We start from the raw sequence: 140,606 nt of genomic DNA, 5'->3' as shown, positions 1-140,606 counted from the left end.
TCTATCCCCATACCTCTGCTTCTTTCTCTGGAATGTCTGAAATAAGACTATCCCAGGCTTCTAGAACTGACTGCCCCCTCAGGCTCCTCTGTCTTCATAGATCTATGCATTTGTATGTTGCCGAACAAAAATTTGGCGGGGGGGGGGGGGGGGGCACACTGTTGTCATCTTATTACTTAAAAATTCTAGGAGCCTCACCATCCCTTGGGCAGCCCTCCTGCCCATCCTACCCCTCTGCCACTTGCTTGCCAGCCACTTCCAGTTTATCATCATGGCAGCCCCTCCACTTTCCAAGTCTGCTTCTGGTAAGAAAGTAATGAGTGAAATGAGTGGCAGGCAAGCAGAGATCCATAGGACCCTAACTCCCAATGCCAACTTCCAGGAAGAACTGTTTCTGTCCCCATAAGCCCATTTGTCCCAGGAGCCCAGAGATAGGAGGTCCCAACATAGGGAGAAACTGAGTCTTGGGCAACCCCACAGTGAGTCCCTATAGCTGACCTCAGTGGGGTCTGGGAGACTTCTCTGTCTAGGCCATGCTACTCCTCCCCACCTGGTGGGTCCTTCTCAGGGAAGATGGAAGTGAGAAATCCTGAAGTGGGGGTTGTTAGAAACAGAGACCCATAGATTTTCAAGAGGTAGAGCCTGAGAGATGAAACTTGGCCTAGCCTGGGGCCCTCCCAACCTGTCTTGCCAGTGTCCCAGCCTCCTGGACCTCTGGGAAGTCTCCAAAGGCCGGCTGACTGTCATTTATGGATAGAACTTATAGGGTAGGAGCAGAAGCAGACCTGTGGCCTGAACAGAGCCTAGAGAGTTGGGTCACTCCAGGCCTAGGTCAGGGCCCTCCGCTGCGCACCGGGCTGCTCCTGGGGCCGGAGCCCAGGCAGGAAGGGGTTAACCTGAGGGTTTGTTTTCCTTTGGTTTCTGCGAGCAGCCGAGGCTGTGTTGGGCCACGAGCGCCATCTATCGGCCTCTGGTGATCCTAGCTCTGACTCCCAGCTCACCGGCTCCCAGGCAGATCTTTTAGCCCTTCCCCTGCCTCCATGCTCCCAGGGTAGAGAGGGGAGTTGTCTAGCTGCAGTAGATATTGGGCATTGGAAAAGGTGAGGGCCATGTTTCCCTCTCCCCAAGTACCAGACGTGACCCTTGATAGCTCCTGCCACCTCTGCGCTAGGGAACCCCAAAGGGCTTCTGGTGTTTGCCTTTCAGGGTAGCCATATCCCCCAGCTCCACCACACTGGGCACTTTCCCTCTCTCAGCCCAGTAAACATTAAAAGAGCATGGGAGAGGAGAGGTGGCGTGGCGGAGGCCTTTAGAGTGTGGTCTTGGGACTCAGACCGCCTGGATTTGAATCCCAGCTTTGCCACTTACTAGCAGCGACCTTGGGCACGTTACTTAACTTCTCTGTGCCTCAGTTAGCTCAATTGTAAAATGGGATAATCACTGTAAACCATCTCTTCTTTTGTGATAATTAAATGACTTAGTTACACAGGTGCTCAGTACAGTGCCTAGCACAGAATAGTGCTCCATAAAGGTTAGTTATTGTTATTATGAGCATGAGTCAGGGTCTCAGGCAGACGTTAGTCTGAGAACCCAAGATCCAGACCACAGAGCCATATCAGACACACAAACACAGAGGACAAGACTGGGCAACACATCCCTGGAGATTTCCACAAAGATAGTGACCCTTATGTGCAGGTCTAGGGGCCAGAAGTTTAGGATTGCAAGGGAAGTTTCAGGTCTCCAAGATCAGCAGGAAATTGGATGAGAGGGTCAGAGAAAGGAAGAACTTGAGGTAAAGATGTAGGATGGAAAAGCACAAGAGGTATTAACAGGCTCTTAAAAGGACCCTGATTTAGGGAAGTGGAGAGAGGTCCCTGATGTGTGGGGCGAGCAAGGGCCACCGCATCCCATAACATGTCTTTCTTGGTACAGGCACAAAAGTCTCAAGGTTTGATCAGGCTTCCCAGTCCTCCAAAGAATTGAAGCCCAATCCCAGCTCTGTGAGGGCCTTAACCCTCAATGTTTTTCCCCAGCCCGGTGGGGAGGTGACTCACAGAGGGAGAAAGCTATCTGCAGGTCCCACACGTCCGGCTCCCACCTCCCTCCCAGAACTGGAGAACCAAGGAAGCTGTGGGTGCATCCATCGGTGTCTTAACAGGTTCAGCCATGTCCCTGTCCCTGTGTCTTCTGTATCTCTGCCTTCCTCTACCTCACTGGCAAATAGGTACAGAGGCTACTTCTCCAAGGGGCGAGCTGAGGGGCAGCGTGACAGCCTCTCAGATAAGACAGAAAGGCAGAGCCAGTGGGGTCTCTGGTCAGTCTCACCACCTCCCACCCCCCCATCTCAGCCCCAAGGCAGCACAGACCAGCTTTATGGATTGATGGCCACTTAACTGAAGGCGGGTGACCGCTTCCACGTCTCTCCAACTCAGGTGTTCTCCCTGTCCTGGGGCCTGGACGCCTGGGTCCCCAGGAGAGGGGCAGGACAGGCTGGATGGGCGGATTTGCATCGCTTACTTGGGAAGCAATTATCGGAGGAGCTGTCAGCGCAGCGCGGCTCTCTCTTCACTAATCGGATTTCACCAGAGCCCCGGGCTGGGGGGTGCTGAGTAATTTGGCTTGATGCAGTGGTGGGAGATGTCGGGGCCAGGAGGCCGGACAATCCGTCTGAGTGGTGTTCGAGTTGTCCAGAGCAATTATCCTGAGGAGACCACACAGACATCAGGCGGACAGCCAGCCAAGGGGACTCGACTGATCCCCAAGTCCTGCAGCAGGACTTGTGGCCGAGTGGGAGGAGCCTCTCCCACATGTGGAGCCAAATTAAACAACTGAGAAGAGGAGTCAAGAGGAATCTGGGAGAAGGGCCACATAACCCAGTGGGAAGGGGACCCTAGATACCAGCTTCCAGTCTACCCACCGTCCAGGCCCTGCCCTGCCCTGCACCCCCAGCGCACCAACAACAGAGCAGGGACCTGACCAAGGATGAGTCTTCCATCCTCGCTTCTCCCGCTGCAGTGCTCCCAGACCACGCTTTCCCTGCCCTTGTCTCTGGCTCTGTCACTTGCCTTCTCTTGTCCCCACAGCCCTTTTGAGCCTGTCCCCTCCTTCCACCCATGCTGCCCAGCTCCCTCTCTCCCCAAGTTTGCACTGGACGGCTGACCCCTCTCTCTGCCTCTGTCTTCCATTTCACACCTTTCAGAGTAGTGATAAGGATGATGACAACAATGAACCTTGACTGAGTTCTCCTCCTCCACCAGACACCACCCGAAGTACTTTCTGTGGGCTCTCCCATCTGCTCCTCAGAGTAGCACTGTGAGGGCCAGACTCCATGTCCCCATGTACCTATGGGGACACAGCCGCTGACAGAACTTCCTGAAGGAGGTAGCACATCTGGGCATTGCCTCCTGAGCTACCAGGGCAGCCCTGCCCCGTGTCTGGTGTACGAGGAATGTCTGTTGACTGAATCAATGATGGAATGAGTGATTTACCCTACTCACTACTCCTGGCTGGCCTCCAGGTGATATCTACATGCCTGGTCTGGCCTCCCCGCCCTCTCCTACCCTGATCCCCCATTGTCACCTCAGCCTGAGGAGTGTCCCCTCTCCACACACTCCATCCTACGACGCACTGGAAAGCTCCACTGACTCATCCTCTCCTGCCTTTGCTCGGTGGCCCATCTTGTCCCCTTTGGCCGGAACATGCTGCCACTGAATACACTCTCCTCACTCCCCGAGGCCCAAGTCGAATGTCATATCCCCTTGGAAGCATTCTCTGATCCTCCCATTGTTTGCACCTCCCTGAGGACCGTTGTCACCAACTGGTAAGTGGTTCACCTATTGCTAAAATGCCTTACGGCCCCTGCTAGATTGTTTTGAGAGGTAAGCATTCAGTCTCCTCTCTCCTGGGCTCAATTAATATCTGCTGAAAATATTAATATCTGCTCTTTTTTTATCTCATTCAGAGATGTTCCTACCGTGGGTTGAAAGGAGCACTCAACTCTCGAGGTAATTTGGAGTTGGGGGTTTGGCAGTTACCAGTGGCCCGACCTTAGGAAGACCATTAACCCCTCCGAACCTCGGGCTGATCATTTCATTCCTCACCTGGAAGAGACAATGACAAAGCCTACCTCGAAGGACATGCGACGCATCCTCCTCTTATCTGCTCCGAGCCTGTCTCCAAAGCTATGGAGATCTGTCTCTCTCCATCTTTCTGCATCATGACTGAGCCTCTGCCTCTCTGACCCCCACCAATTCAGGCACAGCCCAGGAGTCTAACCACTCAGCTCCCTCACAGTCACTAGGCCTTTCATTTTTCCTGATGTTACCTTTCCTGGGGGTGGGGGTGGCCCCCCCTTCCGCCAAGAGCCCAGAGGACCAGCCTCACCTTGGCTTCCTCACCCCCCCTTAACAAGTGAGACCTTGAGTTCTCCCTCTGAAAATATTAATAATAAAGAAACAAGGCACTGGGCATGCAACTGGATGCAAATTGGACCCAATTCTCAGTCCAAGAAGTAGAATGCCTGAGCTGTGGACCCAGAGAAATCCTGTGCTCATTTGCATGCTATTTGCATTATATTTACATGTGATCAATTTCGTGTTCAAACGCACAATCCTCCCTCCCCAGTTTTTCTCCCCCAGGGTACCCCTCAGCCTCTGACCCCCATCATTCCCCCCAGCCCCTACTCCACCTCCCCTAGCGCCTGCCACAACCCTCCTTGTCCCTTTCCTCCTTCCTGCCAAGGTCCCCAGTGCCCCCTCCCAGGTCCCTCCCGACCAGCAAGGACCCGCTTGCCCCATACCCAGAACAGATTCCTGGGGTCTTACCCCTTAGTTCAGGAGGGGCATCCCTGCCTGCCCCCTCCTGCCCTGAGCCGGGCGGGCGCAGCAGACAGCAAGCGCGTCTCTCAGCAAATCCCAGCCCCATTCAGCCTGGTGATTAATGGCGCTGCCCTCCCCATGAACCTGCCTTTAATACTGAGGAAGTTATGAAACCGCTATACATCAGCAGCTCCGGCCCGGCTGCCCCCACCCGCCTCCTCCTCGCCTCCACCCCCCACCCTCCAGCTCCCTCTTCAAAATCTCATTTGGGCTCCTGCCGCCCAGGCCCACCCCTCTGCTGGCCTTTGCTGGGGGGAGGGGGTGTCTGCCCCTGCTGCCATCCCTGGTGAGGACCCACATCTCATTTTCCCTTCCTCTCTCCCCCCTGCTCCGCCCTCTCTCCCTCCCCACCCCCCCACAGCTGCATCTCCGGACCCATTTAGAATTGCTGACATTTTATCTGCATTACATACATCACTCCGTCCCCAGCAGCCATCTCTCATGGATTGGGGAGGGCGGTGGTCCTGAGCTTGGGAAGATGGTGGGAAATAGGGTGGAGGCGGGGAAATAGGTAGTACTTTCCTCCACACCCCTTTCCCTTGGGGCCCTCTCCCCAGCCACCTGGGAGGTGATGCAGGTGGGAACCTCCGGTAGGTGGTGGGTAGGTGGTGGCAGAGATTGGTAGGAGACTCCTCATGCAAGCCCATCCTACCTTACAACATTAAAAGACGTTTTCTTAGACCACACGGACGGGACCAGGAAGGTCATGTTGCCCATCTCTCCCCCTTCCATGGGGCTCTTCCCTAGGAGATTATGAAGGTGATTGCTAAATCTTTTAGCCGACCTGTTCTAATGTTTCCCACACCTCCCTTTTGGGAAGTCCCTCTGAATATCTAACCACTGTGCCTCATGCTGCAGAAATCATTTTCTTCTTGCTTTGTCCTTAGAAGGTTGAAAAGCAGTATTGCCTCTCAAATGAATGAAACCCTTTGTTCCAATGCCTGAGCAATCATAAATATGGCCACACACCCACACTCCTGATTCCTATATATATGATAGGAGGCAGAAGATGGGGCCATCCCAGAAAGGAGGGAATTGAGACCCAAATTCTGCAGGAGGAAAAGTAAGAACCAGGAGGCCAGGACCCAGGGGTCCCATGATCCCAGTGAGCAGTTTTCTCTCCCTGGAGAGATGGACAAGGCAGAAGGCAATGACAGACAGAGAGGTCTGGACCAACACAGACAACAGAGGGGGGTGGGAAGGAGAAACCAGGAGAGAGACAGGCAAACAAAGAGACAAACAAACAAAGAGCTAGACAGACAAAGGGACCATCAACCAGGGACAGGCAGACAGGCAAGAGGAAGCTGACAGAGGCACTGGTGTCTCAGGCTGGACACATGAGAAGGGCTCTGTCTGTCTGTCTCAGTCAGGGTCTCTGCTGGAATGTGCCTCTCAGGATCTCTGGGGCTTTGTGTTCACTGGGTCCATGACTATCCATTTCCTGGGAATTTTTGTTCTCTTCAGGCCTCTCCTTGCCCTGTCCCCTACCCTTCAGTTGCCCCGTCGATGGACCCATCCCAGCAGCCCCTTCCGTCTCCAGCCATCTTTCTGACCTGCCCTTCACACACCCTCTCAGGGAGATCAGACACTTCCTGGGGTTTTGGGGAGGCTCCCACAGGAACTGGGCCAATCCTCCGGGGATCGACAGGAGGGGCAAAGGCTCCAGTTCCAGGGACAGCTCCTGGGCCTGCAGAACCGAAAGAGCAGTATAGGACTATGTCCCCGCATGTGGCCAGGCTTAGCCAATGCAGCAGGAGCCCCAGCAGGAAGGTGAAGGCAGGGAAGGTGAAAGGACCCTCTGCTCCCCCCACACCCTCCCATTAGCTCAGCCCCAGACAAAACAGACCTCAGGCAGGGGTGTAGCGGGGAGTGGCTGATTTGCATGCTGTCTGTATCTCATTTGCATGTCCTTGATTCCCAGTCATCCCACAGACTTTGCCCCTCCAAGTCCAGGCTCTCTCTAGCTCAGTCTGGCCCCTAGGAGGGTGGGGGGCAGAGAGAGGGTGGGTGGGAGTGCAGGTGGGGTTCCCACACTGGTGCCAGTGGTCTTTGTCATGCACCTCCTGCCAGCACAAGGGCCACGTCCCTGCCCCACCAAGGGCCACCTTCTCCCTCCTCCTCCCCTGCAGCCAGTATCTCAACCCCATGCACCAGCCATGCACTGTCCTCCAGACGTGACCATCACTGTCCTCCCTCTGACCTTGTCCCCACGTTGCCCCCAGCCTTCCCCACCCTTCTCTGTTTAGTTCAGCATTAGCCGTTCTTTAAGGGCAGGCACCAAGCCCTCCTCCTCCATGAAGACTTCCTTGGTCACACAGTTCAGAGTGGTCATAAAACTTCAGTTCTCAATACTGGAAGGCATCCTCAAGAATCCACACTCTTTTGTCTTACCTATCTTCAGGTAAATGATGCATCACTATCCCCATTTTATAGATGAGGCAACTGAGGCCCCGGGCCGTATAGCAGCAAGTAGGGAGAAAATGAGAGCCCAGACCACTCTTCTCAATGTCCCCTGTCCTACCCTGTCCTTGTCATTCATTTGGTCCTAAGCAAGACCCTGTTCTGCGCCCCTATTGCTGTCCAACAAGCTAACCCTGAGATATCGTTGCTTAACTTCTTCTGGATTTTTGTCTCCCTCTAGCTCCCTGGGATCCAGCCACATAAAATCTCTGGCAGTTTCCTGAATTCCCCTTGCCCTTTCTTAGCAACATGGTTTTGCCCATGGGGATCCTGCTAACAGACTACCTTTCTTCCCACCACCTCAAGAACTGGGAAAATTCCAGCTCATCCCTCAAAACCCAGTTCAACTGGGGCCTCCTCTGTGAAGCCTTCCCTTCTGTTCCTCTGAGGCTCCCCCACATACACCATATTTAAGCCCTGAAGGCAGTACTTGTCCCGCTGCTACTGACAGCCCAGCCTCTCTCCCTAACCCCAAGTCCTTCAAGGGCAGGAACCCGCATGTCCTGTTCAGCTCTTTCCAGAGCGTACATTGTCTAATTGGACCAGATTTCATTACCGCCTTCTTTCTCCAATGCAGATCCATGGAACAGAGGCATCAACCTATTGGGGAGGCCAAACAGAAAGACCAAGAAGCTGGGGCAATATGCAAGAGGAGAAGTCCCAGGGGATTATCCAAGGGTGCAGGATGAGCATTTCCTGGTTTTCTAATTAATCCCTTCCACCTAACTTAATGCTGAATGAATGAATGAACAAACAGAGAGAAGAAGGTAGAGGAACAGAGGAACTGAACTGAAGGGGAGTAGGGGAAGAAGGGAGAACAAACAAGGAATAAAAGAGGTGGGGTGAGGGGCAGAAGGGAGAAGAGTCAGAGAAGGTCAATGAGGAAAGAGGGAGGGTGGAGAAGGGGGGAGCCCAAACTTCTGATTCTCAAACGTGCCCACAGAGACCCTGGCCTTGGGCCTTAGTAACACTCCTGCCCTGATTTTCCTGTCTGGAAATGGGCACATCTCTCCTTCTCCAAGAACAAGTGAGCCTGGAGAGGGGGCAGAGGACGGAAGCCCCTGCCACGCTGTGTGTCCTGAGGCCCTTTAACACACACTACCTCACAAAACTCACCTGAGAGGTAGGAGTTATCCTCCCTCCAACAGATGTAGGCACCAAGACAGAGAGGTACTCCATTTGCCTCCTTGAGGTGGGGTTTGAGTCCAAAACCCTTCTCTTCCCACAGCGCCAGGGCATTCTCAGCATTGAGGACAGACAAGACAGAGAGGCAGACGACATTTCACATCACACTTGGAAAGTCGAGGTGCAGAGGAGAGGGGGGACCAAGTCGCCTCCACACTCCACGGAGGAGTGTGAGGTTGTGGTGTCACTTTCCACTCCAGGAAGAGTGCCCCTGTGACGACTCAGTCTTTGCCTAGTAGGTTGATGATGCTCAATCCAAGACTCTAAAGACTTCAGAGCCCCCAGAGTCTGAAGACACACTTAAGTGAATGCAGAAAATTGCTCTGTTATTTCATCCTTCCCTCTGCCAGAGATCACCAGCTAGGGGAAGGAATGACTCAGGGGTTTTCTTTTGTTTTTGTTTTTAAAGATTTTACTTATTTATTTGAGGGAGAGAGAGAGAGCACAAGCAGGGGGAGGGGCAGAGGGACAAGCAGACTCCATGCCCAGCAGGGAGCCCGACGTGGGGCTGGATCCCAAGACCCGGAGATCATGACCTGAGCCAAAGGCAGACGCTTAACCGACTGAGTCACCCAGGTGCCCCTAAATAAATCTTTTTTTTTTTAAGATTTTGTTTATTCATTTGACAGAGAGAGGCACAGCAAGAGAGGGAACACAAGCAGGGGGAGTGGGAGAGGGAGAAGCAGGCTTCCCGCAGAGCAGGGAGCCCCATGTGGGGCTCAATCCCAGGACCATGACCCGAGCCGAAGGCAGACGCTTAACCGAAAGCCATCCAGGTGCCCCTCAGGTATTTTCTTTTGAAAGATCACACACAAATCTCTTCCTCATCCCCACAACCCAAAGGCCCAGAAATATCCATGGTTCTCCATGGCTCGGAGATGCACCGGGGCATGTGAATGTACCCAGCCCGCCTCTCTCCTCTCTAACCCTGGCCAGGGGAGTGTGAGTAGGACCATGGATCGCAGAGAACTCTCCCAACCCCACAGAACCAGAGCTTCACCCCAAGTAAACAGGCAACTGCCCTGTGTACAGTGCCCTTCAGAAGCTCATGCCCCTCCTTTCGCTCAGAAAGTCCCTCTTAATGTCTAGCTTACATCTTTCCTGCCGCCATCTATCCAGTCCTTAGCTATGACGGCAGAGCAGAATCTGAGCTCTAATAGTCAGAGAATGGGGAAGAGAATAAATACTTCACTTTAAGCCTGGGGGGTAAGAAGAAGTGGTAACGCAAAAAAAAAAAAAAAAAAAAGAGGAAGAAGAGTGACTCACTGAGCCCCATCTCCCCGCCCCCCCCCCCCAGCAGTAGACGTGGAAGGTAGACAACTGGGAAGACTTCCTGACAGCGACAAGAGGTACTTCTAGACTAGGACTATGAAGGGCAAAGGCCACATCCCCCTTGGTGGCCTCCCAGCCCGGCAGAGACCCTTCCTCAGCGCTTGCAGACAAGCTCGGTGTTCCGGGGCTGCTGGGAAGCTTTGCGGCTCCGCCGGAAAACAGAAAAACCTGCTCCCGGAGCCCCCTTGTGGCCATGTGGAGGCAAGACAGGCAGCTGGGCCTCCTGCGGCCCCAGCCCTCAGAGCGGGGGCGGGGGGGGGGGGGAGCGGGGGCGGGGGGAGGAAGGGGGCGTGGAGGCACCCCCTGGCGCCCCGGCCGTCGGAGAGAGGCCCAATCTGTAGCCCTGAGCTCATCACACCCACCAGCTAACCCCAGGGACAGGGTGGGGACAGAGACCAGAAGGGCCTCTGCAGGTCCCCGGCAAGGGCTGGTGTAAAACCGCTCGGGGGGCCCAGGCATGCCCACACCCCCACGCACAGCCGCTCACGGCCATGGCGCCACAGATGGAACAGCGCACATACAGACCTCTCCACGGAGAGCATGGCTCCCTGCCGACCCTCTGTGATGAGGGATGGCTGGCGCGGATGGACAGGGAGAGCGCAGGGCCCAGAGCAGGAACAACGGGCAAGGCCAGGGTAGGAGGGCGCCCGGGCCTGTCCTTAAGTATCAGTGGGGCCCTGAGGAACCCATGGCCCCTGGGCCTTCCCCCAGTGTGCATGAAGAGGTCAGAGAATGGGTCCCCTGTAGGGACTTGGGATGTGTGAAGAGGAAGAACTGGGTAGAGGAAAAGGATCATAAACCTGAATAGAGACCAGGCCTCTCCCCTGCCCCCCAAATCCGCAGCCTCCTTCCAGGACTGCTCCCTTTGGCTTTTTGGAAGTTCTTGCAGGCATCTAACCTCAGTCCTTCCTGCTGGGATTGGAGAGGATTTCTCTCTGGGGATTATTCTGGCTTTTTGCCTCTGCTATAAACCAAACAAATAATTCTGAAACCTGAATGGGAGATGGATGAGAGGGAGGTAGCAGGAGGCAAGGGGGAATCAGGTAAGACAGGTGATCATCAGAAAGGTGATCTTTCATCCCCACCTATGAGGAAGGATTGGACTCCCCTTGGAGGAGGCACCTGGGGTGAATGACACAGAAGACTTCCCAGGAAAAGGTTGATGGTTGATGAGAACGTTCTGTGAAACTATTTTAGATGATCAGAAACTGGAAATGATAGCAAGAGAGAGAAGAGGAAGGGAAGACGGCGGGAGATGGAAAAGGGAAGTGTCTTATTCATAAAGAGAAGAAAAACCAACACAGAGAGAGAAGAAAGCCACAGGCCTGAAGTGGGGACCTAAAAAGCTCAGGATTGTTTCACGTAGCTGGGCTTCGGTTTCCTCCCCACGATGGGGGTCATAGTGCCTGTCTGGGATCGAAGGGTCTGGCACTGTCAAAAGTCAAGCATAGTGGCTTCCTCCCGATTGCAGGCAGGTGAGTGAATCAGAGCAGGAGGCAGGAGAGGCCGTGAGACGTCCTCCAGGCTTCCAGCTCCATGACCCATCACTGGCTGCCTGTCGGAACCACGGCAGGCTTAGGGGGGGACGGGGCTGGGTCCTGACCCCATAGCTCCTGGATCAGAGGGGCCTGGAATCTGAATTCTTTTTTTTTTTAATGTTTTATTTATTTATTCATGAGAGTCAGAGAGACAGAGAGAGAGAGAGGCAGAGGCAGAGGGAGAAGCAGGCTCCCCACCTAGCAGGGAGCCTGATGCGGGACTCGATCCCAGGACCCTGGGATCATGACCTGAGCCGAAGGCAGATGCTTAACCATCTGAGCCACCCAGGCGCCCGCGAATCTGAATTCTAACCAGCACCACCACCCTCCCCCCGCCCCCCCAGTGATTCTGAGTCAGCACCTGAGAACAGCTGACTTAGTCTAAACTCTCATTTGTCAGGGGGCAGAAATGAGGCTCAGAGAAGCAGAGGCAGCTGCCCAGGTCACCATCTGCACACTGGAGCCCTCACGTGCAGGCAGGAAGGGCCTCTCACCTCTCTGTACCTCCTCAGTCCCCAGCTCCAGGAAATCTCTTCTTGGCCTTGCCTCTCAGTCCTAATGTGGCTGAGGACTCCTTTCCACTCTGGGGCGCAGGGATAGCCTCCTCCTCCTTCTTCACCAGGATCTGAGTTGGACCGGAGTATGTGATACCATCCCAGCACCTAACACGGAAAGTGTTCGATAGGCATTTGTAAAATGATTGACTCTGTCAGTCAATCCCCCCTGGCCTCTGTCCAGGGGGCGGAAACTTCTGTAGAGTCCCTGGGGAAAGGCCAGGAGATGACCTACTTGCTCCTGTTCCCTCCAGTCTGAGTCCTGCTGGGAGGTGGGACCTGAGCGCCCTGGCTCCCAATCCTTCCTCAGCCTTGCTCAGGGACCTAGAGCAGCAGGACCCAGTTGTGCTAGGGGGCTTCCGTGGCGGGCGGCTGGGCCACTCGTCCTCCAGATAAACATGTGAAGTCAGCAAACCCCTCCAGAGACCAGGCAGTGTCAGTGGCATGAAAAGACCAAGGGTCGGGGCGCCTAGGTGGCTCAGTCGTTGGGCGTCTGCCTTCGGCTCAGGTCATGATCCCGGGGTCCTGGGATCGGGCCCCGTATCGGGCTCCCTGCTCCGCGGGGAGCCTGCTTCTCCCTCTCCCACTCCCCCTGCTTGTGCTCCCTCTCTCGCTGTGTCTCTGTCAAATAAATAAGTAAAATCTTTAAAAAAAAAAAAAAAAAAAAGACCAAGGGTTGTGGGTGCTTCACTGCACCTCCTGCCAAAGGCCAGGAGAGACATCGACCTGAGTATTGCTACCGAAGGCAGGGGTGAAGTTCTGAGGGCCCCCATCCAGCCCGGCTTCTGCAGAAGGTCTATGCCCAGCCTGGATGGGCCCACCGTCCGCTCTGACCCTCCCAGACAGGCAGGTCCCCCTCTGTCAGCCTCAGGACGCTTGTCCCCGCTGAGGGTCTGCTGGAGGGCACAGAGCATGGGAAGAGGAGACTGAGCCAGAGAAAGGGTGAGTGCAGCTGTCCATGCAAACTGGTCAATGACCATTCACACGTGTGACTCCGAGTACTGGCAGGCTGGGAACAGGTGGGATAGAGCAAGTAGATAGAAGGGACAGCAAGAAGCAGAGAGGGAGGAGAGAAGGAGAGAGAAACCAAGGCTGCTGGGATGGCGCCAATGGAAGGAGGGCAACATGCTTCCAGGTGCCTCAGTTTCCCTTTTGAGGCTATTGCACTTTTTTAAAGATTTATTTATTTAAAGATTATTATTTATTTGAGAGACAGTGCATGGTGGGGAGGGAGAGAGGGGGAGGGAGAGAATCTTAAGCAGACTCTGGGCTGAGCGTGGAGCCTGACGCGGCACCGCATCTCACCACCTTGAGACCATGACCCTGAGATCACAACCTGAGCTGAAACCAAGAGTTGGATGCTTAACCGACTACACCACCCAGGCGCCCCGAAGCTACTGCCCTTAATAAGAACTCATGCAGACCTTCATGGGAGCCCCCAGCCCTTCCAGTGCCCAGTGGTTGGGACTCCCTGTGGATTCCAAGAGCACCCAGGGCCCTTTCAGGAAGAGCACAGAGCACCTGACTGGGAATCAGGAATGTGAGTTCCAATTCCACGTCTGCCACAAATGTGCTTTGTGATTTGGGGAAAGGACCCACCCTCCCAGGGCCTTAGTGGTCCCAGCTATTAGAAAACAGGGCACACCAGGAGGTCTTTAAGATGCCCTCCACGCCCTCCACCTGGGACACAGAGCCGCCAATGCTTAGAGATGGCATAAGGTAATGGGGGGGGGGGAATGGAGAGACCCTGAACTCAGAATCCGGACTCACGGATCTTCTTTTACAGATGGGGACACCGAGGCCCAGAGAAAGCCCAGAATGCCAAGGCTGGGAGGAGCCATAGACCCTTAGTGACCCAAGTCCGGCCCATGCACCAGCAGCCCCGGCACCCCCCACGGGGCTTGCCCCAGACCTACTGAACCAGCATGTGCCCAGGTGATGGAAAGTTTGAGAGCACCGTGCCAGCAGATGGCTGAGTGTGTGGGTTTCACATGGAGCCAGACAGAGCTCAGACGGAGGCTGGGCTCCCCTGCTTACCCGCTGAACTTCTGTTCCCTGCACCATGGAGGCGACCAAACCCGTCTCACACGGTCCTCCCAAGGATGAAGGCCCGTGCCCCGTGAGAAGCGCTTGGACTGTGGTGAGCCCTCGGCAGCAGTGGGAGGAAGGGGACGAGGGCTCTCCCCACTGTAGGGTACCCCGTGCTTACTGCCTGCAGCTGCCTCGGGACAGCCCCGGTACCTGCTCACTGTGTGATCTTGGGCAAGGCCTTTGCCCTCTCTGTGCCTCTGTCCTCACGTATAAACCGAGAGGGGTCGAGAGTGCCTCCCTTGTAAGGTTGTTTAGTAATTAAGGATTAAGTAATTAAATGATCTGATGCATGTGGCAATAACCACTCTACAAATGTTTTAACTGTTATTATTATAAGAGCTCCGATCTCCGGAGACCTGGATTGTAGGGAAGACGGCCAATCTGCGTCTAGCCCGGCCATGAAGAAGAAGCTGAGGCAGAGCCTCCTGGAAGGGGAGCCAGGGAAGGAGAGGACAGGACCCCTTCCCAGAAGCAGCCACAGGCCCTGGGAACTGAGCAGGCACTTGTTCGGAAGCCCGAGTTTTTGAATGGAACCGCACACACACCTAGATCACGCCAACCCGCACAGACGCACCAGGAAGAGCAACAGAGCCGGAGTCCGAAGGCTCTGCCGCAGACTCGCGAGGCAAGCAGCTTGCCCTCTCTGGGCCTCAGCCTCCTCCTCTGAAGAAGGAGATCGGACCATTAGACAATCTCGGAGTCCCTTCTGGCTATAACATGCTGATTCAGTGGTTCTGGTTCATTCTAAACCATACGCCTGCCCCCATACATGTCACGGCATGGGCAATGGACAAGATACCCTCCTCCCCACCTCCACCCTCACACACAGACAGGCACAGGGGCAGGAGGGAAGCCCCCAGGAATCAACCTGGCCTTGCCACAGACACACAACCATTGGGTTCTCCTCAGGGCCCTCCTCCTTCCTTGGCCCCTTCCCTCGGCAGGGCCAGGTAGCTGGGGGACACCCCTTCCTGCGCATCACAGAGTCCAGGCATCTGCTGCCCCCTGCTGGCTAGAGAAGGGATGGCCGCCTGGCCTGCGGAGCCCGGCCTAGGGTCTGGACTGGTGGGGACATCCAGCATGCACCCGGTCCTTAGAGCCACTCCTCCCCTCAGCTGCTTCCCTTCCAAGATCCTGGTGAAGGTTGTGAGGAGAAAGTAGAAGAAAGCCCACTGGCACAGCCGGATCCCTGGGCAGGAAAGAAAACTGGAACAAACACACTGACCTTTATTATATCACCAGACAGGTAAGCACTTAATATGAGCCAGGCGTGTCCTAAGTGCTTTACAAATATTACGTCATCTATCCTCTAAGACAGGTACTAGCACTAGTCCCCATTTTACAGATGGAGGGAGTGAGGCAAAAAAAGTCTCAGAGTTACACAGACAATGGGCTCGGGGGGCAGGGCAGGGTGGGGGGTGCACCAACGTTCAAGAGGGACCAAGTAGAGGTAGAGACACATGGACACAGCTACAGAAACATGGGAGAGGAGGGGGCAGGGAAGGGGTAAGAAGACAGCAGAATGGCCAGGAGAGGGAGGAGAGGGAGGCGGGCTCCCCTTTGACCCCAGGGCCCCAAAGATGCTATCAGGCCAGACCCAGGCCGGAAAATCCTTCCTGGATCCCTCCACATTCCGGCCTCTGCTGGGCTGGTTTTACAGCCTCGCGGTGCGGCCGGACACTGTTTATGGCAGCCCCATTCTCCAGCTCTTGTCTCCAGGCCCCAAAGGCATCTGGCCAGGCTGAGGGAGGCTTGTGGGGGCAGGAGTCCCCCGCCCAGCCTCCCAACCCCTCCTTTGAACCCTGCTGGGTGCCGGAAGGAGGGGGTTGGGTGGGCGTCACAGGGCCCCTTCTAGGCTCCTTACTGCATGTCTGGGGGAGGAGGCAGACCCCTAGACAGGGGCCACCTCCCAAGGACCACTGAATCCCAGCCCAGCAGGTCCTTGCTTGTGACCTTGGGCACATGCCTTAATATGATTTAACCTTCCCAAGCCTCATTGTACCCTTCGGTAAAATGAAAACCATGCTTTTTTGGAGAATTTGACATAAAGTGTCAGCCCCAAATTGTCGCCAATATTATTGGCTACTATAGAGTTTGCAAACAAGGCAAAAACTAAAGATTCCCACCCCATTTAGTGGTCCTAGAAATTTTCTTCTAATTCTACCCCAAGTCAGTCCCTGGGCTGCAAGCTTCCTCCGTCCCACCTCTCAGCTCTCCGGGTGCCACCTCAGACCCCTCCGCCTCCACACCCTTCTGCCTGGGCTTGTGTGTGTTGCCCTCTGCTGGCAATGGGGAGAACTGCACACTCCTCTCCCCTCTGCTACTGAGAAACCCGAGGCTTTGGAGGGAGAGGAAGCTCAGGGAGGCGGGAGGGTCTCTCCAGCTTTCCAAGTATCTGGGACAAGACACCTCCTTTGCAGCAGTGTCCCAGCCTGACCAAGACTGGGGACAAGAGAGAACATGGAGAAGGAAGAATGTCTGTGATGCCCCCAAAGACGAAAGGGGGGCCTGCTAGGGGTAGGAGGAAGCTGCCCCCCCACACACACACACATACACACCGGGGATGGGAAGGGTTTAATTGAGTCTGCAGGCAAGATAAAGACTCTGACAGAGGTGGAGCTGGTTCCCTGGAGTGTCTTCCAGATAACGCTCAGAACCTGGCTGAGATGGACAACTCCTGGGGATAATCAGCAGGGAAGAGCAAGGAACCTGCTTCCTCCACTCTCATTCCTGCCCTCCCCGCTCCCCCAGTCCCCAACAGACAGCTGGAGGGGTAGAAGTTAGACAAGAGGAAGGACTGGTAACTATGTCTGAGTCTGGGCTGCACTCCTCTTCCTGACCCCGAGGTGCTGAGAAGCCCCAGATATCTCCTCCCCTGCTCACACCCATCCATGCCCACCACTGAGTGGCTTCATGCGAAGGCTCATCAGTCCTTTCCTCAAAGTCACCAGCAACAAGTCCTCGAGCAATGTCAAGGGCTGCAGGGCTGTGGTGCCCTCTTTCTGTGCCCCCAGACCCTCCGGTGGGTCTGCCCTCCCCCCTCCAATTCCTTTCCCACCCATGGGCCCCTCCCCAACACCACCACCCCCAGCCACCAAGAATTCCAAACAAGAGGCTGGTCCCAGGCCCTGTGTTTGTGTTTATCTCAGGACAGGCTCTGTCTTGTCAGAAGCTGCCCCTGCGTCTGACCCCCTGCCCTGCCCCCAGAGCTCTGCAGAGAGCATACACTGAACAGGGATGTGCCGCGGACAGGCCCTCCAGGGGCCAGGGCTGGAGGAGGACGGGGGTCCCTATTCTCACAGCAGTCTGCACCACAACCAAGGGGGCTGGCACGTAGGCCTCTTCTCCTGAAAGGCCTTCTCAGGAGCCAGGTCAGCCCTCTAGTTTGTTTCTCTTCCTCGGTAGGTATCCCTATATTCAGCCTCCCAGGCCAGGAGTCAGATCCACCACCACCCCCTCCACAGCCCCCTCTCAGCCCCAATGTCTCCTCAGGCAGCAGGGTCCAGGCCCTCCCTTTCCCTGTGCCTTCTCAGAGTGGGGTCTTAGGGAAGGGCCTGCAATGAGAGGCCCCAAGCGGAGGAATAAACACACAGCACATGGGAAAGAGGCTGGAGATACAAAAATGAAACTGACCCCAGGAAGGTCATAAACAAAGCAGGACCTTCAGTAAATAAAGAGTGAAATTCACCATAAACAGAAAGTGAAATGGGCTATAATAGAGGGATACCTAAAAACGGGATCACTGACCCCTTCCCAAGTGAGTGGTGAAGGGAAGGGGACCTGGAAGCACCTGACCCAGGGAGAAAGAGGCCTTGGGAGAGGGACAACATGAGGAACAAGAGCTTACAGCTATCTGAAGGGGCCCCACACTAGGTTATGAGTTGATAGGATCTCTAAACAGCAAGCAGATAGAGAGGATACTTACAGAATGACTGGCTGGTGTCAAGGGCAAGTGTAATCTGCCACCACTTCACCTTCCTTTTATCCTCCCATCTCTCCTCCCTCCAACCCCCTGGGGCAGTAGACTGAGTCCCAGAAAAGAGCCAAGGGGAAAGATTCAGAAGCTGGGGCCCACTCCAAACGTCAGGAGAGAGAAGGTCCTGAGTAGGGTAGGTTGTGTGGGAAAGAGGGTACACAAGGGCCATCAGATGCCCCAGCAAGAAAAAGGAAGGAATACTGGAGCTGGCAGGGTTCCAAATCCAGAGGTAAAGAGCCATGTCCATCCTTCCCTCCTCCCTCTTATCTTCTGACTCTGTCTTACCTTGTCCTTCCTCCCTCCTCTGGTCTCTCCCTCCTGTGCTTCCCATCCTCTCTGGTGGCGTCTACACCATCCCAAAGCATCAGGTTCAAAGGTGAAACTTGGAGTCAATCCCAGCACTGCTCTACTATATGACCTGACCAGTCAGACGGAGATTGTTGGACATCTGGCACAGTTAGGACTTGCCCCGTCTCTCTGTCTCCCCACCATGTCCGCCCTATTCTCGCCCTGTCCCCCCCCACACACACATACACTTGCAAGTGCAAGTTCTCATTTCCCTTTCACCCCTGTGTGCATGTCCCCGCATCCGTGTCCTGCAGCTGTCTGAACCCTGGAAGTCAGGAGGAGAAAGACGAAGTTGGTGCCTCCCCTTACAAAGGGATCCAGGTAGACCCTGTTCTGTTCCTGATCTCTAAGCACGGGTGTGAGGGTAGGGCGAAAGATGGGGCCTATATAACTTCACAAACCTTCCCAGGACCAGGAGAAGGTCCAGCTGCTGCCAGACCCTAGATCCACAACCTGCTCCACCGCTGCCCCCACCACTGCCATGCAATTACTATTCCTAGTGCACAGCTGGGTGATTAATGACCTGATTAATAATTACTCAGGCTAATAAAATAATTAATTAATTTGGCAAGCCATTATTTATCTGTTCATCCTCAGCCTGAAACTCTGCAACTAGGAGTTTGGGATTCTCCCCTCCAGGCTCTTTCAGAAATGTGATCATTAATATGGGCAGGGAAGGGCAGGGGGATGGGTCTCCTCCATCCTGAGACCCTCCCAAGGTAGGAGCTGAGAGGGCCTGAGGGCTTTCTGAGAATGTGGATGGAAGGGCTTGCAACAGACTGACCTGGCAAACTCAAGCCCTGGAAGGAGCTGACCAGGAAGGTCTGGGGGGTCGGGGTGGGTTATACTTTTTTTTGAGGGGACACAACAGGGAGATTGGGGGGTGGGTAGCTGAGCACCCAGGTTTGGGGAATTCATGGATGTGTTCTCTCCAGCAAATGATTGATGACACCATTTTCAACAAATGATCTTTATCTCGCCTCTTGTCTCCCAAATTTATGATTTTGCCCCCAAGCCCCAGGCTAGACAAGCAAGGACCCAGTGAGTTCTGCAGTGGGGGTGGACTGACTTGGGGTGGGGTCCAAGAATCAGTGGGGTGTCTCGGGGTCTGTGCAGGGGGGAGAAGCCTCCCCCTTCCAGCTGTTTCTGGGCCCTTGAGAAATAGAGTTCTGCACAGAACTTAGATTTGGGTCTCCAGAACCTAGAGGGTCTGGAGCACCCCCTCTCCCCTGGGAACAAATAACGGGGAGAATGAAGGGACAGCTGCTCTCCTGGGGTTGGGAAAGGAAGCAGAAGTCCACCCCAGTGGTGAGGAAGGAAGATGACTGGCATGTCCAGTCAGTCTATAAACAGGCAGAGCTATCCCTGCCATGTTCCAGGCCCAGGGCAGAAACAAGACACGGATTCTCCACGTCCGGAGGAGCTGGAGCACCAGTGGGTCATTCACCAAGCATGTACAAGGACAAATAAAAACCAGGCTTTGGGGCGCCTGGGTGGCTCAGTCGTTAAGCGTCTGCCTTCGGCTCAGGTCATGATCCCAGGGTCCTGGGATCGAGCCCCGCATCGGGCTCCCTGCTCAGCGGGAAGCCTGCTTCTCCCTCTTCCACTCCCCCTGCTTGTATTCCCTCTCTCGCTGTGTCTCTCTCTGTCAAATAAATAAATAAAATCTTTTAAAAAAATAAATAAAAACCAGCCCTTTCCCTAGAGGAGCTCAAGTACTTGTGTGTGTGTGTTGGGGGGGAGGGGGACACACTTGTAAATGCCCCGGGATAAGTGCCATAAAAAAGAGGTGTGTGTAAAATCCATGGGAGCACAGAAACATTCTGCCTGGGGGTGTCAGAGAAAAAAGTCCCAGAGAGGAGGGGACATTTGAACTGGGCTTTGAGGAATGAGTAGCGATTTGCCAAGAGAAAATGGAAAGTATGTGCAGAGGTACAGAAGGGCAGGAAGTGTTTGGACAACTGTGAGCAGGGAGGCAAGGGGGTAACCTGATGAGACAGGAAGCCAAATTGCAAAGGATGGAAGGGCCCAGAGCAGGAGTCTGGACCCTTTCTTGCAGGCAAGGAAGCTACTAGAGGTTTAAGTAAGAGAGTGACCTGCTCTGATTGATGTTTTAGAAGAAGACTGTGGAAGGTACAGAGGACAGAAGGTAGGCAGAGGGTCCAGTTAGAAGGCTGAAGCATGTCTAGGCTGGGAGATCCGGAAGGGCTGACAGGTTGGGACCAGGCGGTGGCCAGGGAGCTGGGAACGGGCAGGTTGGATTTTAAGCCTCCGTAAGTCATGTAAAGGCTGTAAGCATGAGGCTAAGATTTTCCTTACTACCCATTGCCTCCTGTCCAGAGTGTGCAGAGATGGGCAGGAAAACTGGGACTTTAATGAACCCACACTTCCAGGGGGTGGGTTGGAACTGCACCCTCCTCCAGAGAGCTGAGGAATAGAGGGAGTTAGAGGTAGGCCTGGCTCTAGCGTCGGACGTCTGGCGTCCGTCCGGCTTCAGCAGGGGGTCGTGACCAGGAGGACAGAGATATGCTGAAACCTGCCCAAGTGGTAGCCACAGGGAGGGGGCCGCGCGGCGGTTCCCCAGGTGGCCAGCAGAGGGCGCGCGGGAAGCAGGCCGGACCGAGCGAAGGCGGCAGCCAGTGGCGGTGCGGGCCTGGGCGCCCTCTGCTGGGAGCCGGGTCTGGAAGCCGGGACTCCGGACTCCTGCAGTGGGGTCTCCCATCCCAGGCTCCTGGGGCCGCGCCCAGAATCCCGCAGGAAACTAGGGTCCAGCCCTGGAGAATCGGATCCCAGGTCTGGAACAGTCAGCTCTAGGGGCCACCCGTTTCATTCTTGGGGTCCCTGTCGAGCTAGCATCGCTAACAGTTGGCTCTCCAGCTTTGTGCTTTGATCGCCACCGGGACCTAGCACCTCCAAGAGCCTCCATGTGTGTGTGAACATGCGTGTCCCTATGCCTATGCACGCCGTGTCTGCGTGGCTTAAACTCCCACAATTTGCACAAAATTTGCACAAAACGAAATGCTATCACTTCCATTACCTAACAAAGTTCTCCTTTCAGCCGCCTGGGAAGTGAACAAGACAGTACATCCCCATTTCACAGATGAGGAAATGGAGGCTTCAAAGCGAGGTCACACGGTTAGTAAGTGCAAGACTTAAAACCAGGCCTCCACCCACCCCCCTCCCCGGCTATATTTGGTGTCCCTACTATGTGCTACTCAAGGTGTGGTCCCCGTTCACAGACAAAGGGTCACCCAGGGAAAGAAATGGGAGGAGGGATGGGACTCCCGGTGCGGCTGGCACGGGTAGTGCGAGCCTCCAGAAAGAGCCCTTTCCTAGGGGTACAGAGTGGACATTTCAGGAAGTGCCCTGAGCGCGCCAAAGGGGTGGGCGGGCGGGGGAGGTGCAGCGGGAGCCCCCGTGCAAGTCTTGGAGGAGGTCGGTGCCGCCAGCGAGCGGTCGGTCGGAGACTCTGGCTCATCCAGACACAGTTCTCCCCATCCGGCTGGGGATGGGACCCCAGCAAGCCCCGGGGTCGCGAGGCCACCCAGGAGTCCGTCCCGGTGGGCGGGACAGAGTGAAAGTACCTGGTCGGAAGCTCGAGCCCCGCAGGCGCTTCCGTGGGGGCAGGGCAGTCGCCTCACCTAGTCTTCTGCTCCCTGCGTCTTAACCTTTAGCTTTCTATATTCTCTCTCCTGTCCCCACTACCCCTGATAGGGTTTTCGGGTCATTTGCCTCCAGGCCCCGAGAACGACGTCATCATTCCCATACACTACCACAATTCCCCGCAGGACTCCAACCGGGAAGTCCTTCTTGGTGTCTGACCACTATTCCTCCTGCTGCAGGTGCAGCTAAACCTAACAAATTCTGTCCTCACGGAAGAAAGTGAGTGCTTTAACTTTCCTTCCCTTAGCTAAACAATGCAAACCTCCTGTCCCTTACCCACGCTGACATCTCACTTCCCAATCCTAACAAGGCCTTCCTTTAGGGATCGAATTCTTTTCTCCTTCCTTTCATTGTCAAGGTAATCCAAAGTTGTTTCTGATTGGCAGCCCCGTCCCTTCCAATTTCCCCATCTCAGTACAGTACCTCCCCAGCTGTACCCATATCCAAGTCCCACGCGCCAGCGCCCATAGATGACCTCAGTTTCCCTGGTAGGGAGTTGCCCCGCCTCTGTGGAGCCTTCCTGTTTTGTGAAGGTCCTGCTCAACCGCATCTAGGTCATCTCGTCCCAGCTACTAAACAGGACACGGCCACATTCATTCATCTCAAAAACATTTATTGAGCGCCTACTATGTGTCTGGCCCCGGTTCCTCGCCTCGACTCCCAGCCCTCTGGCCGCTCCCTTGGCTGAAAGGAAGAAGCAGGAGACCCAGGAGTGCCGATCTCCAGTCCGTGGCGCGGGGTAAGAGAGCTGAAGGTCGTCCGCGATTGGGTCGAGCTACTGGGGTAGGGCGGGGTGGTCGGACGTCTGCGGGTCTGGTGCTCGGGGACCGCAGAGAGGACACTGCGCCAGGCGCCCCCGCCAGTGCTCGAGCCTGGCGCAGGATTTCCCATTCTTGGCGCAAGGAAGACCCCTTGTGGCTGTTGTGGGAAAAGCCAGCAAGAAAAGGGGGCTAGAGCGGCGAGGTGACAGTCCCCAGCCCGGAGTCCCTTCTAGGTCTAGCCTGCGGTAGAGACTTGTTCCCTGAGAGGGCTTGGTGGCTAGCTGTGCCCAGCAATCCTTCACCCCATTCCCACACCCTCAAAACCCAACTGGGATTTCGGAAATAGAGTCTTCTCTCCAAATCACGAGAAGAAAAACAGATAACAGTAGCAAGTGTGACTGTGGTTAGACTTCTGGAAGGAGTTCTCTAGAAGCGGATGGGAAGCAGGAGGACAGATCGCAAAGAAGGGATGAAAGAAGACAGGCTTTCCGACCCTCCCTTTCCCTGGCGTTGGGGAGAGGGACATCTCTGAGGCCCGGGCGGGTGTGGGATTATCAGCCCCCGCCCAGAGGCTGCTTCCCGTTCACAGTGGCCGAAGCCCCACCAGCAGGGCGGCTCAGGTGGTGTCGGCGCTGCCAGGGCCCGCTCTCCCTGCACCTTAGGCTGGGTGGGGGGTGCACAAGGTCACCATGGGGACAGGGAGGGGACCCCATGTTCGTCACAAGCGACCGTCACGGTCCTGAGATGGGACCTGGGCGGGGAAGATGCCCCCCCAGCACCCTGTCTGAACTCCTTTAGGGAGCGGAAGAGCACTAACGGTGCTGCGCCCCTTCCCCCAGCCGTTGACGCTCCCAGCTACAAGGCTCGGGCCGTGTGGATTTGCATATATTTGCATACCCAGCTGTGCACAGCTGCATCCGGTTTGGGGCCATAAATTCGTGGCGGGCGGCTGCGGGCAAGCGGGCCCCACGCGGGGCGGGAGCTCTCTCCGCGCCCCTGCGCCGCGCCTGTCACGCCCCGGGTGCTGGCGGGTTCTCACGGCTCCCGGAGCGGCGGCCCGAGCAGCCCTGCCCTCCCCACCTCCCCCGGCTCGCGCCGCCTTCTGGGCGTCTGTGTGTCTCGCACGGCCGCCGGCCAGGCCTGAAACGCCAGTTCCCGGTTCCTCCGGCTCTCTGGGACTCGAGCCGGTCATTGTCTCCTGAATGTAGTCCCCTTTCTCTGATGCCTCGGACCAGGGGCTTCCGGTCAGATTTTCTTGCCGGGACTGGTGTGTAGCCTCCTAGGTGGTAGTCCTGCCTCCGGGGGTCCCTTGCTAAAAAACAGGTCTCATCATGGTCAACAGCTGAAAACTGTGGACTCCCTAGGCTTGCAGAAGAAAGCTTATATTGTTCACTCATGCCAAGGAAAACCCCTCACATTCTGCCGGCATCTCTTTAGCTTTAGCCTCATCACCTGCATTGTAGCCAGACCCGGGCACACAACCAGACTTCGGTTACACCAAACCGCAGATCCATTAAGCTCCCCGTGAGCTCTCTCCATCCACCTGGCGTTTACCTCTGCATTGTTTCCACCTGGACTGCCGCTCCCTGCTGAGGTTGACAAACATCCTTCAGTCGGTATAAAACGTGCCCTCCTCTGGGGAGATCTTAAGCTCTCTCACCTCTGGAAACTTTTAATGGCATCTACCATATACACGTTTGGGTAATTGCACCCACCAGATTGCGGGGCCCCTTCAGTTAAGACAGGAACGGTGTCGGGGCGCCTGGGTGGCTCAGTCGTTAAGTGCCTGCCTTCCGCTCGGGTCGTGATCCCGGGGTCCTGGGATCGAGCCCCGCGTCAGGCTCCCTGCTCCGCGGGGAGCCTGCTTCTCCCTCTCCCACTCCCCTGCTTGTGTTCCCTCTCTCGCTGCCTCTCTGTCAAACAAATAACTAAAATCTTTTTAAAAAGACAGGAACTGTGTCTGCTTCTTGCTGTTTCCCATTTCCTAAGCACAGAGCCTGGCGCCTAGGAGATGCTCAGAAATACTGAAGGAGAGGAAGGAAGGAAGGAAGGGAGGGAGGAAGGAAGGGAGGAAGGGAGGGAGGAAGGAAGGAAGGAAGGAAGGAAGGAAGGAAGGAAGGAAGGAAGGAAGGAAGGAAGGAAGGAAGCTTGCGATTCTCCCAGGCACTCTGTATGTGTGGAGTACATACAGAGACACTCAGGGCTCTGCGGAGTGCCATCCCTTACATGATATCTGTGAGCCCACAGGTGAGTCCCTCCTCCCTCTCCAGTTCCTTCTTGGTCCAAGCACCCCTAAGATTGTGAGAGGTGAGAAACCAGGAGGATGAGTGGAGAGCTGATGCAGTGAGAGAGCACTGGACTCACAAGTCAAGAGGTTTAGGGTTAAACTCTAGTGCTGCATGACCTTGGAAAAGCAACGTTCTCTCTGAGGCTCTTTCCTCAACTGGGAATAATGAAAATATTATTGACCACTTAATAGGGACTTCATAATGATTGAACGAAATAGTTCATAAAATGCTTACTACATGTTATTGCAGGCAGATGACATGAGGTTCCCTCTTGCCCCTTTCCCTGGGGAGGACAGCACCTCCACTAAATGATCCACGCTAAGAAGAGTAAAGGATTGAGGTTGCCAGGGTTCGAATTTCACCAGTATGCATTCTTCAAGAACCTGTGGGACAGCAAGACATCATCCCATGGGGTGGGGGTCAGACCTGCTTATGGACTTGATGGTCCTCACTGCTCTTCCCTCAATGGCTACCAGGGGGCAGCACAAACCCCCAAATCCCCGCAGGCTGCCTAACAGCTAGAGGCAGGCAACCCTCCTGGGCCATCTCCTGAAAACTGACTGAGTCCTGATCCCCAGCTCCCTCCCCTGTTCTTACCGTCCCCTCCCTGGCACATCTTGGTGTCCTCTCCCTCCCCCCCCATCCCCAGTGCCTCCTGCTTCTTCCTGTGGCTTTGTGCTCCCTTGGCCAATTTACAGCAGGCTCTCCCAAGGCCCTTAATTGCCCAGCCTGCCCTTGATTGTGAACAGTCTTGCCTTAAGCAGGCACCCCAGCGTTGGGGGAGGGGCACAGGCAAAATCTCTGGGAACAGAATACAGCGGGGAATTCTGGGGAAGGCAGACCTGGATTCCAGGCCTGGCTCTTCCATTAATCAACTGACACCTGGGCAGATCACAAAGGGCCGAACTCTTGAGTTTTGAAGTGTAAATGCATTCAATGCAGGAAAGCTCCAGTTTGCTGGATGCTTGTCTTACTAAACATTGGTCCCTCTGACTCCGATGACAAGACCCTTCATTCCTTTTTTTTAAATATTTATTTATTTTAGAGAGAGAGTGAGCAGGGGGAGAAGCAGAGGGAGAGGAACAAGCAGACTCCGCTCTGAGCACAGAGCCCAACACAGGGCTTGGTCCCATGAGCCCGAGATCATGACCTGAGCTGAAACCAAGAATCGAATGCTTAACCAACTGAGCTACCCAGGCACTCCCCAAGACCCTTCATTCTTAACGTTGACTTTATCCCCCCAAGAGATGCAGTCTGGATCCAGCTTCACACCAGAGAGGAGTGTGCTCAACATGGAGGGAATTCATCTAGGGTTCCAGCCCACTCCCACCTATAGAGCTTCGACCGGGCATTTTCTGGGTGAGACAACCAGCAACTCCGTTAGCACAGGAGGCCATAGGTGTGCATGTGTGTCAGGGATTGTGACATTCCTCGAGGCTGGGCACCACTGGAATGCTCTAACTTCTCCTCCCATTCTCCCGGACAGAAGGACTTGCTGAAACTGTCCCTGCTAAGACACTCATCACCTTTTTTTGGTGGCGGTGTCCAGGTTCCTGGACACAACGAAGATACCCCTCCCTCATGTAGTGCCTTTCCCCCCACTCCCTATCCATAGCTCACCTTTCTTACCTTTCTGTTTCCTCTTTCCTTTTCCTCTCCCCTTATGCACCCACCCTTTCCTCTCCCATATCCCCTCTCCTTTCTTCCAAGCTTAGTTTCTTCCTTCTTACCCTCCAGAAATCCTATCCTTTCTCCATCTCAATTGCTTTCCCCTGCTTTCCTCTGGGAGCTCTCCATCACCTTCCTCCAATTCCCCCATTCTGCCCTCTGTGCTTCCCCCACCAAGGCCCGAATGATTTATGAGCCACTTTTTTGGAGATCCCAAACTCAGAAACAGCCTTCTAGTATTTCAAGGGACATAATGTGCAAACACGACTGCGGGGAGAGCCTCAGGGATAAGGGTATTGAGACCAGGGTATTGAGAGCATATAAAGGTATTGAGACCTGCAGAAAGCAGAAGGGCAGGAGGAAGGCCTGTGGGGCTGAGGCCAGAGGTGGCCGGACAGTCTGGGCAATGAAGGTCTTGCCAACTATTGTTGGTGTTCTCGGTGAGTTTCACCCCTGTTGGTGATGACGAAGACATCCCTTGATGTCATATCATGTTATTCTTTTTTTTTTTTAAGATTTTATTTATTTGACAGAGAGAGACACAGCGAGAGAGGGAATACAAGCAGGGGGAGTGGGAGAGGGAGAAGCAGGCTCCCGTGGAGCAGGGAGCCCGATGCGGGGCTCGATCCCAGGACCCTGGGATCATGACCTGAGCCAAAGGCAGACGCTCAACCGACTGAGCAACCCAGGCTCCCCATCATGTCATTCTTTAAATTACATTCCCATCCTTATTCACTGTTCATCCTATAGAAAGTCTGTAATGACCACCCCCCAAACCCCAACTCTGTCTCAGACCACGAGCTCCAGAAGGCAGGGGTGACATGGAACTCCCATCAGTAAAGCTCTTGGCTTTCAGAACTCTCCAGGATCCTCACGAGGAAGCAACAGAAGGCAAGTGGATACAGGGGAGACAAAGACACAGTTGGGGCGCACAGATACAGATCTGGGGGTCATGAGCCTTATCAAGAAGCAGTAGCTGAAATTATGAGAATGGATGAGCTATCTCAGGAGGAGGGAACAGTGCAATGAGAACAAGAGCTGAGAAGGGTAACCTTGGAACCACCACTATTTCAGAGGTAGAAGGCCGAGATAAAGCAGCCAGAGATATAGGAGGGGGCCTTGCGGACCAGGGATCCTGCCAGAATCCATACTTCATACCTTCATGATCATTTTATTTATTTTATTTTTTATTTTTTTAAAGATTTTATTTATTTGAGACAGAGACACAGCAAGAGAGGGAACACAAGCAGGGGGAGTGGGAGAGGGAGAAGCAGGCTTCCTGTTGAGCAGGAGCCCGATGCGGGGCTCGATCCCAGGACCCTGGGACCATGACCTGAACCAAAGGCAGACGCTTAACGGCTGAGCCACCCAGGCACCCCCTTCATGATCATTTTAAACAGTGACTGTTAATAAGGGGCACCTGGGTGGCTCAGTCGGTTAATCATCTGCCTTCTGCTAGGCTCAGGTGATGATCCCAGGGTCCTGGGCAGCCTGCTGGGGTGGGGAGGAGAGTCGGCCTGCTTCTCCCTCTTCCTCTCCCTTTCCCCCCTGCTCGTGCCTGAACACCCTTGCACGCTCTCTCTCAAATAAATAAATAAAATCTTTTAAAAAAATAGTGATTGTTACAAATATATAGTGCTATGGAACTATTTTATGATGTTAAGTGAAAAAAATACAAAATGGTATACACACTACCTAAAAACAAGAATTTGCCTCATATGGACAAAATCCGGTCAAGCACAAAAACATAAAAATACATTAATTATATTAACATGATAGAATTACACTTTTTCCAATTTTTCCTTATGTTTTATTACAATAAAAGACAAAACATTTTGTGAAAAATGAAATTATTACTCAGTATTTGATGTGAGTCCCCCACCCCCCACCAGGAAACTGATACCCAGAGGGGGGAATTAACTTACCCAATATCACACAGCCTGACTGACAGGCTGTGAATGACAAAGCCTGACTTGAACTTTCACCTAATGATTTTTTTTCCCCAGTACCAGGGCTGTTCTGGGCTGGTGCTTTTGCTATATTTAGAGTGAGGTCATTTGTGAGCTTCTATTGCTTCCTAACCTCTCTCAATCCTGCCATTCTTTGTGCCTTTGGCCTTCCAACATGCTGACTGGTCTTCCAATAGCATGCTGCCCCTGAGGCCCTCTCTGGCCTCCCTGCCTTTCCACCTGAACAGACACATTGCCTGCAATTTTCTGCTTCTGATCTGTATGGCTGTCCTGGTACAGAGCTAAGAACAGCTTTTGTTTGCCTCTATTAACGACTTCTTCCTCTTGGCCCAGAGAAGCCCGCATAAGCACCTTCCAAAGCCTGTGTGCAATCCAAAGCACCTTTCAATCATATTCATAAGTAAAGATATGAGGATTATCTGCTACTTTGAATTACCTAGATCGTTGCTTCCCCTATTAGACTCAACTTGGACTCAGTGGGTTTAATAGATTCATATGAGCCCAAACCTACACTGAGAGTTGTTTCTGAATTCTCATATACACACAAACCTGCCATTTATTTGGGAGGAAGGGGCAGCTGTTTGCCCCCTCTCCTGTTGGCGACAGCAACAGCTAGTCAGTTGTGAGCAATCTCTAATGCACATGAGGGCGTCCCCTCTGCAGCCACTGAGACATCTGTACTGCCAGCCCCCAATCTCCCCTCCCCCTCCACTGCCTGAGACCACCTGAAGCAGGATTGGGGATTGAGGGAGGAAAACATGAGGATTCTAGGCCCTCCCCCACGATGCCAGGGTAGAAGTTGAAGCCATTCAGGATGCTGTGGAGGGCCTCCTTAAGTAATCAAAAATATATTTTAGATTTTCAGGGCGCTCATCCAGTTCAGAGCAAAGACTATTCTAACTCAGAACACATGAGGGTAAATGCTAAGTTGATTCACTGCCCAGGGCTCTTCAGAAGTGAAGCGCCGGCTGTGTCTGGGTGAAGACATTGTGCGGGCAGCCGAGGCACCTTGGAGGGCCTCACAGGCCCTTCTGTGAGCTTCCACAGTGCTCATCTGGGCTTGGGCACACACACATCCCCTGCACAGCATCTGATTTTTCCAAGCCTCTCATCTCCCAACCTTCCTCATTTCATTCCATTCTCCCAGTTTCTCACAAGGACAACCTTGTACCTCCCTCTTTCTCTTCCATGTCCTCTATCCAAGCAGTGTCGACCCTAACCACACCAGACCCAGCTCCTTAATCCAAAGTGGAAACCCTCTTCTCCGCTTCAAATGAAAAAAGCAAGGTGGGGATAATACACCCAACCACTGTTCCTCACCTCCCTCTATCAGCAGGCTGGGCCTGCCTTTTCGGGGTGGAGGAGGGAATCAGGGAAATGGTTTCTACCTGCCCCATGATCCCTTAGGTTGATGAATGGAACAAGAAGACACCCCTCTGCCCAGAGAAGGAAGTTTTAATTCCTATGCTGAAAGGGGGCAACAAATTCAGACAGAAATAAGGATGCAATTGGTTTAGCTGAACAGCAACACCCCAGACTCCAATCACCTCAAGGAGGGTTATAAAATTATCAAAAATGATAATCTTAAAATTTTTACCAGAAAAATACCAGAGAACTGACTCTGCGTTTGTGGGGATGACAAGGGTCTCTCTCATACACAAAATCATGAAGTACTCAATTAAAAATAGAAGCTCTTTTTCAAGGTTAAGAGTCCCTGTTGTAGGGCGCCTGGGTGGCTCAGTTGGTTAAGCGACTGCCTTCGGCTCAGGTCATGATCCTGGAGTCCCTGGATCGAGTCCCGCATTGGGCTCCCTGCTCGGCAGGGAGTCTGCTTCGTCCTCTGACCCTATCCCCTCTCATGTGTTCTCTCTCTCTCATTCTCTCTCTAATAAATAAACAAAATCTTAAAAAAAAAAAAAAGTCCCTGTTGTAGACATCATTGCTGAGAGAATCAGGAGGGCTGAGGATGGAGAGATGCTCCAACTCCCCAAGAGGTGAAAGGGGAGGAGAAAAACACTGTACTTTTCTTTCCCTCTCAATTCCTTCCTGTGAGCCCTCTTATTAGCGGTCTATTCCTAGAAACATGGAAATAAAAAAGGGAGAGGAAAAAAAGGGAAAAGGGAACTGAGAATGAACAGGAGAAAAAGGGAGAGGCAGGAAGGGCAGAGAAATGATGGAAGGAGGGAGCATCCTCTGTGTCCTGGTCTCAAAGCAGGATTTTCCCCATCCTCGGCAGCACTTGTGAGAAACAGGTAGGCCAGCCTTGTCCCGGGCTGGGAGCATCCTGGTGGCTCTGAGCCCTCTACCTCCCAGCTCCTTGTGCAAATAAGCCTGGAACGGGGAGACAGGAACTAGAGGAGGAGGTACTAGATGAGGGGGATGCGTGACAGGACAAAAGGGCAGAGTCAGGCCCCGGTCTCTGGGAGTTAAAACATAAGGCAGCAGAGGGTTCCAGTGGGGGCAGGGGAGTCGGGGAACAGGCAGCAGAGAGGTGCTGCATGGTGTTGGAAATAGCAGGAAGGTATGGTCCATCTTGTGCATAACGCAGCGCAGGCAAGGGCTTCAGTTCACCTGCCCTCCTCCGCCGCACTGCAGATCTCACCTGCTCCCACCCCCACCCTTGCTGCAGACATAGAAGCAGAATTTCCTCGCTGCAGCCTGCAGCAGCTGGGGCCCATCCCTCAGCTCACTGCCAGCTTCCTTCCCAGAAGACAGCAGTAGCAGGAAGGGGGAAGAAAGGAAAGGGTGCAATGATAACCCCAAACCTTTTCATCTCAGCAGCCCCCAGATTTATCAGCCAGCGCAATTCTCAGCCTCTCTTCCTCTCTCCCTGGCTTATAACCAAATGATCACACAAGGCTTTGCTGAGAAAAGGCATGAGGCATCGCCTCTCCCCATCTGGGAGGAAGCATCACATTATACACAGAAAGAGATGCACCTGTTTCCAGAGGTGGCATGGGGTAGAAAGAGCTCGTAAAGAGTCCCAGATTGTTGCAAGAAAGATAATAATTTGATGGGGTTGAAATTAAATGTCCAAATTGAGGCTGCTTATGAAATTTAAAGGGGGTGGAGAGAACATGGGGTGGAGAGACCAGGAATGAGAAGAAAAAAGACAAAGAAAGAGAAAAACACACACGATACAGTAGACAAAGGGGAGAAACCATAAAAAAATACAAATAAAGACAGAAGCTGAGAGAGGAGGGAGCCAGCACCTGGAAAGCAAGATGTTACAGCTGCAGAGGGGGTGGGGGAAGCAGGAGAGCAGAGGCAGGGGAGGAAACAAAGGCGAGGAGCCACAGAGCCCAGGACCAGACCCTTCCCCTCACGTGCCTTCAGCCGGTCCCTGACTTCAAGCAGGAGGGTTTTGAGTGAAAGGGTTAGTGAGATTTCTCAGTCGTTACCTCCCCCATCCCTGCTGGAGTTAAGAGCCCCCCAGGGCCCATGTGGCGCTCCCAGCTTTTGCCTTGCTTGCCTCCACGCCCCTCCGCAGGTCACCCTCAAGGCTCAGGGAGTACTTGGCGTGTCCACAGGCTGTAACGGGCTTCCCTCTGCACGCACTCATGGGCCGTAGCCCTCAACACCAGGGCTCCCGCTTCCTTCCAAGGGTGGAGGCTGCCTGGGGGGCCGCTTCCTCTAACAGAGTGCGTGTACCCGGCAGCCCACCTAAGCACAGACCCCTGCACTTGGTCCTCCATTTTCCCCAGGCTGTCAGCGCTGCATCGATCTCACTAGCTCTGCAGCCCTTTAGTGGAGACAAAAGGGGAAACAAAACAGCCCAGCTCCTGACTTGTCCAGCACACTGAGAGGCAACATTCCTGGGAGAAGAGTTATGAGCAATGATGAGCTCATCTGAATGAGTGCCATGCAGGCATACCCCCTGACACACTGGAGGGAAACAAAAACCAAGACACAGTTGTTTAGGAGTGGGAGTGCGGGTGTCAAAACCCCAGAGCCGCGCCTTGTGCAGGCCCTAGGCAGAGACAAAGTGGCGTGAGGGTGAGAGAACTAGGAAAGGGAAGGGAAGGGGACAAGCAGTCCCAGGCTTCAGAGGTGGGAAATAAATAATGTCCAGAAGGGGCTGGCTCTGAAGTGGACCAAATGGCTCTCCTGTCCCATGTTTATGGGGTCACGGACCATTAAACCAGCCAACCTACAGATGTCTTCATAAGACTTTACGAGATTAGACTGGGGAGACCCTATAACTCAGCAGCAAGAAGAGAAAACAAGAGGGGAGAATTGCAGATAAGAGATGTGGGAAAGAGGGCTCAGCCTTCAGCGGTGTTCTATCTCAGTGGGAGGAGGTCTGGGTTCTGGGACCCCTCTGCTTTCCTCATTGCTCTTCTGTTTCTGTCTGTGTCCATTAGATTCAAAACTGCACCAGGCTTTCATTAATTAATAGTTTACATATTTTCCTCTTAAGCCAACTTCCAATTGCTCCCCCCGCCCACCCCACACAGACACACCATGTTCCTGACCCACAATCAACAGGTCGTCAGAGAAATAGTTTCTTTGGTATTTGCGAAGCAAATCAGAAGAGATAATAAAATAGCTGTATTTGCAAGCTCACATACACTGGGATTTTCAAGCCTGACGTAGATTGTCAATGCGGTTTTCCACAAATTCTAATAACCAGGAGCTGACTCTTCTGAGGTCCCTGGGTTGCTGAAGGCTAATATTTATTCTCTGAGCCACTGGCAGCAGAGATGAGTGCAGAGACCAGGAAGGCACAGTCTGAACAGGTTAAGGGAATAGAGTAGGAATGGGATACACGGTCTCTTATTCTCTCAGGCTTGCGCCACCCTGTGGCAAGTCAGAGACCAGCAACTGTTAGAAGAAAGCCCTTGTTGGGGACCCAGGGTGGCTCAGTCGTTAAGCATCTGCCTTCGGCTCAGGTCTCGATCCCAGGGTCCTGGGATCGAGCCCCGCTTTGGGCTCCCTGCTCAGCGGGAAGCCTGCTTCTTTCTCGCCCACTCCCCCTGCTTGTGTTCCCTCTCTCACTTTGTCTGTCAAATAAATAAAATCTTTACCAAAAAAAAAAAAGAAGAAAGCCCTTGTTCTAGAAGTCTCGCTGCTCTTTTAGAAAGGTATGTGTGAGGGCGCCTGGGTGGCTCAGTTGGTTAAGCGACTGCCTTCGGCTCAGGTCATGATCCTGGAGTCCAGGGATCGAGTCCCGCCATCAGGCTCCCTGCTCAGCAGGGAGTCTGCTTCTCCCTCTCCCGCTCCCCCCTCTTGTGCTCTTTCTCTCTCTCACTCTCAAATAAATAAAATCTTTAAAAAAAAAAGAAAGAAAGAAAGAAAGAAAGGCATGTGTGACAACTGGCTGACATTCCAGGGACCAAATTAAGGAAGGGTGTCAGACCCAGATCTTCAAACCACCACTCAGGATCCGTATTTGAAAAGCAACCATTTATTAGAACCAATACAAGAGTATGAAAAGAGGGAAAAGAGGAGGGTGGAAGAGGGGGAGAGAATGAGGTCTGCATCAATGTCAGTTGTGGAAACACATAAATTGCCTACTTTTAAACATTTACATTTAAAAGGCGAACATATATATATATCACTTATCCTAAAAAAATTTAAAAAAAAATGAAAAGCCGACATGTTTGGCTGAACTAAAACCGAGGAACACAACCAAAACTCCCCCACAAACCAAAAAGGTCCATAGAGAATTCAATTTCCCATTTTTCCACTTAGAAATCTGGCTACCAAGCGTGATGTGTTTTGCTACTCAGGATGGGACAGAGTGCAGAAAGAAGCCCAGCCTCTCAGAGTCTCTCACATCCCATCCTGTGGGAAAGGGTGGCAAGGCTGCTGGGCCATGGGTATATCAACTCCTGGCTACTTGGCAGGAGGTCAGACTGTGCTCTCTCCATCCTCCAGAACTCCACAGAACTACCAGGTGCCACCAGAGCTGGGGGAACAGAGCAAGTCCACAAAGCACGGAGAACCGGGAATGTGACCGCAGCAAGGGGCCAGGACCTTGTGCTTTTCCATGGGTTACACGTCTAGGGCCAAGGAGAGGGAAAGGAGAAAGAGCCCTGTTGGGAAGAGGAGCTGGCTGAGCCCACATCTGGGCAAATAGAAACAGTGTCCGAACTTTTCCCAAACCGGAGGAAAAACAGGTCAAAGTCAAGTTCAGACTGTGGACACTGAGAAAAAGATGACAAATGAGTACAGTTAAGTTGGATGAAGCTTTAAGAGTGTTAAACATATCTCTACAAAAACATTTCCCAAAGTGGCTCTTTTCTGGTAGGGGATGGAGAAAGTGGTTATGTTTATTGAACCAGCTGATTCTTATGGGGAAGCAAAGGGTGCAGTGACTCAGTTCGGGGTGGGGGGGAAACTCGATAAAACCAACGATATAAATTAAGCCCACTGTGTTCACTTCGCTCCTGAGACAGCTGAAGTCTGTTCCAATCCCATGGGGAATGGGGCCTTAATTCCCAACCCGCAGAGAGAAACAAGCAGTAGCATCCCTGCCTCATAGTTCCCTAATCCAATGCTCTTGGGTCTGAAACAGCCTCTCTTTGTGGATGCAAGATATAGAAAATACTAAGTGCCTTCCCCCAGAACATCCTATGTCTGGACTATTAAGACTCCAACATTCACAAAAACACTGTCAACACCTGAACTAGCAGCTTTGATGAGGGGTGGGGGGCAGAGAACTTGCCGAGGTCACTAGTAGTTCCAAACCTTGGGACAGCTCAGTGAGGACTAAAGCCTAGGTCAGGTCTAGACTTTAGACTTCGGCTCAAGGCATCCTCCATCGAGGACCCTAAAGTATTCTACCAACTTTGATTTACAATGCCTCACAACACCCCTGTGAGGTAGGTCAGTATCATTAACCCCATTTGACAGATGGGGAACTGAGGCATTGAAAGGAGTGACTTGCCCAAGGTCAGCCATTATGAATCAGTTGAGGAGGTTGGCACACATAGTCAGCATCCACTCAATTCTTGTTTCACTCCCTAGGGCATCTTACTTCTTAGAGTACATGTGCAAGCAAAAGGAAGTCAGCAGGTACACTTCACTCTGCAAACTAGATGAACTCAACCAACCCACAAGTATTAACAGAGGGCCTATTATTTATCTGGCATAATGTGAGGAACCTTGGAGACACAGACTGCTTCTGAAAATCATGTGTTAATTGATGTTTTGCAAATAAAATTACATTTTAAGCATTCAGGGCATGCATTCTTTTGTAAAGAAATACTCACTTCACCATTAAGAGGTGAGGGAGTAAGTTACACTGATTTTCCGAAGTTCTATACTGAGTAACCCCTATTCCTAAATCCTAAAATCCAAGAACAAGACCTCATTCAGGCAAGAACCTTGTCCCCAGCGGTGGTCTTGGCAGTGCTCTGAGCTGCAAGGTCGGGGGAGGGGCGCAAGGCTAGCAACAGCAGTGGCTGCAGCACTCTCTCCAGGCTAAGCCAGGCAGTGGGATCTGGCCACCAGATGCCCTCCTGCTGCCGCCTGTCCCTCCCCTCAATGCCCACAAGGCAGCATCTTTCCAACCTTTCTGCGCCAGCCCAACTCCAGGAGTTGGCAGGATCTTCATTTTATGGCTCTCGAGATTAAGGATATAAATGGTGACCCTTAGTCTTCCATTCAGAGAGAGGGGATGAAGCATTCCTTAGAACTAGTTGTAAGACTCTTGTAATATTCTTTAATATCCCAACAGGGGCATAACTCTTGGACGAAAGAGTAAAAGAAAAAACACCTTCTCCCCCCCCACCCCCCGAACTTACAACTGGATTCTGGCAGTAATCATTATGATCCTTATCCTAAAACTAGGGGGAAAAATACTAAATCCACAGTTAGCCCTAGCTTAGAATTAAATCCTAAAGCTACTGGAAACTGCAAAACACTGACTTGAGCTTTAAAAGCTCTGTGACACAATTAAATTCTTATCCTCTCGGGTCTCCTTGAAGAATCTCCAGGCAGGAAGCCCCTCTTTTCCTCTGTACCCCCTCAAAATAGCCAGAGCAGCAGGACTCTACATACATCTGAAGCTCAAAGAATGATTTGCCAACACACACAGTATAATGTCCACCAGGGATACTCTCATTCCAGGCAGGACCAACCATCCCAAGACCTAAATATTAACCTTTTTTCATTGATTGCTGGTCACACTGGAAAAGTCCAGGTGATGACAATGTTCAAGACATTAAAATGACAATGACAGTTCAGGTTCAGTCTGTTTGGAATTCCTCAGAAAGCGTGATGAACTGGCCACTGGCACCTAGATCAACTGTGAGGGTCACACCTGCCAATGCCAGGGGACATCTCTCTCTCTCTCTCTCTCTCTCACACACACACACACACACACACAGAATGGCAAGATAAAAAGTTCATTGCATTCAATTTAGCCTAATTTCTTGATAATAGTTTCCTATTAGATTTTCCGATTAATACTGATGGCTCTTACCTAGGCTGTGATAATTAGGTTTTGATCTATTGTGACATTAATGATCACAATCAGTTGACTTTGAAATTGTCTTAATTAATGGCTCTTCCCTCCTCAGCTGCCTCCAGTGCAGGTTCTGTCCCCTCCCCCCACCACCTTGTTTTAACTCTTTCTTACTGATCCCAGAGACAAACAGCATTGAAGGATCACTTTCTTCCCAAAAGCCAAGATTTTAAACTATTTTAAAATATTTCTGCCAGAAGAACAATATGAGATGATGAAATGAAGATCAGGATGAAAAGGCAAGAGAACATGCTGTCAAGGCATAGAAAAAATTCCATGTCAGAAAATAACCAAAGTCAAGCATGATGTTAGAGTGGCAAGGACAAGCTGAAGTAACTCTAAAAAGATGAGGTAGTTTAAAATTCAAGAAATCCAGCGCAAGCACAAAGAAATTAGAATTGTTTTTATGAAGCTATCCAAAGAACCTTCACATTTTAATTATCCAGAACAGTTACTCTTCATTCCTGGGAATTCTCACTTCCAAAGTTAGTCAACTCTCAATGATCCAGACAGAGAAAAGCATCTTTTTCTTATGGTTACACAGTTCGGAATTAAGAAACTTCAAGTCAGACTGCTTCTCAGCAGGGCTAGGCCTCACTCTAGACTTCCCTAGATTGATTAAATCTGAAATGCCAGGGTATGTGCACTTCCCGGAGAGGTTTCCACATAATTGACACACGTCTGCTTAGAAATCACCACCTTGCAGTGTTAAATAAAACTACACTGCACACAGTAGATGCTCATGTGTTAAAAGATGTGCCCCTAAGCCTTTAGCAAATCCCTTATCATTGAAAAGTATGTCCTTTTTTTAGGCTTAAAGCCAACCTCAAGTTAATTCCCCCAAAAGGGATGAGAAACAAAAACGTGTGAGCAACTCTGATAAAATGTCCATGAGGAATAAATGTTACAGAACCCATAATAATGTAACACCACAGAACTGATCTGCAACACAGATAATACTTTCCACAGGCAAGAATTAACCAGACCATTAAATACTTTGGCAAAGAGCCCATAACAGGGATCAAAATGCGGGACTCTCAATCCGCACTCACCTGTTATTTTCTCTCTCAGCAACAGCACTGCTAACCAACCTTCAGTTATCCTTATTTTCTGGAATAAAACAAGCCCTTGTTATAGTCCATCTATGGCCAGTTAGCTCAGTTCATCCAAGGTCCAGGTCTATCCCCCTATGAACTGTCACCCTCCTACTGTCCCCAAATAAAAAATGTGTACCCATCTGTAGCATTTATTTCACTGAACTATTAACAGTCAGTTCATCCCACATAAGTATGAAAGTTCTTTGTGGTCAGGGACTGTATCTTCTTGAACTCTGTACCCCCAAGGCCAAAAAAATGCTTGTGGAATAAAATGAATGTTGATGCATACTAAGGTGGCCAGAATATGGACAGCTCAATACAAATCCACACACTATTAATTGGGTGGGGCACTGAATTCTGAGCACATCACATACTCCTGGGTGCAAGGCTGGTAACATCTCTGTTTTTGAGAATGTAACTTTTATGATTAGCCATAAAGCCAGCATGAAACTAGAATATACTGGATTCAAACCATTCCTCTCTCCACCTTGCCACAGGCATGCCTGCTTGGCAGTCTGATTACAAAGGTACAGACCTCCACACTACAATTTTTAATCTAAAAACCTAAACCAAAAGGATGGAATCATGGATGCAAAATGAGCTTTCCCTTTGATCTCATTTGTGAGGAACAACCTCCACATTTCAAATCTAATGACCTAACCCTGCCTGGTGTTCTCATGTCATTGGAAAGCGGTATTTTAGGCCCTTGAATTCAAACCCTAAGGGCAAAGACAATTGCTCTCTAGCCCAGACACAAGATAGGTCCCTCTGACCCCTCACTGCACCTGAGGTGAGTTGGACTAAACACAGATCCAACAAAATTGCATGAAAATCCCAAGTACCTTCCAAAAAGCCCTAGGATCTGACCTGAAGGGAAGGAAAATGGACTGGAGGGTAGCTACAGAACAGGAATGAAGAGAGTTAAGAATAACCTAACTGCCCAAGCTATGGAACAGGACTAACCTTTCATCACCAACAAAGAGCAGTACACAGATAGGGCTGGGGGACAGTCAAGGACCACCTAGACTTGATTAAGGAACACCACAGGCTCAAATGCTCCCTTGGGCAGACAAAAACTGGACTGTGGGAGGAAAAATGATATGGTTCTCTCCAGGTTAAAAATGGGTGCTTCCATCAGGGCTGATGTTCCTAATAGCTAATCCTAATATGAGGGCACTGACCCAGTGCAGGGCCCAGAAAAGCAGCTACACTGACCTACTAGTAAACTCTGCTGGGCAAGGCTCTGCTACCTTCTATGGAAAGGGAGATCCTTGAATGCTGATTAATAGAAGAAATTCAGCATTAGAAAGAGGTTTGGAAAGAGGACTAAGTAAATACAGGAAAAATATGCTTCGAGCACCAGAGACCTAGATGTTTAGGAGTGCTTGGCCCATGGCTACTAACTCTTCTGAGGAGAAAGCCCCATGAAGACAGGTCTCCATTTGAGGTCACAATTCTGCAAGGGCCAGGACAGCTGTTCAGAACTAACAAAGCCAGAGACACAAGGCAGGCATCTGGTTTCCCTTCTGCTGAGGGCTGAAGCCAGAACCGGACTCTGACTGCCTACATTCCAACCGAAGCAGCTGTGGGTAGGCAGGGAGAAAACAACTGTTCTGGCAGCATTCAGTACAAGACCATGATTCAATAAACTGTGAACAGAAAAGATGGAGTGAAGAATAAGGTATGAAAGAGCTGATGAGTAGTAGATGGTACTTCCTTTGCTAAGAGAAAATCAGATTTTGATGAATGTCTTAAGCATCACCTATAACCACAGCAAACACGTGCCCCAGCTTTCTCAGGACCAATCTCAGCAGCAACTAATTCTGTTGTGTTCTTTGTCCATATGTTGATTTTGGTCTGAAAAACAGTCACTGTAGTTTACATGCCCACTGCTCCTGGGAGACACACACGGGCTCCATGGATAAGCTGTCATTTTCTCCACCTGGAAATCAACAGGCCCAGCTCACCACCTCAGGGGCTCTGGCCTACTTTTGTCTTATTCTTAGTCTACCCTAATTATATCCTTGGCTACTTTGATGACTAATCTGCTTCCTGACCATCCGTTCTTTCTTTCAGATGCCCATCAGATTAAGTACTAACCATCAATTATCTACCACTTGATCTAGGCCTTGAATTCTTTCAGAGTAAAGAAAGATGGAGATTAAAAACTCCTACCCACTTGAGGTACGGGTTAGGAGTCCTCACCCAATCACATTACCATTCAGAAGGATTTTCCTGGATGACTTAAACCAAGAGCTTCATTGTTCCAGTCTGTCATGTCACTGCAGCAACAGCTGTCTTCTCAACTGTGCAGTATAATTTTTGACATAATTTATACAAGCACACAGAATTCAATCAGCAGCTGAGCAGGAAAGCAATGGTAACAAATGCTATGAATGGGTATATGATTTGCATATTATTCAGCTCATCTGTGGACTGCAGCAATCTATCCATTCCCCTGATTACTCTGAAAAATCTAGAAATGGCTGACTGCTCCTGGCCAGAAAGCTGTAGGTCTTAAAAATCAAAAGCAACAACAAAAACAACCTCAATGGCTGGTGAACTCTAGAGTTAAGGCTACTTCAAGCATTTATTCTTAATTCCTCAGCTTTGGACTGGGACACGGATGCTCATAACCCTGCTATTTCCTTACTTTTAGTCTTGATTCTCTAGTCACCCCCCACCCCACCCAAATGAAAGAAAATGGCTAAAGAGAAGTAGGGCATTTCTTGGGGGGACAAGGATGGAAGGATAAGATCAAATAATCATCTCTCAATAGAATAGCAAAGCACAAGGAAGCCAAAAAGGAAATATTCTCAATAGGGACAGAAGGTTGTGTCAACATGCTAATGCCAGGGCCTGCCACTCTGAGGTGATAGTCTTCCACAGAAACCTATTTTTAAAAATAAAATACAATGAAGAGTTTGAGGGTGGAAAAGGGGAAAAGTAGTAATACTTTGAGGACTCTTGGTGGCAAATCCAGGAGTCAACAAAGCAGGAAATTTATGACTATAAACGCTATGAATATTTAAAATTGATACTGTGGCCAATGGCTCCCCTCCAAGAATTCCCCACTGAAAATAATGGCATGGAAGGGAAACTTGGGTCCACTGAGAAGTGAGGGTCAGGTCTGAAGCCTCTTTGGTACCAGGAATGCTTTGGGAGGCCACAAAAGCTGGCAGGGCTGGAGGGTGCCTAGCACCTTGGCACAAGCAAGCACCAGGCAGTCAGTCACACCTACATAATATATACAGTCCAAATGTGAGGGATGGAAGGAAAAAATACGTATATACCATAGGTGATCATAAAGACAACGTATCCTACCCCATCCTCCTCCTGTACGAATAGCTAAAAATCTCCACAGTTCATAATCTTGTCATTTTATGACAGATTACACCACCTTGCAGAAGCAGAATCAGGGATTGCTAAGAAACAAGGCCAAAAGTCCTGGGGCTAAGAGTGCCTTGACAAATCTGAGTGTAACATTTCAAGTCCTCCAAGGAATGGGGCTATTCTGGGAGGATAAGTGGGGATGAACAATAGAGGGTGGCCCAGAAGACCACACCAGGAACCCTGTATTCTACTGCGTAGAGCTGAATGAGGTTGGGAAAGCCCCAACAGGTAGGCAGTTGCTATTGGCTTTTTAAAAAGACGGAAACATCTTTTCTATCCCAACATCTCAAAACAAAAGCTAGCTGGTCATCAACATGTTCTAAGAACCAAAGCAAGAAACCAAAATTCATCATCATTATAACAAAATCCCCCAATCTAAAAAGCAACCAACCCTGAAAAGATCAAGACTCTAAGGTGATTAAAAAGTTAAAACTCATCTTGAGGTCACAGGGGAGCAGAAGGAAGAGATCAGGGCAAAGGAAAAAACTGTGGGAATTACACAGTATGTAAATGCCTGGTCTTCACAGAGAAACACTTATCATGAATCAGACCATCAGTTATGTTACAAGAGAACCAATACCAACATTTCTCCTGTGGAGCACAGTGATAAGCACATTTTTTATGGATGTGTTTAGGATAGAAGGGGGTGGGCAGAAGGGAGAGGAGGCAGGGAGGTGAATGTATTATATACAAAGAGAAATGACAGAGACCACCCCCTCCTTTAGCTCTTTGCTGTTTCTTTCTCTTTGTTTTCCGCATCTTCAGGATATGCGTGCCACGTCAGTCTCTCTTCATAAAATGCTATCACAATCTGTGGACATTTTACATTAGCTTCTTTTGCAAGAACCAGGTCTGCTTCATCTGTGTCTTTCCTGGAGAGAGAGAATATGAGACTTAGAAGGAGAGGAAGTGAGAGTGAGAGAGAATCTATCTAAACCAAGGTTTATATTGTTATATGGATTTAACTGACTTGATTTCTTCTCCATCTTGATTTGAAGGTGAGAAGGACCCTAACAGCTCAGTATTTTCAAGGAGAAATTCAAGTAAATAAATTATCAGTGAGTATCATTTAACTACTACATCAGATGGAAGCAGAAATCTTCAGCTAGAACTTAGATGAAAACACAGCAGGCTTAATCAAAAGGCTGAAAATGAAGTTATATAAATTTTGCTCCTATAATTTTGATTTCTATGTATGAGTGAACACAATCAAACCTAAAATCAGTCCTATTGATTATGCACAGAATGATCAATCCAGCTTCTGGATCATCTGAGTGAAAGGATCTTAACCTTCCTTATCTTGTGGCCTTTTAAACACTCATTATCCTCTTGGTGAAAACAATGGTTTGGAGTAATAAGTAAACAGAAACTTAAGTCCACAACAGTACTCACGTAAGGGAGAATAAGAATGTAAAATATAGCCACTAAAATGAAATGTAGGAATTAGCTGCAAATTTCAATTATCCAAGTTACAAACGCTCTACTACCACATATAACAAAAAATCTAGCCAGTCCCTTAACCAGTATTCCAAACCGAGAAAAAAAAAGTATTTTAAATTAAAATTCCACTGAGATGTGAGCAAAGACAACTATCTCCTTTTCTAGAAAACGGAGATGTTTAATTCATAGAGGTATTATGGGTGAGGAGAGGTGGGGAAAACACACAGCTCAGATCAGACACTCAAATTTGGACTGTGGTGGGGAAAAAAGCTAGTTAATATGTGAATGTAAATCATAAGTAACACATATGGCTGAGTGGGAAAAGCAGTCAGTACAGCTCCTTACTTCTGACAGAGTATAATGATTCTTCAAATCTAGGCTTCTGGGTAATTTACCAGCAAAATTTCGATCAGATAAAATATTAAACCTTTTGATTCTACAACTTTAAGGTAAATTAGCTTCCTCAGTGGCAATGCAGCACGAAGCCTCTATTTAGAGACCAAACTTAAATCACAAGCCCAGAACACTTGGAAACAGAGAGGTAGTGAGGGTCACACCATAAATCACCCTGTCTTTAAGAAACCAAACTGAGGGAAGTAACTACCCTTTCCTCTAAGAGACACCCCCTCCACCGAATGAAGTAACTTACACTTTGCTACTATTAGTCTTAATGCTTTTTGTTGAGATTATTCAGTTGTTTTGATCCTCAGTGATGGCAAAAAGCCTCACTCAACTCCTATCTCATGGCCACAGGCTCATGGTCGACGGTAAATGATTCAGAACTGTGTAAATAAATGGTTAGGTCATGTCTATATGTATCCTACCTCAAAGCTACCTTAGGTATTGGTGCTAAAATAATTTGGCTTAATACCAAAGCTTGAGAATGTCTTAAATCCACTCCCAACCCTAATTTCCATTAATACTAACAGGTGATATCAGCCAAAGATCCTTGACAATCAAAATTCTTAGTTGGGGAATACTCCCATCTTCCCTATCTTCCATATAAATTCAAGCCACTGGCAAAGAAACACAACTGTACAGTGAGGCCCAATCTCTCTCACCATTTCATTAGGAACATTAAATCGCCACAGGAATCTGTCGCCCCAATGATCTTTTCTGGTTCCAGTCCTCTCTCAAAGCCCCGAGCGATATCATTGCTCTGCTATAAATAGAAGATAAAGGTTACAGCTTAGAGAAGAGTAAAAAAAACCCAGTTTCTCAGTTCAACAAAGCACCATCTAAGTTCATTTTTGTCACCAATTCAAAAAATTCTTAGAACTTAAGAAATACAGTATTGGGCCAGCCAGTGACAGTGACGCCAAGAAATATTTTTTAAGAAGACGCAGTTGTTCTTCCAGTACTCCTTCAAGAATGAGCAGCGGCCCCTAAAACTCTTTTATAGTCCTTAAGATATTCTGGAGGCATCATCTAAGCACTCATCTAACCCTCTAATCTAATCTCCTTGATATTATGAATTGACTACCCCTAAATTGTTGCTTCCAAGATGATAAACAAGTCCAGGCTTACCCGAACTAAACCCTTTTTCATTTTATAAACTTCAAATATACCAATCTTGATTTTTTTTAGACACTTAATTTACCTTAACCTTTACCAATATTTTTAATACTTCTTTCACACAGTCGTCTATATTGATGAAAGAACAGAGGTAAGAATGATTCAAGGCAGTATCATAAAACAGCAAATTTCTTTCAGAGCTCATGTACTGCAATACCCACACACTTGGGAGAAGAGGCCCTGGTCTGTGCCTATCCCCTCCTGATGTGGATGAGTTGTTAGCATTAGAGAACAGAACTGGACAGTGACTTAAAACAAACTGGTAATTTTCTTGGAGATTATTCAAACTTGGTCAAATGCAATCATGCCATTGAGGCAGGAGCACAAAGTCCGATTCAGGTGTGATGGCACTGGTGAGAGCAAAACAGTGGCATTTTAGACAAGCCAGGTAATTTTAAAGACCTTATTACGGAAAATAATGCAAACTTATCTAGTAGCAACATAAAAAAGATTTAGTAAGACTGCCCAAATGAACTAAATCTCTGATGTCTGATTTTCATAATAATCTCTTTGATCTGACATTCACCCTGCTTTTTTCTGAGAGAAACAAAGTATTCAGGATCCAGGTGGTCCCCAAAGATACCAGAACCCACACTGGGAAGGAAATTCCATGCACCGATCAGGGGAGATACTGACTCAAAAACACAGCCTCTTTTGGGGGTGCTTAAGGGGAGGAGGTTCCCAGATGTGCACACAGCTGCTCACAGCTGGAATGCTGGCGCAAGAACTGAGTCGTAAATCATAGCTGGTGGCTGAAAACAGTTTGCCACATAGAGAGGGAAGGGAAGAAAAATGTTCAAGCTGCTGAAAAGGAGCCGAGGCGAGGAAAATGCTAAAATCATCACACAGGCAGTAATCTTAAATCAGGCATAATGCCGACTAACAAATTTCTTCTGCAGTGGTCTAAAGAAAGAAACGCAATCCCCTCCTGTACCTTTAAAACATACAATCACCTATCTTCCCGGCTATCTACCTGACAGCCGCCAGCACTGCTGAGAATGCTGCCAGGGGCCCCAGATGAACATTACAAGGGATGTGTGGGGGTTGTTTTCAAGGTCAGCAGCATCAGAACCTGTCCTAGGAACGAAACTCTCTATGCTGGCCAGTAGGTCTAAAGCCAGACTGCTCCTTTTCGAAAGGACAGAAACCTTAGGTTGAGGAAATACACACTGTATGTTACAAATGGCTAGTCACAAGTCTTCTGCTGTGCTGTTTTTTGGTCTCTTTAGTTAGAAAATGAATCAAATGACAAAAGCCAGAATACAAAAGACTAATAAAAAAGAAAAAAGAAAGAAAGAACCGAGTCTTAGCTCCTTAGAGAAGGGAAGGCATTCTCAAATTCCTTATCAGTACACTGTATCATAACGATAAACACACCAGAATAGAGTGGTTTTAAAAATAAGGTTGTAAAAAATAAAATTAATCAGGGAAACAAATAAGGAGAAAGACACGAACCTAGAGTCCACTTTCACTTGTAACCTCCAATCTTTCACTCTTATTTCAATTCTTTTTCGAACGCTGATCTCCCATTTTCTCTACCACCTGTGTAAGTCTTTTAAAATACTGATGCCTAGGGCCCAACCCACAGAAATCTGAATTTAACTAGTCTGGGGTGTATCTTGGGTAAAAGGTTTTTTTTTTAAAGCCCCCCACCCCACCCTGATGACTCTAATGTGCAGCCAGGGCTGAGAACTAATGTTCCAGAAAGGTGGATATCAAGTAGAATGAAGATAAATAGACGCTTATGGCTGTGATGCTAGAAGATTCAGAAGTGGACTTATTATGCTTTTATTTTATTAAACGTTAAGGGTATGATACATCCTTCACCACAAAAGGCTTCATAACCTTGAAATAAATGAAAGGAATGGAAGCTGGGGGGGGGGGGGAGTAGCGTGTGTGTCTGTGTGTGTACACAGATGGAAAAGATACAGATGAAAAAAGAGGCAAGAGCAGTGTTTATGCTAGTTACTTGAGAACTAAAGATCAGTAGAATTAAAGCAACTACATCAAACCAAAATTTCATAAGCATACTTTTCAAACTGAACAATAAGATTCAAAAAAGATGAAAATTTATTTGGAATATGTAGAAATAATAAAATCAAAAGAGAATACACATGCCACTGGACCGTACACTTTAAAATGGTTAATTGTGGGGCGTCTCGGTGGCACAGTCAGTTGAGCATCCCACTCTTGGTTTCCACTTGGGTCGTGATCTCAGGGTCCTGAGATCAAGCCCCACGTTGGGCTCTGTTTTCGGGGGAACACAGAGCTGTGACTCTCTCTTCCCTCTCCCTCTGCCCTTCCCCAACTACATGCAGGCACGGGCTCTCTCTCTCAAATAAATAAATCTTTAAAAAAATAAAAACTAAAAACTAAAGCGGTTAATTTTATGTTATGTGAATTTCACATCAATTTAAAAAGGCAAGAGAATATAAAAGTTTGAAAGTAAGTGCTCTTTGAAACAAAAGGAAAAAAGTAGTAAACATTTTAAAGCCCTTTTCTACCCTTAAAACCGTCACCAAGTCCCTCCCTTGCTAAGATAACTCAGCTGCCTATTTATGGAGAAGACAGGGAGCTGCCTGTTTTACAGGGACTTAATTTTGCCACTTTAATACAATTCAGTGGAATATACAGTACATTTCTCACACAGCCAGGAGGGGGCGCCGTAGTTAATCAACATACCTCCTTGGAAGCTCTTTTGTTCAACAATTTACCTTGCAGGCCACCCTTAGAACTGAAACCACCAAAATACCGCTTGCGGGGTAGGAGGGGTGCGGCAAGAGGCAAAACAACTGTTTGTGGGAAAAGGGGGGAAAGAAGCTTACCTCTCTCTTTTTTTTGGATTTGATATCATCAGCATTGTTCGAGAAATTGGATTTCCTCTTGTTACTTTCTGACTTCTCCCTGGGTTTGTTATTTTCACCCTCCTTCATCTTCTTATACTTTTTCATAAACTCAGAAATTAGCTCAGGGCAATCCAAATTTTTCTCGGGTTCCCAAGTATTGTGCTCCCTGGGCACAAAGAATGGAAAAAAAAAAAACAAAAAAAGGAAAAGAATGAGGGGGAAAAAAATCCAGCGCTTTCTTTTAAAGAAGACAGGTAGGCAAAAGAAAAAAAACCCTACACTTAAAAGAGATAACAAATTCGATCCTAGGAATCTAGCCAAGAGAAATGAAAAAATATATCCACAAAGAAACTTGCATACAATTACCCACAGCAGCATTTTAACAGCCAAAGACAGAAAACAATTCAAATGTCCATCAACTTGTCAATAGATGAATAAATGTGGTATATCTATACAGAACACTATTCAGCAACAAAAGGAACACAATACTAATTAATACATGCCACAACATGAAAGAACCTCAAATATAATATGCTAAGAAACCAGATGCAAAAGACTATATATTGTCTGATTCCATTTATATGAAACGTAGGAAAGACACACTTAGAGACAAAATGTAGGATTGGGATTAACCACAAATGAGCTCCAGGGAATCTGGGGAAATTATGGATATATTCTAAAACTGGAGTAATGTAATGGTTGACAACTCTCTGAATTTACTAAAATTCACTGAATTGTATACTTTCAATGAATGAATTTTATGGTATGTAAATTATACCTCAATACAGTTTTTTAAAACTCAAAATATGAATTCTGCTTTATAAAATAATGTGATTCCATATATATAATCATCTAATAAAATCCTGAGAGAATAATGTAACAAAGCATGCACCCCCAGTTATCTTAAACATGTTACTTATATTCTGAAGAAATGTCAATAAATTATTGGAAGATTGGAAGTAACTGTTAAGAAAAAAGGTATAAGGGCTTCAAAATCATTAGAATACTGGCAAACAGTAAGGAGAAGACTCAGAAGTGGGATTTGGGGGGCGCCTGGGTGGCTCAGTTGTTAAGCGTCTGCCTTCGGCTCAGGTCATGATCCCAGGGTCCTGGGTTCGAGCCCTGCATCAGGCTTCCTGCTCCGCGGGAGGCCTGCTTCTCCCTCTCTCACTCCCCCTGCTTGTGTTCCCTCTCTCGCTGTGTCTCTGTCAAATAAATAAATAAAATCTTTAAAAAAAAAAAAAAATTCACTAAAAAAAAAAAAAGAAGTGGGATTTGGAGTACATTAATTCAATGCTGTAGATTCAAGTCTACTGTTACTAGGTAGTCAAAATACATTTTTATATTAATAAAAAACCCAAACTGAATAATTGAGCCTAATTAAACTTGAATCAAGGGAGTCCTATTATGAGGAAAACAAACAGTTATTATTCACAAAGTTGTTCTCTATTCCTGGCATGGGTTTTGGAAAACCAAACTACCAACTACATCACAAGCTTATGGAATCAAAGCATGAAATATACCTCCATGGGAAAAACCAGGCCAGGCATCCTCTTCACTCCTAGCCAGTGGCAAAGGTTCTTTTGGTTAAATAGTAAGGACTAGTTTATATTAAAGTACATCTGAAAATATATCATAGAAACAGTTTCTACAATCCTTTCATTGAGTTGAGAAAAAATTATTTAATGTATGTACTATCCATTTTAAATATTTTATTTTGGTTTTTAAATAAGGTATCTTTAAGATGGGCATGGTTTGAACACACGCCATAATAACTAGACTCAAATAAGAAGCAGAATAATGGAAAAAACTGATATTTACTCTAGATTTAAAACTTTTTGCAAAAAGAGCTTGAGAATGAAACAAGATTTATTTCGAAATCATTTTTTTTTTTTTAATTTTTTTTTTTTTTTTTTTTTTAAGATTTTATTTATTTATTTGAGAGAGAGAGAATGAGAGACAGAGAGCATGAGAAGGAGGAAGGTCAGAGGGAGAAGCAGACTCCCTGCTGAGCAGGGAGCCCGATGCGGGACTCGATCCCGGGACTCCAGGATCATCATGACCTGAGCCGAAGGCAGTCGCTTAACCAACTGAGCCACCCAGGCGCCCTATTTCGAAATCATTTGAGCTAAAACTAGAAAAGCCTCTCCTTCATAGCTCTTCTTTCGGCAAAAGACAAGAAAAACAAAAAACCTCATACAGTAACTTTCCCCCAAATCCACAAACCATATAGTTTTCTATCCCAGAAGAAATTAAGACACAAAAAGCGAGAGGTGCGCCAATACTGTAACATAAGCAAGCAGACACAGAGGGAGAGGAGCGAGTCTCTACTGGTAGCAAGGAAAGCCAGTCCTATAACGGGATTATCTCTTTTCCTACCATATTGGTATTGCTGCTTCTACAACAACCAATTTTCACCCAAAAGACAGCATGGTCTAATTTAAAGAGTCTGGGCATTAGGGCCAAAGAAATCTGATACTAGGGGCGCCTGAGTGGCTCAGTCATTAAACATCTGCCTTCGGCTCGGGTCATGATCCCAGGGTCCTGAGATCGAGCCCCGCATCAGGCTCCCTGCTCAGCGGGGAGCCTGCTTCTCCCTCTCCCACTCCCCCTGCTTGTGTTCCCTCTCTCGCTGTGTCTGTCAAATAAATAGATAAAATCTTTAAAAAAAAAAAAAGAAAAGAAATCTGATACTAGGTCCTTGTGCCAGCACTTACCAGTTACACTATCTTCGGCAAATAGCTTCGCTAACTTCCTCATCTGTAAACTGAAAATACCTCTAAAGACTGTTATGAGAATGAAAGAAAATACATGAGGTAGAAGAATCTGACCACTGCCTAACAAGCAGTAGGTACTTAGTTCCAGACAATCCTAATAGGGCAAAATTTGTCCCTGTCTTTAATGAAATCCTGGGCATTTCCGAGAAAGTAAGGACAGTGCTTTAATTTACCTACCTCAAACTTTCTTTCCCTCTTTAATCTATGTAAGTTACCAGTAACTCAAATACAGATATAGTCTCAAGTACCTTCAAAACGACCAACAATTTCCAATGGTGATTCAAAAGGGCCCAACAGACACCCTTAAAATCTCTCAGTGTTATTTTAATTCCTCTTTCTAGGTCTCTCAAACTCATAATTTCTCATCTCTAAAGTATGCGGTAATACCATTCCTCTTCGGAAATACGGAGGGCATATTCTGATTGCTGTGCTACCCACATTTAGTGTGCTCTGTGCCAGAGATGCTAAGCATCCTGTAGTGCGTGCACTGTCCCACCTAAAATGCCAAAAGTGCTCCAAATGAGAAACGATAATTTCTGTAATGAAATAACCTTAAGTATGTTCCAAAGGCTCCTGATTCAGACTGTCCAAAGGTACTGTCAAAATTTGAACCTTTTAGGACATTTAAGTCCTACACTTTAAAACTGGGATGTTCAATGTGCTAACTAACTACTAGCCACATGTGGCTAACTGAACACTTGAAAATGTGACTAGTGTGAACTGAGATGTGCTATAAAATGTAAAATACACATGAGATTTTTAAGACTTAGCATGAAAAAAATAATGTAAAATATCTTAATTCTCATATTGATTAATGTTGAAATAGCACTTTGATATACTGCATTAGATAAATTATTAAAATTCACTTTTCTTTAACATGGCCACCAGAAATGTAAAATTACCCATGTGCCTTGCATTATATTTCTATTCCACAGCCACTCCAAGAAGCCTACACCAGTTCCTACCAGTGCATTGGGGTTCTGGAAAATCCATTCTTTGTTATCAGGCATCCTGAGAAGAGAATTAATCAAAAACTGAGGCAAGCGGTGCCTGGGTGGCTCAGTCGTTAAGCGTCTGCCTTCGGCTCGGGTCATGGTCCCAGGGTCCTGGGATTGAGCTCTGCATTGGGCTCCCTGCTCTGCAGGAGGCCTGCTTCTCCCTTTCCCTCTCCCCCTGCTTGTGTTCCTGCTCTCGCTAACTCTCTGTCAAATAATAAAATCTTTTAAAAAAAAAACTGAGGCAAAATGTCTACCGATCACATATATTTTACCTTTCAAGCTACCTCCCTCTGTGCTTCAATGTGTCTAGTTCTATCTATTCCAAGGAAAAAGAATAATCACCTTTAGCACTTCAGCCTATAGCCAATGACTTCCTAACAGACATTCTAGTCAATACTTCAGTATCATTCTTAAAGCTCATTGACTTTTAAAAAAAGGGTTTTAAAGGTCTTCAAAAAAAACAAAAACAAAAAGCCAGACAGATTAAAGTATTAATTGTAGAAAGTAGGTGGTGTGTATCTGAGTGTTCACTCAATTTCTTTTGCCTCGGCTGTAGATTTGAAATTAAAAAGATAAATACCAGGAGGGAAAAAAATGTGGCCTCAGATTTAAGTTTCTCATTAAGATGAGTCCTTCACCCTAGGTCACTTTTGAGATCCAAGGATCATTTTGGAAAGCTATGGGCTATGGAATGGATGACTTCTGCTTATATGTATATATTTTAGCTTAGTTATATCCAAAAGAGTATTAACAGTAACAGTTTATACTTTTTATTTTTAAGTAATCTCTACACCCAATATGGGGCTCGAACTTACAACCCGAGATCAAGAGTCACATGCTGTACCAACTGCGCCAGCCAGGTGCCCCAAAACAGTTTATACTTACACTGAAGCTTACCTGTCAGACTCTACATCTCTATGACAAGTACTATTTCCTATTCCTATTTTACTGAGGAGGAAAAAGACTAAGGAACTACACCAAGGTCACCCAGCTCATAAGAACAAGAATCTGGACCTAAGCAATCTGGCTCCACGTCTATGCACCTAACCAATTCATTATGCTGTCTCCCAAAAGCATTATCATTAGAAGACCAGCTCCAAGGGAGACTCTGTTTAGTTTATTGTTGCATCTTCTGACTCAAAGGAGTGCAGGTCAGGAGAGAAAAAGACAAAGATGGCAGTGGCTCATGAGGAAGGAAACCAAGAGTCCACCTCTGTAGAGTCCTAAGGCCTAAAGAAGGCACTTACTCAGAAAAGCCTTTCCACTTCAGTAGATATTCCACTTGCCCCTTAACTACACGCCTGTCTAGCACCTTCTCGACGACATACTCCTCCTCATCCTCTGAAGAAGAACTGTCAGCTGTCCGCTTGGTTTTCTTTCCCATGTCGCACACTGTTCCACCTGAAGGACTAAGGCCACCGGTTCCTGCAAAGAGGAAGATCAAAATGATCAGAATCCATGCAAGGAGTTAAAGCTTTGTCTTTTCTTGATGGAATGCAGGGGGTATAACACAAAGTTGCCATGTACCCTTCTTTTGGGTCTTGAAGCATTCTTACAGATGGTTCCTAAGCATATAAGAAAAAAATGGTCAATCCCCACTTTCCCAAATACACCTTTTACTTCAGCTCACAAGACCAAAATCATTAATATATACACAACTGTCTAACTCCTCTAATTTCAGATTCCAAAAGACAAGTGGTGTGGTATGTTACTCCCGGGTACTTCTGTGAATGTTAAAAAGCCAGGATCTCAAAGAAATGCAGAAAACTACCAGTTAAAAGAACAGTGACAGAATTAAAATCTTACCTATAAGGTGAATAAGGTTCTTCATAAAAATGAAAAAAGCCCCAAAATGTAACCTTCCTCTGCTCTAAGGATCTTGACTAGTCTCTTAGCACAAAAAGGCCTGCTCAGGCATCTTTCACCACTGTCTTCAGTGACTTGGTTTATCTTTCCCTTAAACAAACTGAGCTTGTCCCTACAGAGCGTCCATCAGTTCACAAAAGCAAGGCTAGGATCTCAGATACACTAGGCCTCCTTTTTCATTTTGGGATGGGAGAGAGGCAGGGAGAAAAAGAAATTTTTTTAGTCCAAAAAATAAAAATTAGTTACTGGATTGTTCAGTAATTCTCATGGCTCAACTAATCCAAATGGTTAAGGAGGTACCTCTCTTAACCGGAGCTGACTTTGGGCCAAAGGAAGAAGAGAAGGAAAAAGAAGTCTGGCCCCAAACTCACATCAACACGAAGCCTCAAAACACAGAGGAACCATTCACAGGCCCAAGGAAAGCTGAAGCAAGGCAACACAAATGGAAATTGAGTTAAGCTCAGAAATATGCACAACCAGGGAGTATTCAACTCAGAATCTAGTTTTTAAAATTCCCACATTGTTGTTTCCATAATCACTTTTAAGACTTCTTCTTTATCCATGTTAAGTGGTGCCTACAGTCTGGATTATAGAGTAGCAGGAACTGTTTTCTTAGCTGAACTCCATTTTTATTTTTCTGTAATCTTGAAAGATTTTTTTCAGCACTCTCTAAAAATATTTCCATCCTGACTAGAAGACAACTCCCAGGAACAGGGAAGGCCACTACTAATCTCACAACTGTGTTCAAGTCAAGTAGCATAAAAAGTTGCATTTATCAATTTAGTTCAAGTTAGCAAAATTTAAGGAATTATTCCAAGAACATCTAGTTGGAAGCCATATCTCCAGAACCTATTACAATAGGTCTGCCCACCCAAACAACTGTCTGTACCCATTACTGCCCTGTAAAAAAAACTTAAGTTTTTATTAAAGTACTTTATTTGGAAGAGGAGGTGGAGGGGGGAGAATGTAGACAAGAGTTTGAAAATAATTCTTCCATGAATTTAGAAGAGAGTCCTAAGCTTCAAGAAAAAAAATCTTATTTATTTAAAATAAAAACAGCCTCCGACCTCACCAGAGACAGGAAATGTCATATTCCAGGGAGAGTACCCCACCCCCACCCCCACTCACCTTGGAATTTCCGGGAGCTGAGCAGTTTAGGTCAGAGCGCTGGGGTTAAAACCAGCCCCGGGTTAGATGCATGCAGTTAAGCATTGTGGCTATGGCCTCCCCTGCCTCACGAGGAAAAACAAGGATTTACATATGTGTTCTTCAGTTTGAGGGAGGAAAGAGAAAAATCTCCCTTTATACCTTCATGCAGAAGAGGAGCCCCAAAGGTAGAAGATGAATGGGGGTTCCCTCCTTTACCTACCGGATCGCCCCAGTCCTTTCTTTCCCTCTGGGCTAACAGGAGGGGCCTCCCCTCCCAGGTCTGGGGCTTGGCGGGCTGGCGGCTCCCCCGCCCCCACCCAGCTGCCTGGGAGCCACTGCGCAGCTGTCCCAGCCCGTTGCCATGGCAACTGGCAGCCGTACTAGACTGGGGGGGGGGGGGGCGGAGAGGCAAACGGAAAAGTTAAAAGGCTTAACTTTCCTTTTCAGTGAAGACTGGGTGGAGAAGTTGGAAGGTACTCCCTTGGCCTCAAAGCTGAAGGCATTCAGAGCTCAAGGGAATTGGTTCTTGGGTTTTAAACCCAACACTGTATTCCTCTAAGAGCACGGGGAATTAATCAATAGCATTTTAAGATCATGTAACAGGATTATAGCTCAACTGGAAGGGGGAAGGGAAAAGCCAGGTCCCGCTACAACAGGATCCGTACAAACCACTCACCCCTAAAACCCAGCCCACCAGAAGCACTTTAAATAAGGCCTTTTCTACCATCTGTCACTGAACAGTTAATTAAAATTGCTTGGGGGATGGGGGGATGGGGGGATAGGAGGAAAGGGGGGAAGGGAAGTATTTCAAGATACTATACAACTTTCCTTCTTTGGGGGATTACTAGACACTGAAACAGAATCCAGACACTTGAAGCACCAACAAAGAACCTGTCCACTGAAATTACAGGTAGAAAAAAGTGTAATCCTTAAGTATTTTTTTTAAAAGATTTTATTTATTCATGAGAGACAGAGAGAGAGAGAGAGAGGCAGAGGGAGAAGCAGGCTCCCAAGGAGCAGGGAGCCCGATGTGGGACTCGATCCCAGGACCCTGGGATCATGACCTGAGCCGAAGGCAGACGCTTAACCATCTGAGCCACCCAGGCGCCCAATCCTTAAGTATTTTTAAAAAGAGAGGGGAGAGCAGTCCAGTCACAACCATTATTGTTGAATTAAAACCACTTTTCGGGGTGCCTGGGTGGCTCGCTCAGTCAGTTAAGGGTCTACCTTCTGCTCAGGTCAGGGTCCTGGGATCAGGCTCCCTGCTCAGTGGGAAGTCTGCTTCTCCCTCTCCCTCTGCCCCTCTCCCCGCTCCTCCCCACTTACGCTCTCTGCTCTCTCAAATAAATAAAATCTTAAAAAAAAAAAAAAACACTTTTCATTAGTAGTTATTGTAATGTTATGAAACAAATTTTTAAGTAATTACTATCTACCCGAAGCATTAATATATAATAATTTAAAACTCCATATATCAATAATCCCTAATACTTGAAAAAAGGAGGATTGAGATAAGAGAAGAGCTACTTAGATAGAGACTTGCAGTCCCATAAAGTTTCTTTTGTCCTGGCCCTAAAGAACATTTTGGAGAGCTCTAAAGCCCTCCTCTGCTTTACAATTCAGGTCTTTAGAGCCAGAGGTTGCTGCCATAGGAGAGTAAGAAAAAGGGACAATCAAAAGCAAAGATCCCAACTGGGGAAAAGGTGGAGAATAGTGATTATTTCGGTTATCAAACAGAAGTAATCATAGGGTATGAGAGTAGACAGTTTTTAACTACAGAAGATTTCCTCAAATTTGAATGTACCGGTCAGAAAAATCTCTGGGTAAAACTGCCTTTTTGGACTCTTCCTAACTTTTGAATACTTTGTGTAATTAAGGGATATAAAAACAATGCTAAAGGAATTAGATCAGGGTTCTCACTGTGTGATTAACTTGCTATGTGTGACCTTGAGTAAATAATTTGAGATCTAACCCCAGAATCACTAAAATGGGCCAAATCCCCACTGCCTACCTCCTAGGGAAACAGTGAGTTTAAATAGAGACCAAAGAGCTGGTAAGTCCCCCCAAAGAGAAGCTTTTGTAAAAATATAGGGCCAAATACAACAGCAGCAGGAAATATGTGACCTTCCAAATTCCTAAGCTGTTAAACCCTATCACACGAAGTTAACTCCTGCAGCTCAAAATATTAGTAGATAGCAACAAAGAAGGAAAGTATCTTTGTTAACTAGGTACAGGTAAACTAATAAAAGCTTCAGAGAATAAGCAGGTACATTCTCTCTTAAGGGTAAAATACTTATTCTTACTCCTTAAAACTCAGAAAAGCATTGGAGATGGCAGTATGAAAAGACTAACAGTAATTCTGTGAAGAGATAAAGAATGACAGCAACATTAGTATTTTAGTAAAACCTTTCAGAAAAAAAAAAAAGTGAAATCAACAAGAAGGACAAAAATATTCTGGTGTCTACCCCCCTACCTAGAACATCCGGAAATAATGTCAGATCAATTTCCTCCTTCCCACTCTTTAAGAACTGCCTAAAAGGGCACACAGCTAAGGTCTCTTTCTCTTTGGGAAATGGGTTTTGTAACAGCTGACAAATCAAATTGGGCCTGATGCCAGGAGTCAGAGTCCAACCATAATATTCTGTAAAGAATGGCACGCAACTGTCTTATAAATCTCCTGGACAGTCACAGATCAGAAGCTGGCAAGGATGACGACATAGTTCTGATGGAATGTGTCTTATCTTAACCTTGAAGTTACAGATCTGCTCAGGAGCAGCAGTAAGAAATGAGAAATGCACTCAGACATCGGAGGGAACATAATTCTCTTTTAGACAGTGCGACCCAGTGTATTAGGGTCAAATGAAACACAAAGCCAGACGGACAATTTAAGGGCTAGAGCCTGTACCAGATAAAGCATCAAGACTGGTGGTTCACGCTGAGCTTGAGAGGAGGGAGCGTTCAAGTATGAGAAATGAGACATGGCTGGCAGGATGATGGAGTGATTAAGGCAGAATCCCGATACCATGAATAAGGAAGAGAGGATGAGCCTCTGAGCGCAACCCTATCCTTGTAGAAATCTCCATAGGAAGGGGTGAGCAGCTTCTCAAGTTTCTAGAGTCTTTCAGGCATGAACAGCTCTCAGCCCTTTCTTGACTATACACAGTAACTCTCTGGTAAAGGCATCAACAACTACACACAGATTCCAGCAATTTAATTGCCCATCCGGACATGAGAAAAGAGAAGGCCCCACCAACCGTTCATATCAATGACACAAGGCAAATTCACCTTATAGGCCTCTGAGTGCTGGGCAAAAAAAACCCTAAACCAGGGATCTGGTGAGAAGTCAGCCTTGGAAAAACATCAAAGAGCTTTGTGGTCAGGCCCAGGCAGAACCCACATTCCAAGTCGATGACAGAAGACTTCTTTAACAGATAAATCTTCCAGGAAAAAAAAAAAAAGGAAGAGGTGAGGAAGTGAAGCAGAAAGAGAAGAAGGACCAAAAAATCCCACTCATTATAAGGGTTTAAAAAAAAAATGCGTAAGAAACTGTCAGTCCCCAGAAGTTAGAGAAGCCATTAGAGAAAACTGGGGCAATCCAGAACAACAGAGGTAATGGTTAGCTATTTGCATTTATCAATCCTGGATTCACAGAATCGCCCACATAGGGTTTCTGGGATCTGTTTGTCCAGTTCAGGCTTTGCTCTAGTCCCTCCAGTCACTACTTGGCAATGCCAGCTGTCTTGGTGGCTTTTCTTAGATCTTGGTGTAGCACATTTTATTTTCATCACTACTTACGAGCAAAAGTATATATACAACATAATTCTAAATCTTTTTCTGAGCTTGCTTTGTATTTTTAAAAAAGTAATGAAAACCAACTGGTAAATTGCCTCAGTGAACCACCCACTGAACTATTTGGAGGTGGTAGTCAGACCAAATGTCAAAACACATAATCAGTGAGCGCTCTGTTCATTTTAGAGTTTCTTTTTTCTCCCCCCACAAAGATTTTCTATTTAAGTAATCTCTACACCCAATGTGGGGCTCAAACTTACAACCCCAAGATAAAGAGTCACATGCTCTTCTGAGCCAGCCAGGCACCCCTATTTTATAGTTTCAATATAAAATCTATAAGCCCAGTAAGAAGGCAAAATCCTCCAGAAAGAGGGGAAAGGGATGAGGGCATATGCAAAGCTCCCTATCACATGTATTAATTAAATATGCTGTGGTTGGATGACTTCAGTTGGCCCAGGCTTGAGAAATTCCCATTTCTCCCCAATGTGCCTTGGGAAAGTTAGTGGCTTAAGTGAAGATTAGATAGTCAGCTGCAGCATTGTCTTCAAGGCGTCCTCTATATAGCCTATTGTAATAAATAAAACAGATGAAAAGAAACCAAATTTACAGAAGCATTTTAATCTGGTCTATATTCTTTGTTCTTTATGGATCTAGAAGCACCAATGATTTTAAGTTTGTAACACATACAGCATAAAACTAAAACACCCTCTATAAAGATGTTTTCTCTATTAGATTTATGATTTCCAAAGTATTAGCCATGTGGCATTTTAACAAAAACACACCATAGAGATACACATTACAGCTGTCCTGGCTGTCTCAGGTTTTGTTAAATGGGCTGATAACTATCACTCCACCTCCACCAAAAGCCCATGAGCACCCAATTCAAGAGGAGTTAAAAGCTTTTTAAATGTCTATTTAAGAGACTGGATTAGGGAAGAGTTGAGGAGGAAGATTAACTATGGTCGTTAACACCCCTATCATTAACAAGCCACATATAGACAACACAAACTTTATTAATAGAAAGGAGTGTGGAGAGAGGAAATGCTCTCCGTTTGGCTAGTGCAACTCCAGTTTTTGATTCTTTAAAAATCAGGCCAAGGCACTGCCTCATCCAGTCACAGAATTATTCTGGGGCAAAGTATCCTGTTTGTTGATTATCTAAGCCTCCTGCTCCAGTGAGCAAGGGAGTCAAGGGCCTTTTGTTCTTTTAGATTAAAACATATACATTATAAACAGAGATAAAGGCTGCCTTATAAATTTTATTCAGCTGTACTCTCCTCCAAGCTCTGACCACCATTAAAAAATATAAACGAATGTGTACTATAGCAAATCTCAGAACTGCTTAAAAGTTATCAGTCTGGTTCACTGGCATATTTAGCAGTAACACGCACAAATTCTTGATGTCTCATTACGAGATCACAATCCCAGAACATAATTTTATATGGGATTTTTTCCCTTTATTAAAATCCACTGAGGGCACCTGGGTGGCTCAGTTGGTTAAGCGACTGCCTTCGGCTCAGGTCATGATCCTGGAGTCCCTGGATCGAGTCCCGCATCGGGCTCCCTGCTCAGCGGGGAGCCTCCTTCTCCCTCTGACCCTCCCCCCTCTCATGTGCTCTCTGTCTCTCTCATTCTCTCTGTCTCAAATAAATAAATAAAATCTTTAAAAAAAAAAAAAATCCACTGAATTTCTTCTCTCAAGTGTCAGTCTTCTTTAAATTTAGTTAGGCCACACCTAAACCCATCACTGGGCAAGGTTAGATATCCAATTGTTCCAAGATTTATGAGAAAGTAGAATTTGGCACCACTGTGGGCAAATGTCTTCCAGATGGTGCTTTCCAACAACTTTGTCCTTGCAATATACTGAACTCCTCTTAAGGCACCACAGTCTCAGGTGGGTGTTATTCTCATACCCACTCCTCTCTTAATTAAATGTGATGATGCATGAACGAGTAGATCCAGTCACCTTTCATGAAGAACCTGGCAATTTTACCATACATAAATCTTAAGAAATATGGGTTATAGCAATGTTGGAGTAGTTACTATGAATCTTGGGTTTTTAGATACCACTTTGGCAGAGCATGTTCACAAAATATGGAAGGGTTAAGAGAGATGAAGTATCCACCCCCAAGTAAAAGAACAGTCATATTTTTCAAACAGCCATAAAATTAAGACATGGTGCTTATCTGCCAGCATCCAGCTTGTACAGATTTTGGACATCAGCAGCTTAAGGGTCACAAAGACCCCTCCAGGTTACTCTAACAAATCCTTTAAGGAAAAGCCTCTGCTATACCAGACAATTTATGCTCTCTCATAGCCTTAGAGAAGACATTCAAGAGACATAAAAATTAATTTGCATAACCATAAACTAAAATCTCTAAAATATCTCTAATTTAACTGTTGAGATGCTATTATAATTTAAGGCAATATGCTAAAATTTGATTAATACATGCTGACAAAAAAAGAAGTTTTTATATAATTGGAGTTAGATATCTCAGACTGTAAAACTTCATGGAGTAAAAGAGAGCATTCCTTCAACATATGGCATAATTCTATGCTTTGCCATTACCTTGGTATATTAGCAACATGAATTATATTCAAGTCATAGCCTACAATTTAGATAAATAAAATCAAGGCAGTACTGAACTTTTTCCCATCCATGCAACGGTATCCTTGGCAGCTCCTTGGCCATCTATTATGATCCTGACCAATTTCTCTCTGTGGCAATTTAAAAGCTGTAAAAAAATACATAATGGGTGATGACAGGAGAAACAAACCCACACCAGAAATTATTGAACCTTGTAGGTCTTTGCAAGTGTCTCTATTGACATTTAAGTGTGAGTTACTATGCCACAATATCATAAAAGTGTGTTTTACACTTCAGATATATTGATAGTTAAATGCAAAGAAAGGCCACCACCAGATTAACGGCTAAAAGGGACAGCCAATCTCAGACCACCCAGCTCTTCCACTGAGCGTTCTGATGTGTTCCTTAAACCAAGTAAGATGTTTCTATCTTTTTATCCGGGTTCCAACTGCAATCCTAATTTAAATCCTATGCTGAAGGGATGATTAACATTGCTATTCTGATCCTCGTTCTGGGATATTTATTGAGGGCTTGGTAAGTAAGTGTCAAGCATTGCATGGGCACTAAGTCTAACCCAGCCTTCAACTTAAGGGCTGAGGATTTTAACAATTTCTCCTTGGTGAAGTCAGCACTGGTTAGTCCTGTCCCCAAAGGCTGTTATAAAAAAGCTTCTAAAGAGGCAGCTTGTTAACAGTGGCAAAATCAGGACTAGGAATAAGGAGATGTGGTCCTCTCCCAATTAGGTAACTGAAAGATCAAACTAGCCAGTTCAGTTAATCTTAACGGTGTTATTTGCCCTACTTATCTCGTAAGTCTACTGTGCAGGGAAGAAAAAAATCTGGAAAATACTTTTAAAAATATAAAGGGGGTGCCTGGCTGGCTCAGTTGGTGGAGCATGTGACTCTTGATCTCAGGGGTGATCTCAGAGTTTGAGCCCCACCTTGGCTGTAGAGATTACTTAATAAAATCTTGGGGGGGGGGCGCCTGGGTGGCTCAGTCGTTAAGCGTCTGCCTTCGGCTCAGGTCCTGATCCCAGGGTCCTGGGATCGAGCCCTGCATCAGGCTCCCTGCTCTGCAGGAAGCCTGCTTCTCCCTCTCCCATTCCCCCTGCTTGTATTCCCTCTCTCGCTGTGTCTCTCTCTGTCAAATAAATAAATAAATAAATAAATCTTAAAAAAAAAAAAAACAGAATAAAATCTTGGGGTGCCTCAGTGGCTCAGTCAGTCGAGGGTCCGACTTGATTTTTGGCTCAGGTCATCATCTCAGGGTCGAGGGATAGAGCCCCGTGTCAGGCTCCACACTCAGAAGGGGGTCTGCTTGAGATTCTTTCTCCCCCTCTCCCTCTGTACCCCCCCACCCCCACCCCACGGGCTCACCCTCTCTCTAGAATAAATCTTCAGGAAAAAAAAAATCTTAAAAAAAAAAAAAATACACACACACACACACACACAAAGGAAACAGAAGTTTGCCTGATAATAGATGTTAAAAATAATGAATGCTTTAATTGTTCCTTCCTCACCTATTTTCTGGAAGAGTTTGTAGAACTGGTATCTCTCTTCCTTAAAGGATTGGTAAGGGGTGGGGGGAAGGTTTGGTGAAACTTACCAGTGAAGCCATTCAGGCCTGGAGTTTTCACTGGGGGAACATTTTCAACTACAAATTTCATTTCTTTAATAAATATGGAGCTAGTGAGGTTCTGTATTTCTTCTGAAGTGAACTTTGGCAGTTTGTCTTTCAAGGAGGTGATTCAATTCATCTAAGAAACTGAATGCACTGGCATAGTTGTTCGTAATAGTCTCTTACTACTTTTTCAATGTCTCTAGGATCAGTACTGATATCCCTTCTCTTATTCCTGATATTAGTCATTTGTGTCTTTTTCCCCCCTGATCAGACTTGCTTGGTTTATTAATTTTATTGATCTTTTCAAAAACCAACTTTCACTTTCATTGATTTTCTCTTTTTGTTTTATACTTCACCAACTACCTTCTGCTTTTATCTTTAGCATTTTCTTTCTACTTAATTTGAATTTAACTTGCTCTTCTTTTCCTAGGTTCTTAAGATAGAAATGTAGGTCACGGACTCTAGACCTTTCTGCTTTTTTAAAAACTGAAGCATTTAATACTATAAAATTCCCTTTAAGCACTGTCTTAGTTACATCCCACAAATTTTAAGGTCATGTTATCGTTTTTATTCAGTTCAAAATATTTTCTAATTTTGTGATGTCTTTGATCCATGGGTTACTTATAAACGTGTTAATATAATTATAAATGTATATATTTCAGTTCCATTGTTTTTTCTTTCATGTATTTTTTTTTTTTTTAAAGATTTTATTTATTTGCGAGAGAGAGAATGAGAGACAGAGAGCATGAGAGGGAGGAGGGTCAGAGGGAGAAGCAGACTCCCTGCCGAGCAGGGAGCCCGATGCGGGACTCGATCCCGGGACTCCATCCCGGGACTCCAGGATCATGACCTGAGCCGAAGGCAGTCGCTTAACCAACTGAGCCACCCAGGCGCCCCTATTTTGAAGTTTTATTATTAGTTGTGTAAAATTTAGGGTTCTTGTGTCTTTTTGATGAATTGATCCCTTTATCATCTAATCTGGTGTTAGCTATCTGCCCTACCTACCTCATGTCTGTTATGGAAAAAGAACAAAACAACTCTTTGGAAAGTATGCAGCAAACAGAAGGTAAGATGTCTGATGATACAGGAAGTTAAAATAACTTTAATAAATTTTCTGAACTATCTGTAAGTTATATCTATGCTTGTTTCCAACTACTCATATAAATAGGGTTTGCCGATGTTTTATCAGATCCTTACATGTAATTTATTGTTGTGAAATACTGAACAAGTTAGCAGTATATTACCCTCCACAACTCCCTGTGAGGTAAGTGAGTCTTACTGATTTAGGGATGAGAAAGAAGGTACATGGAGTTCAAGGATCTGCCTCAGAAACCAAACTTAAGATAGATTTCCCAGCCTGTTGGTTGACCTCTTTAGCAGGGCATTTTATTCCGACATAATTATGCCTGCTGACTCAGATATGAACTTGCTTTATTCTAAGAAATGGAGATTATAATCAGAGAAATACTTGAATTCAATTTGGTTCCTCCTCCTCCTCTCCATGTAAGAAATAAATAATGAGTGTACTAAAAATTTGACCTTTGAATAGTCCTTTCAGCAATACCATCTCAACCCCATGTTTTGTAGTGTCGTTTCTAGCAATGAAGTATGATGGAACAGGCACTCAGTTAAGTCTGAAGGGTAAGACTGCATGTGAAAAACTAGCTCCACAACCTAGTTTCAGGTAGGAAAATCTGTCACTGTTTAATTTTGACAAACTATTCTTACTGGAAAGGAAATCCAGACTACACAGTCCACAGCCTCATTAAGATGAGAGTGAAAAACGGCCCAATCTGTCCATTATACCTTTTTTTTTTTAAGAAAACCACACACAATTAACAAATTTGTTACCCTATGTTAATACCCCAAGGATCTGACAACCAGCCAACAAGTCAGTCATCTATCCCTCAAATCCTAGGCAAAGGCCTCCACTGGCCCAAAATATTAGAATGAGTTCTTCACTCACATTTAAAATCACTGACTTCAAAAAACAAACTCCCAGACAATTCAGGCATTATTTCATAAAAGTCTTTGGTCTAGAAGGCTATCAGCAATCACCTATCCAATTCTTTCCATATAAGATGAAGAAACTAGGGACCAAAGAGGGCAAATAGCTGACCCAAGCTTGTATCAGTAGTTAATGACAGAAGAGGGAAGAGAATCTAAGTTTTCTGAGCTTTTTTTCCCATTTGCCTCTCATTTTAAAAATAACTTTTCTTGGGTCACCTGGGTGGCTCAGTTGGTTAAGTGTCCAACTCTTGATTTCAGCTCAGGTCATGACCTCAGGGTAGCAAGCTAGAGCCCGGTGTCAGGCTCCACCATGGGTGTGGAACCTGCTTAAGATTCTCTCTACCTCTGCCCCTCCCTCTCTCAAAAATAAATAAATAATTTTTTCTTGGGGTGCCTGGGTGGCTCAGTTGGTTAAGTATCTGCCTTTGGCTCAGGTCATGATCTAGGGGTCTTGGGATCAAGCCCCGCATCTGGCTCCCTGCTCCGTGGAGAGCCTGCTTCTCCATCTCCCTCTGCCACTACCCCCTGCTTGTATGCCCACTCTCTGTCAAATAAATAAAATAAAATCTTTAAAAGTAAATGTTTCTTGAAACCAAAAAGATAATTTAATTAACTTTTCCATTAAAAAAAAAAAAAGATTTTATTTGAGAGGGAGCGCATGTGCGCAAGCGGGCATGAGCTAGAGGGAGAGAATCTGAAACAGATTCCCACTTGAGACTCCATCTCACAACCCGAGATCATGACCCGAGCCGAAACCAAGAGTCAGCCATCTAACCGACTGAGCCAGCCAGGTGCCCCATAGCTTTTTCTTTTTTGAATTAGGTAAAATTTATTTGGATAAGGGTTAGAGAACTAGGTTATAGTGGTCTGAATATGGCCCCCCCAAAGATACCCAAGTCCTAATCCCTTGAATTTAGGAACATTACTTTATATGGCAAAAGATGTGAAAGGAAAAATTTATCCTGGAGTATCTGGGTGGCTCTTAAAAGCAATGACATCTATCCTTATGACAGGCGGTTCTGAAACAGAGACACAGAAAAGAAGACAACGTGAAGAAAAAGCAGGGAGAGATGAGGCTGACAGTCACCAGAAGCTGGAAGAGGCAAGGAAGGGACCAGAGGGGGCTCCACACCTTGATTGTAGACCTCTGGTCTCCAGAATTGTAAGACTAAATTCCTGTTGTTTGAAGCCACTAAGAAGCTCGTGGTAATTTGTGCCAGCAGCCACAGGAGACTAATACACAGGGGAAATAAAATGTTAAAAATCATAAACTGGATGTATATAAAACCAGTTATTGATCCAAAAAGAACTGTACTTCAAGTAGCCCAAAGAATGCCTAAAACCTTTAAATATTAAATACCTCATTTCAAAGGGTAAATTAAGGCGATCAGAGAATGTAACTTACCCCCCAAAATACTGGCAGATCCAGGAAGACAAACTCAGCAAGGTCTAATATTTACATAGCTGCTAACAAGAACAGTGTAGGTTTTTCCCCAAACATGTTAGCTGGTAGAGCTCCTGGACAGACTAAACATAGGCACCAGTTGTCACTGTGGGTGTTCTGCCAACACAAGTGTAAAGTTGTCATCAGAAATGAATATGTGGCTTCGAGTAGCTTACAGAAATCCAACAAAGCTGTATCTTGGACTCTGCACAAGCCAACTCTTCTCAGGATGACCTGGACTCTTTCCCATTAGTACAATGATCAGCTAAAAGGCATCCTCTATAAGGAGGAAAGGAAAATCAAAGTTTATGTCAGGGAAAAAAGATAACTGCCCAGAGTTCAAGTTCATGAATAACAATGTGTAAATAGCAGCCATGCTGAGTCAGTTACAAGTGATATCTCACATTGTAATTTACTACTTTTAAAATCAATATCCACAGCACACAGCTTTAAGTCCAATTTCATGTAAGGTAAGTGGAAATAAAAATAGACCAAGCAAAAGAACAAGAAAAGGAAAGAAATGCTTGGATTTGTTAAACGTGCTATTCCAATAAGATATATAAATCATGCTATGTAGTTAAATAAAATACCTAAATAAAAATTACTAATCTTCCTCAGAAACCTCTGTACCCTGGATATCTTTCTCTTTTCTAAAGCTACTAACAAGGGCTCTGAAAACTACCAAAACTTTCCTTGAAATATAAAAATCCAGCCACTGCAGAGTAATGTTCTTTTTTCTATTTTGCCTCAACCATTACCCTGCTCACCTACTATCCAGATAGCTTTCTACTTCCTGGGTTTTCAGACAGACCAGTGAAGATGTGTTATGTTCCCTTTTAGTGAACACTATCCTTTTAGGTTTGGCAGCAATAATATATCCTTAAGTTGTAAACACAAGTACTTGAAATTTAATCTTGCAACACAGGCTAAACATCTTGTTAACAGGCCAGTACAAATGAACAACCAAACCAGGTTCTCCAAAGGCAAGAAGTGTAAACTTAAGATTTTCAATGTGGGGGTACCTGGGTAGCTCAGTCAGTTGAGCATCCAACTCTTGATTTCGGCTCAGGTCATGATCTCAGGGTTCTGGGATTGAGCCCCGCTTCTGGCTCTGCACCTGGCTGTGAGGGGAATCCGCTTGAGGATTCTCTCCCTCTCCCTGCCCCCACCAGCCCCTGGCTCCTGCACACAAGCGTGCACACGCTTCCCTCTCTCTCAAATAAATAAAATAAATCTTAAGGAAAAAAAAAAGTTTTAAATGTGATAGTCTCATAATATCAATGAAAAATTATCCACTAAAATTTTCCTACTGGAGAGAAATATTCATCAGATCTATTAACTCTAACACTGTAAGAGAATTCACAAAAAAGCAATGTGTACTTGCACATCACAGTAAACCAAGAAGCCTATGTTCAAATCCTGAAATCTTTCAAATTAAAACCATCAAATAAAGGGTCATGGTTAATTTGTTTATAAATCCAAGCAGCTGGGGCTGGAGATGGGTGGAACCCATTCGGAGTACTCTAAAACGACAAGATTTACCTATTCTTCAGATCAGTTTTCTTTTTTCCCCAATCTGTGGGTCTATACACAGTGACGAAACCAGCAAAAACTGACCTGCGTTTTTAAGAAAATGAAAGTGTACTGTAGATGAGAAAGTACCAGAGTGCTTTGCACATATATTCATACAGTGAAGCTTGTTTCGATATGTGTACAGTGTAAATGTATTTCTTAGTAAGGGTCAAGATCAAAAATTTGAGACACATTGATCCAAAAGAATCCCAGTAGCAAGTGAAAATGTAGTAAGAATCTAACCCAAAGTCCACCTTTGTCCAAAACATATCTGCCATTATTTAGGCAGCCAAACAAATACAGGATGCAAGGATGCAATCAATCATGTTTAGAGTGCAAGAAATGGTAAAAACTTAATGAAATTTTCCTTTTATCCAATGGAATGATGATCTCTCTACATCTGAAGAGATAACCGTTAGGATTTAGTGATCCATTTACCAAAGGCCACTTCCTAAACACTTCACCCATCTTCTCCCTCTAATTTCCAATTATTAAAATAAAAGATTTTGACAAGATAATCAACTCCAGCATCTGTCATGTTACTTATTTATTCTTATGTAAGTTTATTTAAATAATCTCTACACCCAATGTGGGGCTCAAACCCATGACCCCGAGATCAAGAGTCGCATGCATGCTCCTCCACTGAGCCCAGCCAGGCACCCCCAGCATCTGTCACTTTAAATCAATGGTTTTCTTTTCTTTCTTTCTTTTTTTTTTTAAGTAATCTCTACACCCAATGTGGGGCTTGAAGTCACCACCCCGAGATCAAGAGTCACGTGCTCCTCCGATCAAGCCAGCCAGGTGCCCCTAAATCAAGTTTTCAACTGAGGAAGATTTTACACCACCATCACCCCCACTGACACCCCCAGGACATCTGGCAATGTCTGGAGACATTTTGACAGTCACAAATGGGGGTGAGGGAGGAGATGAGATGCATTTATTAGCTCAAAATGTCAACAGTGCTGCAAGAAACCCTGTAGATCAAAATTGTATTCCTTTTGAACCTAAATAAATTAGGGGCAGATAACCTTAATCTAGATCCCTTTAGTTCTTATAAACTCAGCAGAAGCAGCTGCATTATTAGCATACCAACAAACAGTTTATAACAATTTGCAACAAATTTGTCCTCTTGCAAGTGTCAGAGAACAAAAATCTCTCCTCTGTTCATTACAAGGTCAACTAAAATTAACTTTTGTACAAAGTCACAGAGGTCACTAATCAGAAGTGTACTTCATATGTAGTTGAAATTATTACAGTAAACATTTTTCTATTAACCTTAAGTCAGTGAACAAGAGAGCAATTTAGATTCTGATATGGCCATTATATAATGAAAATTTCTTTTACAAAACATCTTCAAATCAGCTGAATGGGTGTTACCAACAGGTGATTACAATGCCTGTAAAATAAACACTTTGAAGGAAATATAATCAAGGCAATGGAATAATCCAGGTGATGGCTGACTCCTCCTGTCCCTAACACCCTAAGTATCACCCTTGTTAAGCAACTTATCAAAATTCAGATATCCTCAAAGGAAGAGCAGAAAGAGAACTTAGAAACTCTTTAATGGTGTAAAGAAAGAACATACACAGGGGGAAAGTTCCTCAAAGAAGAGACTAAGATAAAAGCATTGAGACATAGATAATGCTTGTGAAATCCTTAGCACGATGTCTATCTACCTAGCAGGTACTAAGTACACACAAAAAAGTTATCTTTTGGGGGCGCCTGGGTGGCTCAGTCGTTAAGCGTCTGCCTTCGGCCCAGGTCATGGTCCTGGAGTCCCGGGATCGAGTCCCGGGATCGAGTCCCGCATCGGGCTCCCTGCTCGGCAGGGAGTCTGCTTCTCCCTCTGACCCTCCTCCCTCTCATGCTCTCTGTCTCTCATTCTCTCTCTCGCAAATAAATACAATCTTAAAAAAAACAACAACAAAAATAAATAAAAATAAAAAAATACAAATTTTAAAAACTTTTTTTTAAAGATTTTATTTTTTATTTATTTGACAGAGAGACACAGCGAGAGAGGGAACACAAGCAGGGGGAGTGGGAGAGGGAGAAGCAGGCCTCCCCGTTGAGCAGGGGGCCCGATGCGGGGCTCGATCCCAGGACCCCGGGATCATAACCTGAGCCGAAGGCAGACGCTTAACCACTGAGCCACCCAGGCGCCCCTTATAATTTGTTTTCTTATCCTGAGGATCACCTTATTTCTTAAGGAAAACACAGCACTCTCTCGAGGTGTAAGGATAAAAGAGGAGGTAAGCAGCAAGTGATTATGACTGGAAACACAAAAACTGACTTTTTCACCTTTATTTAACCACAAATTATGATCCCTGAAAAGACTTAAACATTAGAGATCCAACTTGCCTAGATCTCAATCTATCCCTAGAGATAACACACTTTATAGTATGTAGCCTTCCAAAACTTTGTAAATGGATTTACAAGTATCCATTTGTCCGTAGAAACATGCATCATTATGTAGATTTTTCTCAGGCGCCTTTCCACGACAGTAGAGATTTATCCTATTGGTTCTAACATTGCAAGTCAGTCGTCCTAAAGAAGTGAGTTCCCAAAGACCTACCCTGCTCCTCTCAAAACCTAAAAAGTGCTGAGTGATGAGAACTAACGATGTAGCGGTGAAAATGCCAAATTCGAAGCAATACAGGAGCAAACTTCTAGTTTCCCTACCAGAATGGTATGTGGGATGGAGGCCTAAAGGCTTCGTTAGAGAAGTCATTGTGAATAAAATATGCACCCGCCGCGCCATCACACGCATTGAATCCTCTTCACTACCCGAAATTTTAGACCTTCCTCTTCTGGACCGCTGACTGGGCGACCTGCCCGAGCGCTTTCCGTAGGCAATGCGCCTACTGGCTCCAAATTTGGTCCATCCGTTTAACCGCCCGACTCCTGCATTCCCCATTGGAAGTCAACCCGCTGCCTCTTGGAGGAGCCCAACCTACCGCGCGCTCCGTGCTCATTGGCTCAGGGAGACGCTGCTCAGGAGCAGAAAACCCGCCTCCCACATTCCGATGGCCCAAGGACCGATCAGTCGCCAGCCAAAGGCAGACCCAATTGGCCCATACACAAGCCAGTCAAACTCTCCGGCAGCAAAGCTCCATAGAATTTACGGGAATAAAACATCCCGCCCATGTTCTTCCATTGGTTGGCCGAACGCACCGCTCCCCCTTCACTAGCCCCCACCCCGCGGTCCATTCATTTCACACAATAACGGGCCCAATTGGAGTCAGTTCAAGACCTCATATGGGTAGGCAATTCTATCCGCCACTTACCCGGAATCGAGACCGATCACTCACGCTAATGTCTTCCCTGTTCCTCTGTGGTGAGGCCAGACCACAAGACACCACCGCCGCCGCCTTCTGCGCAACGCCAACCGCCCGCCAAAACGGATCCTTCCCTGCGCCTGCGCGACCAATCCTGGGACTGGACCCTATCTCCGCCCATTACGCCTGCGCAAAACGGGGCACAACTCCCGCCATTACGCAGGCGCTGTAGATTCGCCGCCGTCTCCCGCCCGCCATTTCACGTGCTCCAAGCGCCAAGCGGAGCTTCTTAATGCGCCTGCGTAAACTCGCCATTTTACTACACATGCGCTCAGCAGGCGGTCGTTGCAAAAAAAAAAAAAGTCACCCGCTAACTTCTTTCCTAAGACATAGTATTAACCGTACTTTGCCAAGTGGGTTAAACTAATTTCCAGGCGTGAAGGATTAAAAATTTATTTAAATACCTTAGGTACATTCAAATATGAATGATTGCTTGGCGAGCCAATCACACTAGTTAAGGGTAATATTACCCGGGAACCAATGGCCCCTAAGGGGTGGGGACTACGTAGAACGCCCAAACGGATGACGTTATACAGCAATGCGGGACTACAGACCAATAGCAGGGAGAAGCTATTGCAAATATCCAATCAGAGATACTCAGGGGCGGAGTCTACCAATGCCTAAAGCGAGGAGGCGGGATAAAAAAGCGAGGCCGAAGGTAGGCTGGCAGATACGTTCGTTAGATTACTCCTTTCTGCCCGTGGACGCCGCCGAGTAAGCATCGTTAAAGTCTCCCCTCCCACCGCCGTCATGTCTAAGTCAGAGGTGAGTAACAAGCTGTCTCCAATCTAATTTTTTTCCCTCGTTCCTTCCTGAGTTCGGTAGGATGCGGCCTGGTTCGGTTCCTTGCGCCGGCTAATTCGGCAGTTCTTCGGTTGCTGCCAGGGCCTACCCCTCCCAAAGTTCAGGTCGCCATTTTGTCCTCGTCGTCGCCATGAGGCCGCCGTCCTGCAACGCTTGGTTATCACGCCGGGCTTTCCCCTCCTGGCAAAACAGTTAGGCACATTTGATTGGTTTTGTTTTACTTTGTCTCAGGGGGCGAGTTCTTAAAGAACAGCCCCAGTTCCCTGCTGTTTATGTATCCTTCCAGCCCAGTCCTTTTGTTGCGCGTGCGTCGGAGGGAGAGTAGGGACGCATGCGCTCGTGGCTTCCCAGCCCCCAACATAGCATCTCCCCTAATGGGGAGAAGCACGTGGCTTGCTGTGACCCGAAGGAACAATAAGGGCTACGTAACATAGTTGTCTGGTTTTGCTTTTCCTAACTGAAAGGTGTTTGGCGTTATAGCCCCCACGTAACGAGTTTTTTCTCCTGCTCCTAGTCTCCCAAAGAGCCTGAACAGCTGCGGAAGCTCTTCATCGGAGGTTTGAGCTTTGAAACAACCGATGAGAGTTTGAGGAGCCATTTTGAGCAATGGGGAACGCTTACGGACTGTGTGGTAAGACTTGGAAGAGACAAAAGGCCAGTAGAACTAGTTCATTTACTGGGATTGTTTTGTTGTAATTACTGTGCTTATGAAGATTAACAGGATTATAGTTGAAAATAATTCGACAAGGGAAAGTAGCTTTACCTAATTAGAAGGTCCTAGTTAAATTTACATTAGATGGGTAGTGGGAAACTGAAAGGCTGATACAAAGACTTTCATTAACTTAAGGTAGAAACGATAAGTTCTGGGGTTTTACTATGTATTAAATGAGTTAACATTCCAGGTAATGAGAGATCCAAACACCAAGCGCTCCAGAGGCTTTGGCTTTGTCACGTATGCCACTGTGGAGGAGGTGGATGCAGCCATGAACGCAAGGCCACACAAGGTGGATGGGAGAGTTGTGGAACCAAAGAGGGCTGTCTCAAGAGAAGTGAGTAATAATTTTTTTCCTTTCTCTGACGATTTAGAACTGTGCCACTAGGTGGACTTCAATTTTGTGGTCTTAACACACTTTAATGATCTTTATCAGGGATGCCTTTGCTGATGTAAGTAACTTAATTGGGCTTTTTCAAATATTAGGATTCTCAAAGACCTGGTGCCCACTTAACTGTGAAAAAGATTTTTGTTGGTGGCATTAAAGAAGACACTGAAGAACATCATCTAAGAGATTATTTTGAACAGTATGGGAAGATTGAAGTGATCGAGATCATGACCGACCGGGGCAGTGGCAAAAAGAGAGGTTTTGCTTTTGTAACATTTGATGACCATGACTCTGTAGACAAGATTGTCAGTAAGTATCAGGGGCATGCTCTTTGCTAAGGGCTCTGAAGTCCGTGTTACATTCTAAACTGAGATGGTGTTCTCTTGGTAATTTTTTAGTTCAAAAATACCATACTGTGAATGGCCACAACTGTGAAGTAAGGAAAGCCCTATCTAAGCAAGAGATGGCTAGTGCTTCATCCAGCCAAAGAGGTGGGTTTATTTGATTAATCAGTATAGATAGCTAAGCAATTTCAATGTGTATGATTTAACATTTAAAACTTATCTTTTAAGGTCGAAGTGGTTCTGGAAACTTTGGTGGTGGTCGTGGAGGTGGTTTTGGTGGGAATGACAACTTTGGTCGTGGAGGGAACTTCAGTGGTCGAGGTATGTGTGGTTATAGCCTACCACTAAGAATAATAGGCTTGTAGTTTGATTATCCCCAGATGATTTATCCTCTTTGCAACCTGTAGTAGATGTAGCTACTGGCCAACATTTCCAGAGTTCAATTTTACCCAAATGTAGTTTTGACTTTCTCACTAACCAGGTTAAATCTTGAGTATAAAAACAATTTTTGTAACGCAGGAATTTTTAAAAGATTTAGGTTTAGAAGGGTAAAAACAATGTATAATCTATATACTTCAAAAAGTGGTATAAAATTTTCTCTTCCAGGTGGCTTTGGTGGCAGTCGAGGTGGTGGTGGATATGGTGGCAGTGGGGATGGCTATAACGGATTTGGTAATGATGGTAAGTTGAAGGAGTTCATAGGTGAAATTTCTTTTGGCAACCTTTAGACTAGGTTAGTAAACTAGTGCATGACAAGCTCAGCTCTGATAACAGCATGCTGTGTGCAGGCTTTTAGGCATTACACTTGCACAGGTTTTGATTGTTGAATACTTTTGTCTTATTGAGAAGAATTGTATTCTTGTAGGTGGTTATGGAGGAGGCGGCCCTGGTTACTCTGGAGGAAGCAGAGGCTATGGAAGTGGTGGACAGGGTTATGGAAACCAGGGCAGTGGCTATGGCGGGAGTGGCAGCTATGACAGCTATAACAACGGAGGAGGCGGAGGCGGCTATGGCGGTGGTAGTGGTAGGTATCCAGTGATCCAAGTACTCGGTGCAACAGCTAGATTAGCCCTTTAGAGTTTATACCCGTAAGGGGATTTGATGCTCTTAAAAGCATTATGTGGTACAATGCATGGTATTCTTTTTTAATGGGCTTGCTAATGCTACCTCCTCCTAGCTTTAAGCTGGGGCCGCCTCACTCCCAAATTAGATAGATGGATAAGTGGATAGCGGTGTCTTTAATCAGAATTAGATTAGTTTCCAGCAGGATTTAGTATCTTAACTCCTTTGGATCTTAGGCAAGGCACGTAGTGGATATATCCAGCATGTGTTCGCAGGGCCTTGGATGGATAGAGGCTTTCAAGGCTAGACAATATGCTGTTATGCCACGGTGCATTGGATAAATCTTTTTAAAGTACTGGAATATTCATCTCAGTGCCTTGCCCAGAAAAGGATGAAATAGTTAAACTTCGGAGCTACCAGAGTTTGGGAGGAAGGCAAGCAGAACATGCAGCTTTTTTTTTTTTCTTTTTTCTTTTTTCTTTTTTTGTTCTGAGCACTAAATAAAATTCAGAATTACCATCTTCAAGTAACAGATAAAGGGCCTCTTTCCATTCTTAGGAAGCAACTTTGGAGGTGGCGGAAGCTATAATGATTTTGGCAATTACAACAATCAATCCTCAAATTTTGGACCCATGAAAGGAGGAAATTTTGGAGGCAGAAGCTCTGGCCCCTATGGTGGTGGAGGCCAATACTTTGCCAAACCACGAAACCAAGGTATTGTATATATGCACTGTTGGAATGCTAGGTGTCTCTAGCTAGTTCCAGTAAAAAATACGTTAATTTTTAGGTAATGTCTGTATAGATAGTGAAACGCTGACGATTTAAAGCTTTTAGGAAATTTAAGTGACCGGGTAATTTGCAATCAAATTGGGAAAGTCATGTGAGCTCAAACTCTAGAAAAATTTGAACTTTGATTGCCCCCCCTGTACAGAAAGTCTTAACTGTTGGCACCTCCAAAGCTTCAAAGGAACAAATTGTATTTTTAGGTGGCTATGGTGGTTCCAGCAGCAGCAGTAGCTATGGCAGTGGCAGAAGGTTTTAATTACTGCCAGGTAAGTAAACACCTTTTTATGTTTTAAGTTAATTTTTGTAAATGATAATGAAACCCAGTAACCCTAATGTAGCTGAGCAGTGCAACATAGTTAACATTATAATTGCAGTAAAATTTTGGATATTAAGTTAATATTCAGATCAGCAAAATTTGTGGGAAACAAAACTTGCTATTGGATTGTAGCTTTGAGTCTTAATATGTTTAGATTAACAACTTTATTCCATATTGTTCAACAGGAAACAAAGCTTAGCAGGAGAGGAGAGCCAGAGAAGTGACAGGGAAGCTACAGGTTACAACAGATTTGTGAACTCAGCCAAGCACAGTGGTGGCAGGGCCTAGCTGCTACAAAGAAGACATGTTTTAGACAATACTCATGTGTATGGGCAAAAAACTCGAGGACTGTATTTGTGACTAATTGTATAACAGGTTATTTTAGTTTCTGTTCTGTGGAAAGTGTAAAGCATTCCAACAAAGGGTTTTAATGTAGATTTTTTTTTTTTTTTTTTGCACCCATGCTGTTGATTGCTAAATGTAATAGTCTGATCATGACGCTGAATAAATGTGTCTTTTTTTAAATGTGCTGTGTAAAGTTAGTCTACTCTGAAGCCATCTTGGTATACTACCCCAACAGTGTGAAGTTAGAATTTCCTTCAGGGTGATGCCAGGTTCCATTCGAAATTGATTTGCAACCTGCTTGGGCACAGACGCCATTGTCTCCACAAACCTTGGTGTAGTTGAACTGACAGTTAATGTGTTGTGACCTGGAGTTCACCATTAAAAGGGTCACCCAAGCAAAGTCCTGGAGTTTATTTGGTTCTTAATATGATTGTTGGCACATCCTATGCAATATATCTAAATTGAATTATGGTATCAGATAAAATTATAGATGGGATTAAAGCTTGTGTATCATCCATTATCATGTGTAATCAATAAACGATTTAATATTCTCTTGAATGGAATGACAACTGTATGGATTTGGGACTGGCAGAGCTTTGGACTTCCCTACCCACTACCCCTCATAATGTTGAATGCTTCTATCACGATTCAAGTTCAAAACTCTGCCAGAGAATAGAAACCAGCTGCTGGCTAATGCCACCCCATAAGTGCACAGATTAGAAGTGTTTGGGAGACCTTTTTAAACTGACCAGCACCAGTAAGAATATCTTATTTTTAATACAAAAACAGGCTTACATTAAAGGAAAACAGCAGTTTTACTTTGTTCTGGTGGGTGGGTCCTTAATAGAGGTTTATAGATTAATCATACTATTGAATCTATTTGGACATTAAAATTATGGAGATGGTGAGGAACCTTATTATATTCATGTTAACTGCAGTTTTCCTTTAAATATGGTACAGCACACAACCATCCTAAAATGTTAATTGTATAGAAAATGATTTCTTTAAAGCCTTTTACAGTTACTTAATATCCAATCATTGTTATTTGTTACATAGGTTCTTGAGCCCTCCCTTTGGTACCCTCAATTTCAGTGCCATTGTACCTGATTAGCATAGAAAATTGTTTATCACTAGGACTGTGTATTCCATCTCATGGGTGTGTTACTTGGAAGTTTGGGGAGGAGGGTGGGCAGGGAGTGGGGGGGAGGTGGGTGGGAAAGCATGGTTGATAGTTCCATGAGTTTGATATTGGCTGAGTTTGCAATGGCAGGTGGAACCTTAACTATTGAGGGAGTTTGCAGATACCTCAGGATTCGTGACAATGCCTTTAAAGATCCAGGAGAGATGTTCAGCTACTAGGAACTGCTAGCAAGTATAGCGCGAATGGCTCCGAGCTCAGACACTCTACAGCTGAGAGTAGACACTTGTGGTATGTGGAGTACAGATAAGCCAGGGGCAGGCCACGGCACGCTCCATGAAAGCTAGGAGGGAGTGAAGTTTCAGTGACCATCGCAAGAAAGGAGGCAGACAAGAGTAAGGCACACCTGACTCTTAGGACTAGCAGTCAGAACCAGGAGGAAAGGTTTTATTGCTATGCTGGTAGGTAAGAACAGATTTTACTTACATCCATATAGGGTTACCTAAAATCCGATTTTCTGTTACATTATCCTTAATAATATTGAGCCAAAACTAGTCCAGTTAAGCTGAACTTGGTTTTTCTGGAGATCAATTGTTTTAAATTGACACCCTAGACTTGGCTCCCAAATGAAGTGAACACTAATTCTACTGTGACAATATATTTTTGCCCTTTAATTTTATTTGCTACCTTCCTTTAACCCATTTCCTTAAAACAATGGCTCAAAGTAATGCATTAGAATCTTCCCCAAAACATGGTGGGAGGGAAGGGTGGATCATTAATTTGGGGGGGGTGGGGGATTTACCCTGAGCTGGGACTTGGTCTCAGAAAAGCTAGTTCTAAAGGTTGTTTACTTTTCTAGGGAGGAGTCTGCTACTCCAGGCTAATCAACTCTCTTTAAAAAAAAAAAAAAAAACAAAAAAAATCAGAAATTCATCTGTCCAAATTTATGGCTAAAAGGTAAGCTATTTATGAACTTCATGATCAGCAAAAGTGCTTGGTATTGCCCAAGTAAAGAATGGCAAGCTGTGCCTGAGAACCAAAAAAAATGAGATCGTCTACCTTAGCCAGCAAAATGTCTTAAAGTAACTGGGTTCCCAGTAAACAGAATGAGTATAATTGTAGGATCTTTGAAGTGCATATGTAAAACACTTCCTAATTTTTTTTTTCTTTCTTGCAGCAACATCCTTAATGAGGACAACCTTTATCCGAGCCACTGCACCTCATTTTCACTGCCATGCAGTTAGCTGCTCTGCAGCTTAAATTATTCAGTTTTATGAATGGACTTTTTTAAATAAAATGCTTTTAACTTGGTTCTGGTGTGGTTTTTTTTTCCCTTCATGATAATGGTAGGTCAGAATTTTTTAGCAGAGTTGAAAGTCTGTCCCTTTTCATTCCTTATTCATGCTTCCTTGGATCCTTCTAAAGGAACAAGTTAGACTTTAGGTATGTTAAGAAAGGTGGGACATTTAACATGTTAAGATTAGGTTGTTGGGAATGGTTCTTTCCCACCCTTCCCCAAAGTAAAAAATGAATAATATTTAGCTTTTTGGAGCACAAGTGGTAATACCATGTATTAATACATAAAAGTTATCCTATCAGCAGCATGGTCTAGTGAAATCAAACTGGCTCTTGCTGAAGGATTAAATCTTGGCCCATCACTTTAAAGCTGTTTATAATTGTTCTGCAAGTATTTATTGCCAGCTATTTCTGGCTTCCAAAAAATCTGGAACCAGGTTAAGATGAATATGGAGGGGAAGATCAAGTTTTTCAAAAGTGACGCAAAAATTTGGGAGCAATAATTAACCCCCTAGCAAATGCTTAAACTACCGCCTTCAAGAAAAGATCCGGCCTTGATTTTCAAACTAGTAAGAGGGGTAGAGAGGTGTAAATGTATGGGCAGTCTTTATTGCTATGATTTTAAGAATCTCATTTGTGGCTTGGAGTTACTAGAACAGGTTTCTCTCAATCCTGGTTTAGAAGGACAGGACAACACAGGCCACCGAGTACTAAATACAGCTATTGAAGAAAATGACGTTATGCTTCTATCACACTATGTACTTCACAACATGCTTTACAAATAAAAGGTTGCTAGTTAAGCTAACTTTTTAGATGAAGATGACCTGTTTAAAAGTTTTTGAATGTGGAACAGAATCCAAATCATGCTCCAAAGCTGTTCCACCTTTCGCTTTAGTTAGGTACACACCAAGTAATGTACTACTATAGATCTGACTTCAGGAGACGGGGGCATTTCTCCCCATTTTTATCTCCAGTGCCTAGGACAATACTAGAACCTAGGTGCTCAAGTGTTGGATAAATGTCTAAATTTGCCTCTGAATTACCACTTTTGGGAGCTTGCTTAAAAGCGAAAAAAAACTGCCTGATGTCTTTTAGGTGAACTAATCAAGTTGCTGAACAGCTAATCCCGGGCACTGCCCTTTACAACTTGATCCTGCATTTTCAATTTTTTGAGAAAGTTCACAAGTTGTCTGAACTGTTTTCAGATCTATTAGGAATCAGAAGCCTTAAATTGCTTTCATTCCCCAACCTAGCTTAGAGACCACGTTTCTGAGAATCTGTAAGCATGAAGACTACACCTTTGATCATTGTCCGCTTTTCATGTCTCACAACTGAGTGTCTATCAGAACTTGAAAGTAGGAGTACGTTTTCCTTTTTGGAATGGAGCTACTAAAGTTGAGTAGAAGTATAAATAGAAGTAAAAAACCCCAAAGAGGTAATTTGTGTAATCCAGTGACTGGAAAGATAGGAACCACGCAACTCCATTCAAGGAGATGGTGTAATGTGAGAGAAGTTTGATTGGAGTTTGATGTAATAAAGAATTCTAGAACTTAAATCGTGTTCTACTTAAGGAAAAAAAAGACCCTAGATCTTTGAGGATCTAGAAAAGGGAGGCCCCAAAACGATTGGATAGTGTGTCTAATGTAACCAAGGAGACGAAAGTTCCCAAAAGGCATAACCTACTCCTCGGGGAGCAGGATTTACCCAGACTTGGGTATGAAGTCCCTTGAAACTATGCTGTCCAATCAAATTCTCTCAAATCAAGAGCATCTCAGACTTCTGAGAGCTCTGGCACATCAGGATGAGGAAATCCAATAGAAGTAGGCAGGATGGAGAGAACAGAAAAAAGGCCTATGGGCATTCTAGACTTTTCTGTGCTCCACAGACAGGTCTGAACCTCGGGGACCTTGCACAGAGGGTGTAGCCAGCATTGGCAGCAATCCCCACTCTATAAATAGTGGGCCCCCCGGGAGGGTGGGATTCCTCAGATCATCCATGACCTCTGGCTCTGAAAAAGGAGATGAAGGTGATAGATCACACTGCTCAAGCCCAAATTTTTTGCATACCTCTGTCATACAGAGCTGCAGGAGAAAGAAATGAGCTTGGCAGGATTCCTTCCCCACCACTAACAAGCACTGAACTCAGTACTCAGCTTCATCACCCTCTCTTGAGAAGGAAGACACAGTGGAAGGCTATTTGTGTAGAGCGCTTTATATACCAAAGCTCAAACGAGGTGGAGGTTGGAGACCTAGGAAGCTGAATCACAGAAAAGAGATTCCAGCCCTCCCCTCATACACTTGTCTCAAGGCAAGCCTTGCTGAATACACCTTGGACCCTCCAAATGCCAGGTTTCCCATTGTCCCCTTCTGGTCTAGAGAACCCAGCTTCTTCTGGGGAGTACCTTTATCAGAAGGGAATAAAGGAAATCTCCATCACCAGTCCCACCCCTCCGGGCCAGCTTAGTCTGTGGCCTCCATCTTGGTACCCCGGGGCACCAGGAAGATGGCCCCATCAGCATCCTGTTGCAGAGCATACTCTTCAGGGGAATAGCTGTTGCCTGCTTCATCCCGCAGGTGCTGGAAAATGTCACAGTACAGCTCTGTCAGCTGTTGGCGCATGACCTCCAGGGTCCGGTCAGCCTCCCCTCTGGCCCGGAGAAGCCGTTCCCGCTCACTGCCCAGCCGCTCCAGTTCCCGCTCCAACTGCACAATGGTCTCCAACTTTCTCTTGCGACAGTTCTGGGCGGCCACCTTGTTCTTGCCCCGCCGTCGGATGTCCCGGACTAATGCCAGCTGGCTCTCCGTCAGTGGGTACCGTGCCAACAGCTCATTAAAGTCATCTACCGGCAAGTTGACAATCTTGTCCGTCGGGAAGGGAATCTTCATGGCCAGGGCCCGACGCTCATCCCGACTTCCCGCCTCCCCCCGTGCAGTGGACTTGGCCCGCACAGGGCCTGAGGAGGGTTCTAAGGGGGTCTCTGCAGGTGGCAAGGCATAGTTGGGGTGGGCCAAGGAGTTGGGCATAAGTGAATAGGGGTACTCCACTGGGTACATCTCTACATACTCGCTGCGCCGCCGACCAACCTCTGTCCCCTCCAGCTCAAGAGATTCAGCGTCACTATAGTTGAGGGATAATCCTGAGTCAGATTCTGGGTCTTCTTGGGGCTTGGGGGGCCCCGCTGGCAGCCCAATGTCCAGGAGAGCCAAGGGATCTGGGAGGGGCTCACTGAGCAGGCCTGAGAGGGTCAGTGCCTTGGAGACTGGTATGGCCATGTTGCCATAGGAGTATGAAGGGTCTGGGACATGAGATGTGGGTGCTGGAAGCTCATAAGGTGGTGGAGGAAGGGGGAAGCCAGCATCTGGGTGGATTGAGCAGGGGCAGTAAGTTGGGGGTGGCGGGGGCCCAGGGTATGGGGCTGGGGCTGGGGGCTCAAATGATGGCTCACTTGGAGCATTTAGGCCCTGCAAGGAAAGACACAAAGAGGTTTTGGAGACAGGCTGAAGAGAAACGAGCTCTCTCGCAGGACCAAGCTGGGTCCTTCTGAAAGACACAGTAAGATAACAGGGGAACAGAAAAGTGCTAAAAATCATTCGAAGCTTCCTGTAAGATTGCAGTGCAGCTATTTCAAGCAGAAAGCAGCTTAAACAGGAATGGAAGTCAGTGAGGTCAGACTTCGGAAAGGACTATCTAACGCTGCAACAATATGGAATCTCCTCCTCTTCAGGAGAAGTTCTTACTGGGTTGAAATGGCACTTCTTCTTTTATTTCCTTCAGGAAGACAAGAAGTTGTTATCTATGATGACCGCCCTCCCCCCCAACCCTTTCCTGCTGTGGTTATCTAGGGTCAAAAGGGTCAAGTTCAGACCCTGGCCATGCCCTGGGTGCACAGCAGAGGGAGCTGCTGAGCAGGAGGAGGGCTTAGGGCAGATCATGATGGCCCCGGGCATTGTGGCAGGGAAGCGAAGGGGCGGGGGGCGGCGCAGAGCCAGGTCTGGGGGCTGAGGCACCTTGGGGAGCTAGCATAAACTCTACCCTCTCCTCTTCAGTCCCTCTGTCCCTGCCCAGGTGCGGAGAGGAGGAGAGAACATGCTGGAAACAGGGCCCCCAACTCACATGGAGGAGCCACCGTGCTCCAGCCCAGATGGGGACAAAGGCATCATTGTTAGGCCAACAGACACCCCTTTGTCCAACTAGTAGGAGGCGAGGACCCCGTCATAGTCTGACCCCCCCACCCCGCCTTCTCCAGGCCCCTGAACTACTGCTCTGCTACCTGAGGGAAAGGGGCCCAGCATCTGAGGACAGGGGAGGAAATGAGGGAAGAAGATGGGCAGGATTGGAAGAGAGGGAGTTCCGAAGGAAAGAAGGTGAGAAAAGGAAGGCGGGGCAGGAGGTGGGATAGAGAGATGTGAGCAGAGTGGCTGCTGAGAGAGCTTACACCCCCAATCAGATCCTTCCTTCCCCACCACTACTTTCCCCTGCTCTTCCACACCCTTTTCCCCTTAATATTCTGGTCTTCCATCCAGATCTCCCTCCTACTCCAGCCCTTCCTTTTCCAGTGCCTGGAACATTCCCTGCTTGCTCCAGTCCCCTGCCCCAGTCCCAGCCAGACTCCCTGCTTTTCTGCTCTTTCCCCCAGGTCCCCCCAAATCTGCTCACCTGCAGCTCAGTGATGGACATAATTTCTTGCCAAGTCAGCTCCATCTCGCCCAGCTCCGGAGTGGGCAACTGTGTCACCCTGTCCCTGCTCTGCTGGGGAGGACACGGGGGCATCCTACTGGGCCAGGGCCTGGTCCAGGATCCCCAAAGCACAAAAGGCCCCAGAAACCTGTGTCAAAGGAGAAACAGGTTAAAAATAATAATAGTAATAATAATAATAATAATAAAACCAGGAGATATAGGTTAAGGCTCCTCCTGCTAGGGGCCAGCAACTTTGTCCTGCCTCCATGGAGAGCTCCCTGCAGCCTCACCTGAGAGAAGGAGAGGCCTCATCCCCCGAATTATGTTGTCCTCATCAACCGACTCCTTAAGCTGCAAAGGCTTTCTCTGCAGTGTGAGCTCCACCTCACCTGCTATGGCTGTGGTCAGGTCCTTTGGGAGCGCAGTGGGTCCTTACCTTCTTTTTCAGACGAGATGCCTTCCCTTTCCCCTTCTTCTTACTCCCCCAAACTGTATCACTGGCCAGGGCAGAAGTCACATCTTCTGGGGGTTTTTTTCCCCATTTTCTGGGGCAACATCAGGGATCACTCCTGCTTTCCTCCTCTGTCCTCAGTTTTCCTCCTCTGTCTCATCTTCCAAGGTTGAGAATGAGTGCTTGGGGATCCCCAAGGAGCATGTTGTGGGAAGAGCAAAGCAGACAGCCCCTCCCCTTCTCTGAGATATGGCCCAGGCCTGGTGGCTGATACCAGCTCTGCCTTCTCCTCCTATCCTGACTCTGGGCTCCCCTGCTTGGGCCTGATAAGAGGTTTATCAGCTGGAGGCAGCAGAGGAGGAATGGTCTCTGGAGACACTGGACCTCTGTCCTATGTCCCTGTAGGGTCATCTCGGCCATACCCCAACCCACACAGCCAGGCTTCCAGGGTTCCTAAGGTAATATAACAATCATAGCAAAGACTTATTAAGCACTGTCAAGAACTGTGCTGATGTTTTACAAGCATTAGTTTGAGATTGATTTTCACAAAGATCCTATAAGGTCCATTCAGAAATTGGGACCCAACCTGATCGATAGCAGGCGCAGGTCTGGAAGATATACTAGTTGACCCTGCGAGGCTTTACTGGCCTCTCAGACACCTTGCCAGCCCACTCTTGTGTCTCCATTCTCTGAGCCTCTAGTGGTGGTTTACCTCAGTCAGTTCTTTCTGTGGTATCTGTCTCTTTTCTTCTGAGGGAATATCTCTTTAGAGCCTTAAAAACACAGTCCCCCCCCCCACCTTTTTTTGATCTGAGCTCTAGCTGCCAGTCAGCCACCGAGCAGCAGTGTGAGGTTGGGCAAGCCATCGCCGCTGCTCTGAGCTTCTGTTTCCTCATTTATAAAACCAAGGAGTTGGATAAGTTGAACTCAGAGGTCCCTTTCTGCTCGGGCAGCTTACTGTTCTCAGCAAACCCTCCCCCACCCCGCCACCTTCATCTTCTCTCTATCTGCCCCTCTCCTCATCCTGCCTCCCTATCCCCTGACACCCATCTCCCTGCACCTGTTCACCCAGCCTTTAACAAGAGATGCCAAGCAGATTTCACAGGGGCTTCCCAATATCTTAGGGCCAGACACAGCACCGCACCCCTACCATATAAGTAAAGGCAGGCAGGCTGGGGGTGGGAGAAACTTATAAAAGGACAGAGGATAGGATGGGATGACCTCAAATTGCATGACCTTAGATCACCACAAGGATGGCCTGTCACAGCTATCCAATATGAAATCTACTCTTTGACTTAACCCAAAATTAGTAAGAACTCCAAATTATCCATTGGAAGGAGGATCTCCCTTAGCCCTTGCCCCCCCACCCTTTGTTATACTGCCATCCCCAGGGCTGGGAGGGGGTGTAGGCACAGGCGCTTGGCCAGTGGGCAAAGTGGGTGGGGTGTTTATGTCTGTCCAGGATGCCATTTCAACACCGGAACCCCACCCTCCCCCACCCAGGTTCTGGAGGAAATTGCCCAAAGGCAAAGTGAATGGAGAAGGGGGTTAGGGGGCAGGGACAATGACTCTTGCCTCATAGTCCTTCACACCACACCGCACCCCCCCCCCCCAACTTTGTCCCTCCTTGCATCTTCCTGGATCTGACTCTTAGGTGCAGTACAATGATCCTGCCCTAGGAGGCAGGCAGGAGACCAGGTTCTCTGGCCTTCCAAATGCGAGACTTCGGGCAAATCACTTCCCCATTCAGTCTCTTCCACTAAATGGAGACAGGACTGCGAGAGGCAGTCACCAACTTGATTGTGCACCGCAGTCACCTGTTGTACTTGTAAAAACATGGGCTCCTGTGAGTCGTCCCAGACCTACTGAATTTTCTTTTCTTTTTTTTTTTTTAAGATTTTATTTACTTATTTGACAGAGAGAGAGTTAGCGAGAGCAGGAACACAAGCGGGGGAGTGGGAGAGGGAGAAGCAGGCTTCCTGCCAAGCAGGGAGCCCGATGCGGGGCTCGATCCCAGGACCCTGGGATCATGACCTGAGCCGAAGGCAGACGCTTAACGACTGAGCCACCCAGGCACCCCCAGACCTACTGAATTGAATTCATAGGTGCAGGTACCCAGCAAGCAGCATTTTAACAAGCGCCCTAGTGTTTCTGATGCCAGAGGCCCACCCCACCTTGAAAAACGCTAAACTAGTCCAACCATATGTATTTACAGGAAAGAACACAAAGCCAGAAAAGAGCCTGGCAAATGACCTCCAGACTTCTCCTAGCTTCAGACCCAGGCAAAGCTGGGTTCTAAGCTGCCCTAGCCTCTGAGACTAGATATCAGCCCCTTCTCATGCGCCTTTGGGACAGGGAAATGAGAATCCAGAAGGGTCCCTGCGGGAGGCAGGAGGCCAGAGAAGAGGGAGTTGATGAGAATCTCTGGATCAGCTCCAACCACCTCTCTGGTGCAGGGGCAAGTTTGCACCAGGCCAAAGAGGAGTAGTATGTTTTTCCCTAGATACTCAGTGGTTGTTGGTGGTCTATCTACCAGGCATAGGCCCCTCTGGGTCTTAGGAGCCTACTTTTCCAGGATGGGCCTGGGGGCCTGGCGCTGGCCACTAGCGGTATAGGAGGGTGTAGTCAGAATTGAGTCAAACAGAACATCACAGAAGATGCAGAAACAACAGATCCTGGGAAAGTAGAGTGAGCCTCCCTGTGTCCCTTTTGCTTTACAACATACAGTTCCCACTTTCCAGTTTAACCTGCACTTTGGGGTCACACAGCCATCTTCCTCCCTACCAACATGTACCAGGTAGGACTGGAGCCATCTGCAGGGACTATAATCCGTCCTCCTGACTCTGATCCTGATGGTCCTACCCAAAAAGCTCTTATCACAGTCTCTGAGTACTCACAGAATGATATAGAGCTTTATATTTAAAGATTCAAAATGAGGACCCTTTGTGGAGGGATGCCTTGACGGGGAGAAAGAGAGAGGGTGCTTGCCTCTGGGATCCTGTTCTGAGGTTGATTAGACCACCCCACCTGTCCAGCTATCAATAGAAGCAGGGAAGGGATGGGGAGGGATCCACGAAGCCTGGGGTGTGGAGTGGCAGGTGAGCAGACTATTCAGAAATATTAGGACCAACCCCAAAAGAGGGAGAGACACATAGAGGTGAAATAGAGAAAGAGAACGGAGGAAAAGGGAAGAGAGAGAGAGAGAGAGTTAATCAGAGTGAGATTTAGTCTCCTGAGGGTATACGTGACTCAAACAGGTGTATGGGAACAAGGGAGAAAGGGACACGTTTATGTTATCCCCATTCGGTCCCTAGAAACCAAACTCCAGTCATCTGAGGGCCAATGACTAGAGAATCCCAGCCCCAGCAGATCTGTTACCTTCCTCTTCTCTTCCACTGCTACCCAGCCTCCTACTTCCCAAGCTGCTAAGATTTCTGGTCTGAAGGAACTGCACTGGGGTAGGACGCCCTCCTCTCCCAGCCAGTTCTAGCTGAGCTCGACTGCCCAGGCCCGGAGATGACAAGGGGCAAAGGAGGCAAGAGCTCAACAGCCCTGCGCCCACCACCCCATCCTTCTGCTGTGCTCCCCACCCATCCAGGCATCCAGTGTCTCCAGTTCCTCACCTTCCCCCAAATCCTCCCAGCTGGCCAGACAGGGCAGCAAGATGGAATAGAGTAGGGGAAAGGCTGGTACCATACACCTAAGAGTCTATCGGCTCCCTGGGGCAGTCCCCTGCTGAAGGGTTACTCAGGGTCACCCCCGGCCCCTCAAAGGTGCCTCAGAGGACCACTGTCTGGTCCCCATCTACAGCCTCTCACCCCAAGAATCTCAGAGTGCTCAATAAGTCATCTAGGTCTTCTCCCAGATGAATTCCCAAAGATGTCAGATTCCTAAACCAGGGGCAGCCTGGGAGGGCCCGAGATCTCCTAGGTATGTGCAGAAAGTTGGTGATTTTCTCATCTGCCACCTCCACCTCCCCAGCTTGCCGCTTGGATCCCACTGGAATCGCCCACCCACCCCGCCCCTCAGGCACCTGTGGCAGGGTCCGAGCTGGGTGAGGAGAGAGATGTGGCTCCCGGTGCTGTCTCTGGGGAGGCTGGGCCTGCGCTGACACCTCCTGGGTGAGGATCCCTGCTACCTCTGAAAACAGGGGAGGGCTGCGCCCCGCCCCCGGGCCATTACTGAGCGCTGAGTGTGGAGGCTCGGCCTGAGCACGGGGAGCGCCGGGTGGCGCACCAGCCTCCTCTCCGAAGACCTCGGCCTGAGTTCTCCGTCCTTCCTCCAACCCTCCCCTTTCCCCGTGGCCCTCCTCTCCTCCTGCCCCTTCTGGCCAAGAGAGGAAACTTGAGCCCGGTGTGGTTTCTGCCCACACCCCGCCCCCACCTTGCTCCCAGCCAGCGGGGGCACACATGGCTTCCAGCGCCTCCCAGCCCTCCTTTTGAGCCCAGGAGTCCGGCCAGGCCTGCGTTTCTCCTATGCATATGATAAATTCCAACCTGGTAGCCCACTCCAAGGTGACCTCTAAACTTTATACAAGTCTAACCTCCTTCCTTCTGTCCCCTTGACTCTCTTAGGGACAGGGAAACTGAGTCATAGCAAGGTGGATGGCAGCTGAAGATAAGGATCAAATGTCTAGTGTCCCAATTGTTTAGGCAGGTGGGCATTTAGGGCATTGCTTTTACTTCAGGAAAGCCTGGGTTCTGGGAGAGAGGTAGGGGAGCTATTTTGGGGAGGAGGGGCAGTTGCTGCTTTGATGTGTCCTTTCACCTGTAGCCTTCTCCCCTCCCCCAGCAGCCTCAGATGTCCTAGGACAATGGCCTCTTTCTTGGCCAGGTTTGTTGTCAGTGTGTGAGGGGAGTTAGGTGTGCATGGGGGTGCCCAGCAGGGACAGTATTCACCTCTGTTAAAGGGGGCCCTGGGTGCCCTTTGTCCTCCTTTCTTTCAGGCAGGGCACCCCAAACACATGGCAGCTGTGTTTCTCTGGACAGGCCAGCACATGTGTGTAGGATATCAGGTTTATCCCCCAGCACCCACAGCAGCTCTTTCTCAGGCCAGTAAGTACCCCCAGAAGTCACTCCATCATCCCTTGATCTCCAACACACAACCCAAGACCCAGGCCAAACAGATCTCTCTCTCCAGAGACCAGAGGAGTCTTGCTTCCTCCTAGCTTCCTTTTAGTGACTCTCAACTGTAAGGAAAGTCCTTCCCATGTCTAGCTCCAGTCCTTACAGCTGCAGCTTAGACTTTTTCTCTATTTTTTCTTACAATAGTTCAAGTTCTATTGGAAACAATTAAAGATGGGGAGGCAGATGGGTGCCACCCCAAGGCAAAGCTGGCACACAGCCAACATCCTCTGATAGGATCATGTTCACTGTTCAGATATTGAAAATATTCTGTCCCGGTTGATAAAGAATAGCTGCTGGGAGTCCTCCTCCAAGTGTTCCCCGCCCTGACACCTCTACATCAGCACCCCAGTTCTCCCTTGGGACCTTCCACAACTAGAAACACAACCAAGCAACTCAAGAGGCAGTTTGATACAGCTTCCTTGCAGCTTGTGCCTGGGCGGCAGGGGGGTGGGGGGGGGTGGGGGGTGGGGATTGATCAACCCCCACATCAAACCCATGGTTAAACACTTTGGATTTCAGCTCTATCCCAGGAGATCATGATTCTATATGCATGATCTATGTAGGACAAGAGGGGACCCATGGCTCCATGACACGTTACTTGTGGGTCCAGAATCTCTTGATGACCTGGGCATGAATCTGGGTCACATACCTGGCATCTGGGTATTCAGATATAGCTCTCTCAGTGGCATACTTATTCGGGCCCCTCAGAGAGGATGATGGGTGGTGATAGTCACACTTGTGGCTGATTAAATAATGGTATCAGGTTACAGCTAGTGAACAAACACTTACTGAATGAAAACTACCAGCTCAGGACACTGTTGTGGCATTGCAGATACAACTGTGGATAACACAGACCTCATCATTCATTAATCCGTTCAGCGAACATTTATTGAGTGTCTACTATGTTTTATACTCCAGGAACACAAAGATGAATAAGACATAGTCTGTGTCCTCACTCACAGTCTAGTTGGGGAATTACACTAGTAAAGGTCTATATAAAGTGCTGTGGAGTTGAATTTCTGCTTGATGAAATTCAGGAAAGTCTTCACAGAGGAGGTGACAATTGAGTGGGGCTGTGGAGAATGACTAGGGGTTCACCTGGCAGAGAGAGGGAGAAGGGTATTCCAAGCAAAGATATGAAGGCACAGAGCCATAAAACATAGGGTAGTACTTTGGGTCTACTAGGGTGGGGTGTGGGGGTAGGAAGTAGTAGAAGATAAGCCTGGGAAATTTGAGGCTAGATTGTAAAATGTCTTGAAAGTCAAGCTAGGGACAATTTTATCTTGTAAGCAATAGGCAGTCATAGAAGTATCTGAAGCAGTTTCCTGCTTATTTCAGGGGGACAGACATGATCATGTAGGGTGGACTAAGTGAACAGACAGCCTTCACTGAGGCCAGGCAGAAGTGTCTTTCCCACCTCTCTCCTACTCCCCTCCTATAGGAAGAGGCCATGACTGCCGTTCCCACGCTGGGTCCTGCCGCCAGAACACCCTTGACAGCCCTCAGGGGTGGGAATGGTTCCTTCAGCCTCCTCCTCGCAGATTTCTGATGTCCAGAGTCAACAGCCTTCTCTCTTCAGTCTCCTTTGTCTGATTGATGATTAGCAGGGCATGAGGAGCCTGGATGGGTAGTGCTTGTGGCTGGGCAAGGCAGAATCCCTAATATTTTCCTATCCCAAGATTCCCCCACTTCAGCAAAGGTAGCAGACAGAATATGGAGAAAAACATGGCAACGTGTCTTTACTGTTACACCATTCTCCATCCATGTTGCTCACCTACCCCCAAAAGGCTGACTTGATACCCCTGATCAATCCATCCCCCCCTCACCCCAACGCATGTGCACACCACCACCAGCATTAGGTCAAGCCACAAGTGTGTTGCCAAACACCCCACTGGGTTATGCAACCAGCTTCCCGAGTAGGGCGGGGTGGCAGAGGTGGAACCAGGGGAGGGCCATGGGTCCCAGAGGGAGATGGCTGCCTTGCCTGCTTGCCTGCTGGCCTGACCGCAGTGGCCCCAGGGGGCGGGGGCAGGCCTGGCCCTTTATCAGTGCCCTGCAGGGTTGCACCCGCCACCCCCTGGCTTCCTCTCTCAACAGACGGAAAGGGGAGGCAGCCACAGGAGGCAAGGGGAGGGCTGGGCGTTATCCTAGGCACCAGAGCCTGGCGGTTACCCCGGATGGCAGGGGGAGGTAGTGGAGGGGGTCTGGGACCTGGGAATAGTTAAGGCCCCTCTTACTAAAGTAAACCGAGGCCCAGGTATTGGAGCCAGATCTCCTAAGCCATCCACTGGGGTTTTTCCTTGTGTTCTAGTTTGGGTAAGGATAGGATTAAAAAAAAGTTGAGGAGGTCCTTTCCAGTGATAAGAATTCTTTTTTTTTTTTTAAAGATTTTATTTATTTATTTGACAGAGAGAGAGAGATAGCAAGAGCAGGAACACAAGCAGGGGGAGTGGGAGAGTGAGAAGCAGGCTTCCCACCAAGCAGGGAGCCCAACGTGGGGCTCGATCCCAGGACCCTGGGATCATGACCTGAGCCGAAAGCAGACGCTTAACGACTGAGCCACCCAGGCGCCCTCCAGTGATAAGAATTCTTAGAGGATTGACGCAGGAGTTGAGGGGAGACTGAGCCCCATTCTCAGACCAAAAAAGCTCGGGGCTTACGGGTCCAGGGAGTTGTGTAAGACTGAAGTTCCCAGACTCTGACATCTAAGAGTTATGCCCTGGTAGCAGAGCCTAGCCCTAAACCCAAAATGGATGAAGACTAATAGATGAGTCCAGAGTAGCCCAGAAGAAATAACCCCTGGGGCTTCATTCTAAATCTCGAAAGAGACATGAGCATGGTGTATAGCAGAATGAGGGAGGACCAGATCCTGAATCTTCAGACCTGGGCTTGAGTTTCAGCATTTCCTGGTTATGTGGGCTTGGGCAGCCCAAACTTTCTGAGTTTTCTCTCCTCACCTGAAAAATGGAGATGATAATAATACCTATTTAGTGGTGTTGAGAAGATGAAGAGAAGTCAATAGGAAAGTGAATCTGTTATTATTGGGAGATGGAAGCTTCAAAGCCTGGAGGCCAGAGCATCCCAGGGGCTTGGGGAACAAGACTAACCTATCTGGAGGCCACACTCCTGTGTGAGAGACTTGCAGCCAGCCGGTGGGCAGTCTGACTCTGGGAGACATTCAGGCCTAGGACGCAGCAGTTTGTGGGGGCGGGTGGCAGCTAGACTTCCAGGAACTAGCCCTCAGGCCATGGCTCTCCCACCAGCACTACTGGGCGGGGCCAGTTTTAGCCACACAATGGGCACAGGGCCAGCCTTATGGGCTTCAGTCACCTTCCAGGAACCCCAAACCCCTACCCCCACCTCACCATGTTGTAATCCTCTGCAGGGGCGGAGCTGCCTAGGAAGCCCCACCCTCTGCTCCTTAGAGGATGAGGCTTGATGCCTATTTTTTATTTTATTATTTTATTTTTTTAATAGATTTTATTTATTTATTTGAGAGAGAGAATGAGAGAGAGAGAGAGAGAGCACATGAGAGGGGAGAGGGTCAGAGGGAGAAGCAGACTCCCCGCTGAGCAGGGAACCCGATGCGGGACTCGATCCTGGAACTCCAGGATCATGACCTGAGCCGAAGGCAGTCGCTTAACCAACTGAGCCACCCAGGCGCCCGATGCCTATTTTTTAAAAAATATTTTATTTATTTGTTTGTCAGAGAGAGCGAGCACAAGCAGGGGGAGCGGCAGGCAGAGGGAGAAGCAGGCTCCCCGCTGAGCAAGGAGCCCAAAGCGGGACTTGATTCCAGGACCCGGGGATCATGACCTGAGCTGAAGGCAGATGTTTAACCTACTGAGCCACCCAGGCGTCCCTTTAATTTTTTTTTTTTTAAATTAAGTAAGCTCTGTGCCCAACGTGGGGCTCAAACTCACCACCCCAAGACCAAGAGCCATAGGCTCCTCCAACTAAGCCAGCCAGATGCCTATTTGCTCCTTCTCACGGCTATCCTGCTCATTCCAGTCTTCTATCTTTGCTCAAGCCGCTCGCCTCCACCAAAATGCTCTGCTTGGCCCTTCCTACCAATCTGAGGCAGTATGGAGTAGAAGAGAGATCTCAGTTTGTCAGCTAAACACAGCACTGTGCATTTTGGCAAATTATCTAACCTCCTTGAGCCTCAATTTCTCCTAAATGGGGAGAATAGAGCTCCCGACACAGGTGATTGTGAGGGATCAGATGTGACCATGTACGTAAAGTGCTTACACAGAAAGTCCATGAGCATCGGTTCCTTATATGTACCAAATAATTAATAACCTGATTTAAATGTTTTATTTGCAAATTGAACCATATGATTTTGTGTTTTATTATATTGCCTTGTAATAGTGACGGTATAAACTGTATTGTACAAAACTTGACTCAGGCCCTATAGCACAAAGGCTAAGAGCATAAATTTAGGGGGTGCCTGGCTGGCTCAGTTGGAAGAGCATGAGACTCTTGATTTCGGGGTTGTGAGTTCAAGCCCCACATTGGGTGCAGAGATTATGTAAATAAATAAAAACTTAAAAAATATAAATTCTTAAAAATTTTTTTAAGAGCATGAATTTTGGAGTTGGAAATGCCTGTACTCTGACAATCACTTTGAGATCTCAAGCAAATTCTTTAATCTCTCCAAGCCTAATTTTACCCACCCAGTAATTTGGGGGATAATAACAATACATGTTATTGTGAGAAATAAATGAGCTAAAAACCAGGTATGTGTGTTTAATTCAGTGACTCAGTGCCTGGGATATAGTAAGCACTATTAAATGGTACATATGTGGCACATCTAATATTATTAATAAATATATTAAATTATTGCATTAAATTGTTGTGAACTAATAAACTTATTGAGAAGGAGTGCATTTTATGTTTTGTCTTTTTTATATATACCTCAAGGTGTCTAGTTCTGAGTATAAATACTGTCACTCAATCAACAAATATAGAGTATTTGCCAAATTGCTAAATTTGGAGGATACCAAGATAACTAAGTTGTGATCTTTTGCCTTTGGGCACTCACAGTCTAATGGTGCAGACACATGTATAAACAGGTAAGTGGATATGGCCAGTGATGTGAGAATAGATAAATTAGGGTTTTTTTGTGGGGGGGATGCCTGGGTGGCTCAGTCAGTTAAGTGTCTCCCTTCGGCTCAGGTCATGATCCCAGGGTCCTGGATCTATTCCCACCTCAGGTTCCCTGCTCAGTGAGGAGTCTGCTTCTCCCTCTCCTGCTGCCTGCCGCTTCCCCTGCTGTGCTCTCTCTCTCTCCCTCTCTGACAAGTAAATAAATAATAATTTTTAAAACTCTTTTTTTTTAAGATTTTTATTTATTTATTCATGAGAGACAGAGAGCGAGAGAGAGAGGCAGAGGGAGAAGCAGGCTCCCAAGGAGCAGGGAGCCCGATGCGGGACTCGATCCCAGGACCCTGGGATCATGACCCGAGCCGAAGGCAGACGCTTAACCATCTGAGCCACCCAGGGGCCCCAAAAAATCTTTAAAAATAAAAAAAAAAAAGATTTAAAAAATTAGTTTTGGGGGGAACAAAGAAAAAGAAGCAACTATCTCAGAGGAGGCCTCAGAGAGGAGGTAACCTTTCAACTAGTCTTTTTTTTTTTTAAGATTTTATTTATTTATTTGATACAGAGAGAGATCACAGGTAGGCAGAGAGGCAGGCAGAGGGAGAGGGAGAAGCAGGCTCCCCACAGAGCATGAAGCCCGACGTGGGGCTTGATCCCAGGACCCTGGGATCATGACCTGAGCCGAAGGCAGACACCCAGCCGACTGGGCCACCCAAGTGCCCCTCAACTAGTCTTGAAAGATGGAAAAATCTGAATTTCCTAGGAGAAAAATGGGAGACAACATTCTGAGCAGAAGAAACGATATATGTAAATGCACAGTTGTGGAGGGGAATCTCTAAGATTTGACCAGTTATAGTATATGGGAACCCCAATGTTGTAAAAAGAGGTTTGGGTGGAGAGGAAGTCTCCTAAGTTTCCTGGGACAACAGAGTAGGTCTTAGTGAGGAGGCTCAGAGCCCACTCCCTGCCTGGAGTCTAGTTGCCTATCAAAGTTCTCAGATAGGGCTCCTGGGTGGCTCAGTCGTTAAGCATCTGCCTTCAGCTCAGGTCATGATCCCAGGGTCCTGGGATCGAGTCCCACATCGGGCTCCCTGCTCGGCGGGAAGCCTGCTTCTCCCTCTCCCACTCCCCCTGCTTGTGTTCCTGCTCTCGCTGTCTCTTTCTGTCAAATAAATAAAATCTTAAAAAAAAAAGTTCTCAGATAGACTCCTCCCTCCAAGTACCCTAGGGCAAGTTGGGATGACCTACCCTGGGAAAACTTACAGGGATTTATTTATTTATTTATTTATTTATTATTTAAAGACTTTATTTATTTATTTGACAGAGAGAGAGATAGCGAGAGCAGGAACCAAGCAGGGGGAGTGGGAGAGGGAGAAGCAGACTTCCCGCTGAGCAGGGAGCCCGATGTGGGGCTCGATTCCAGGACCCTGGGATCATGACCTGAGCTGAAAGCAGACGCTTAACGACTGAGCCACCCACGTGCCCAACTTACAGGGCTTTAATGAGGTTATCCCAGTCTCTAGGAGTGACCAACTTGGCCAAAACTGACAAGGGGGTTCTCCTCACTGTGGTGAGCCTGGGCTCACCTCTATATAGCACATGGAGACACTGGATAAAGGTTGCCTAATTTTCCAAGTGCCTCTGGGCCCCTTCCCAAAGTCTCTTGCCAACTAAAGTTTCTTCCAAAAAGCCTATCTCCACACCAGGGCCTCACAATTTCCCTGTTGGCAGTTCTTGTCTGTGTTCGCTCTGGTTGCAGTTGAAACCATGCTCATAACCTGCTTGCTGCTCCTCTGGCCATATTTTCCCCAAAGAGATCACTTGGCAGAGAACGAGACACCCACAAGGAGAAAGGTGCAGAGCTCCTGACCTCATCTTCCCCCAACTATCAGCTTTCCTTCTCCAGAATGAAGAGACAGAAAAAGAGAAAGGGCTTCATATTGAGGACTGGTGGAGAGCCAGCAGCTCAGTTACCCAGACAAGAAACGAAAAGCAGACTTCATTGTTTCTTACTCTCTGGTGGGAGGAAAGGTAGAAAGAAGAAATAAGGAAAGACCAATGGTTGGAAAAGAAAAAAAGGTTGGAAAAATTTAGTCCAGATAAAATCCTCTGAAATGTCCAAGTACCTTAACTTCTGGTTCACCATTTCTATCTTTTCTTCTCACACCCTAACACCTCTCCTCCCACCCAATTACCTCTTTTCCCTCAAAGATCTCTAAACCATTGATACTATCTTTTTATTTTATTCTTTTTTTTTTTTTTAAAGATTTTATTTATTTATTTGACAGAGATAGAGAGCGAGAGAGCACAAGCAGGGGGAGTGGCAGAGGGAGAGGGAGAAGAGGGCTTCCCGCTGAGCAGGGAGCCTGATGCAGAGGCTCGATCCCAGGACCCTCAATCCCAGGACCCTGGGATCATGACCTGAGCCAAAAGCAGACGCTTAACTGCCTGAGCCACCCAGGCGCCCCTTTATTTTATTCTTTAAATAACCCATCCACTCCCCTTCATATCCAGAACTATAAACCTGCAGACACTGTTAACTTCCTTGCCCCTTTCCCCCTCCATTGAACTTTCCTGGGGAGAAAACAATCAATTCTGGGATGCTTGGCTGGCTCAGTCTGTAAAGCACGTGACTCTTGATCTTGGGGTTGTTAGTTCATGTTAGTTCATGTTAGTTCAAGCCCCATGTTGGGTGCAGAGATTACTTAAGGAAATTTTTAAAAAATCAATTCTGGTTAAATCCAACAATTTAGCTTCTCCACATCTATACCTGGGCAGCTAAATAGTGATAGAGGAAATCCCAGATTCTTGCTGACTAGTATCACTTTAAACTTATGACCCAAAAGCTCAACATTGCCTAATACTACATTTCCCCGGTAAATTCTCATTTCTACTCTGCTCAATAATTGTTTCACACCTTCTTTCTTCTAAAATCTCCAACCCCCCCTCCACTTCTCTCTCAGCAGATGACCTTGTCTCACATTTCATTGATAAAATAGATGCAGTTAGATGGATTGTTTTATTTTTCCAATACCAAATCCACCATCTTACTTGCGTGTATTTCCACATGCTCAGCCTTCTACCTTATTAAGATGAAAGAAGTATCCCTGTTTCTAAGGCCATCCCCTCTCAGCTCTGTGAAAAGATGAGAAAATTAGATTTGTCTGAGTGCATAGCTAACATTCAGTTCTGCACCACAAGCAGCAAGGTTGCTCTCTGTACAGCTGACTATGTGGTTCCAGTCCTGAGGAAGAGTAATAAAATAATTCAGATAGGGCTGAAGTGCAAGGTGGCAGTCCTAAGAGTTCATCCAGGTGGAATTACCACCCCGTTCTCTCGGATCAAAGCAGCAGCTATATAATCCCAGGAAGCTTCCTCTTTGTGGTCTTAAGTGTCATCATAGTCGTATGTTGGGGAGACACTTCCTATACTTCAGAGACAAAGCCAGACTGCTGTTGGGTCAGAAAGATTCTACCTTCTTCTCTTGTCTCCCCAAGACCTGCTTCACTGTCAGAAAGTGCCCCTACTGAGCACCCAAGAATCTCTGTGTCCTTACTAGTCATTTTGTGGAGGGGATGTGCTCCTATTTCCAGGCCATCAGTTATGGCTGAGGCTCTTCTATCTGTAATTCCCCCTGTTTATCCTGTTTCCCATTCTGTAGAAACAATCAATGATTGCTTTAGCAAGAGGCAGAGCAAGCCCTGGGCTGGGAGTTGGAGCATTTAGCACCTAATCTAGGTGAACTATGTGCGGCCCTAGGCAACCTAAGCACTTTCTAAGTCTTCATTCCACTCTAAAATGGAAAAACAAAACAACAAAAACTCCTCTCACTACCTCTCTGAGTACATGAAATAAGGCTCCTGCCAAGCCTGGGTTGATGTTAGAGTGACAAGAGATACAAACATTGTTGAGTTTTCTTCTTTAAGAGGTTCTGAGCCTCAGCTTGAATGCCCTGAAGTTGATTTTGTCCGATTAATTCATCTTAGGAGAATTCATTTATGCTGACCAAACTCAAAAGAGCATGAAATATAAGCCATATGGTTGATTTAATGTTCCACATATAACTTACAGTGGCCTAGACAATCCTATTGACCAATCAAAATACTTGACAATTTTGGAAGTCAAATATTATAATTAGAAGGCTGTTCAGTGAACAAGCGAATTAGTTGGATAATTTTAATGACTAATAGAACTACATCCATCTTCTTTATAAATATAGAAGATACTTATGTAGTCCAAACAGGGAATCTTCTTCCCTAAATGTCACTGGGGAAATACTGACATTTTTTTTTTTTTTTTGGTTGGGGAAGGGGGAATTCTATGCAGATTATCTCCCCCTTTTGTGAAGACAAGATACAATTGAATTGATTGGGTCTCAGCTTCAGCCAAGTTAATATAATTGATTCTGTTTATGTTCACTTCAGCCATTTTATTGTAATTGATTAGGTTAGAATTTGATTGTGTTAGGGCTCCAGCCATTCTACTTTAAGTGATTAGGCTGCTAGAGCTTTAGTATATTGATAGAATTATGCTTTCCTGAGACGACACCAGGTCATTTGCTTCTTCTACAGATGGCTAATCTTATCCATTACACTTTGACTTTTCCTAATTTCACCTGTGGTACACAATCTTTTGGGGATATTTTCCCATTGTTACTATTCTGTGTTCACTGCAACCTGAAGAACTGTAATGGCTTCCTAGTTGGTCTTTGTGCCCTTAAACTTCTCCTGGAATCCTTCCTACACACACAGTTGTCAAATTAATTGTCTTAAAATTTCTTTCATCCAACCTACAAAATAGGAGAAAATACTTGCAACTCATATGTCTGATAACAGTCTAGTATCCAGAGTATATAAGGAACTCTTAGAGCTCAACAACAAAGAGACAAACAACCCAATTTTTAAAAATCGGTAAATGACTCGAATAGACATTCCTCCCAAAAAAGATTTACAAATGTCCAACGAGTACATAAAAAGATGCTCAGATCATTAGTCATTAAGGACATGCAAATCAAAACCATAATGAAACACCACATCAACTAGGAAGGTCATTAAAAAAAAAAAAGGAAAACAACAAATGTCAGTTATAACGTGGAGAAATTAGAACCCTCGTGCCCTGGAAAGTAAAATGGTACAGCTCCTGTGGAAAATAGCTTGGTGGTTCCTCAAAAAGTCACACATAAAATTAACATATGACCTAGCAATTCCACTCCCAGGCATTTAAACAAAAGAACTGAAAACAGGTACTCAAATATTTGTAACATGAATGTGCATAGCAGAACTATTCTATTTACAATAGCCAGAAGGTGGAAACAGCCCAAATGTCCATCCACTGAATGCATAAACAAAACAGGGTACATTAAGCAATGGAACATTACATGGCCATGAAAAGAAATGAAATACTAATACTTGCTGAGAAATGTATGCATCTTGAAAATGTTGTGCTAAGTGAAAGAAACCAGATACAAAAGGTCACATATGGTATGATTCCATTTATCTGAAATATCCATAGAGATAGAAAGCAAGTTAGTGGTTGCCAGGGGCCAGAGGGAGGGGAAAATTGGGAGCAACTGCTCTATGGATGTCAGGTATTTTGGGGGGGTAATGAAAATGTTTTGGACCTAGAGAGGCAGTGGTTACACAACATTGTGAATGTACTTAATACCACTGAATTTTATGCTTTAAAGTGGCTTATTTTGGGGGGGCGCCTGAGTGGCTCAGTTGGTTAAGCATCTGCCTTCAGCTCAGGTCATAATCTCGGAGTCCTGGGATGGAGCCCCACGTGGGGCTCCCTGCTCAGTGGGGAGTCTGTTTCTCTTCTTCCTCTGCCTCTCCCCCTGCTCATGCACTCTCTCTCAAATAAATAACTAAAATCGTAAAAAAAATAAAATAAAATAGCTAATTTTTTGTTTTATGATTTTGCTGCAGTTTAAAAAATTGCTTCCAGGGATGCCTGGATGGCTCATTTGGTTAAGCATCTGCCTTTGGCACTGGTCATGATCCCAGGGTCCTAGAATCAAGTCCCACATTGGGCTCCTTGCTCAGCAGGGAGCCTGCTTCTCCCTCTGCCTGCTGCTCCCCCTGCTTATGCTCTCTCTCTGACAAATAAATAAATAAAATCTTAAAAAAAAAAATTTAAGGGTGCCTGGGTGGCTCAGATGGTTGGGCGTCTGCCTTCAGCTCAGGTCATGATCCCGGGGTCCTGGGATCGGGTCCCGCATCGGGCTCCCTGATCCTTGGGGAGCCTGCTTCTCCCTCTGCCTCTGCCTCTCTCTCTGTGCGTCTCTCATGAATAAATAAATAAAATCTTAAAAAAAATTTTTTTTTAAATTGCTTCCATAATCTCATGCTTCTGCTCAGAAGTGTTCAATGGGTTCCAACTATTTATAAGGTAATGAATAACAATGGTAGAGCATTTAACAGTTTATGTATATTTTTATTATTTCATTTAATCCTTACAACTTTTAATAAACGCATGCTTGTTGTAACAAAGTCAAATAATACCGACATATATAAAGGAAAATTATTTAATAATCCGCTCTTTCCATCTCACCCTCTAGGGTAACATATATATATTTAGCTTTTTTCTTTTTATTTTTTTTTAAGATTTTATTCATTTATTCATAAGAGACAGAGAACGAGAGAGAGGCAGAGGGAGAAGCAGGCTCCCCGCTGAGCAGGGAGCCCGATGAGGGACTTGATCCCAGGACCCTGGGACCATGACCCAAGCCAAAGGCAGACGTTTAGCAATCTGAGCCACCCAGGCACCCGTAGCTTTTTTCTTTTTTAAATACGGCTTTATTTATTTATGTATGTATGTAATCTCTACACCCAAGATGGGGCTTGAACTCATGAGCCTGAGATCAAGAGTCACATGCTCTACTGACTGAGCCAGCCAGGTGCTCCTAGGGTAACATTTATTAATACTTTTCTTCCACATTTCCCTTTATGTGCTCTCTTTCTCTCTCTCTCTTTTAAAAAAGATTTTATTGGGCGCCTGGGTGGCTCAGTTGGTTAAGTGACTGCCTTCGGCTCAGGTCATGATCCTGGAGTCCCTGGATTGAGTCCCGCATCGGGCTCCCTGCTCGGCAGGGAGTCTGCTTCTCCCTCTGACCCTCCCCCCTCTCATGTGCTTGCTCTCTCTCATTCTCTCTCTCTCAAATAAATAAATAAAATCTTTAAAAAAATAAAATAAAAAAGATTTTATTTTTAAGTAATCTCTATACCCAACATGGGACTCAAACTCACAGCCCCAAAATCAAGAGTCACACGCTCCACAACCAAGCTAGCTAGGCAACCCCTCCTCTATGTTCTCTTCGCCTGGAATGCTCTTCTCCCATATATCCACATCATTCATTCCCTTACTCCTTTCAGATCTTTTATCAGATATCTCCTTGTTTGTAAGGTCTTCCTTGATCACCCTCTTGAATTTTCATCCTGTCCGTCACTTTTCCCCAAGGTGAATGGTACCACTCCAAATTGTGCAACATACTAGAATTGCCCCCTAGCCTCCTCTTCAGTTTTAATTTTCTCCCTAACACTTATCACCACCTAAACTCCTATACAGTTTACTTGTTTCTTCAGTTACTGTCTGCTCCTGCTCCCCAACTAGAATGCAATTTCCATGAGGGTAGGGATACTTGTCTGTTTTGTTTACTGCTATATACCCAGTACTTAGAGTGAGTGCCTGGCCCACAGCTGGAACTCAATAAATATTTGTTGAATAAATAGAATAGAATAGAATAGAATAAGCATTTATAAATATAGTTATTCATAATTAGAGTCTCATATTGTTTCAAATTTAAAAAATGCAGGGGCACCTGGGTGGCTCAGTTGGTTAAGCGCCCAACTCTTTATTTCAGCTCAGGTCATGATCTCAGCATTGTGAGATCGAGCCCCGAGTCTGGCTCTGTGCTGTGTGTGGAACCTGCTTGGGATTCTCTCTGTCCCTCTCCCTCTAACCCTCACCCCCTTTCTCCCTCTTAAATAAACAAATAAATAAATAAAATGCAGTCGTACCTCATAAATTCCTCTGCAACTTACATTTTTCTTTTTTTTTTTTTTTTAAGATTTTATTTATTTTGGGCACCTGGGTGGCTCAGTTGGTTAAGTGATTGCCTTTGGCTCAGGTCATGATCCTGGAGTCCCTGGATCGAGTCCCATATCGGGCTCCCTGCTCAGCAGGGAGTCTGCTTCTCCCTCTGACCCTCCCCCCTCTCATGTGCTTTCTCTCTCTCTCAAATAAATAAAATCTTAAAAAAAAAGATCTTATTTATTTATTTGACAGAGAGAGAGAGAGAGAGCTTGTGCACGCGAGCACAAGCAAGGGGAGTGGCAGGTGAGGGACAGAGGGAGAAACAGGCTCCCAGCTGAGCTGGGAGACCAATGTGGGGCTCAGTCCCAAGACCCCAGGATCATGATCTGAGCTGAAGGCAGACACTTAACCGACTGAGCCACCCAGGCGCTCCTGCAACATTTTTCATTTAACATGCCACTCTACTACTTCTCCAGGTTAATGCATACAGCTAGAATATGATTTTTCATTAGTTGCATATTATTCCACAGTCTGGATGTACAATAATTTATTTGACTATTACCTTATTTATACACAATAATATTATTTTTTGTCATTGTAAACAATGTTGCAATAAGCATTCTTGTATTATCATTATGTACTGGGTTATGTTTTTATTTCTCTAGGTGAGGATGTACTTACATTTAATTTTACAGGATATTGCCATAATACTTTCCAAGAGACTGTAACAGTTCCAACTTCCACAATCATCTGGTCCCACAACAGCAGCCATGTAGGTTTGCATTCAAGGCATTTCCCAATCGGCCATAAGTACCTTTCCAGTTTTATCTTCATCTTCTTCTGTTTCTTTATTTGAATCCTCTCTACTATCAAGCCAATCCCTCAAACGTTTTTTACACAACCATGAAGACATTATGCAGAGTGAATAAGCCAAACAAACACAAAAGGACAAATGTTATATGATTCCACTTATAGAAGGTACTGGAATAGTCAAATTCATACAGACAGAAAGTAGAATAATGGTTACCAAAGCCTGCTGCAGGGCGGGGGAGGAGAGAATGCGGAGTTATTGTTTAATGGGCACAGAATTTCAGTTTTGGATGATGAAAAAGTTCTAGAGATGGATAGTGGTGATGGTTGCACAACGTGAATGTACTTAATGTCACAGACTGTACACCTAAAAATGGTTAAATGGTAAGATGTATGCTATGTATAAAATAAATTAAAATATTTTACACTATTTTACAATTAAAAAGTAAAAAAAAAAAAAAAAGCTTTCTTGCACATCCTATACCTTTATTCATACCAAACTCTAAACTCTATCTGGCGTTTCAGCAACGCATGAATGAATCAAGGCCTAACTCAACACCTCCTCTTCTCCCAGACCTTGACAACCCCCTGCCCCAATCCTAAAGGATCACTCCCTTTCAATATCTGTGCTCCTTACTAGTCTTTTAATCCTAAACTTCCCTTTGACACTGTTCATTCCTTTGTATCTTGCATTTTCACAAATGTTCATTCCATTCAGTAAACACTGAATGTTACCATTTGAGGGCGAGGTGCTGAGGAAATAAAATGAATGGGACATAGATGGCAAGTCTAGTGAGTTAGATCTATGTGTTACAACATAGCTGTAAGTAGAGTCAAGGATGGCAATACAGGGGAAACGTTCAACTCCACCTGGGGACATCAGAGAAGGCTTCATGGAAAGAAGTTGATTTTGTCCTTTAAAAAATAGCTTATTTTTCTCCTTTTAAATAGCACTCACACATTTTATTTATTTATTTATTTATTTATTTATTTATTTATTTATTTTTTAAAGATTTTATTTATTTATCTGACAGAGAGAGACGCAGCGAGAGAGGGAACACAAGCAGGGACAGAGGGAGAGGGAGAAGCAGGCCTCCCACCGAGCAGGGAGCCTGATGTGGGGCTTGATCCCAGGACCCTGGGATCATGACCTGAGCTGAAGGCAGACCCCTAACCGACTGAGCCACCCAGGCGCCCCTCACACATTTTAGAACACCTGGAAAATATGGAAACATTGAAAAAAGTCCTAGCACTTAAAAAAACAAAAACAAACCACTGGTTACATTTTGGTATATTTCTTTCCAGGCTTTTTCTCCATTTTTTCCCCACATATATTTTTTTAAGATTTAATTTTAAGTAATCTCTACACTCAACACGGGGCTCAAATTTACAACCCTAAGATCAAGAGTCACACACACCACCAACTGAGCCAGCCAGGCGCCCCTCCCATACATTTTTTATAAATTGTTTGTAACCATATACACATGGTTTTATATTATATATATATATACATATATATATACACACACACACACATACACACACGCATATATATATGGGGCAGGCACATACTCGTTTCCCATTTGATTGATTCTTTTTTTTTTTAAGATTTTATTTATTTGAGAGAGACAGAGAAAGCATGCGGGTGCATGCATGTGCGCAGGAAGAGGGGCAGAGGGAAAGAATCTCAAGCCAACTCCCCACGGGGTTCAATCTCAGGACTCTGAGATCATGACCTGAGCCGAAATCAAGAGTCAGGCCCTCAACTGAGTGAACCACCTAGGTGTCGCCATTTGATTGATTTTTAAAGGTTTTTCAAGTGAAGGCTGATGGAAGATAAAACTTTAACTCTAGATAGGGCTCTAGATAGCTCTAGTCCGTTTTTTGTGTTTTTTAAATTTTTAAGTAATCTCTATCCCAAACATGGGCTCAAACTCACAACCCTGAACTCAACAGCCATAGGCTCTATGACTGAGCCAGCCAGGTGCTCCAGAAGGCTCCTGCTTATCAAGTCCAAGTCACAACAAGAATTAATGTCTCCCGTCCAGCCAGTTGTCCTCCCCCTATACACAGTCACCTAATAGGCTGGAGACCTAAGAATGAGCCATCTTCTGGAACAATGTCTGACTGTTAAAATTTGTCACTTACTCTATCAAAGAAAGAGGACCTCTCCCCCCATCACACACCTTTTCTCCTCATGGTCCTTACAGAACAGCAGGCATTGCTGTAGGGTACTTCAGGTAGGACTGGAATACACAAGAGGCTGTACCACAAGTTAGAAGAGTGGATCGTGGGTAAGAATATGGTTTAGAACCAGACCTCCTATGCTTGAATGTGTGGCTGCCAATTAATTGTTGTATGGCTTTAAGTAAATCGTTTAGTTGCTCTGAACTCTACTTTCCTCATCTATATAATGGGTGTAATAGTCATGTACTTCATAAAGATTTTCTAAAAGTGTTAAATAATGGGCCTCGGGGCAGCAGGCAGCTGGGAGTGAGGGGGTGGCCCTGGAGTAAGGGCTGTGGCGTTGCTACAGCATGGTGGCTGCAGGGTTGTTGAGAAACTACTAAAATTCCTGTGGAAGTAAAGTAGAATTTAGTAAGAACATAATGGATGGAGAAGAGAAAACCTATGGTGGCTGTGAAGGCCCTGACGCCACATATATCAAACTGATATCTTTTTTTTTTTAATTATTTATTTATTTATTTGAGAGATAGAGTGAGCGAGAGAGAGAGCGAGAGAGCACATGAGAGCAGGGGCAGAGGGAGAGGGAGATGCAGGCTCCCTTACTGAGCAAGCAGCCCAATGTGGGGCTCAATCTCAGGCCTCTGGGATCATGACCCGAGTGGAAGGCAGATGCCCAACTGACTGAGCTACCCAGGCACCCCCAAATTGATATCTTGATGGTCATGAATTTATTGTATAAAGGGAACATTCACTAACATCAGGAACAATAAAAGCCATGTTGAGTGGCCCAAGTCAGTTTGCAGAGAACAAAACTAATGAGGGGTACCTGGTTGGCTCAGTCGGTTAAGTCTCTCACTCTTGATCCCAGGGTTGTGAGTTCAAGCCCTGCATTGGGCTCCACTCTGAGCCTAGAGCCTTTTTTTTTTTTTTTAAGATTTTATTTATTTATTAGACCGAGAGAGACACAGCGAGAGAGGGAACACAAGCAGGGGGAGTGGGAGAGGGAGAAGCAGGCTTTCTGCAAAGCAGGGAGTGCAACGCGGGGCTCGATCCCAGAACCCTGGGATCATGACCTGAGCCGAAGGCAGATGTCCAATGACTGAGCCACCCAGGCGCCCTGAACTTATTTTAAAAAGAAAGAAGAAAAAAAAAATAAAAAGAAAAAGGAAGGAAGGAAGGAAGGAAGGAAGGAAGGAAGGAAGGAAGGAAGGGAGAGAGAGAGAAAGGAAGAAAGAAAAAAAACCAAATGAAGTCAGTTTGAGAGATCCGATCATATGTGCTATCAAAAGTATGCATGTTTTTTACCTACAATGTTTGCTACACTAACAGCTCCACAGAGATTCCTGAATTCCCAGTTGCACCTGAAATTGCACTGGAACTGCTGATGGCTGGGAACTTCCTAGATTGTTAGATAAAATAAATTATAATAAACTGTTAACTTTTTTCTTATTAAAAAAAAGTTAAATAATCTATTCAAAGATTTAGCATGTGCCTGGCACATAGTAGATGGTCATTAAATGTTAGCTTTATCATTAAGCTGCCAAGCCAAGGACAACCTTGTGATGCCAGGCACAATGCTAAATGTTTGAATAACTCCCCATTCAGAACAGATAAAGGCTAAGCCCTTACTGCCTCCAGATATGAGGCTTGTCACCTGGGACTTTACCAGAAAAATATATACCTTCCTTCATACCGTATGTGAACTCTAGTTTTGTATTGTTCTATACTTTTCTCTTAGGCCCTCTGGCTCTACTCTGAAATTATTAGAAAAACTCTTGGGTAGGTTTGGATGTTCTTCTTGGAGAGCTCCTGAAGACACAATTGTCAGAAATGGAAAAAAAACCAAAAACCAAACAAACCAAAAAACCTCTCTTTAGAGCTAATATAAGGCAGTAGGTATCCCTGACCTAAGAGGAGTCGGCACCAACGAACCTAGGGGTAGAGGAAAGCTAAACTTCACCAAAAACCTTCCATATTGTGAAATCCCTGCATTCTGTAAACTTCTCTTTTCTCGTTTTGCAACAGCTTGTCCCTACTGGAAAACCGCAGACCCTGTTCCCTATACCCTTCCTTATCCTGGACCCTCTGCCCCTTTGTCCCTCCTACTATCTCCTCTCTAGTCTCCAAAGCTCTAATATCCCGTTTCATGTCTGGCCAAAGAAACTCTGCGTTAGAAATTCACTGGCTTCTTGTCCTTCCTTCCCTGGGCCCAGCAAAGCCTGGGGACTCCATCTTGAGATTATTACTGTAGCAATTAACTTCTGGCGGCCTTGTTTTATCTAGTTAATACGCTGGGCATCTCTTGGCTTTACTCTATGGTTGTGCAGACTGTGAGGATACTGAAGGGATCTCAGCGAGCCGCAGGGAAGAGCGAGCAGTGTTTGCTAAAGCAACCTTGGATACCCAGGCCCTAAAGTGGGCTCTTGGAATGAGGATTAGGGTAGGATTCCGTCAAGAGCGGCCAGTGTTGAGGGCTAAGGAGACACAGCGCCCTCTAAAGGGAGTGCGGATTAAAGTTGCTAAATCAGGCCGACGATATCACGTGTTCCCCTCTCTGCCAATTGAAAATTAATAATCGCTTCCTCTGTTCCCCATGGAAACAACCCCGCCCCACTGGCCCTCCCGCCCCATTCAACCGTGAGGTTTTGGCGTTTTATTGAGTCTTTAAACTGACAATCAAATGCCTGCGCTTTCTGGCTGGACATCTTGCTTCCGCTAAGCAAGTTAGAACACTGATTGGCCAATAGAGCAATAGCTGGTACGATATAGTCCAATAATCCTCCTCCTGGGCGGGGTCTAATGAGGACGCGGGGCCAATCAGCGACGGTGTAGCTTTTGCGGCTCCACGTCGGCACCAGCTGCGGGGCAAGATGGAGGCGTTGATTTTGGTAGGAGCTGGAGGGGCAGCCGAGATGCTGCGGTGTCCAGAGGGGCTGGGAGTTGGGGTTCAGCCTGACTGGGTGGGGGTAGAAAGGGGAATTCCGGGTAATCCTCGGGGACCGAAGCTTCTGCCAGTCCCTGGAATAAGTGTGTGGCCTACTATAGGAACTGTAGGAGCTAAAGCCTCGGTTTAGAGTAGGAAGCACTTCCGGGGAGAAGGCAGAATCCGTGGAAAGTTGAGGGAGCACATGGAGTCCTTAGAATGCACAGTATCATAAGCATACTGGATCGGGGTCCTTTAGGTTCCCCCTCATTCTGAGCATTATGGATGATAGCCTGGTTTGACTTTCTCCAAACCTTCAAACTAGCCCCAAATTGTAAGAATAGACTGCAGGTGTTTGTCACCACAGGGTCCTCCTCATGGTTGTCACAGTTTGACTCTCCTTTGATAATAACGTTACATTTCTTCCAAAAACGGTTTTCCTTTTACTTCCGTCTCCTGTTAATCCCCATTATGTAGGTTTGTCATGGTAAATGTATTCCATCAAAGTTCTGGAATACCTGATAGAGTTAGCAGGATTATAGAATATTTTTCCAGACTCCTTATTCTGTTCTTTTTTTCTCCCCACTAAGACTTTAGGAGTTCTTAGTGCAGGATCTGGGATGCTAACTCTTCCTCTGGTTATATGAGCATTTTGGTGGCTAAAGGTTGTTTTAGATTCCTTGCCCATATTTAAAACAAATAAAATGCTATTACCCCTTCTTTAGAACTGGACTAGAGGATTCCTCTCTAAAGTGCTCTGTTTTGCAATTTGGGATGTTAGTATATATGTGTGTATAGGAATTTAGCTCCCAGTCTCCTTCCTTGATTGAGTTGAATTCCAGGTTCTTTCCAAAGACGTTTTCTTGTATCTTTTCCTTCAGTTCTAATATATGTGCATATCCAGATTTTCATCAGGTAAAAGAGAATAACAGGTTTTATTTCTTTTCTTTCAAAATGGCAAAGATAGGGATAATTCTTTCTTATCGTATGGATTGGTCAAGTCAGGCAGCAAGCTTAAAATCTGAGGTTTTTTAAAAATTGTTAACTTTTTTAAGTAATCTGTACACCCAGTGTGGAGTTCAAACTTGTGACTCAGAGATCAAGAGTCGTAGGCTCCACCAACTGAGCCAGCCAGGCACTCCCTGAGTAGTTTTTTGTTTGTTTGTTTGTTTGTTTGTTTGTTTGTTTTTAAAGATTTATTTATTTATTTGAGAGAGAATGAGAGACAGCACGAGAGGGAAGAGGGTCAGAGGGAGAAGCAGACCCCCCGCCGAGCAGGGAGCCTGATGTGGGACTCGATCCCAGGACTCCAGGATCATGACCTGAGCCGAAGGCAGTTGCTTAACCAACTGAGCTACCCAGGCGCCCTGGTTTTGAGATTTTATTTATTTGTCAGAGAGAGAGAAAGCAAAAGCAAGGAGAGTGGCAGGTAGAGGGAGAAGCAGGTTCCCTGCTGAGCATGGAGCCCAATGTGGGATTTGATCCCAGGACCCTGGGATCATGACCTGAGACGAAAGCAGATGCTTAACCGACTGAGCCACCCAGGTGTCCCACCCCCTGAGTAGTTTTTAATAAGATATTTTCTGTACCAGGCAGTTAGCCAGTATTCTTAACCAGTTGACAGACTAGGATAAATTCCAGGGAGTTGGTTTCTTTGGAAGTTTTTAGAAAATTTTAAAATGCTCCCTACATCTGTTTACAAGGGAGCCTGCTTAGAGGTATAGGACTGAGGGACATGATGCTTGGGGAGCCCTCTTAATAAGGGATCTGTGTGTAGGGGTGAGTTGAAGGAGGTATATATGAAAGTCACGTTTTCTCTTACCTCATTTTTCAGTTTCTGCTTCCTCAATGAAGTCTATTTCAATCTGCTTCTTCCTTATATCCATTTTGATCTATACCTAAGATGCCACTTTCACAGATTCCTACTAAACTGGTCAGGTACCCCTGAACTTTGCTTTTGAAACCGTACTGATTCTTTGTCATGAGAAATCTATGTAATGGGGTTAGGGGAAACCAAATTGCAGGGAAAAGGGATGGCTCAAGGAAGCACATGTCAAAACAATTGAATTTTGATTCCTCATCCTCCCAGACTAAGTCTCTCTCATGTTACTATAGGTTTTCTCATCATGGACTTTCTACCTCTTCAGTATGCAGAATTGTACTTTTAAATATCAGTTATATAAAGCTTTTGTTGGGGACAAAGTACTAACAGGTATCAATACGTGTGCTGGTGTCCAGAGTTCTTATATTAAACTAGTATTTTCCTTCTTCTGTGTCAGCTCTTTCCAACTTTTTTTTTTTTCTCTTTACAGTTTCATTATATTTTGGGCCCCCAATTAATAATTTGTATATCTTTCTCACCATTCCAGCCGTTTCTTGACCAGAGTTCTAGGAGAGTTAAACCCTAAGGCATTCATTAATGTAATGAATCAATTTCTCTGTATCCACAATGGTACTAGTTTGTATCATCCTTGGGAGAAGTAAAAAAAAAAAAAAAAGCAGTTATTTAAATAGTTTTCAGTATTCAGTGCTTCAGATGAGGAATCCTAGTTGAGAATCAGGTGATCCTCCCTAAATTTTTATTTCTCTACCCTCACAAACCGAAATTTAGCCCACGAAATTTAGCCCCAACAGATTCAGAATCACCTTCCTGCATTGGTCCTTTTTAACCTCATCCCCTTCTCTGTTTACTCAACAGCATCTGATTACTTATTGCCATCTTTGTTGTGAAAAGTATGAGGAATCCCTGGATCTTACCTTAGCTCTCTACTGAACTAAAGTTTACTATACTGTGATAATATTGAACAGACCACACTCTAACTTAAAGAGGGCAGACACCTTCTAAAGTTCTTGTCGGCTTCCTCCTTTCACATTTCTGTTTCCTGGTTTGGCTGGACCTCTGGAGAAATCTGATCAAAGTATATTTTTCTATCCTCACCTCTACAAGGCACACAGCCATAGGATATTGAGAAGAAGGGAAGGGTAATCTAGAGGGGGTCAAGAAGAAACATCTGCCGAAATTTGGTCTGGTTATGGGAATTTCTTTTTTTTTAAGCAAAGGCAGACGCTTAACGACTGAGCCACCCAGGCGCCCTGGGAATTTCTAAATACCAGTAGTTTCCCTTCATTTAGGTACTTTACGGTGGGTCACATTTCTTCCTTGAATTAAGTAATCTGGCTCTAGGTTTTGAGCAGATTTGTTTAATCTTTCTCAGGTCCTCTTGTAGTCTCTAAGGAAAGAGACCCTTTCATCACCTTCCTTCCCAGTGCTTTATAGTGCTCCCAGCCTGCATCTTTGGACTCAGCTTCCTCTCTCCCGCTGTTTTCTGCTGGTTCTCCCTTTCTTAGCTGTGAATGGAGATGGATCTCTGCAGGTCACCATTCTCCATTAATAACCAATGAAATCTTAAAGATAATGACTTACCCCTTCCTCCCTTCCCTCTTTACCTTTTTTTCTCAAAACTGAATTACTCTAGCAGTCTAGAACCTTAAATCTTTCATCATAGGTTTCGTTTTTCCTAATCCTCTCTAGATTCACTTTCTGAGTGTTTTTCCAGTGTTTTTCCGACTAGACTTAATTCTATCCTTTCTCTCCCCTTAGTAACATTTTTTTATTCTAAAACAATGACCAAATCCCGAATTCTAAGCCTCGTTCAAAACTCAGGGCATCCAGAGTGCACAAGGGTGTGCGTATATATGGAGGAGGAAACTATACAGAATACATCAATGACTTAAAGGTTGATATTGCTCTGTGGCCTTCGCTTCCTGAATCATCTTAATGGGGCTTTTGTTAAATTCCTTTGGCACTAACAGTAGAGGTACTTGGCCTAAATGCCCCCTCTCCCTGCTCTGGGCAAAGGTATCAATTACATTAAGCCCCCAAAGCACTCCCATCTCGTTCCTGGCAGTCCCCTGTGCCCCTCTCCCAGCTGCGTCCTTGCTGGTGCCTGGCCCCTCCATTTCGTTAGGAGAAGCAATCTCCTTGTTCCTGCACTGTGGAGATATATTTCTCAGCTAGGGCGCGAGCAGTGCCAGCGCTGCCCCCGGTGAGGTCCCTGGCAGCCATAAAAATTTTTATTGTGATTATGTTGGTGTCGGGGTGTCCATCTGGGTTATTGCACACCTAGTTTAATTGATTGAAGTTTAATTTATTGACACTTCAAATTAAATGATCAGAATAAACTGTGCTGTTACTCTGGCCGGCTTGTTTTAATGGTTGATTGCTGGAAGCAGACCTCAGCTTGAACTAAAACCCCCAAAGAGCAATTGACGCTGCTTCTAACTCTCTCCATGTCTTGCCCTCCAAAAAGACCTCGTTATAGATTTCCGACGTATTCATATATATTTTTTCCCTCTCCTTCACAGTGGTGGGAAAGAGTTGGTCCCTGGCAAGGTATAAATTATAACAAAGGTCTAGGGGAGCTGTCACACGGTCAAAAGAGGAGGGGGGTTCTCCATGTGAAGAAAGCCAGATCTTTGAAAAGCCAGGTCTTCCCTTCGAGGCAGAGGATGAATGCAATTATCCAGATATTTGAGGGAGCCTAGTGGCAGATTTAGGGTCTTTTTCATCTAGATATTTTCTGCTGTTTTTTACTTCATTTACATGACTTGGTTAGAGTCGTGTAAATGACTAGTTTTGGAAAGGGAAACTCAAGAAGCAAATAAAGGATTGAACCGGAGTAAAGAATCAATGTCTACCTATCCACTTATAGTAGAGTAATTAGAAAGACAGAGGGCAGAGTGCCCTCAAGCAGCTGACGAAGATGGATTGGGAGGTTGAGTCCATGCACATTATAAGATGCTGGTACTGGCAAAGGCCCACTCACATTCTGTCTTGCCTTTCTCTCAGATCTGATTAGTAGAGGAGTTCTCTTACCCTTAGATTTCCTAGCTTTCGTTTTCTGGTGTTTGACCACATCCATCTCTTCAGAAGCCTTTCTTGCTGTGTCATCGAAGTCTCAGGCTGCAGGTGAAGCACATGTATCCCTATCTGGCTGTTTAGTTTTTGCACTGTCAAGGCAGATATCACCACCTACAGCCACAGGTTTGGATAGCTCTACTAACTTTCTTCACCTCCTTTTCTGGGGCGCCTGGGTGGCTCAGTTGGTTAAGCAACTGCCTTTGGCTTGGGTCATGATCCCAGGGTCCTGGGATGGAGCCCCACATCAGGCTCCTTGCTCTACGGGGAGCCTGCTTCTCCCTCTCCCTCTCCCTCTGCCTGCTACACCACCTGCTTGCGCTCTTTCTCTCTGTCAAATAAATAAAATCTTAAAAACAACAACAACACCACCCCTTTTCTATTTTTTGTGGACTTATTAGAGAGAGACAAACTGGGGCAGAGGATAGCAGTTATTCCTCGGGGTGCAATTTTGAATTTTGGGTTGACAGACTGAAAGATGAACACAGAGGCTGTTAACTCATTCTCTTAGACTAGCAGATGTGGGGCAGTGGCTGGGGGGGTGGGGGGCGCAGAAAGCATGAAACATAACTAAGGACTCAGCAGAAATAGATCTAGTTCCATTTAATATTTCCCTTTACTGAGTGGTATTTAAATGAGAACTCTTGGATTACTGAACTGGGAAGGCAGGAAGTTCTAATGTTGCTCTCAGGCCTTGGTGTGGAGTACTCTGATTTCTGCTTGTTCAACTCCTCTCTCTTTCCAGTGCTGCTTGCTGTGTCCTGCATTTCTGTAATTCTTTCACTTTCATAACAGTTGGAGAATTTACTTTGTCGCCCCTGGGGAAAAATTCTACAAATAGCCTTTCTGAATTTTTTTTTTTTTTTTTAAATAAGTTCTGGGCCCAATGTGGGGCTCAAACTCACAACCCTGAAACCAAGAGTTGCATGCTGAACTGACTGAGCCAGCCAGGGGCCCAGCTTTCTGAATGTTAAGAGAGGATCTGAGATTTTGCATTCCTGAAGAGCTTGGGCTTGGTTACCTTTGTCCTTCCTGTCTCACAGCCACCAAATTTAGTCATTGAAAGGTGCTGACCTTTGCTCCCCCTGCTGGCTGCGTTAGTTTTCTCAGTCATATTCATTAATTTATGAAGTCCACACACATTATTTATTGAAATCATTATTTGGTGCCAGGCAGAGGAGAGGGGGTGATTTATAAAAGTATCACTCATTCCCCCCTTTTTTCCTACCCTCTCCACACCATCTTATTATCCTCACAAAGTATCATATTTAATTCTGAGCCTGAAATCATAAAAATTTGTGAATGTATATTTTTCTGGGAACAGGGTCCATAGATTTCATCAGCTTACCAAAGAGGTCTTCGGTAACTTAAGGTATTAACTTTAACTGATCTAGGGCAGGCCTCTCATTTCTCTGATGAAGAAGCAGAGTCCCACAGAAAGGTAGAACTTGAATTAATGGCCGATCCAGATGATAATAAAGGGTTTTAGGAATTTAGAGACATTTTCTCCTGGAGCGTATGAGTTCTTAGTAGTGACTGTGCTTTCACATTTTGTATCTGTGTCAGATAGGAAGATTCTTCCTAGGTGTCTCTTCCTGACATCACTTCTTCCTTCCTAAGACTTGTGTTCAGTTTCCTCTGTATAGCCAGTATTTAGTCTCATGGCATCTGGGTTATGTTCCGTGGTACCTGTGGCTCCTGGTCTTTCCTGAATTGTGCTTGAATCTAAGCAAACTTTTGGGTAGTGTATAAAAACTATGCTTCTTTGTCAAATCCTTGAGTTAATTCTTTTCATTTAAGTCCCTAGGCTTGTGGCTGGCAAATTGGAGCCCTCAACCCCAGAGGGGTTTTTCATTTTAAAGAAGTTGGCACAGAATCAGGGAGCAAAATACTTGCTTAGCTATGTGGCTGGGAGTGGTATCTAGGAATTTTTCCTTCTAGTTTATACTGTTTTGGTTTTACTTTATAAATAGGGTTGAGGGAAGAGCATCTTGTTTCTTGTTGTTCAAAACCTATTGCCAAGCTAGGGTACTACTTTTGGCATGGCCATAAAGATTTCTTTATAAGTGGAAAATGAAGAACTTTCTAGGAATCTCAACTGGATTCTTACTTGTGCCCTTTCAGCTCTATGGATAGCATCCTCTAACTCCACAAAGGCTTCTTGGTCATGTCCCTCCCTCCCCCGTGAATTAAATAAAGTAACCAGTCTTAGCCCTCAAATGTCCTGTCTGCCTGCTGCAAAGACTTATTATCCACCCCCCCGCCCTGCCCGCCCCAGTCCTCTTCTGGTGGCATTCCATGATTTTATCCCAGAGTGCCCTCTTACTGTATACATTGTCAACTGACTTCATTCCCGTGCTTTTTCAGAGCGCACCCCTCCTAGTTTGACTTAAAAGACACACAAATAGAGAGCTTTTATCCAGAGCTGCCTTTTTAGTATTTTTGCTGACTATAATTCTGAGGAAGCGCTGCAGGTCATTCGAAGGCCCACAGGGGGCAGCACTAGGAATGACTTCCTCCTCTAGTCCCCTCTGTGCTGGGGGTGTGGGTACTGGGAGATGTTTTTCACCAGGCTTCAGAAAGCCTCTGAGATCAAAGACTCCTTTGCAGCGGGCTAGTTGCTTCTTCCGTGTTGTTTCAGCTCTCCTGAGGAGCCCAGTCTGGTTTTCTTGATAATAAAAACATACAGGAAAATCTGTCTGAGCCACCCACCTCCCACAAACCAATCTGCCTACACATCATTTCCAGGCACTATTAGCATTTGAGGTGAAGTTCTGTTATACACTCAGGCTGTGGCTCTCTGAAAGTCAGTGCATCACAGAACTTTGTCTCGAAAGCTTTCTAGCAGCTACACATTTGGGAGTGGGAGGGAAGAATAGACCTTTTAAATCCTTTGAACATGGCCCTAAGCTTGTAGGGTCTTTTTCAGTAATCAGCATTTAATGTGTTACAAGGTCAAGCCTAGTCCATTGTCCAGGAGGCCCATTTCTCAATAGCTGGGAGTTATTTATAAACTTGCCCTTTGCAAAAACTTAAGATGAAATTACATTATCAGTAATGGCTTCTGGGGCCTTTAAACTGGCTGGTTTTATGGTATGAGAGGAACTCTTGGCCTCCCCACTCCTGAGAGGTAAAGGCCCCTGGCGGAAGTGGAACCGGCAGTTGTCAGGAGGTGGCAGGAGAAGTAAAGGAGAAGCTGCGGCTCCAGCTGTAGCAGAGTGGAGAATTAAAGCAGCATTTAGACTCATGCCTAAATTCTTGGCTTTATTTAGTGTGGTTATCCCTTGGAAGTTTGAAATGACCAGCCTTTTCTCTAGTGCCTTCTTACCTCTTTCAGAGCTGTAGTAAGTCAGATCTGGTCTTCTCCCTGCCTTCCTTTGCCTGTCTTTTATCCTTTCCAGTAAGATCTAGTTCCTGTTTTGGAAGTTTCCTTGATAACATCTTCTAGGAAGCCAGTGAGGAAAGCTAGGAGCGGAACCCAGGGATCTATTTCTCTCTTTGCCAGCAGTTTTAGGCATTCATTCCCCATTGGCCTCAAAGGGCAAAGGACATTGTTTCCTAGTTGGCTGGTGGCTATAAGGGTTTTTCTTTTCTTTTTTCTTTTTTAAAAGATTTTATTTATTTATTTGACAGAGAGAGACACAGCGAGAGAGGGAACACAAGCAGGGGGAGTCGGAGAGGGAGAAGCAGGCTTCCTGCGGAGCAGGGAGCCCGAACTGGGGCTCAGTCCCAGAACCCTGGGATCATGACCTGGGCTGAAGGCAGACGCTAAACGACTGAGCCACCCAGGCACCCCAGGGCTTTTCTTTTCTTTGGGATCCATCCCATTCTTTCTAGGGATGCCAGACTCTGTGGCTGCGAGAACCAGTTACCTATGCCAGATCAATGCCCAGTTTAAACCATTAGGAAGCTCTCCAAGGTTCCTGTGAATGTAGAGAGAGGAACAGAGCCAAAGATTTCCAGGGAAAAGGCTGTAGGAAAAATGATCTTTTCTAAATTTCCTTCCCTATGGGCTTCTTTTCCTCTGTTAAGGAAATTAATTCCCATTGGTATCTCCCTTTGGTGAATTGAGGATCCAGTTGTTATAGCATTGAGCCTGCTTTATGGGAAGATCTTTCTGTGGGGCATAGGAGTTAGGAAAGCTTCTCTATTTGTGACCTTTTAGATGATATTCTAGGGGACTTACCTCTGCTAGACACAGAGTTCCTTATTTTGAGACAGAGTATTTATTCCAGGGAGTAATGTGTATAGGGTGGACATCTCTTAAGTGTTTATCAGAGGAGAGATAAGTTGGTAGTAATATCACCCAAAATGGCCACACCAGAATGTCTACCTATATTTGGAAGTCTAATCATAAGAGGGTCCCTTAGATGCTTAACTGCTTCAAGAAATTTCTACTTTATTCTCACACTTCATTAATTCTCATAATCGTTCAACAAATACTGAGAGTTTAGTGTGTGTCACACATTGTTCAGGACACTTGGAATAAATCAGTGAACAAAACACAAAAATTGCCGTTCTCAAGAATTCAAGTGGGGAAAGCTTACATTCTTCATCACCCTGTTGTCAAAAGACTGGGTTCCCTTTACTCTCATTCTTAACTCCCTGAGGTAGGGTTGGTTCTTTGCATGGAACCATAAACCTCCTGGAACCTCATGGGACAATTTACCTTTGTAGAGGTTGTAGTTTCTAGATCCTTGGCAATAATTCTTTCATCCTCACTCTTGGGTCTTTATTAAACACATGCTTGGAGATTATATTTAGCCCCTGTGAGGACTGCGGGTTTCCTAAGTAAGGCCAGGAAAGGGAGGCAGCAAAGCAACAGCCCTTTCTCATAGTACAGGGGAGGGATATCAATGGTAAGTAATGTTGATTAGAAATTCAAGGAATGGGGGCGCCTGGGTGGCTCAGTTGGTTAAGCGACTGCCTTCGGCTCAGGTCATGATCCTGGAGTCCCGGGATCGAGTCCCGCATCGGGCTCCCTGCTCGGCGGGGAGTCTGCTTCTCCCTCTGACCCTCCCCCCCTCATGTGCTCTCTCTCTCTCATTCTCTCTGTCTCAAATAAATAAATAAAATCTTTTAAAAAAGAAATTCAAGGAATGTGAGGAGCACCAACCGGCTCACTTGGTAGAATATGCGACTCTTGATCTTGGGGTTGTGAGTACACTGGGCGTGGAGCCTACTTAAAAAATATATTAAAAATATATATATATTAAAAAAAGAAATGTGAACTGCAGACACCTTCCATACACATAGCACTGCCTCCCTTTCCTTCCTCTTCGTCTCCTGGTTAGCTGGTTCCCTAGAAGTTGCAGGAGTAGAGGAGCTTTTGCAAAGTGTTATGTTTTGCAGTTGAGTGTAATCATTAAGGCTGAGGCTGTGGTTCCTTTATGAGAGCCATTATCCTCAAAATTTGATTTTGGGTAGTAAAAGAACACTCCCCTCCTGCTCATTATATCTAGGCTTCAGGCTTCTTAGATTCTCTTCTTACGACTTCTTAATTCCCCCCAAATTCAGATTGGTTTATGTCTTGGGAAGTTAAGTGGTAGTGGTTGGGGGTGTAGTAGAAGAATTGGGATCATAGGGGAAGTCTTGGAAGATGGATGTCTCACTGGGTTGCATTCAGAACTGGTGTGTCTGTGTGCATGAATGTGTGCACATGCATGTATGCTCATTTCCCTCTGCACAGTGTGTGGGTGGTTCAGGGAAGGCTTGCTTTATGCCTCTGCATTGCTACTGCATTGGGACTGCAGAAACTTCCAAGTACACTAGGGCATTCAACCCTATTTTCAGATAGCCTCGTGCAGTGCCTATTAATTAATCTGGTCACATTCCATACCTACCTGTGCATGGGGGACCAGGGAGGGAGAGTAATTTGGAAAATAACTGTAGCATAATATTTGGAAATAACAGCATGACCTACCTTGATTAAACCCTTTGTGAGTCTGGCTCAGAGAAACTGTTTCTCTGATGCTGCCTTGGAGTCCTTTGTTGAAATGCCCCCTCCCTCAATTCAGTTCATTCACCACTTGATCATTCTCGGTGGGAGTTGCCTAAATCTAACCAGGCTGGGAGAGGGGACATGCAGAGGCACCTCTGTATCCCCTTGCAGCCCCAATGGGACTAGGGGAACATATTTGGTCTGCCAGTGGTGGCAGGAGCCTTCAGGACTGAAGGTATGTTCATATCTCTTCAGGAACCCTCCCTGTATACTGTCAAAGCCATCCTGATTCTGGACAACGATGGAGATCGACTTTTTGCCAAGGTGAGATTCCCTTTGAAATTCATTTAGGAGCAAGACAAAGACTTATTCTGAAATTTGGATCTTGGAACTGCCCCTGTTATCTCATATTCCTTGATACTATAATTTTGAGAATTCTTACATTTTCCTGTGCCTACTCCAGATAAAACCCAAACTGCTTCTGTATCTTAGTTACCCTGCTTCCATACTTGCCTCTCACAGATTTTGACCTCCTTTGTTGTCAGCATCAGATCAGGAAAAGCTTGGGAACCTTGGTTTCTGAACAGTACAGTGTCTGGGTGTGAGAAGCAGGCTCCCCGGGCCCATCACTCCTCTCCCCTTTCCTTCTGCCTTGTCACCCTGCCTGGGTTTTTCCAGGGAATTCTCTTGCAGTTCCAGAGGGTTCCAGCCCTAAGTCTGCAGTCACCATCAAGATTGTTACCTCCTGACGTCCCCCGTGTGATGTTTCTAACTTCGGATCTATTGAAAGAGAGGAGAAAGGACACCCCTCTCCTCTCCATATTCTCCCCCTCCTGTGGAAATTTTTTCTGTCCCTGGTGTATTAACTCCAGGCGAGCACAGCATAAATCAATCAGCAGGTAGAGATTAGTTTAGAATTCACCAGCTGTTCCTCCCTGTAATTGGATGTAACTATGCAGGACACCTTTTGAAACAGTTATCCAGTTACTAAATGCCAGACCTGTCATAGGTCTTCAGCTGACTGCGACGGATTAGCCCCTAAAGAGCAGAGCGATTTAGTAGCCTGTATCCCCACCCTGTGCCAGGGAGAGCTTGGGAGTGGGCTCAGCAATGTGCTAGATGGTCTCTTGCTTCTTGCAGTTTGCAGAAAAGAGAGCTAAGATATAAGAGAGATTGGGGTAGGGTTTGCCTTTTTTTAGAGAGGTTTATGCAGCCTTTCCCCATTCCTCAGCTTCATACTGTGTGTGAGGGTCTGAAAGAAGTGTTCTGTGCTTGTAGTGCTTTTTGTGTTCCCCAGCACTGCTCCCTGGCGTGGGGTAACTCCTAGAGAGCACTTGATGAGAGTAGTTTCGGGATTGCTCCCCTAGAATGCAGACAGGGGCAGAGCTTCATCATAGGGCTTGTAGACCTCTGCCCCTACAGTCTCAGAAATGTGAGGTGGGCATGCTTACAGCAGGGTCTTTAAAAGTTTTTTTTTCTTTTTTTGTATTTGCTTACTCACTGGCCATTCCCTCCCTCCATAGTTCTTCCTCCTTCATGTCAGTGTTTTTCCCTCACCCCATGCCTTGAAGGAAAGAAATCCAAGATCCAGGGCAAACACAGACACTAATCATTCTGGGCTCCCAGCTCTAATGACCCAACCCATCTCCTTTCTCACTGACCAGTACTATGACGACACCTACCCCAGTGTCAAGGAGCAAAAGGCCTTTGAGAAGAACATTTTCAACAAGACCCATCGGACTGACAGTAGGTCATTTTCCTTTCACTGCTCCCTGTGTTGGGGGAACCATGGTGGGCAGGGGGTGGCAGCAGGACTGCAGAGGAAGGATAAAATGACTGCTTCCTTTTTCTCTTTTTACCTCCTCCCCTCATATAATAAACTCTCCAGAATGTAATGGGGAGGTGAGTGTACCTCACGCGGGAATACCGTGCTGGAAGGTTGGCTGTTAGCTACCTGTCTAGTCCCTGGATTTATGAGCCTCACTTGACAAATTTAACTGCAGCTCTGCTTATTGTACCGCATCCATTAGGGCAGGTAAATGGAAGTCTGTAAAGGTGACCGCTCTGCATTTTCACCTCCGAAGGATCGACTAGTATCCTGTCTCATATACAAGGAGGGAAATAAGGGTAGTTGGTGGGGAGGTGGTTAGAGGAGAAGATACATTTCGATTTCCCCAAGTTTGTACTTCCCTTCTTCTGCTACTACCCAGAAAGAAAAAGCAGGTCAACTTTGGTCTTTGGGGTTATTATGACCTACCATACTTCAGCCCAAACAGCTGAATGCCAGGAGTTCACGGTAATTCCTTCTATCCTGCTTTCTTATCTCAGGCCACCCACTGTTTCCACCTTCCCCTCCCCCCCCAGGTGAAATCGCTCTCTTGGAAGGCCTGACAGTGGTATACAAAAGCAGTATCGATCTCTATTTCTATGTGATTGGCAGCTCCTATGAAAATGAGGTGAGAATCCCACCCCTCTTTGCTATCTCTGATCCCACTTCCTAAACCCATAGGCAGGACACAGTTACTGGTTCTGGACCCTAGAGTGCCACGTCCCTCTGGCTTCTGACTGGGTTAATAAAGTTGTCAGAGATCCCTGCTGACCTCATAAACATGGCCTAGCAAACAAATCAACCTAGAGTGGAAGTTTTCCCCAGTGGCTCTTTTTCTTTTTTCTTTTTTTAAGTTTCATTTATTTAAGTGATCTCTACACCCAATGTGGGGCTCGAACTCACAAACCCCGAGGTTAAGAGTTGCATGGTCCTCCGACTGAGCCAGCTAGGTGCCAATTGCTCTTGCTTTTTTATCTCCATGTAGGAGACACCATATATATTTTAATACATACTAACATATACCAGTGGCCTTCCCTGTATAGTGTTTTTAAAGATGGATTTCTTTTTTTAAGATTTTATTGAGAGAGAGAGAATATATGCATATGCACATACGGTGTGGGGGTGGTGATGGGGAGGTAGGGGCAGAGGGAGAGGGAGAGAGAATCTCCAGTAGACCCTGTGCTGAGTGTGGAGCTTGATACAGGGCTTGATCTCACGACCCTGAGATCATGACCTGAGCCAAAATCGAGAATCAAACACTTAACTGACTGAACCACCCAGGCATCCCTTAAAGATGGATTTCTGAGGTTTGGTCAAGGTTGGGGGGATGCTTGCTCCTGCTATGAAGGGTCCACACCTGACTGAGTTTGGGTCAATTAGCCAACATTTGGGGTCAATTGAAGCCATACGTTCTGAATGGATCAACTTGAGAAGACTGTGGGTATAGTCTTAACCTGCTTCCTATGCATAGGAAAAGCTACTTACCTCAGGTAAGTCTCCAACGTCTAGGAGAGTAGATAAGTAAAAAGCCCCCACATAATTTAAAGCAAAAGTAAAAGTTTGAGAGAACCAATTCTTCTGAAGTTCTTACTACTTACTACTTTTTTTTTTTTTTTAAGATTTTATTTATTTATTTGACAGAGAGAGACACAGCGAGAGAGGGAACACAAGCAAGGGGAGTGGGAGAGGGAGAAGCAGGCTTCCTGCGGAGCCAGGAGCCGACATGGGGCTCGATCCCAGGACCCTGGGATCGTGACCTGAGCCGAAGCAGTCGCTCAACCGACTGAGCCACCCAGGCGCCCACTACTTACTACTTTTAAGTGCTTTGTAAGGTACATTGTTACCTAAATTTTACAGCACTTGTGTGAGTTTGGGGCATTAGTGCCCTTGTTTTATAGATGAGGAAACCAAACCATGGGGAATGATATGAAATTACTTGCATATGACCACTCTTGAACTACAGAAGTGGCAGTTTCATATCGTTCAACCTAATAACTTTTCCAGGGTCACATATCTAGAAATGGCTCAACTGGGATTTAGCCCAAATCTGTTTGACGCCAAAGGCCATGCTCTTTCCACTAACCCTCTGACCTTAGCTATTGTTTGGATACTGATTTCTTTACCTAAGATACCAGGTAACGCATATACAGTTGGCAAAGACATGTAAAGGACTGTGATGGGAAAGTTTGAACAGTCTCGTCAAAGAGAGACCTCGAATTGTGGGATTGTGTAGCAGAATTTATTTCTGTGAGAAACCACAGGTCCTCTTCCTGTTTTGCTCTCACTTCCACCTTATGCTTTTGGTCCTTTATGAAAGCCTGTGTCTTTGATGCTTAATGAATTAGTGGGTTTTGTGTTCATGTAGCAGATTTCAGGGCCTTGAACCTTATCCTTCTGCTTCTTCTGTCTCCCAACAGCTGATGCTCATGGCTGTTCTGAATTGCCTCTTTGACTCATTGAGCCAGATGCTGAGGTGAGCAGGCCATTGTTGACATCTGTTTGGGAGAGAAAGTCACTATTCATCAGGCCCAGGGGTTTGTGGGGGAATTAGCAGAGGCTCCAGAGAATTGATTTACCTTGAGAAGTTAGGCTTATTATTTCAGAGTAATTCCCACTGATGGGGAGGACTGGATGGAAAGTATGTCCCTCCTGTGGGATAATTCTCCTAAGAAAGGGGACTGGGAGGGAGCAGTGTCTCTCTACTCTCTCATTACCCAGTGGCTATGTCAGAGTTCTGAGAACCGTTAATGTGCTTTCCTAGACTTCATTAGAAGGTAGGGAAAGGGCAAGCATAGGGAAATGTCCCAGATATAACATTAGTGCCTTAGGAATGGAGGCAACATTCCCAATTTTTAACTTCAGCCCTTAGGTTTTCCCTTCTTTAGAAGAGGAAGAATATACCATTTACCCTCTCCTCCCTTTCCACCTCCCCAGCAGCCCTCTGTTCCCCATGTAGATGGGCAACAGAAGAGATATAAGATACTTTTCCTGAAAACATCCAGGAGTCTGAACTTATTCCCCCAGCAGCTCCCAAGTGAACCCAGTACAGACAGCCATCCACCATCCGGAGCAGAACAGCAGGCGCTCTCAGCCCCACAAAATCAGCAGGGCGAATGGCTCAGATTTCCTCAGGAAGGGGATGATTTATTTCTTAGCCAGGTGAATGAATAGACTTCATTTTGGTGATCTAGTGAAAGAGTCAAACTGACGGATGTGACTGGCCACATGCACAACCACCGGATCTAAGGCTGGTGGATGAGGGCCCTGACTGTTCCCAGCCCCCTAGTTGGGCTTCTTTTTAAGGCCTGAGAAGAGCTGGTGAGGGAGGGGGAGAACGGGGGGAGCGGAGAGAGGCTTAGAAGGTTTGTCAGAGCTTAAGTACAAATAGGGTTTGCACTCAATTCCTCTCTACCTCCCGCCACTTCCAGATTGAGTTTAGCTGTTTATTTCCTTTTTTCCACCCACTGATGTCAGTGTTTATGAGCAGTGTCACTAGCAGCATCACGGTAGGTAGGGAAGAAACTAGCTCTGGATAATCAACCCTTGAATAGTCAGAAATTGCCTGTACTTTTTCTGAGATTTTATTTATTTGACAGAGACGCAGCGAGAGAGGGAACACAAGCAGGGGGAGTGGGAGAGGGAGAAGCAGGCTTCCCCGCGGAGCAGGGAGCCCGATGCGGGGCTCAATCCCAGGACCCTGGGATCATGACCTGAGCCGAAGGCAGACGCTTAACAACTGAGCCACCCAGGTGCCCAGAAATTGCCTGTATTTTTTGAATCTCCTTCCTGACATTCCTGATCCTTACTCAGCAACTAAGAGTAAGAAGACGTTTAGAGTGGATAAGCCAAAAAGTTCTTACTTACTTTTTAGTCTCTGTGGTTGGTGGAGACATTTTATTGGTCTAGTTTTGGATCTCCAACTCAGACAATGTCCTAGGATTCCTTTTATACACAGGCTGGTTTTTTCTCTTCTCTTGGGGACTCAGGAAAAATGTAGAAAAGCGAGCTCTGCTGGAGAACATGGAGGGGCTCTTCTTGGCTGTGGATGAAATCGTAGATGGAGGGTGAGTTTTCTGACCTGCCTGGACCTCCTTGGATTTGGGGTGAGGGGGTCGGATAATTGCCTCTGTCCTAAGGCAAGTGGCCTGAGTGACCACAGTATCCCCACAATGAATGAGTGTGTCTTTCAGGACAGAGTGAATGCTGGTTTCTTCTTTGTCTTCTTAGGGTGATCCTAGAGAGTGATCCCCAGCAAGTGGTACACCGGGTGGCATTAAGGGTAAGCAGGAGTGTGCTCCCCTACATCCCCCATTTACTCACCCTCCAGGGCCAGACCTGCTAAATGCATCTAAAGGTCAGGGCTTATTGAATACATACAGCCTTCCCCTTCCCTTTCAATTTCTTATCTCAAAGAGGGGAAGCAGAAGGAGCATACTTTTCCCCTTACCTGGTACCCAGGATCCCATATAGTCTTTGCACAGAAGAGACATTTAATACATACTTAATTAAATCAAAGATGAATAAAAGAAACTTTAATATTAATGGTTCTGAAACTTAAAGGAACCTGAGTTTGACTTAAACTTCCTTTGGGGATGGATCCCAATCAGGTGAGTCAGGGGAGTGTCTTCCTTGTCTTAAAGTCTGAGGACAGCACCTCTCTGTTAGGAAGCATTTATTTGCCAGAACCTCAGTCTTCTTTTGGTGGTAGTAATATCAGAAAGGGGGCTCTGAGTTAACCATAGAAGCCTCCAAGTCTGCTAGAGAGATAATGGTGGGTATATAGAGAGACTACCAGGAAATTGTGGGGTGCAGAGATGTTTAAGCAAAGCAAATCTCCCCATTCATAGAATGTCCCAGCTCTGACCTCTACAGAGTGAAGGCTGACAGTGTCGGGTAATGGGAATCTTCTCCCTTAACTGCCGTGGGCTCCATTTGCATAGTTTAATCTTCTCCTCTAACATATGTCTCTATGTGGCAAGAGAGAGGGTCCCCCCCCCCACTCCCGCCTTCCCCTTCTCAGGCTGCTGTTGCAGCAGTTTATTTCTTCAAATTAACATGCTGTCGTTACCCATCAGGCCTTGCGGGATCCATTAAATTACCCTTGGCTCCCCCTCATCCTTTCCCTAGTGATATTGATATTCAGGGAAGGTCTTCTCTAACTAGGGAATCAGGTCCCCCACCCCCAAGTTGAGGATCAGATAACCTGCTGATTACTTGGAATGGAATAAATCTTTTAAGAAGTCCTCCTGCCTGAAAACAGAAGATGGATGAAATGACCCTTTCCTGCTCACAGTCCCTCTGGCCAAGAAAATTGTGGCTGTACTACCTAGAAAGGACTGAGAAGTCAGGCATCTGCCTTTTGCTTCAGTTTTAAGAACTACCTTTTCCTTCTCCATCACTGACTACTTACTCCAGCTTTCTCCCATGCTAAATGTTGTCTTTCTATGTCATAGGGTGAAGATGTTCCCCTTACGGAGCAGACCGTGTCTCAGGTATGACTTTCTCCTTTTTTCCTCTCCAGATGGACTGGGCCACTAAAGAGGCTAGAATAGCATTCCACCCCAGCCCAAGTCTGAATGAGTCTAGAGCCTGAAGGCACATCTTCTCTTGGCTCCCTCTTATTCCAGAGAACTGGGGACTCATATAGCCAAACACTCCCTACCCACCCAACTCCTATCCCACATTCCTGTGAGCAGTGGCTGTCAGCCTTGCTCTGTACCCTTCAAACCCTCCCTGCCTGATGCCTCATTCAGTGATTTATTCCCCAGCAGAGGCTTGCCTTAAGCAGATGGTGTGTGTGTGTGTGCGTGTGCATGCGTGCATGCGCACGCGTGCTCGCACACACACACACACACTCTCTCTCTCTCCTCTTATTATTCAAATGAGGGCTAAGCTGGAAATGCATATTCTAGAATAAGCAGGTTTTGCAGATCCATCCTGCTACTTTGCGGATAGATTGTCTACCTGATGTGGGAGGCAAGGGAGGGATTCTGTTTTCTACCTACTTGGAATTCTCCCCAAGAAGTCCATCTGGATGTGTAACCCCTCCTTTCTAACATATGTCCAGTAACCCCCCGTTTTTTTCTTTCCTCCCAGGTATACCTCTTCTCTCTTCATCCCCCCAGTGGATTTGAATTTTTTTGGAATTTCCCAAACTGACAATCCTCTAGGGCCTTAGAGAGCTTCTTCCCATCCCTATACCCTTGGGGATTTTGTATTTGCCATTCTTCTAAGGACAGGGAAGGCAAGTGAGGGGAAGAAGAGTCCCAATCTCTCTCCTTGCCCTGCCCCGCAGCAAGCCCCTCAACTGCCGCCCTTGTCCCTGCAGGTGCTGCAGTCAGCAAAAGAACAGATCAAGTGGTCACTCCTTCGGTGAAGACCTCACTGTTCCTGGCTCCTCACCCCCTCAAAAAATCCACACGTCTGCTGTGACTTCTCATCCAGTCCCCCAACTGATGCTCTCAGGGTCATCTCGGGGATCACAAGGGATCCTTAAATCTCCATTCTGTCTGTGGTTGCTCCCCCAAACCCCCATGTATGCTTCCTATTCTTTCTTACTTTTTTTACAGTCTGGGAGTAAAGATCCCAGCAGATTCTAAACGCAGGGTAGGGGAAGCACCCTCTTCCTTTTTACACCAGATTATGCTCTCATGTTCTACCCCCCATATTTTCTTCTCAACTTCTCTGCCCTTTGCTGCAGTTACACTTGAGATCAAAGCAGGAAAAAGAATGTGCTGAGTGTTTTCCTCCCTTTGCCTTTACTGGGCCTTCATCCCAACAGCCCATATGTTAGCGAGGGGAGGGAGAGAGAGAATTCTTTTCTATAGGATGAGTGGGGGTGGCATATCCAGTCTCAGCCACAGCCCCACTTACTGGCCTCAGCATTTCTTCCCATCCCTTCTTACTGCCCTGTCCTCCAGCCTTGGAAAAAAGATTGGGAACAGCTCATGGGCAGGGGACAGAGTGGAAGAAGCAGGGATTTAAATTTTATTGGATAGGGCTTATAAAATTCTGTATTTCAGTCACAGCTGCATTCTTTACCCTGATCCTGGCTTATAGCTTCAAAACCGCTATGGTCTGTGAGTGTTCATTGTAGGAGTGTCTGTCTCCTGGTCCACTACCTTGACTCTCCACCTTCCCTACCCATGGTATCTTTGCCTGGCTTGTCCTTGCTGTGCCCTGGAGCAAAGCCAGTCCCTGAACTAAAACTCCATTTTAGTCTTGGGAAGAAGAGTTTTTGCTCAGAACTGGGGAGGGGATGGGATTTATGACTTGGGCCTCTGGGCTCTGTCCCCTTCCCTCCCCCACATGCATTTCACTCCTCTGCCTTGGGTCTGCAATCTCTGCTGCTTAACCCTGTCTTCTCTCTGCCTCAGCCTTACATCCAGGCAGTAGGTCTGGGCTCTTTCCCTCCCTATGTCGCTGAGAGAGGTGCCTTTCTTCAGAAAACCTTTGGGTTTTGGATTTCCCCTGGAAGATGGAGGTCTAATCTTTCCCCTTGACCCAAAACTTCCCACAAAAATGTCTCAAAAAAACCTTCCTGAGACTTAAGTCTTCTGTCCCACCCACTAACTGCCAGTTCTCCAAGACTGAAGTGGGGTGAATAACTGGGCATATTTGAGGGGGCACTTTTGTGTCAGAGATGTATGGAGTCAGGAGATAGCCACCTTCATATACTGCTCTGTGCAAAGAGGAATAAAACATTTTTTTCCAAACTGCCTTTGTGTGATGTTTCTGTTCCTCTTCCTCTCTTTTTGGCAGCTGCTTCTATTCCTCCAGCGCACCCCCCCATCACTCCCCATCTTATAATATTTCTTCCCTCCTACCTCAGAGACTCCCCAGCATTCCACCCCCCCTCCCATCCCTAATTTACGGGGCTGTTTGCCTCCTTGGCATCTCTCCGTCCCCTCGCCTGGAAATTGGCGCCAGGGGTGGGGTGGGGGTGGTATTTTCTCAGTGGGAGTCCCAGGGAACTGACTGCTCCCCCCCCACTACCCCCAAAGCCAGCTGCCTGCTCCCGCCTCAGCCATTAGTAACCCGGAGACGCGCACCTGCGTGGGGGCTCTCCTCAGCCCCTGCTCCCTTCCTGCACCTCCCACTCCTGCTCTGAAATGGCGCTGAGCGGGTTATTTATCGGAGCCAGCGCTGCTCCAGAAGGTCAGGACGGTGGTGTAAATAACCTCTTCTCGCCATTTCCCGGTCCCTCCAGAGCCTGCTCCCCTCCCCCTCCTCCACCTTTATTCGCACAAATGAATGTGGCTGGGCTGGCGCAGAGCCTGGCCCTGCATCTTAATGGGGCGGTGAGCTCACAAGATGGATTTAGCTGGGGGTTTTATGGTTGCCGCGGCGACAGGAGAATGCTTTGGTTTTCTTTCCCCCTTCCTCTGCAGGATTTTAAGGAGGGGGGAGTGTGGGGAGCCCTCCTCTGCACTGCAGTTTTGAAGGGTCTCCTCAGTCACCTCTACAGCTCATAAGATGGGCCTGCAATTCCAGGAGTAAGCAGGAGAGACCACATTAGGACCTCAGGAAAGGATGAGGGAAGGAAGGTAATGGGAGTGGGAAGAGCCTCTCCAGCATCAAGACATGAAACCGAGTTGTCCAGTCTTCCCTGCTGTATGAGAACCTGGCAATTAAGCTCAGCAACTGTGGGGCACCTCTGCCCGGAATCCCCCTCAGCAGGTAGAAAAAAAAAGAAAATGCTTGGGTTATCATCCCTGTAGTCCAGCATTGAAAGTTGGGGTACAGGGGGCTGCATGAGGGCTAGGTATCTTTGTTTTTGCCTGTCTGAGAGGGGGAAGCAATGTCCAGCCTTACTGTCTACTTATCACCCAGCATTGACCCTGGGTGGGGAGGGCATGTCAATGTGAGAGTTGGGGGGTGTTGCTGATCAGTGACAGTGTGGAGAATGGAGTTCTTTTTTTTTAAGATTTTATTTATTTGACAGAGACGCAGCGAGAGAGGGAACACAAGCAGGGGGAGTGGGAGAGGGAGAGAAGCAGGCTTCCTGCCAAGCAGTGAGCCGGACGCGGGGCTCGATCCCAGGACTCCGGGATCATAACCTGAGCCGAAGGCAGATGCTTAACGACTGAGCCACCCAGGCGCCCCAAGAGAATGGAGTTCTAACCAGTTCTCAAACTTGAAATTCTCTGAGCTTGTTTCCCCAGCCTGGCCTGCTTTGAACTTTTCCTGCCTTCTCTGTTTCCCACGAGGAATGGAACTCTGGTGCCCTGGCCTATCCAGTCCTTTGGCCAGCAATTTTCTTTCAGGACTATGAGCAAACCTTCTCCAGCACTAACTAAAGCAGAAACTGGGGAGCAGGGTCTGATTATCTCCCTCCATTGGTCTCTGATTCTGGGCCTCTGGGTCTCTGTTTGTAAGCTTTTCCCTCTTCCCCAGGAGACCCTGGAAAGCCCCTCCTCCCCTCTCCCCTTCCTCCCCTTTGGATGGGAAAGGGACTGCAGCTTGAACAGTGCCAGACACCTGCCTGCCAGATGTGGCGATTCCCCATTCTTTCCCCCTCCCCAAATATCTATCCTTTACCCACCCCACTGAGCTCAGGCAGAGCAAGCCCCCCCACAGGGTGATTTAGTGCTGCAGCCCCTCTTCCTCAAGTGCCCCCCTTCAGCTCCTCTCCCTTCCCCTGGTGCCCAGGCTCCCCTTTTTTTCCCACCGTGTCCTGCAGATGGCTTCCTGGTACAGCAACCTCCTACTCCATCCTGGGGTGCTGGCGTGTATAAGCCCCAGCTCCTGGGCTGGAGAATGAATGGATGGGGCAGAGGTGATTGGCCTCTTTCACCCATGGGAGAGTACATCAGCAGGGCTGAGGACAGTGGCAGTCAGAGCTGATGTCATTTGCACTGGTGGTGAGGGGAGGTGTTAGGGGAGGAGGAGGTGGGTGGGGAGGGAACCAGCACTCCAAGACTGTCTGCAGAGGAGAAAGGTCTGTGAGAACTTGGGTAGGCGAGAGAGCCCAGAACTGTGGCTGCCTGGTGGACATCACATCTTTGTTTCTCTGGCTGGGTCTCCAGATCCTGTTGCTGGATCTGGGTCTCACAATGACTCAGGAGATGCCCCTCAGCTCCTCCCATTCAGACTGACCCAAAATACACTTAAAGGGAACCTTTAGTTTTTACCCTCCTCTCCTTAGTGTTTGCTCTTTGTGTCTTTTCTCTCTTCCATCCTTTCATCTTTTCTCCCTTAGTTGAGCTTCTCTCCTGGTCATCTGGCTTTCCTGTCCCCCCTTCCATCCCATATCATAACACATTATGGTCCCAGACCTCCCAGACCTCCCAGACCAAAGCAGGGCCTCATTCAGAGCCTCTTTTCTCCTTCCCATCACTCTGAGGCTCTGGGGTGGCAGTTGAGGTACGGGAGATTCTTGGGCTGAAGAGCAGCAGAGTCAGGACAGATGGAGGGTCCAAGGGGAGGGGAGTAAGATAGAGAAGCACAGTGAGAGAGAAAAAGTGACTGAAAGACAAAGAGGCAGAGGCTGAGAGTTAGCAGAAAGCCAGCGTAATGAACTGGGAGAGTAAGAGAAACTGACACAAGTAAAGAGCAGCAAGTCTGGGAAGAGAAAAGAATGGAGAGATGGAGATGGGAAAGTCATAGCAAGAGAAGGCAGCTGGGGAGGGGCCAGCCCAGGGGCAGGCTGGCTCTCCTGGGCTCCCTCATGCTGACGGGCCATAAATCCTGGATGTGTGCATGCATGTGTGTATGTCTGTCTGTCTCAGTGTTTGTGCACAGCACATTTGTGTAGGGGTCTGGTGGGGATAAGTTTGATTCTCACAATATTCTCATTCACCCATTTCTTCCAGCAGCTTCCTTCCTTGAGGCATCCCACACCAACCCCCATCTCCCAGTATTTCTAATTTCCCTGGGGTCATTCCCAAGGTACTTCCACATCATAAGAATCCTGGCTTGCTTACTGGGAATGCTGGCCTGCTGGAATGTGCAGTCAGGATCTGTAGAATCAAGAGGCCCCACCCCCTCGCTGCCCACCCCCAGTGCCTGCTCACCAGCTGCTCCTGTCCATCTTCTCCTCCCACTTTCCTTGTGTCTCCCCCCACTCCACCCTCCATGTTGACCCCTCCCCCAGCCTCTGACCCCCAGCCGCCTGGGGCCCTGGGTTGGAGGGGGAGACAAAGACAGGATTTATCATCAGGACAGAGAAGCAGCCAGAGACCAGGGCTGAGGGCAATGGCTGACCTCCCTGGGATGGGAGGGAGTGCTTGGCCAGATGCTGGGAGGCTGGAAGCCTGGGTTCCAAAGGCTCTGGCTCACAACCTCCAACTTTTCTCACTCCAACTTTGCTCTCTTCCTAGTCCCTGAAGACTTAGGAAACAGAGAGATGGTGGCCTCGAAGTGATTTTAGGCCTCTGAAGGAAAACCTGGGAAGAGGGAAGAGAGGGTCTTTCTCTTATGGATACTGAGGAGGATTTGGAAACCAGGGAGCAATCAGGCAGCAGTTGTTTCAAGGACTAGAAAGGAGTTCAGGTTTAGCACTGTGACAGATGAAATGGAGAGGGACTTCCTCTAATATAGAAGGACTTCTCCAGGGGCGCCTGGTGGCTCAGTCGGTTAAGCGACTGCCTTTGGCTCAGGTCATGATTCTGGAGTCCCAGGATCGAGTCCCGCATCGGGCTCCCTGCTCAGCGGGGAGTCTGCTTCTCCCTCTGACCCTCCTCCCTCGCGTGCTCTCTGTCTCTCATTCTCTCTCACAAATAAATGAATAAAATCTTTAAAAAAAAAAAAAAAAGAAGGACTTCTCCAGAATAGGCCCTGAGTGCCAGTAGAGAGAGAGAAATGTCATTATGGGTACTGAAAGACTTACTGGAAAGTAAAGGAAGACATGGAATTCCCCAAGGGTTACTAGCTCCAACCCTTCTGAGAGGGCCTTCCTCCCTGAGATCCCCAACTGCCTCCTGAGAGGTATGAGGAGCAGCTGGACCCTACCCTTAAAATAAAAAGACTATTGGCCCGAAATTGTCTCTACTCAGCAGGCAGGGTATGTGGTCAAGGAAAAGGAACAGTATGATCCAGGAGTTTCTGAGAAATGAGACCGTATATCTTTCTGTGGACAGCTGCTGCAGCTTCCCTACCTGCCCTTGGAGGCCCACTAGCCCCTCTAGCATCTCAGTGTATCAGAGGGCTCCACAAACCCACTCTGAAGCTCTCACACTCATTCCAACTCCTGGCGCCCAACATCCCACATCCTGCCTTTACTGTCCTGGGAGAAGGCTGCTAGAGTTACCTCCAAGTGAGAAGAGGGTGGAAGGAAGAGAAACTGAGGCAACTGGGAGCTTCCAGCCTACTGGCTTCTCACCACAATCCCACCAACCCTTTGCCACCCGGTATTTGGCGAAGGAGACCTTCTACAAGCTGAAATTACTACCTCAATTCCTGATGGAAAGTAAAAAATTGGAAATTTTAGGGGAAAGGGGTCATAGATTGGGAGAGGACAAAGGAATTGGGGTGGGGGATGGCACAGGTTAAGGAAAAAACAGGAAAAGGGAGAAGAGAGCATCTCGTTTTTCCTCGCTCCCCCTTCCCCCAATTGAGAAGGCAGATTTACAGCCTTGGTTTGGTGTGTGTGGGGGGGTGAGCATAAGGAAGACAGATCTGCAGTTCTGCCCTCTGAGTGTCTGAGTACTTAGCTTTAACTCCCCCATTAGCATCAATCCCCATCTTGCTGCCCATCCGTCTTCTGACATCAGCTCCTTTCCCCTCTCTGTAGCCCAGGCTTTCTGACCCTAAGTGGCTCTTAAAGGGCCAGTCTAGACCCTTCTCTCCCTCCCTTCTCCCACTCCAGGCAGCAGAGTCTGGTGTGTGTGCTTGCATGCATGCACTGTGGCTGTCCTTGCTAAAGCCATAGTGAATGGAGGGCACAGTGTGTGGGGAGGGGGCAGCTCTTCTCCAGCTCTCTCTCTTCTCTTTAGACAACCCCCCCCACCCGCCATCCCACTAACCCCTATTTTTGTTCACTACCTACCCAAGCCCAGAGCAAGCCCTCTGACTGGGGTGGGGGTCACAAACACATGGTTCTGGGAGCTGAGGGCTGGAGAAGGCATGTGGATCACGGGATAGATCCTCTCCCTCCCTCATTTCCTGGAGGCCCAGGGCAGGGAGTATCAAGAACTACTGGCTGTTTTTAATTCTCAGCCAGCAGTGGGGGCGGACAGGTTGGAGGCCGAGACTCCTAGGAGATGCCCTGAGCCCCACATTCCTAGCCTCCTTTCCCAGGGACCCAGGTAGTGGTCTGTGGGGGGTGGGGGATTTCAAATCGTCCTCTCCCTATGATGGAGGTGACATGCCAGAGAAACCTGCCTCTGAATTTCCTGGCTCTTCTCCCCTATTTCTCAGCAACTGAGCTTAGGGGGGCAGAGGGGAAACTGGCTTCTCCCCATTTCTCTCCATCTTCTGCAGAAATGCTGTAACTGCACTCTAGGGTCTATAAGAATGCCAGGACACTTGGAAAGTTCCTCCCCCAACTGCCTTCAATCCTTTCTGCTGCAAAGATCTGCAGTCCTCTGAGGGGTTCTCCAGGGTAGTCAAACCCCCTTCCTGATATCTGAAACCCAGTCCCCACCTCCCGCAGCGATCCCTTCTCTGGCTCAGGATGAGAGGGAACTGGTGGGTGGGGGCCTTGGGAAAGTGGTCATGCTAAAAATAGGAGCCCCCAGCTGCACCCCCCCCACCATGGCCCCTTATTTATCACCTTCCAAACCTCACTCTCAAAGAAGCATAAATATTCCTAATTCCTGAAGGCCAGCCCTGAACTCATAAATTTAACTGAGGAGGTGGGCAAGGGGGAGGAGTGAGGTGTAGAGAGAGGGGAGTCCACCGCAGCCTTGAAGTAGAACATGGGGGGGGGGGGGGCGCCGGACTTGACCCCATGCAGGCGTCTATGGGTCTTCGTAGGAGGAGTAGGCGTTATTTCTCTCAGTAGTTCCTGTGGGGATTAGTCTTTTCTCACTACACGCCCCCCCCAACCTTAGTTCTGTCTTCTCCATTAGTTCTCCATCCTTCTCCCCCTTTTCTTCACCATTACTTTCCAGTTCTCCTTCCCTGCCCCTCTCTCTGACCTCTCTATTGCGCCTTTGCTCCTCTAAGCCTCTTCCTCTTCAGAACCATTGTCTGAAGGGAAATTTCAGTCTCTTACTCAGTCTGGATAGTGAGGTTTGAAAAGAAGTCTCCCAGTTCCCGGATCTCCCCCGCTTCAGCCCATTTGCCCCTTCAAAGGCGCCCTGTCTTTTCAGTCTCTCCTTTCTTCTCCTCAGATCCCCTTCTTTCTGTCCCTCAGTCTCTCTTTTCTCCTCAGCCTTCCTTTTTTCCTGTCACCCCCTTTGATCCCCTCAGTTTCGCCTTCGCTTTTCAGTTCATTCTCTCTCCCTCTTCAGTCTTCTCTCCCTACTCTACTGTCACCCCACCCCTACCCCTCAGATCTCCCCCACCCAATTTTACCCCTCCAGTTCCCATCCTCTGCTTCGGATCCCCTCCCCCACCACACCCCAATTCTCCTCCCGAGGGATGAAGGAGAAGGGAGGACGGGGCTGAGGAACAGGTACAGTGAGTGCGGTTCCTTGAAGGGAGGGAGAGAAAGAGGAGAAAGCAGGGGAGAAGGAGACGGAAGCGGTGGCGAGGGGAGGGGCATCCTCACTCCCCAGCTGCGCCCCCCCCTCCCCGCAGCCACTGAGCCATAAATCAGGGCCAAGGCTGTTTGGCCAATGGTAGAGTGACTCGTAAATCGGTCTGTCAAGCTCAGCCAATGAGAGGAGGCGTTAAATCAAGTGCTGTCAGCGTTTGACCAATGAGAAGCCCTGGGCTGACCATAAATCTGCCTGTGAGAGACAGCGAAAGAGAGAGAGAGCGTGCGAGCGAGCAAGAACGGCCGGGGCGGGGGACTGGGGAGGGGACGCGGGGAGAGCGGGGAGGGGAGGTGGGGAGGAGGGAGAGAGGAGTTTAGGGGAAAAAAGGCGAAAACAGAGGTACAAGAGATGAAGACAGCTTACAGGAGAGACGGACAGATGGAGACAAAGAGAAGCTGTGAGAGATAGCGTCAGAAAGTCAGCGATAGAGCTCGGGCTCGCGCGGGAGACTGACAGAGATAAAGAGACAAAGAGGGAGAGACACTGACTCACACGAGGGCCCCCAAATACAGACACTTCCCCGAGACGCGCGTGAGCGCCGTACCGTGAGGGACCTCGTGCGTGGACACAGACGCGCCATGCACACGCACAGGAGAGAGAAAGCCTGAGAGAGAACCTTGCTTTTCTTCCGCTTTTTCCTAGGTTTTTATCGAAATTAGAGGCGGGTGTGTGTGCGTGGGCCGTTGAGGGTGAGAGGGGAGGGGGTTGTTTTCTTGCTAAGATCTGGCCTCTCTGGTCTCAGACTCCAGAGTTTCCTCCTGTGTCCCGTGAGTCATTTTTTCCAGCGATCGATAATTGGGAAGTCCCCCCTTAGGTCTAACTTCAATCTCTATTGCTGCTCCTTTCTACTTGCCTCCAAGGATTATGAAAAGTGAACCCTTTTACAGCCCCTCAGAGAATTGTCAACTTTCAGAATCTAAGAAAGGCTAAGCAGTAAGGACTTTTAGAGATTATCTGTTAACTTGATTCTAGTTTTAGAAAGGCAGCTGTCCTGTGGTGGTTAGACATGTGGGCTGAAGTGATACTCTGCCCTCAAATCATGGTCATACCATTTATTAGTTCTTCCACTTTGGACAAACTACTTGACCTCTCTGTGCTTCAATTTTTTCATTTGTAGAAATGTGATTATAATAAATACTTCATGGGGGCGCCTGGGTGGCTCAGTCGTTAAGTGTCTGCCTTCGGCTCAGGTCATGGTCCCAGGGTCCTGGGATCGAGCCCCACCTCGGGCTCCCTGCTCCGCGGGGAAGCCTGCTTCTCCCTCTCCCATTCCCCCTGCTTGTGTTCCCTCTCTCGCTGTGTCTCTCTCTGTCAAATAAATAAATAAAATCTTAAAAATAAATAAATAAATAAATAAATAAATACTTCATGGTAAATTTTGTAAGAATTACATGAAATAATATATTTATAGGTTTTAGGACAGCACTGGGCACATGGTAAGACTGCACCGCACCCCGAACTTTGTACATATGATAAAACCTGTGGCCCAGATGGTCCAGGATCCTGCTCAGATTCACAGAGCTAATTATCAGAAGGCCTTGACCGGAATCCTTGTCTCTACACTCTCTGGCTAATGTTCTTTATTGGTTCTGCTGTTCACCCCACCTGTCTGGGCCCCTGCCTCAGCAGCCTGAACTTGACTCAGTTTAGGCTGCTGTGATTTTTGTGGAAGAACTCTCAGAAATACATGTTCTGGATTAGGACACCCACCAATTAGGATTCCTGGGACTTGGAAGTGTGTTGAATGTGAAGACATTGATCTGTCCACCCCGACTCTGCATGTTTCTGTCCTTGTCTGAATCTCTCTGGTCTTCACTTTGTTTCCCTCAAACCATGGACTCGGGAGCAGGGAGGGGATAGCATTTGGCCAGAGCAGCAATACTGTCATGATGACTCTCACATTTCAGTGCCTGCACAGTGCCCACCCTGCTCCCCCAACCCCAACTAAATAGACAATAAATATCTCATGAATAATAAATGTCTAATTCATTACTTTTTCCCCTAAGCTTTGGGGAAAAGAGAGAGGTGTGGATCTCTGGGTCATCACCGTTGCTGGCTGGATGGGAGGTGGTCTGTGGGCTCCCTGTCCCTTTGACACCTTCTGTACTCAACAGGGACACCAAAAAGGAAACACAGAGAACCAGCGTCACCTGGTGGCCACAGGTACTTTCTTTAAGTTCACACATGCGTGGCTGGGCTGACAGGATGTTGGTCATCCTAGAGGAAGGGAATGATATGGTCTCCCCTCAGCTGGACCCCTGAACTCTCTTAACTAGAGTCTCCGTTCTGCTCTCATAACCCAGGATGACAAGGGCAAGTCTGGGGAAAATGAGGGGCCAGGACTTCAGCTGATTTAGCTCTGACCATTGTGAATGCTAGGGTAGCTGGAACCCCTCCCTGTCTGCCATTGCTTCAGCTTAGCTCAGTTCATTTCCACAGAGCAAGGAGTCCTCTTCCAAGACCATCTCTTTGGATAGGGCAAGGGCCAGGGGGCTGGACTCATTGGAGTGGCTATCAAAGCTGGATTACAAAACTTTTCTGAGTTCAATAAAACTGTTTGTGTGGATGAGGTGATCCTGGCAGCAGTAGTTAGGGGCAGGGGCCATTTCTGGGAAGTTAAACAAAAAGACAGGTGGATCCTCTTAAACCAACTCATGTTTTATACTTGGAAACCCCTCAGTTGAAGGCTGTGTCCTAGGCCTACTGCTTCCTAACCCTGCTATGACCTAGGTCCCCCACAAACTCTCAACTGTTAGGTTCCAGCTGCAACCAGTCCTGACCTATTATTCCCCAAAGACCACACCTGAGCATTAAAAGGATAGAATTCATTTATTAATAATAATGCACCTTGGGCAGTCTAGAGCTGAAACATTGATCAAAAGAGGGAGAAGCCTGGTTTGAGGGTGGGGGGAAAGTTGTCTGTGAAAATGCCCACGGGTCTTACTTTCACCTACTCCCTACCAGCTGGCCATTTTAGTTCTGGAAGAGTCAGTCTTGGATTCTGATGACTGGGGACACAGTTCTAATGGAGCCTACAGAAACTCTGGGGCCTTCGTTTTAGGAGGGAGCCATAGGCTTGGCGGAACTGACGGTTCATGGCTGCATAGAGCACAGGGTTGATGCAACCATTGAGCCAGGTGAGATTGGCAGCGAGCATGTGGACAACACGAGGCGCAGTGGCGTTGGCGTCCAGGATGTTGAGCAGCAAGAAGGGGATGTAGCTCAGGGCAAAACAGAGGAACACAGCAAAACACATCCGAGTCACCTTCCCAAACTCTGATGGGGGTTCCTGAGTTCTTTGGGCTCTTGTAGTTGGCCTGGTCTTGGCTGGTGCTTCTGGATGGCTTTGCTCTGCCATCTGCTTAGCTACCTCCCTGCTGCGCTGGTTCCCCACTTCTGATGAGTCCCATTCCATGGTCTGGGTGGTGGCAGAACTAACTGGCTCTGACGAAATCCCCTCACTGGGCCTTTCTGATGCCAGCTTGTTGTCCAGCTCCTGGAAATGACCAGGTATAGCCTCTGTCCCAGCCTCGTGGTTGGACTGGACACCTGACTGCTTGTACTGATCCAGCGCCTGTGCTACTCGCTTCACCTGGCGGTGGATGAGGCAATAGAAGATGCCAACACTGCCGAGCCCCAGCACAAAGTAGATGCCCATGAGGATGGTGGTGTAGGGCCGGCCTTGGCTGCGGTCAAAACTGCAGGTGCAGACTACAGGCACCAAGTTATAGATAGGCCAGAGAGGGGCAAAGCTGCCCACGCCCACCACCCAGGTGCTCACCAATGCCAGCAGTATCCCCTTGGCACTGAAAACTTGGGGAAAGAGCATAGGGTGGGCAATAAGGAGGTAGCGTGCCAGGGCAATAAGGCAGAGGGTGAGGATGGAGACAGCATTGGATGCAAAGAGGAGGAGCCCAAAGACTCTGCAGAAGGTGGCGCCAGTGCGCCACTGCAGGTGGAGGTAGGTGTCCACAGAGAAGGGCTGGAGAAGGGTGCAGTACAGCAGATCGGCCACTGTGAGGTTGGCGATGAGCAGGTTGAAGCGGGTACGGAGCTTGGGCTGGATGGCCAAGGTCAGCAGGGTGAGCCCGTTGCCCACGGTGCCTGTCACAGCTACCACCACCCCCCAGCTAACTGCAACATAACGATAGCCCAGTACAGACTCATGGTAGCAGGAGAAGTTGGTGACGGAGTTGTTCTGCATCATGGAGGCTAAAGAGGCGGAAGGAGTAAGGGGAAGAAGGAGTCAGAACCTGGCCTTGGACTTAGATCTCTTGAACAGCTCTGGGCCCCTGGACACCTGAACTGTTTTAGAAGCTCACCAGCCTCCTGAGCCATTGACAGGCCTCTGCATCCTCAACCCTTCCTGAGATTCCCAACCCTCTCCTTAGGCTCTCTTAGTCCTTTCCCATTCTCAAAGATTCTCTCTAATTTCCCCAAATTCTTATCTAAATATCTCTCAGTGTCTGTCCACTCCAAACTCCAGGCCTCTTCAATATCCATCCAGATATTCTCAGTAACCCTAACACCCTCTGACTTTCTAATCTTTTCCCTTTCCCCTAAGACCACCCAGGAGTCCCCCCTCTCTATTCAGGATGCTACTATAGGACCCCCTGCCCTTGTCTGTTACACACACACAGGCCTCAGGTATTTTGTTTTGTTTTCCTATTTTTATCACCTGGGAGAAGAGGAGACAGAGAAAGTAAAAGTACACCCACCACAAAAAGTACTCACCTGGGTCTCCCAGTCTTCAATTCTCACTCCAGTGGAAAGAAGTCCAACTCACTTGAAGAGCAGGCTTTTCTTTCTGGTGGACAGTCAGGCTTCAAGACATGGTCTTATACTAGACTGAATAAGAAATCCCCCAGTTACCCAACTTCCTCCCTTACCTCCCTTTGCTTTGGCTAGTGCAATCTGGGCCTCTCTGTCGAAAATCCCTTGCTACTAACACCAAGGCTGTTTCACTCCTTCCTAAAGACCTAAGCTCTGTTTCCTTCCCCTCTTTGCATAGCAGGACACTTATAAGTTCATTGCCAAGAATTGTCCAGACATGGAGACAGACCATCAGAATATCTGGGCCACTTCTCTAGGGACCAAAGAGAAAACCAAGTTTCAGGAGCAGCTGTGGACACCCTAGAAGCCTTGAGTTTGTTAGGAGGGAGCACTGCCTTTTTCTCTCTCTGGGACTCAGAGATGGTTCAAATCGGGGGTGGGGGGCATGTGATACCCTAACACATCTGATAAAAGGAGCCAGATGAAGAAAGGTGGGGAAAAAAGCATCCAGGATTCTGGCTTCACTCCACACAGGGGCACAGGCCACTGTTCAAACATTCATTCATCTGTTCACTCAACTAACACGTGTTGAGTGCCTACTATGCACTGGACTCTGAGCTAGACACTGGGGATACAAGAAGGTAATGTACATGGGCTTGCACATAGTCTAGCAGGGGACATAGATATGTAAATATAAGATATGTAAATATATACACATTTAATTGATTCTCTAAAGTAGGGGTCAGCAAACTTTGGCTTATGGACCAAATCTGGGGCCGCCATCAGTTTTGTTTTGTTTTTTATTTTTTATTTTTATTAATTAATTTACTTTTAAATACTTTATTTATTTGAGAGAGAGAGAGAGCACAAATGGGGTGAAGGGCAGAGGGAGAAGCAGACTCCCCGCTGAGCAGGGAGCCCGACTCAGGACTTGATCCTGGGACTCTGGGACCACAACCCGAGCCGAAGGCAAAGGAGCAACCGACTGAGCCACCCAGGCGCCCTTGTTTTGTTTTTTAAAGTAAGCTCTACGCCCAACATGGGGCTTCAGCCAATGACCCCTGAGATTAAGAGTTGCATGCTCTACCAACTGAGCCAGCCAGGCACCCCCATCCTTTGCCCATGCCCATCTGTTTTCGTATGGGCCATGAGACAAGAAGGTTTTTTTCCATTTTAAAATGGTTATATAAGTACCTACACCTAGGGGCGCCTGGGTGGCTCAGTCATTAAGCGTCTGCCTTCGGCTCAGGTCATGATCCCAGGGTCCTGGGATCCAGCCCCGCATCGGGCTCCCTGCTCAGCGGGAAGCCTGCTTCTCCC

The 140,606-nt window shown here is 46.9% G+C and overlaps 6 protein-coding genes and 1 pseudogene across 20 annotated transcripts in view; 3 read left to right on the top strand and 4 right to left on the bottom strand.

Moving 5' to 3' along the window:
• The window catches only part of SMUG1 (single-strand-selective monofunctional uracil-DNA glycosylase 1), a 13,052-nt gene extending 8,221 nt beyond the window's left edge, over positions 1-4,831 (bottom strand). The window contains exon 1 of the mRNA XM_064591153.1: positions 4,824-4,831. The gene's annotated coding sequence lies outside the window, so the exon portion shown is untranslated. The remainder of the gene's footprint in view (positions 1-4,823) is intronic.
• Positions 4,832-34,100: 29,269 nt separating this feature from the next.
• CBX5 (chromobox 5) lies at positions 34,101-70,798 on the bottom strand. 4 transcript variants are annotated; one of them, XM_045873288.2, is made up of 5 exons: positions 70,629-70,798; positions 52,558-52,735; positions 47,515-47,701; positions 44,176-44,276; positions 34,101-42,546 (listed from the first exon to the last, which is right to left on the bottom strand). In XM_045873288.2, exons 2-5 carry the CDS (start codon positions 52,692-52,694, stop codon positions 42,396-42,398), a joined length of 576 nt encoding a protein of 191 aa, XP_045729244.1. In that variant the 5' UTR covers positions 52,695-52,735; positions 70,629-70,798; the 3' UTR covers positions 34,101-42,395. The 4 variants fall into 4 exon arrangements, with proteins under 4 accessions (XP_045729244.1, XP_045729245.1, XP_045729246.1 ...); XM_045873289.3 differs by lacking the exon at positions 70,629-70,798 and adding an exon at positions 54,546-54,699; XM_045873290.3 differs by lacking the exon at positions 70,629-70,798 and adding an exon at positions 54,305-54,469.
• Positions 70,799-71,176: 378 nt separating this feature from the next.
• On the top strand, positions 71,177-77,885 carry HNRNPA1 (heterogeneous nuclear ribonucleoprotein A1). 7 transcript variants are annotated; one of them, XR_006790625.1, is made up of 12 exons: positions 71,177-71,444; positions 71,998-72,114; positions 72,386-72,532; positions 72,682-72,892; positions 72,982-73,074; positions 73,156-73,248; positions 73,534-73,608; positions 73,793-73,951; positions 74,548-74,703; positions 74,976-75,041; positions 77,434-77,531; positions 77,752-77,885. XR_006790625.1 is itself a non-coding variant. In XM_045873284.1 (11 exons), exons 1-10 carry the CDS (start codon positions 71,430-71,432, stop codon positions 75,029-75,031), a joined length of 1,122 nt encoding a protein of 373 aa, XP_045729240.1. In that variant the 5' UTR covers positions 71,177-71,429; the 3' UTR covers positions 75,032-75,041; positions 77,752-77,885. The 7 variants fall into 7 exon arrangements, 6 of the variants coding, with proteins under 6 accessions (XP_045729240.1, XP_064447218.1, XP_045729239.1 ...); XM_045873284.1 differs by lacking the exon at positions 77,434-77,531; XM_064591148.1 differs by lacking the exon at positions 77,752-77,885 and having other exon boundaries at positions 76,707-77,531.
• A 2,056-nt stretch (positions 77,886-79,941) lies between these two features.
• On the bottom strand, positions 79,942-87,271 carry NFE2 (nuclear factor, erythroid 2). 2 transcript variants are annotated; one of them, XM_045873286.3, is made up of 3 exons: positions 87,032-87,271; positions 82,527-82,695; positions 79,942-81,331 (listed from the first exon to the last, which is right to left on the bottom strand). In XM_045873286.3, exons 2-3 carry the CDS (start codon positions 82,638-82,640, stop codon positions 80,330-80,332), a joined length of 1,116 nt encoding a protein of 371 aa, XP_045729242.1. In that variant the 5' UTR covers positions 82,641-82,695; positions 87,032-87,271; the 3' UTR covers positions 79,942-80,329. The 2 variants fall into 2 exon arrangements, with proteins under 2 accessions (XP_045729242.1, XP_064447220.1); XM_064591150.1 differs by lacking the exon at positions 87,032-87,271 and having other exon boundaries at positions 82,527-83,968.
• Positions 87,272-104,680: 17,409 nt separating this feature from the next.
• On the top strand, positions 104,681-105,669 carry LOC123838770 (elongin-C-like; annotated as a pseudogene).
• A 1,351-nt stretch (positions 105,670-107,020) lies between these two features.
• On the top strand, positions 107,021-127,583 carry COPZ1 (COPI coat complex subunit zeta 1). Of its 4 annotated transcripts, none has more exons than XM_064591144.1 (9): positions 107,021-107,146; positions 118,296-118,364; positions 119,705-119,786; positions 120,369-120,496; positions 122,286-122,341; positions 123,855-123,932; positions 124,096-124,147; positions 125,322-125,360; positions 125,965-126,130. In XM_064591144.1, exons 1-9 carry the CDS (start codon positions 107,129-107,131, stop codon positions 126,025-126,027), a joined length of 585 nt encoding a protein of 194 aa, XP_064447214.1. In that variant the 5' UTR covers positions 107,021-107,128; the 3' UTR covers positions 126,028-126,130. The 4 variants fall into 4 exon arrangements, with proteins under 4 accessions (XP_064447214.1, XP_064447215.1, XP_064447216.1 ...); XM_064591145.1 differs by lacking the exon at positions 125,965-126,130 and adding an exon at positions 126,197-127,583 and having other exon boundaries at positions 107,023-107,146; XM_064591146.1 differs by having other exon boundaries at positions 107,024-107,146; positions 120,405-120,496; positions 125,965-126,109.
• A 9,744-nt stretch (positions 127,584-137,327) lies between these two features.
• GPR84 (G protein-coupled receptor 84) overlaps positions 137,328-140,606 on the bottom strand; it is a 4,437-nt gene continuing 1,158 nt past the window's right edge. The window contains exons 2-3 of one of the 2 annotated variants that reach the window (XM_045867801.3): positions 139,248-139,361; positions 137,328-138,725 (exon numbers count right to left, since the gene is read on the bottom strand). In XM_045867801.3, the coding sequence (XP_045723757.1) occupies positions 137,536-138,720 (1,185 nt within the window). In that variant the 5' untranslated portion in view covers positions 138,721-138,725; positions 139,248-139,361 and the 3' untranslated portion in view covers positions 137,328-137,535. The remainder of the gene's footprint in view (positions 138,726-139,247; positions 139,362-140,606) is intronic. The other variant, XM_064591143.1, reaches the window with a different exon arrangement.

This window comes from Mirounga angustirostris, unplaced genomic scaffold (genome assembly GCF_029215605.1).
Source record: "Mirounga angustirostris isolate CCGP_5_RB_7025 unplaced genomic scaffold, mMirAng1.0.hap1 SCAF_5, whole genome shotgun sequence".
Lineage (NCBI taxonomy): Eukaryota > Metazoa > Chordata > Mammalia > Carnivora > Phocidae > Mirounga > Mirounga angustirostris.
Note: the sequence above shows the minus strand (reverse complement) of the source record. Positions and strands in the feature narration are given on the sequence as shown.

Coding starts and splice junctions, on each gene's coding strand:
- CBX5 (XM_045873288.2), bottom strand. CDS start 52,694: ATGGGAAAGAAAACCAAGCGGACAGCTGACAGTTCTTCTTCAGAGGAT. Junction 44,277..47,514: donor AATCCAAAAAAAAGAGAGAG/GTAAGCTTCTTT, acceptor TTCTATTTATAG/CAGAGCAATGATATCGCTCG. Junction 42,547..44,175: donor TTAATGTTCCTAATGAAATG/GTGAGAGAGATT, acceptor CTCTCTCTCCAG/GAAAGACACAGATGAAGCAG.
- HNRNPA1 (XM_064591147.1), top strand. Junction 72,893..72,981: donor CTCTGTAGACAAGATTGTCA/GTAAGTATCAGG, acceptor GTAATTTTTTAG/TTCAAAAATACCATACTGTG. Junction 73,249..73,533: donor AGGGAACTTCAGTGGTCGAG/GTATGTGTGGTT, acceptor TTTCTCTTCCAG/GTGGCTTTGGTGGCAGTCGA.
- NFE2 (XM_045873286.3), bottom strand. CDS start 82,640: ATGCCCCCGTGTCCTCCCCAGCAGAGCAGGGACAGGGTGACACAGTTG. Junction 81,332..82,526: donor TGTCCATCACTGAGCTGCAG/GTGAGCAGATTT, acceptor CTTTCCTTGCAG/GGCCTAAATGCTCCAAGTGA.
- COPZ1 (XM_064591144.1), top strand. Junction 119,787..120,368: donor CAAGACCCATCGGACTGACA/GTAGGTCATTTT, acceptor TTCTTATCTCAG/GCCACCCACTGTTTCCACCT. Junction 124,148..125,321: donor TACACCGGGTGGCATTAAGG/GTAAGCAGGAGT, acceptor TCTATGTCATAG/GGTGAAGATGTTCCCCTTAC.